Source organism: Chiloscyllium punctatum, chromosome 26, assembly GCF_047496795.1.
Source record: "Chiloscyllium punctatum isolate Juve2018m chromosome 26, sChiPun1.3, whole genome shotgun sequence".
In the NCBI taxonomy this organism is placed as follows: domain Eukaryota; kingdom Metazoa; phylum Chordata; class Chondrichthyes; order Orectolobiformes; family Hemiscylliidae; genus Chiloscyllium; species Chiloscyllium punctatum.
Window position 1 is genome coordinate 22984381 of NC_092764.1, and position 144179 is coordinate 23128559.

The 144179-nt window shown below is 41.5% G+C and overlaps 2 protein-coding genes and 1 long non-coding RNA gene across 3 annotated transcripts; 2 read left to right on the forward strand and 1 right to left on the reverse strand.

Moving 5' to 3' along the window:
- Positions 1-13395: 13395 nt before the first annotated feature.
- Positions 13396-86760, reverse strand: LOC140496331 (solute carrier family 66 member 2). The gene is made up of 4 exons (XM_072595942.1): positions 86543-86760; positions 75415-75548; positions 44234-44450; positions 13396-18711 (listed from the first exon to the last, which is right to left on the reverse strand). Exons 1-4 carry the CDS (start codon positions 86758-86760, stop codon positions 18537-18539), a joined length of 744 nt encoding a protein of 247 aa, XP_072452043.1. The 3' UTR covers positions 13396-18536.
- LOC140496332 (uncharacterized) lies at positions 36841-47334 on the forward strand. Its single transcript, XR_011964240.1, has 3 exons — positions 36841-36920; positions 44264-44355; positions 47261-47334. It is a non-coding gene; the product is annotated as an uncharacterized lncRNA (long non-coding RNA).
- Positions 86761-100231: 13471 nt separating the features above from the next.
- Positions 100232-115910, forward strand: hsbp1b (heat shock factor binding protein 1b). Its single transcript, XM_072595944.1, has 4 exons — positions 100232-100384; positions 105726-105792; positions 111835-111932; positions 114708-115910. Exons 1-4 carry the CDS (start codon positions 100340-100342, stop codon positions 114717-114719), a joined length of 222 nt encoding a protein of 73 aa, XP_072452045.1. The 5' UTR covers positions 100232-100339; the 3' UTR covers positions 114720-115910.
- Positions 115911-144179: the final 28269 nt, after the last annotated feature.

Consider the following 144179-nt stretch of genomic DNA (forward strand, 5'->3'; position numbering starts at 1 on the left):
GGACATTTACTATAAACCGACCAACTCCCACAGCTACCTAGACTACACCTCCTCCCACCCTGCCCCCTGTAATAACACCATCCCATATTCCCAATTCCTTCGTCTCCGCCGCATCTGCTCCCAGGAGGTCCAGTTCCAATACCGTACAACCCAGATGGCCTCCTTCTTTAAAGACCGCAATTTCCCCCCAGACATGATCGACGACACTCTCCACCGCAACTCCTCCACTTCCTGCTCCTCTGCCCTTGAGCCCTGCCCCTCCAATCGCCACCAGGACAGAACCCCACTGGTCCTCACCAACCACCCCACCAACCTCCATATACATCGTATCATCCGTCGTCATTTCCGCCACTTCCAAACGGACCCCACCACCAGAGATATATTTCCCTCCCCTCCCCTATCAGCGTTCCGAAAAGACCACTCCCTCCGTGACTCCTCGTCAGGTCCACACCCCTCACCAACCCAACCTCCACTCCCGGCACCTGCCCCTGCAACCGCAAGAAATGCAAAACTTGCGCCCACACCTCTCCCCTTACTTCCCTCCAAGGCCCCAAGGGATCCTTCCATATCCACCACAAATTCACCTGCATCTCCACACACATCATTTATTGCATCCGCTGCACCCAATGTGGCCTCCTCTATATTGGGGAGACAGGCTGCCTACTTGCGGAACATTTCAGAGAACACCTCTGGGACACCCGGACCAACCAACCCAACCACCCCATGGCTCAACACTTCAATTCCCCCTCCCACTTCACCAAGGACATGCAGGTCCTTGGACTCCTCCATCGCCAGACCATAGCAACACGACGGCTGGAGGAAGAGCACCTCATCTTCCGCATAGGAACCCTCCAACCACAAGGGAGAAATCTGATTTCTCTAGTTTCCGCATTTCCCCTCCCCCCACCTTGTCTCAGTCAAATCCCTCGAACTCAGCACCGCCTTCCTAACCTGCAGTCTTCTTCCTGACCTCTCCACCCCCACCCCCACTCCGGCCTATCACCCTCACCTTGACCTCCTTCCCACCTATCATATTTCCAACGCCCCTCCCCCAAGTCCCTCCTCTCTACCTTTTATTTTAGCCTGCTGGACACACTTTCCTCATTCCTGAAGAAGGGCTCATGCCTGAAACGTCGATTCTCCTGTCCCTTGGATGCTGCCTGACCTGCTGTGCTTTTCCAGCAACACAGTTTCAGCTCAGTGGGAATGAAACCATTGAATGGCATGGGGTGGTGGTTAGATTGTGTTTTACGACAGAAAGTCATTGCCTGACATTTCTGCACCATGAATAGTACTTGCCAGTTGACAACCCAAGCCTTGATATTGTCTAGATTTTGTTGCATTTGAACATAGACTGTTTCAGTATCTGAGGAGTTGCGAATGGTGCCGAACATGTCCCCGATTATGACCTTACGATGGAGGGAAGGTCATTGATGAAGAAGATTGGGCCGAGAACACTATCCTGAGGAACTTTTGCAGAGATGTCCTGGAGCTGAGATGACTGAGCTCCAACAACCACATCTTCCTATGTATCAGCTATGATTCCAACCAGTGAGAATTTGCCTTTGATACATGTTAACTCCAGTTTTGCCAGGGCTCCTTAATGCCACACTTTTGAATGCTGCCTTAATATCAAGGGCTGTCACATTTTCCTCCCCTCTAGAATTCAGTTCTTTTGTCCCTGTTTGAACCAAGGTTATAATGAGGTCAGGAGCTGAATGGCCTTGGCAAAACCCAAATTGGGCATCACTGAGCTGGTGTTGTTGAGCAAGTGCTGCCTAGTGGCATTATTGATGATCCCTTCTACCACTTTACTGATGATTGAGAGTAGACTGAGGGGGAAGTAATTGGCTGGGTTAGATTTGTCCTGCTTTTTGTGTACAGGGCACATCTGGGTAATTTTCCACATTGCCAGGTAGATGCCAGTGTTCTAACTGGACTGGAATAGCTTGGCTAGGGGAGTGACAATTTCTGGAGCTTTAATACAAATACCAGAATTTGTCAGGGCCCATAGTCTTTGAATTATTCAATGCCTCCATTGTTTCTTGATATCGCCTGGAGTGAGTTGAATTGCTTGAAGACTGATTTCTGTGAAGTTGGGGACCACTGGAAGAGAGTGAGATGGATCATTCACTTGACACTTCTGCCTGAAAACTGCGACAAATGTTTCAGCCTTATTTCTTCCTCTGATGTGTTGGGGTCCTCTGTCACTGAGACCCCTCCTTCAGTGAGTTGTTTAGTTGTCCACTATTATTCGTGACCCTATGTGGCCAGACTGCGTCAAACCTAAGTATATGATTTTGCCTGTGCCCATCTTTAGGGGGCACAACTAGTTGCCCACCATCTCTACAGAATTAAAACACAATTAGTGTACACAGAAACATGGAAAACTGGAGCAGGAGTAGATCTTTCAGCCCTTCAATATGATCTTGGTTGATAATTTCACTCAGTACCCAGTTTCTGCTTTCTCTCCATCCCTTTTGATCTGTTTATCCTTAAACACTGTGTCTAACTCCTTGAGAAGAATTTCAAGTGACAGCTATACTTTTTCTTTTGAGCCATTGGGAGCCCGTCTATGGCCCTCTCAACACGTAAATGAAATGATGTTTTCATCCACAATGCCTGATTGTTCAGTGACTCTGGGCTGAATATTACCAGGAATTGGATAAGTGGCAGTTTCATGAAGCATTCCTATCTGTGAGGCCCATCAGGTTTTCTTCCTCTATCACCACAACCTCACCATTAACTATCTATAATGCTCCAATTGTGACTGTGTCAGCCAATGCAGGCCTGATTCCTACATTCGCTGTGGACAAAAATCCTCATCATTGCTAAGATTTCCGACAATGTTTTAAAGGATGCTCTGCTTCCGGTCAAATGCTGGCAGGCTGGAGCTGCTCTGTATGATTGGAGATATTCACCATGGTAGACAAGGAAAGATGGGCTCCTCACTTTGTGGACAAGGGGCCTGGAGATCCTGGTGGACAAGACAGTGCAGAGATCGGCTGTCCTTTTCCCCAAGGACAGATAGAGTCAGCCTTGACACCAAACCTGTCAAACTGGTCTCAGGTTACCACTCGGGTCAGTGGGCTCTCTGTGGTCCAGACAAATTGCCGATAGAAGATCTGTGACCAGGATGAAGATTCATAGTGTCACCCTCTTTCCTCTGCCCCTCAACACTCACTTTATTTCTGCTCCTGCACCCACTATGGCTCATGTTCTGTCACTCTCACAATTGCCTGCACCATCTTCTTCCACTTGCTCTCACTCCCCTCAAAGACACCACATAGCCAAGCCCACCTGCCCTATGCACTGCCTACACACTAATACGAGACACCTCCCCACCTTCCCCCCACCTGCAATATGTGTGGCATTCACTTTCATCCTGCTCAAACCATCTCTTTGTCTCATTCCAGGAGAAAATGGCACCTACCGAAAGAACCAAGATGGATGGTTGGGCACTGAATGTTCATCTACTTACTCCCTATGAGGAGTGGACTTTGGCCTTGGTCAGTGAGAGCTTGACTTGCCCCATGGATGTGCTGAAAGATCCATGTCTTGGCAGCCAACTAAGAAACATTGTCCACTGTACAGCGACTCTGCCATTGCCCTACAGAGTGAATGTATTATTATCAGGCCACAAACTCTACCCCTTGATTCTGATCCATTCTTCCTTTTGTCACCTGCAGCTACGAGCGGCTTGTTGTCAGTGTCTGTTGTCAAGAGGACAGCACCAAAAGACATTCACTTTCTCTACCTCTGAGAAGAGATGATTGGTGACTCAGAGGATGCACTAGCAAGGCTGCCCTCTGCACCCTCCAGCAGTTCAGACATTGACATCTTGGTGGGACTTTGATTGAGATTTGAGTCAGGAGCATCCATTGGTGAGCACTTTGGTGCCACATCTCCAAAGCTGCCCAAGGGAGAAATGCTCCAGGTGGCTGGCACTCAGAGGACTGCCAGAGAGCAGATACCTGGCCAGCCCCAGACAGGAGAGGTAATGACAATTATAACATTGCACAATGGACACAGGAGCATCAGGCAGGTTTGTCGGGGGCACTAGGCAATCCGATATAAATATTGCAGGCCATCAGGAGGGCTGTGGGACCCTATAGCTGCAGGAGTGTGAGTGTCTGGTGGCCTCCATGGAGAGCCAGGCCCCCCAGTCAAGGCTGTTCAATTTGCACATCAACCTGGTTTCCATCACTGTCGATATCAGTGAGATGCCAGGAAGATGAGGGTCATTGAACTCATTCTAGGTGTCCCTTCCTCATAAGGAAACCTGTTGGTGCCAGTATATACCCAGCCAGAGGAGGAGTCACAACACGGACCTTCCCCAGTGACCTTTTTGGGCACTCATGAGGTGTCCAGGCCTTCCACCTCCATCTTGTCTGCTTCTCTTATTCTTATGCACCAAAGATGTAAAACATGCCAGAATGCCACAATCCTCATCTCGATCCAAGGCCTCAAACAGTCCTTTCAGATGAGAGAGAAGTCCACTTGCCCCTCTCCTAACCTAGTTTGCTGTATCTGCTGCTCCAGATGTGGTCTTCTCTATACCGGGGAGAGCAAACATAAACTAAGCAAACGTAAGCATCTCAGCCGGGCACAGGGACTGACTGGACCTCCGAGTCACCGACAATTTTAATTCCCTTCCTATTCCCTTCCTGACATGATATTCCTCGACCTGCTCCATTGCCACAATGTACCAAACCTCAAATTGGAAGAACAACACCTCATCTTTCGCCTGAGCAGTCTAGAGCGCGGAGGACTCAACACTGAGTTCTCCAATCTCAAATAACCTCCCTTTCCATTCCCTGACTCCCTTCCCAGCTCCTCCCCCTCCCTTCCACTGCTCCCTGCCACCAGCTGGATTCAATCCTCCCATTGACCAACCAGGTCATACCCTCTACCTGTTTTCACCTATCCCCACCTCATCACCCTGCCCCCACCTCTCCCTTTAACTGCAGCTCCCCTCCACACCCACCCACAGTCCTGAAGAAGGGTTACACCTGAAACGTTGACTTCCCCACCTCCTGATGCTGCCTGGCTTGCTGGGTTCTTCCAGCCTCCTGCCTGTCTACTTTGGATTCCAGCATCTGCAGTTTTCTTATCTCTCATTCTTATGGCAGTTCAAGCCAACGAGAGTGTGCCCACTTATGGCCAGGACATATCCACCATGTCAATGCCCTCTCGACACAAATGCCCTCAGGGTTGCTTAACCAAACTTCCAAGGTCAACGGGTTTCACTTAAAGTACAGGCTCCTTCCAAACCAATGGTAGAGCCCAGCACTGCACTGAGACATGGTGGAAACAAAAGGCAAAGACTTTCTCAGAGCACATAGGTGGCATGGATGAAAGACCTGTGTAAGTAAGTTTTAAAATTAGTGAATTTATGTTCACTTTGCACCATCATCTCTGTATATGAGTTTCTGCCTAACTGCAGCCACAATGTTAAAGGTGTATAGCTTACCCATCCTTAACATCTACTTATTGTTTGATGTGACAGAACAGCTCCTGCACCACGTTCTAACTGTGGGTGGATTTTTTTTTAAAAATCGCTTAGGAGACATGGGTGTTGCTGGCTGGCCAGCATTTATTTCCCATCCCTAGTTACCCTTGAGAAAGTAGTGGTGAGCTGCTTTCTTCAATCCACTGTTGACCCACAATGCCATTAGTGAGGGAACTCCTGGATTGTGACTTAGCAACAGGGAAGGAATGCCGAAATATTTCCAAATCAGGATGGTGGCTCAAGTGAAACGTACAGATGGTTATGTATCTGCTGCTCTTTTCCCTCTAGGTGGAAGTATTTGTGGGTTTGGAAGTTGCTGTCTAAGGATCTTTGGTGAATTTCGGGTGGTGTATCTTGGAGAATGGCACATACTGCTGCTACTGAGCGTTGGTGGTTAAGGCAATCAGTGTTTGTGGATGTGGTGCTGATCAAGCCAGCTGCTTTGTCCTGGATGTTCTCAAAATTATTGAATGCAATTGGAGCAGCACTGATCCAGGGAAATGGAGGGTATTCATTGCACTCCTGACTTGTGTCTTGTAGGTGGTGAACAGGCTTTAGGAAATGAGGAGGTGAGTTACTGATTGCAGTATTCCTAGCCTCTGAACTGTTCTTGTACCTGGTGAGTTCTGTTTCTGGTCAACAGTAACACTCAGGATATCGATAGACTCATTGAGGGTAATGCAATTCAATGTTAAGGGATAATGGTTAGATTCTCTCCTGTTCGAGCGGGATACTGCCTGGCATTCATGTGGCCAAAAACTTGCCGTTTTTCTGCCCGAGTCTGGATATTATCCAGATCTTATTGCATTCGGACATTGACTGCTTTAGTATTTGAGGAGTTGTGAATTGTGGTGAATAATGTGTAATTATCTGAACATCCCCAGTTCCAACCGTACGATCAGACCACTGTACCCCAGTCCCATTTCCATCACTATCCCAAGGAATATCAAATAAACATGTCAGATATAGGAGTGCACTGGCATCCTGTGGAAACCTGGGTCTTGCCTACAATTGATGACTGCACACCCACCCACACCCACGTTACCTCATTCCCTCCCATGGTCTTTCATCCCTCTCCTGATATATTGAGTTGCCCTTCTTCAGTCTTGTAATCCCTCTGCATCCCAGGATTCTGATTCCAACTCCCGCAGTTGAATTCCCCAGCCTCCCTCCTGCAGCAGTGACCCCAATACCATATATGCCTTAATTTGTAGTGGATGGAGCCCCAGGACTGACTGTGACCCATTCCTGCAGATCCCAGCTGGACTGCCTCAAATGGTGATGCCTGGCCAATATCCATACAGCTGTGTCCCTGCCAATGCCCAGAGGGCTGACCATGACCCACTCCCTGCACTGGGAGAGGTATGAACTCCCAAACCCTGATACTTCAAGCAGCCAAATGACCATGTCTAATTCCCTGGACCAATATCAGAGGTTGCTCTTGATTTACTTTGTTGACACCCTTGATTTGGAGGGTGTCGCTCTGGACTTAATTGAGAATTACTCGCCTTCGACTTGGCGACATGGCTGTTTACTTAAGGCACATGCAGGCCATTTTCTGCATAAGTTGCTGGCACATGGTGTAGGTGTGAGATTGATTTCATGTTGTGCAGTACAGCAGCATGCCCACCTGCTTGACTGATGACTGCTAATAAGTGTGACAAACTGCCTGGCTTTGTGTGTGTGATAAACTGCCAATCAAGACAGAAGTAGTGATCCTTTAAAGTCAAGCTGAGGTGCTAAAACACAAAGAGGCAAGGCAACTCAATGCCAATGGAACATCCAGCTGAGTGCAAAGTGAATAGCTCTAAGACAGCAAGCCAGCAGCTCTGAGGTGCAGACTGTCAGATTTATGAATTGGATGCCTGACATTGTGCTCGAAAGTGTAGCATGGATGCATAAAACCTACTGTTAATTGTTTGGAAATGTGGCATGAGGGCAGTGAGGCTAGTACACGTCAGATTCCAACAATATGCATGTAGAGTATATACAGGCACTGCCTAGTGGTATTATTGCTGGACTGTTAATCCAGAAACCTGGATTCAAATCCTGCTACGGTAGATGGGGCATTGTGAATTCTGTATAAAATTAATAAAAAGGAATCAAGAGTCTACTGATGACCATGAATCTATTGTTGATTGTCAGGAAAAGTCCACCCGGTTCATTAGAATTCTTTAGGGAAGGAAACTGCCACCCTACTTGTGACTCCAGACCCACAGCAATGTGGTTGGCTGTTAACTGCCCTTTGGGCAATTAGGGATGGGCAAGAAATGCGGCCTAGCCAGTGATACCCTTATCCCGTAAATTGGTGAAAAAAAGTTATAGTCTGGTTTTTGAGTTAGTAACCAGTGAGTTTTTCTTTTGGCCTGATATTAATTGCTGACTTATGGTAGCACGGTGGCTCAGTGGTTAGCACTGCTGCCTCACAGCACCAGGGACTCAGGTGTAATTCCAGCCTTCTGCGATTATCTGGGTGGAGTTTGCACATTCTCCCTGCGTCTGTATGGGTTTCCTCTCACAATCCAAATATGTGCAGGTTAGGTGAATTGGTCAGACTATATTGCCCATAGTGTTCAGGGATGTGTAGTTTAGGGGTAAATGTAGAGCAAAAGGGTAGTGGAATGGGTCTGAATGGGTTACTCTTCAGAAAGTCAGTGTGGACTTGTTGAGCCATATGGTCTGTTTCCACACATTCGGGATTCTATGAATGGCAAATTCTTTTAAAATAGTTGTGAAGCCTGGCTGTGGAGTGACTGACTTTGTATATGGTGTATTTTGTTGATTTTAGACAGTTTATGACTCAGTTTTGGATTTTTTTTAAGCTTAAAGAAAAGACTTATAAGTGGGAGAATTTTAGATTCCCTTTTCACTTTGGGTAAGATTTTATTCTTGAGAAGATCTTGGAACAGGATGGCTGCATGGAGCAGTTCTGTGGAGGGTATAGTCAGTTAGGTCCTTCGAGTGAAAGGATAGTATTGATTCCAGACCAGATAAAGACCTGTAAGCTTTTTTTAAAAAATCTGATAAATGCAGAGATTCTCAAGTGTATGATGGCTCCAGGAAGACGCTATTGCAGTTTTTGTTCACTAATTGAGGTCCCAAGTGACTTAAACCTACAGCGATTCCAGTGTGACTGTTGTCCGAATGGTGTATGATTATTATGATAACCATACCATGCAAAAGCTGTTTTGTTTCTTTTCAATTTACAAAGATAGAGGTTTACAAAATTATGAGGGGCATGGATAGGATATATAGACAAAGTCTTTTTCCCTGGGGTCGAGGAGTCCAGAACTGGAGGGCATAGGTTTAGGGTGAGAGGGGAAAGATATAAAAGAGACCTAAGGGGCAACTTTTTCATGCAGAGGGTGGTACGTGTGTGGAATGAGCTGCCAGAGGGTGTGGTGGAGGCTGGTACAATAGCAACATTTAAGAGGCATTTGGATGGGTATATGAATAGGAAGGTTTTGGAGGGATATGGTCCGGGTGCTGGTAGGTGGGACTAGATTGGGTTGGGATATCTGGTCGGCATGGACAGATAGGAGTTTTTTTGGGATTAATGGGATTATACATTTTACTATATGCTTCAAACCTTTGAATTTGTATTAGAAGTAGTTTTGATAATTCTATTCCATGATTGTTTCTTTTGGAATAAACTTCCTTTTTGATGTTGAAGTAAAAGCTGCAGCATTGCATGGCTATACTTGAGCGAGAGACCATTTTGTTAAAAACAAAACAGATAAAATTCTGATCCATCAGGACGGGCTCTTGTCTGGGATATGACTTCTCTGATAATGGCATCAGCTAGGGTCATAACAAAATTTTGTTCCAGAAGAAACTACCCCATACACCCAGAAGAAGGAGCTTACTGGCACAACAATATTCAAACGTAAAAATAATTGAGACATTTTGAGAACAGTGCTAACAATTTCAAGGAGCTATGCAATTTGGAAAAGAGCTGTGGAGGCTAGTGCTGAGATCAGTCAACCAGCGATAGCTGTGAGATTTACTTTTACATATTGTTTATTCCTTTAATTCTGTTCTTTCATCTCAGCACCACACGTATTACATATTTATTCAGTACTTGGTATCTCACTGCAAGCAAATCCTGGCTTGCTCCTACCAGTTCGTAACAGAATGTTCTCTATTAAAATCAGAAACACTGTGGGGTATGTTTGTACAACTGGTTGAGAATAATTCAATTACAGGGTCTCATGCTGGAGCTGTCCTTGGATTTGAACTTAAGTAGCTTCAATTATACACATGTCCTACCTGCATGTGAGTGATATAATAATTCATTTTAAAAATAGGTCCTGTCAGGTTAACAGAATTACCATTTGGAAAAGTTATAATGGAATACATTTAGCACACACCAGTACAATGTTTGATTTGTGGCTCCACTCAAACTTGATTTTTCTCAGTTCTGTGGAAATGGGTTTGTCAGCAAGCTACCTGTAAAATTGGGAGGATTGGCATCCTGACGAAATCCCGCTGATGGGAAATTTCCCATGGTTAGGTGGGTAAGAGAGAGTTGGAGACAGCAGAATTGCTTCCTACAAAGATGTCAATCCTGTAGAAGCATTCTGTAAAATGTATGTATGCAATATAGGGTTAATGGTCACATTTAATGAGAGTTACCATGTATGTCATTTGGTGCAATCATTGCCTACTAAGTAATTTTATGTTATAGTAAAAGTCTTAAAACTTTAAATCTTGTCATGCATTGAGCAGCCTGAGAAGTTGTTGGAATGATAGGTAAGAAATGCTATATAAATATGCATTCACCAAACTTAAAAATCACACAATCCTAGGTTATAGTCCAAAAGGTTTAATTGGAAGCACTAGCTTTCAGAGCGCTGCTCCTTTATCAGGTGATGAAGAAGCGGTGCTCCAAAAGCTAGTGCTTCCAATTAAACCTGTTGGACTATAACCTGGTGTTGTGTGACTTTTAACTTTGTACACCCCAGTCAAACACCAGTATCTCTAAATCTTCACCAAACTTGACCACCTATGCAAGCTCATTAGACTTATTATAATAGAGTTGCCAGGACCTCACTTCTACTTCCAAGGAATTGACCTTACTGGCCACCTGTCTCTAATCTCTTTTGAATTCATTGTGATTTCCTAGCCTACAGTGGAATTACAGTATTTCTCCTTTTGTTGACCTCCACTATTAAAACCTCCTTTTTGTTGTTTTGAATCATTGCAATAATAGTTAGTAAAAGTGAGTTTTATAGTTTAAGTTATAGTTCAGTACCTCTGGGGCAGACTGTGTTTAAGAACAGAGGCTGGATACATAATTTATTAAAAAGTTTAGGCTTTTATTCATTAGTGTTTAGAAGAATGAGTGGTGATCTTATCGAAATATATAAGATTCTGAGAGAGCTTGACAGGAGAGATGTTGAGAACATTTTCCCATTAATCTTGAACTCTGGCACATAGGTTCAGAATGTAGAGATTCTGTTTTAAAACTGAAATGAAAAGTCTGGAATTCTTTATCCTTGAGAGTGGAGACTAGATCACTGAAAGGATTTAGAAAGGAGATGATAGATGTTTGGAATATCAGGGATTTGATGGGCTAAGCAGAGCTGGTGCATGAGAAGTTGGGACTTGCGGCACATCAGCCATGATCTTGTTGAAAGGTGGGCTAGGCTTCAGGGGCTGAATGGCCTAATCCTGCTCCTTATGTCATAGCGTTATTATTAACTCAAGATGGCACAAAGAGGCAGCCAGTCAATGCAGCAGATACTTGACCTTAAATACTTTATCTAAAATCAAATCATGGGATAGGAGCACCAAATGTATGAGCTGCCAATCTCCACAACAACCAGCAGGTTGCAATTTTAAAAAAGTTTTATTTCGTTCCTATGTTTCATGCATCAAGACCAAACTGAATGCATTCTTAGTTCTGTTTCAATTCAAAGCATTATTAACTTAAATTTAACTCATATATTAGGGTTAAATTACTTTTGGAGTAGAGTGGTGCTGGAAAAGCACAGCAGTTCAGGCAGCATCCGAGGAGCAGGGAAATCAACGTTTCAGGCAAAAGCCCTTCATCAGGAATACAGGCAGAGTGCCTGAAGGGTGGAGAGACAAATGAGAGGAGGGTGGGGGTGGGGAGAAAGTAGCATAGAGTACAATAGGTGAGAGGGGGTGGGGATGAAGGTCAGAGAGGAGGGTGGACTGGATAGGTGGAAAAGAAAATAGGCCGGTAGGACAGGTCATGGGGATGGTGCTGAGCTGGAAGTTTGGAACTGGGGTGAGGTGGGGGAAGGGGAAATGAGGAAACTGGTGAAGTCCACATTGATGCCCTGGGGTTGAAGTGTTCCAAGGCAGAAGATGAGGCGTTCTTCCTCCAGGCATTGGTGAAGGATGCTCAGGACCTCCATGTCCTTGGCAGAGTGGGAGGGGGAGTTGAAATGAGCCACAGGGCGGTGTGGTTGATTGGTGCGGGTGTCCCAGAGATGTTCCCTAAAGCGCTCTGCTAGGAGGCGTCCAGTCCCCCCAATGTAGAGGAGACTGCATTGGGAGCAACAGATACAATAAATGATATTGGTGGATGTGCAGGTAAAACTTTGGATGTGGAAGGCTCCTTTAGGGCCTTGAATGGAGGTGAGGGAGGAGGCGTGGGCGCAGGTTTTGCAATTCCTGCGGTGGCAGGGGAAGGTGCCAGGATGGGAGGGTGGAAACGGACCTGACCAGGTATCATGGAGGGAACGGTCTTTGCAGAAGGCGGAAATGGGTGGGGAGGGAAATATATCCCTGGTGGTGGGGTCTGTTTGGAGGTGGCGGAAATGTCGGCGGATGATTTGGTTTATGCGAAGGTTGGTAGGGTGGAAGGTGAGCACCAGGGGGGTTCTGTCCTTGTTGCAGTTGGAGGGATGGGGCCTGAGGGCGGAGTTGCGGGATGTGGACGAGATGTGTTGGAGGGCATCTTTAACCACGTGGGAAGGGAAATTGCAGTCTCTAAAGAAGGAGGCCATCTGGTGTGTTCTGTGGTGGAACTGGTCCACCTGGGAGCAGATACGGCGGAGGTGGAGGAATTGGGAATATGGAATGCCATTTTTGCAGGAGGTAAGGTGGGAAGAGGTGTAATTCAGGTAACTGTGGAAGTCGGTGGGTTTGTAAAAAATGTCGGTGTCAAGTTGGTCATCATTAATGGAGATGGAGAGGTCCAAGAAGGGGAGGGAGGTGTCAGAGATGGTCCAGGTAAATTTAAGGTCAGGGTGGAATGTGTTGGTGAAGTTGATGAATTACTCAACCACCTCGCGGAAGATGGACTGTTCTACGTAGCCAGTAAAGAGACAGGCATAGCTGGGGCCCATACGGGTGCCCATGGCTACCCCTTTGGTCTGGAGGAAGTGGGAGGATTCGAAGGAGAAATTGTTAAGGGTGAGGACCAGTTCGGCCAAACGAATGACAGTGTCGGTGGAAGGGTACTGTTGGGGACGTCGGGAGAGGAAGAAACGGAGGGCTTGGAGGCCCTGGTCATGGCGGATGGAGGTGTAGAGGGATTGGATATCCATGTTGAAGATGAGGCGTTGGGGGCTGGGGAAACAGAAGTCTTGGAGGAGGTAGAAGGCATGGGTGGTGTCTCGAACATATGTGAGGAGTTCCTGGACTAGGGGGGATAGGACAGTGTTGAGGTAGTTAGAAATGAGTTCAGTGGGGCAGGAGCATGCTGAGACAATGGGTCTGCCAGGGTAGTCAGGCTTGTGGATCTTGGGAAGGAGGTAAAACCGGGCAGTGCAGGGTTCCAAATTGCTTTTGGAAAATCCACAATTAATGATTCACTAATATGAACAAAGATAAATATTTTTACAAAGTGCTTTAATACAGCAATCTGATACTGTTATCCATATTAACAATGGAATATTAAGCATGACATCAAATGCAGCATTCTCCTGCTATTTTGCACAATGACATTTACTTGTCTGAACACAATTTCTTTCTTCTTTACAAAACAATACTTGAAGATAAACAGGATAGTATATATAAATATTATCAAAAGTTATGTTGACCCAAAGAATTCAAAAGAAACAAAGATACTTGTTTGCATAGATTGATATAAACTCATCTGCAATGTTTGAGCACACATCTGAAGAAATTCTGAGAATCTTAGCTTGGACTTCAACAGATAGGATTGATAACATTGTAGCTCAATAACATGATCGGCTCATCTGACAAGGTTGGCAAAGTTGGCATCTTCACAAAACCACCTCCTGCATTCTTCTGAGTAACACTTACTGTACTGTGAGACATAACCCTAGGGAAAAGCTCATTGGTTCTGTTGCATACAACAGGTGGTATAATAGAATCCAACCAGAGAAATCTAGAAATGTCATAGATATCTCACAGATTAGACTCCAGTGATACTGGCAGCATACAAAGCAAAACTGGACATCATCAAGGAAGTCTCAGATTTTTCACTGCCAACTGTTTGTTCTGGCAATCCTGTTTCAGCAAGTGATAATTAGCTAAGTAGCTGAAATTCTCTAAACGTTCCAAGTAATAAAATGACAGAGAATTTCATCAATGGAAACTAGATGTGAAGCACCACCACTGGGAGATAATATAGATTCAAGCAGCTGTGATTAAGTTTTAGTTGTGCAAGATATTTCTCTTGGCATAAATCAGATGTTAGCTTAACTTTTTCTTGTGCTGTTTCTGTCAGTATAACCTAAAATCTGAGAGTAGTCACTGCCTTAAATTCACTGCGGTATCCAGTAGAAATATGTACAAACTTGTTCAGTCACCGTAAGTTGTACATTGTATCAGGAATGCCTTCAAAGAATACTTGTTCTGTAATAAAGCACCTTTAATTATTATCAAGCTGAATATAAAAGTCTATCATGCATAAATGAATGAATAGCTGAACTAAAATGTTACATCGTTATATTAAAGCTAGTCATTTTACATGATTTTTTTTAAGCGCCTGGCTACAATGGGTAGTGAAATCAATCCTGCAGTGATGGCAGATATTTATTTATGATAATATTTAAAAGGATAGAACCAACATGTTTCAGATTATACTGACAGGAATTACACAAGAAAACTGTTTCTGCATATTGCAAGAATCTGTACATTAAAACAGCCAAAGAGGATCAACATCATTAAATTATTAAAAGGCTTTGGCAAAAAGAAATGATGGATCAATGTCAATCAATGACAAAGCACATCAATATATAACATTCTTTCAGTTGTTATTGTAATATCATCTTTACTTATAGATGCATGTATTAGGTAACAGTCCAAAGTCAATCTGTAAGACAATAATTGGCATAGGCATCTTAGGTAAATTCACTGTCAGTGTATGACTCATGTTCACAAAACATAATGAATTATGTAATATAAAGTCGCCCAGTCCTGCTGGATTTCAGTGAAGCTGAACCTGAGAATCACTGGCAGGACATTCTGTAACAGCATAAACTAAGAAATCAAACCTTTCTGAATGGTGAGGAAAAAAATTCACCATCTATAATTGCCTATGCACAAACCATCTAACTAACTTTTGCATTGCACTCGTAGATTCTACTTTATTCATGTAACTTAAATATATATTGGAAGCATACTTTTAAAAAAATATTTGTGCAAAATGTTACAGATGAAAATAAATGAAAAGCCGACGTAAGAACCCCCAAATTATAAATGTTTCAATTGCAATAATTACTCTGGTATTTCACCATTGACACAGTGTAGCACTAACACTCTCACAGTTACAGTGGTAGGCTGGTGTTTGGTTAAGTTAGGGAGCATGAGCTTGACTATAGGCACCTGCCTGTCTCATGCTGTAGGAAGTTCAACTGACTTCCATCTGGAAGGTCAGAAGAGGGGATGGTTATGAAGCCCAGGACCAAACTTCATTCAGAAATGATGGTGTTGCTCTTCAGAGATCCCATGCAATTCTATCAGTTTCATTGATCTCTTGGGGCTAGTTCCTCTGGTAATCCTCATCTCTGGCAAACTGAAGGTTCTTATGCCTCATATAACGGGCTACTCACATCCAAATTTACACTGGTGAAATCTGGAATGAGGAACTCACAACCCATTGACTTCCCATTCACAAATGAACCTGCTTAGAAATACTGGTTGGGAAGGGTCTAGCTTTAAAAAGGATAAATGGGATTTCCAAAATATTTAGGCATTTTTCAAATGGATCCATCAGACTCTTCCCAAAGGTATAATGATAATTTGGTGAAGCAGCTGAGAATATCCTGCATTTCATATCCTGATGTAAAGGAACTAATCAGTTATGGAAAGAAGTTAAAAACAAATGTTATATTTTCAAATTGATACCATGACATCAAACAGCACCAGGGAAATGTATAAAATTGATGTGGATTCTCAAACAGTAAAATGTTGCAATTACAATTTTAGGATTTCACAATTAGAATTAACTTCTTATTAATAGTTTGATCAGATAATAGAACTCCACATAATGTACTCTGGTCTGTTAAAAGTTAAGGCAAAGGGAAATATGCTGATACTGATAAATTAAAGTAGTAACAGTATTTTAGTTAATAAAAAAGCAAAATACTGTGGAGTCTGAGTTCTGATGAATGGTCATTGGCCTGAAAAGTTAACTATATTTTTCTCTCTGCAGCTACTGGCTGACAAACTGAATATTTCTATTTAGTTCATTCATTGGATGTGGACATTGCTGGCTAGGTCAGCATTTATTGCCTATCCCTAGTTGCCACTGAGCAGGTAGGAATGAGTTTCCTCTTGAACTGTTGCAGTTCATGTGGAGTAGGTATACCCACAGCAATAGTAGACAGGAAGTTCCAGGATTTTGACCCAGTGACAGTGAAGGAACATGATAAAGTTCCAAACTAGCATGGCGTCCAAGTGTCCAAGTTGGTAGATGGTGGTGCAGATGATGGTTTTCCCATGTATCTGCTTCCCCTATCCTTCTAGGTGGTAGAGATCATGTGTTGGAGCATGCTAGCTAAAGATCTGAGTGAATTGCTACCATGCATCTTGTAGATGCTACGCACCACTACCACTGTGCTTTGGTGGTAGAGGGAGAAAATTGGTCTGCTTTGTCCTAAATGGTGAAGAGCTAGTTGAATGCTGCACTCTTCCAAGTGAGAGGGGGATGTCTCATCACACACTGAATTTGTGCCTTGCATAGGCTTTGGAAGGTAAGGCAGTGAGTTCCTTGCTGTACGTTTGCAGCATCTAACCTGCTCCCATTGCCACAGTATTCATGTGCTACTGTAGTCCCAGTGTTTTATTAGACTTCTTTTTTGTTATTTTTTTCCAATTTTTGCTCACAGCTTAAAGTGAGTGTTAGAAGCAAAATAAAAAAAACAATGCTCATACATAACTCTGAAAGTCGTTGAAGGCTGATGAAGGGCTTATGCCCAAAATATCAATTTTCCTGCTCCTCGGATGTTGTCTGACCTGCTGTGCTTTTCCAGCACCACACTTATGACTCTGAGAGCCCTTGTTCTGAAATATTGATGGCGAATCTCAATTGTTGGCTGTCCTTTCTTTGCTGGAAAAAGAAATGGCCAGCAATTGAAAATCAGTTTGATGGGTGGGAGTGGGAGTTGGCTGGGAATGATCCAATGGAATCTTCAGGCAGCCCGCCTATTGTGTGAATATACTGCCCACCTGAAACAGGCAGGAGAATGTGTGAGTATGAGAAATGGCTGGCTCTGGGACTCAATGGTAACTTTTAGGTATGCACCACTGGTAGGGGGTGCTATGAAGCCTAATCAGTGCAGTTCTGAGGAGACCCCTGGTAGCAGTTTACAAAACAATCCAACAAACCAGAGTGACTTCCACACAGTATTCCTTGTGCATCTACCAAATGCTGCCCTCCTGCCCCATTTGAGACCTACCTCGGAAACAAGAATCCACCTCGTCTCACCAAACTGACCTGATCTGATATGCCAGCTCAGCTCATAAGTCAATCTATAGCCATTTTAATGAGGCTAAGGCTTGCATTGACCTGGTTCTCACATTGGCAAAAGCAGGAAGGCAGCACAGTCACACATACATCTTTTCTGCAAACTGGAGACAGACAGTCACCTCTGAACATTAAAGAAAAAAAAGTCTCTAAATTCCATCTCAGACAGACAAGAAATATTTCAAAAGAAAACAAGCTTTGGATCTAATGACTGAAGTATTGCTAGAGGCACAATGTGTAGAGTATTTTTGAGCCAGAAGTGGTACAATGAGTGTATTTATGTTGAACTGTTAAATTAGTATCTAAATGAGAGTTAGTTTTTTATAACAGAATTTTCTTTTTGTTGTCTTAACAGTTTGGCAAAAGGAGGCTTTAGTTTCCTTTAGGGTACTTAAAAAAAATCTGACTAAGCTGGAAATATCTTTTAAAACATTTTTCCAATAAAAATAGGTTTTAGAATCTGAACTGTTTTCAGCAATGATGCCCATTTTTATGACACTCGTTATTCAAGGTTAATATTCCAATTATTCACTCAAAGGCTTCACTGTGCATTTATATTATACCAAATTAAATTTCATGTTTAGTTGCTGTACCAAATGGCTGATTACTAACCAATATACTGCTTGGGGAATGGCCAAGTATAAGGCTGCATAATTGATTTTTTTTAAAGAAGACAATGAAATACAAAGAGAAAGTAGAAATGGAATAAAACAGTGGAGAGGACATCAAACAAGACTATTTTCAGTATTTCAAATAAACATGCAACATTCATCATGTCAGACCTTAATGCATCATATACAATGGTGAATACTTCTCTGTTCTTGTTGCTGCTGTTCTCATTGGCAGATAGCTAAGTGATGAGACATTGAAAGACACCTCATCTTCATACATGTTGGAAGTATGATTTGGTTTATGTTTGAAAAGTTTGGACAGCAACAGGAAATAAATTATGGCAGAAGTTGTTTTTTGGTTAAGGCACTTTGGATACTTTCAATACTGTGATACCACAGGATATTCTTCCATAGAAATGGCAAGAAAAACATATTAAAGCCACACTGTGCATCATATTTTGCTGCCCAGGCAGCCATTCTCTGTCACTATGCAATCTTGTTACATATATTTTTCATGATCTCCTTGTCCATAGATGAACACCTGAAAGAAAATTGCAATGTCAATGCAAATCTGAACAGTTCCACAAATCCAGAATTGTACTGGAGTTGCATTAATAATGAAGTAGGTTGTCTTAAAGATATCACCCAGGGTCCACAACAACACCATCTTCACGCTGAAAAGATTTGAAAGAAGTGAAAATTAATATGCTGCATTCAAGTAATGTGATTTGTCAAATACTAATTTAATATAATATAAAATGGCAATTACAGCAATTTGTAAATTATGTAGTACTGTTAACATAAGAAAATTATTAAGACACTTCAGGAATTAAAAACAGATTTCAGTTTCTTTTAAAAAAATCCTACCTTAATCAAACCTACTCCATTTTTGGGATTAAAAAACTTATCCCCATAGAACCTCACAACACAAAGGCGGTCATTCAGTCTATTGTGCTTATGTTTGCTCTTTGAAAGAGGTATTCAATTAGACATACTCCTATGCTCTTTTCCTATAACCTAGAAATTGGTTTTATAGGTATATATTCAATTATTTTATTTGAAATATATGACTAAATCTGCTCCCAACTTTCTTTCAGGTTGTGCATTCTCGATTATAACACCTCACTTTGTAAAACAAATCCTGCTTATCTTATCTCCCTCCTCTGGTTCTTTTGTCAATTATCTTGACATCCCATTGATAATACATTACATATGTCATACTAGGATTTCTGCATTGTACCACAGTAATAAAACTGACCTTTACATCTCTGTTTTTCTAACCTTTTCAGATTTCATGTCCTTCTAATAATAATACATCATCCTCAATGGTTCTTGACCTATTGCCCTGCCATTTTTTTTATTTCGAGGTGAAATCTAACTTTGGCATGTGCAGGTATTAGTTGAGGAAATGGAACTTCAAACAGGATGCAGAATCAGTGCTTCTTCACTATCATGCACTTACATCCCCCACTCTCCTAGTAGTAATTAAATTCACTCCCAAAAGCTTTAATGCAAAGTGTTAAAAGCAAAATATATGATGCAGGAGACAAAATAAGTATTTCAAGGATATTTCTTCGATATTCTATTTTTTGATTTTCCAGGGCTACGTTTTCATTCTCACCTAATTAATGAGGTGATGCAATGAGTTAGTAACAATACTACCATATTTGTCTTGACATATGCAGTAATTGGATTCACAGAAAAGCAGAACTATGGATGATGTTTGTTCACTGAGCTGGAAGGTTAATTTTCAGACATTTTGTTACCATACGAGGTAACATCATCAGTAAGCCTCCGATGAAGCACTGGTGTTATGACCTGCTTTCTATTTATGTGTTTAGGTTTCCTTGGGTTGGTGATACTATTTCCTGTGGTAACATCATTTTCTGTGGTGATATTATTTCCTTTTCTTTTTCTCAGAGAGTGGTAAACAGGGTCCAAGTTGATGTGTTTGTTGATAGAGTTCCAGTTGGAATACCATGCTTCTAGGAGCTAGACCTAGAAGCATGGTATTCCAACTAGAACTCTATCAACAAATACATCAACTTGGACCCCATTTACTATCCTCTGAGAAAAAGAACATGAAATGACATCACCACAGGAAATTATATCACCACAGGAAATGGTATCACCAACCCAAGGAAACCTAAACACATAAATAGAAAGTGGGTCGTAACACCAGTGCTTCAGCAGAGGCTCACTGATGATGTTACCTTGTATGGTGATGAAATGTCTGAAAACAAACCTTCCAGCTCAGTGAGCAAGGTTACATACAGACCTGAGTTACAAATCTTCTCAAAGCTCACTAGCAGAATTATAGTGATTCATCAATATTCTCATTAATAACCAGCTCCTCATTAAGTTTAATGCCACAATACAAGGAAAACATTAACTTCCCAAACAGTACAATCTTTAAATCAATGTAAGGCAACAGGTTTAGCACAGAAGTTTTATTTTCAAAAGAACTCCCACACACACTTCTGCATACAAAAAACTATCACCTGAAAGACATTTTCTTAAGATCACAACTAATGCAATTCCATCAAATGTGCACAAAACTACAAATTTTTTTTCCAGGCACTTACAACCTTTATATTGCATCTCAGATCTTAATCCCAGATTTAAATTTAGTAATTAACCACGTTCAATTCAATAGGATACAGTATAATTTTCCCAAGTCCAGTAGCTCCTGAACATAACGTAGTATTAAACTAGAGATTCCACATTTATTTGCAAAGAATTCATGGTCTCATTGATTTAAAGTTAAATTGGATTAGAGTTAGCTGAGTATCTCATTGATGACAAGTTCACTCTCCTCTGCAGGCTACCTGCTACCCCTCTTGTGACCTCCATCTCCCCCATAACATTCTTGCAGATTGCTTCTCCTCTCCAGTCTCCTCTTGTAGCCTCCTTCGCCCTCCCTAAACTTCTTAGCAACTGCCTTCTACCTTCCACCTACACTCGTCCTGACCAGACTTACCATCATTACTTACCTAACTGATCGCTGCCCCTTCATGGACAGGTTGCTTCTGTCCCATGCCCTCTGATGAGCTTATCATCAGCATGCATTGGAGAGAACCACCCTGTAACTATGGAAGCAGTATCTCACCACTTCCGTTCCATTTGAGGCAGCGAATTTTCCCAATTAGTTATCCCATGTGTGAATTCATTTTGTGGACTTTCAAATTCGCCCACTGTCCCCATATTTTTTCATCTCTGATATAAATCAACAAACTGCAGAATCTGGGCTAATGTCAGATTACACAAAGACTTACCATTCAGCTCAAATATTAAACTCTCTGACTTTGCTTTTTTTATGCATTGTCTGTCACCAACATCAGAGATTTAATATTAAAATGAAAAATAAATGTTTTTCTATAGTTCATTACGACAATAATCAAGTGCAACTGCATTATCAAAAGAAAATCCTACATCGCTGCTCACTACTTTTTTCGATAGTTCTGGAGATTTAATTCATCAGAAAGGCACATAGCGGGGTTGAGCACAACCCTGGTTATTTCTCAGTCACAATGGTCAATCACTCTTGCAACACAAGAAACATTATTCTCTTTGGATCAAATCGGTTCACTATTACTTTTCAAATTTAGCTCAGCCTAAAATTGCTGTTGTTTGTGACAGCTACGACTGTAACTATACAGTGCCTTTAACACAGTCAAACATCACAAAGTGCTTCACAGGAGCAGAATCAAACACTGAGCCACCCAAGAAATATGAGGATAGGCACCAAAACCTAGTCAAAGATTGATTTAGACAAAATTGCAGAGCTCAAAGCCTTGGCAGCTATGGGCGTGGCCACCAATGGTGCAGCAATTAAAACTGAGGGTACACAACAGACCAAAATTGGAGGAAGAAGTTAGAGGATTGTTAACTCGAGAAGATTACAGAGATAGGATCAGCTAAAGCCATTTCTTCATTCATTGAAGGAATTGAAACAAGGAAGAGAAATTTAAAATCAAGATTTGTTTAACTGGGAAATGGGAGCAACAATGATAAGGAACAACTGCAATTTTAAATTGAAATATCACAGGTCCTCTTGCTATGTAAACATGTCATTTAAAAGTACAAGATCCAGTATGGATTCAATCACTGTCAAAAGAATGATTAGCTTCTGATCATCTTGGGGCAGATATATTGTTGACTCATTTATCTGGCTCTAGCCCAGCTAAACTTTAAATTTTTACTGAATTAGAATCTGCAACATTAGTGACCTTGAGAATGAATGAGTTTCACAAGACCTCCATTTGCCATAACCATACCTGTGTAGAACGATAAAAATCCCAGGAAAATAAAATTTCTGCAAATGGGTGTGAGAGCACCTCAGAAACAGATGCTTTTGACGGCAGTGACAATCTCCTCCACATTAATTTCTCCTGAGCTTGCCCAGAGATGTGCATTGCTCTTCTCTATACCTTCTGCACAATCTAATTTCTTGTTAAGAGTTTTTGACCTTCATAAACATGTAACCAAATCATACTTTCATAATTTTGATTGGTAACGTACATAAAATCCTTAGAATGGATGCACTTTCAGCTGTGATAAATGTAGGTGGACTTTACAAGGATCTTGATTTATTGCCTAGTTGATATTAAATGTCACCAGAATTACGACACCAGATAAAGCATTTCAAACTATACATAATTACCTTTACAAATGCAGTAGCAAACTAGTAGATGAAATGGATAAATTATAAAGGGTTACACAAAACATACAGATTTTCATGCTATCTAAAGTAATATGGGCCCTGAACAATTTTTCTTCACAAAATTTATATCCTGTTATCCACTCCTAAAAGCACTGAGACCCTGCGAAGGAAAAGTGTCTTTCCAAAACAATACTTAATGTTAGATCAGATTCTCTACAGCATGGAAACGGGCCCTTCAGCCCAACAAGTCCACTTTGACCCTCTGAAGAGTAATCCACCCAGACCCATTCCCCTACCCTATTTACCCTGACTAATGCACCTAACATTACAGGCAATTTAGCATGGCCAATTCACCTGAACTATACATCTTTGGATTGTGGGAGGAAACCCATGCAGACATGGGGAGAATGTGCAAACTCTACATAGACAGTCACCCAAGGCAGGAATTGAATCCAGGTCCCTGGTACTGTGAAGCAGCAATGTTAACCACTCAGCCACTGTGCTGCCCAATGTATTTTAGTATGACAGATAATATTACTGAATCCAATGTTCCTTCTCACACATGCACACTTCCTACAGAGAACACTGAAAGATTGGCATATTTTCCATTTGTCAGTAGTGCATCCAGAGACCAATGAAAGTGGCCTAACATCATCTGGGTTGTGATGAATTAACTCATCAGATACCAGGAATCAATACATACTTTTTGACTTAGCTGCTGACTGCAAGATCCAACAAAGAAGCCAGCAAAACTTTCAATGAATGTTTCAATTGAATTATGGAAGGCAACAATGTTAAGGCTGCAAACCCATGTAGATCTAATATTGGAATCATCTCCCACTTGTTCATCGAAGGATTGTGGTATTTCTAAGGTGCCTGTATGGCATTGAAAACACTGTCATGAAGGCAAAACGCTGTCAACGTTAGAAATCTGAATGAAGGGCCTTATTTTGTTGCTGCATGCAATAAAGTTTAAATTATTGTTGCAATACTTGATTGATAGTGAAATGTCTTAATAAATAGCCGACTCAAAGGTAACTTGTGATGTCTTACCCACAACAAAACAAAAACACAAAACAGCACAGCAACAACAGGCATGACTTCAAGATTTATAGTATTTACAATGTAGTTAAAGACTCATTTACATCAGTGATGGATAATAGATTCAACAGCTTAATTTTACCTCCAGATCAGATGTGATTAGTGACTCAACTGCTGTACAAGAAATGCAGCATGAATTGTTTCAGCCCAAGTTTCATTTAAATCCCACTAGTATCTAGATTAGAGTGGTGCTGGAAAAGCATAGTTCAGGCAGCATCTGAGGAGCAGTAAAATCGACGTTTTGGGCAAAAGCCCTTCATCAGGAATAAGAAAAGCTTAGGCTTTTGCTGCTGTGCATCTGCTCACCCTTTCCACTCCACCTCCTCACACATTTTCCTGGGTCATTATTGGACTGGATCGGTTGCCATTTTTGTCACCTCCCCAGTCTCAGTAAGCAGTCTCCTGATGAAGGGCTTTTGCCCGAAATGTCGATTTTACTGCTCCTCAAATGCTGCCTGAACTGCTGTGCTTTTCCAGCACCACTCTAATCTAGACTCTGGTTTCCAGCATCTGCAGTCATTGTTTTTACCTAAATCCCACTAGTGACTTCCAAGCCTATTCTGGCTGTGAAAACACTGGGAAGTCGCAAGAGAGAAAAAAAAAATCACATGATCGGGAGACTGCTTACTGAGACTGGGGAGGTGACAAAAATGGCAATCGATCCAGTCCAATAATGTTCCAGGAAAATGTGTGAGGAGGTGGAGTGGAAAGGGTGAGCAGATGCACAGCAGCAAAAGCCTATGCTTTTCTTATCAGTAACGGTGGAATATCTGCCTGGGACTCACAAGGGAAATGAAGAAAAAACTGCTTTGATTACATTTTTGACCTCTCTTGGGTTCTAATCTTCCCTGCTATTTTCACTTGGCAGGAAATTTACTTTGACTTCTCACCTCCAAATTAAAATTAAAACTGTGCCCTGACAATGTCAACTGAGTGACTCCTTGAAGCATATAATATTTCTTAATTCACTTACAAGATGCGGGCAACACTGGCAAGACCTATTCCTGTTTATCCTCAACAAGGTATTTTTTAAGCCACCTTACCAACTGTCAACACATTTCGACTTGCTAAAGAAATCTTGGTTTACTTTTGCAATACTTATGAAAGTCAAAGGCCATAAAAGTTTGAAAATAATTATCATTTAAGTGCAACAGGGTTTTCAAAGTTTTGGAAATGATTGCTGCATAGGATGTTTGGAAAAACCTGACTTGTAGATACAAGTCCTTCTGTATAAGGGCACAGAAAAAGAAAGAAAAAATCTGTTTAAAGTATTCTTGATAAAGTGCTACTGATAATGTATGATCCTTGCCAGTAATATTCTAGCAAAGTTGTAATTTGAAGAATTGGGCACATTATATAACGCACTTGTTTTACTTCAGGCTCCAGAAATGAGGAAATACATGGAAAGTATTGATGTTTCATCTGTAGTACTTTAGAAGCAACTTAATATTCCTTTAGGCTCCTTGCACTTCCAAGTAGGTCATTAGTCATGGTTAGATAAGTAGAAATTTAGCACCTTCAGTTTACATCTAATGAAAAAATGTCAGGCTAATTTAGAGTTTGTATTTCTGCTCCCTTTAAAATTCTGAATTAAAGAGCTGAGAGGAATTTTAACTTGGAAGAACTGCGTGGTTTGAGTGTAGATGGGTGAAGGGGATTAAAAGTGGGAAAAATATAAGTCTGTCAGGAAGTAGATAGGTCTAAACCCTTGCCTTCCACATGCATTGGGCCATTTGTGTTCAACTTTCTTCAGGGAGGTAGGTTTTCTTTTAATAGACATGAAGTACAGAATTGGAGAAATATTTCACCAAAATTCAGATTTAAGGCTGCATTCCTGGCTTTCCCAGTTTTCCTGAAATCCAACTGTAAAAGCAAAATGGAAACACAACAGCAACCAATTAAAACATTTGGAGATGCTGCAATAAATACTCAGTACTCCTGAGATTTTACTTGCTACACTTTGGACACTTTTTCAAATACTTTTTCAGAATGGGTGTCCTCCCAATTGCCTTTGATTGGAGGTCAGACAGTGAACAATATGATCAGCACAAGCTGCATCAGGAGCTTGTCATTCAGAGAACTGTAAATGGACAGAGTGGGACTGCAGCTTGCAGGAGGTACTGCATACAACTCAGCATATACTGGTAGAAGCTGAATTTTGTTGACCTGTTAGAACAGGGGCACTTCAGGGGGCTCAGGGTGTTGTCTTGATTGGCAATCTGCAGTTTCCCAGACATAGATGTGCTCACTACTTGACTTAGGGCTATATTGTCTAGTGCCTGTTAATGTCATCACTACATTCAACCAACTTACCTCTGAATCCTTCCAGCTCTCTACAGTTGACATATCCAATATATGTTTTCTCCCTACTTCTTGCCTTATTAATATATAAGGCATACAATCCATCTAGTTCATGTTGCCACCCACACTAAAACCCACACCTCCGTCTTCCTTGTCCTCACCATGCTCAGTTGGCTTCCTATGATCAAAAGAAATCATGTAAAGATTATAGTGTTCACTTTAAAATTCTCCCCTACCACTGCTGATTTCCTCTAGTTCTGTGTGACGCTGGAATCCTGGGGTCCTCCTATACAAACCTGTTTCTCATCTCACTACTCCATCACTGGGTTTTCCTCTTCAGGTCCCCTTTCCTCATTCTCTGAAATATTTTCTTTCACCATCTCTACCATTCTAGCCTTTTCAATGTTCCCAGAATTGTCCTTAATACCGTCATCTTCCACTCTTGCAACCCTTCCTAACACTTTCCTCTTTCTTCCTCCACTATTCCAAATGAGGATGTACTTACTTCTGCCATTCTATAATACATTCTGCAATATCTCTCTGTACATACTGACCATTGTTTAAATAGCCACTGTTTTCAAACTTCTTGGCCTGTAAAGTTCAGAAATGATAGCACGAATAAGTTTGAGCTCCAATTCTGAAACAGAAGCCACCACTATGTTACATGAAAATTAGGCAAAAGTGAGGACTGCAGATGCTGGAGATCAGAGTCTAGATTAGAGTGGTGCTGGAAGGGCTTTTGGCCGAAACATCGATTTTCCTGCTCCTCGGATGCTGCCTGACCTGCTGTGCTTTTCCAGCACCACTCTAACCTAGACTACTTGAAAATTAGGCAGATCTTCACCATTTTCCATTGCATTCAAGAGTCATATATAAAACTGCCCATTTTGGAAAATAGAGTTGCTGGTGTTTCTGGACATTAGCTGCTGGTTTGGAAATATATTGTCACTGTTCTGAGATTAATGGTGTTCAACTGAGATTAAGGGTAAGCACCTTGGCTCTGACAGTGTACGTTTATTTGACATCAAACCTTTTACCAGCATGTTAGACCCTGAGCTGTAAATGATTGATTTGAGCACTGTATATACAAATGCTCCATTTCCCAACACTGAAGAACATCACAATCTCAATTTCCATAATAAAATTACACTGAGTTGGGAGTTTTTGGTCAGTAGTGAATTAAGGGTACTCACAACTGATTTCAAAGAAAGCCATCTACAATGATCAAATGATCTCTGTACCTGATTAACATCTATCCTAATTACCTTTCAGGAAAGGAAAACAGCTGCCCTTACCATGTCTGGATTACATGTGACTCCGGATCCACTCTTAATTGCATTCTCAAATGACCTAGTAAGTCATGCAGCTGTGTCAAACTGCTACAAAGTCTATAAAAAGGGAGTGAAAACAGATGAACCATGCAGCATTGGCTTAAGCATTGGACACAACAATGGCAAATCCAGTCCTGTTGTCTGTGCAGTGTCCCCCTAACTAATATCTGTGGGGTTTTCTCAAAATTTGGAGACCTGTTTCACAGATTATTCAAGTAACAGACTTATATGGTTATGCTCATTGATTCATACCTTACAACGTTCCAGACACTCTCGTTCAAAACCCTGAAAGTACTGCTCACACCCCCAGCAGAGACCAACCAGAGTTAGAGGCACAGTGGTATACAGTTAGAAAGGAATTGCCTTAAGAGTCATCAACATGGATTCCAGATCCCATGATGTCTTATGGCATCAGATTAAGCATGAGAAGGAAATATCCTGCTGATTACCATTTACAACTAATCTCCAATCCCCTCAGCTGATGACTCAATGCTGCTCCTCCACATTTAACATCACTTCGAGGAAGTAATGAGTGTGGCAAAGTCATAGCATGTGCTCAGGGTGGGGAACTTCAACATACATTACTGAGACTACTTCTATACACAGCACCACTAGTGATTGGGCTGGCTGAGTGCAAAAGGACTTGGATTCAAGACAGGGTCTGGAGGAGGTGAGGAAACCAACAACAGAGAAAAACATACCTGATCTCATCCTCATCAAAATGCCTGCTACAGTAGTCTCTGTCCATGACAGTGTATGTAGGAGTGACTATTTCACAGTCGTTACAGTCATTGTGGAGACAAAGTCAATCTTCACAATGAGGATACTCTTCATCGTGTTGTGTGACTTTGATCAAATCCACCAACTCTTAAAAAAAAGCAGAAATTGCTGGAGAAACTCAGCAGGTCTGGCAGCATGTGAAGAGAAATCCAGTTCTGAAGAATGGCCAATGGACTCGAAACATTAACTCTGCTTTCTCTTTACAAATGCGGCTAGACCTGCTGAGGTTCTCTAGCAATTTTTGCTTTTGTTTGTTTCAGATCTCCAATGTCCACAATTCTTTGTTTTATTCTAGCAACTCTCAAATGGGCATCATTGAAACACTATAGGCCATCAGCAGCAGCAGAATTACGTCCAAGTACAATTTGTAACCTCATGGCTTGGCATCACCATCACCATCAATCCAAGAAATTACTCTGTTTCAATGAAAAATGTAGAGTAGCATGCCGGGCGTGTCATCAGACATCAGTAAAATGAAGTGACAACCTGGTGAAGCTACAATACAGGATTACAAGGGGTACAAACGATGGAAACAGCAATAAGTCGACAAGGCAAAGCAATCTCACCACCAATGGATCATATCTAAGTTCTACAGTCCTGCCATGTCCAGATGTGAATAATGGTGGACAATTAAACAACTAACATGAAGACTTCATAAATATCCTCATTCTTAATGATGGGGTATCCAGAACATCAGTGTAAAAGACAAAGCATTTGCATCTATTTTCAGCTTGAAGTGCTCACTGGTTGATCAGTCTTGGTTTCCTTCTCATGCCCCCAGCATGACAGATGCTAGTCTATAAGAGCATAAGAAACAAGAGCAGGAGTAGACTGTTCCATCCCTCAAGCCTACTTTACCACACAATAGATCTGGGCAGAGCTGACATTCCTCAAATCCACTTTCCTTTCCTCTCTCCAAAACCCTTGATTCCCATACTGAACAAGAATCTGTCAAGAATCAACCTTAAGGTTGAGATAAACAGACTCAAGGACTCTACCCTTTGTGTGGCGTTTGTGTGGAGCCACAGAAAATGGGGGAGATACTAAATGAATATTTTGCAACAGTATTTACTGTGGAAAAGGATATGGAAGATACAGATTGTAGGGAAATAGATGGTGACATCTTGCAAAATGTCCAGATTACAGAGGAAGAAGTGCTGGATGACTTGAAATGGTTAAAGGTGGATAAATCCCCAGGACCTGATCAGATGTAACCGAGAATTCTGTGGGAAGCCAGAGAAGTGATTGCTGGGCCTCTTGCTGAGATATTTGTATCATCGATAGTCACAGGTGAGGTGCTGGAAGACTGGAGGTTGGCAAACGTGGTGCCACTGTTTAAGAAGGACGGTAAAGACAAGCCAGGGAACTATAGACCGGTGATCCTGACCTCGGTGGTGGGCAAGTTGTTGTAGGGAATCCTGAGAGACCGAATGTACATGTATTTGGAAAGGCAAGGACTGATTGGGGATAGTCAACATGGCTTTGTGCGTGGGAAATCATGTCTCACAAACTTGATTGAGTTTTTTGAAGAAGTAACAAAGAAGATTGATGAGGGCAGAGTAGTAGATGTGATCTATATGGATGTCAGTAAGGCGTTCAACAAGGTTCCCCATGGGAGACTGATTAGCAAGGTTAGATCTCATGGAATACAGGGAGAACTAGCCATTTGGATACAGAACTGGCTCAAAGGTAGAAGACAGAGGGTGGTGGTGGAGGGTTGTTTTTCAGACTGGAGGCCTGTGACCAGTGGAATGCCACAAGGATCGGTGCTGGGCCCTCTACTTTTTGTCATTTACATAAATGATTTGGATGCGAGCATAAGAGGTACAGTTAGTAAGTTTGCATATGACACCGAAATTGGAGGTGTAGTGGACAGCGAAGAGGGTTACCTCAGATTACAACAGGATCTGGACTAGATGGACCAAATGGGCTAAGAAGTGGCAGATGGGGTTTAATTCAGATAAATGCGAGGTGCTGCATTTTGGGAAAGCAAATCTTAGCAGGACTTATACACTTAATGGTAAGGTGTTGCTGAACAAAGAGACCTTGGAGTGTCGGTTAATAGCTCCTTGAAAGTGGAGTCGCAGGTAGATAGGATAATGAAGAAGGTGTTTGGTATGCTTTCCTTTATTGGTCAGAGTATTGAGTACAGGAGTTGGGAAGTCATGTTGTGGCTGTACAGGACATTGGTTAGGCCGCTGTTCGAATATTGCGTGAAAGTCTGATCTCCTTCCTATCGGAAAGATGTTGTGAAACTTGAAAGAGTTCAGAAAAGATTTACAAGAATGTTGCCAGGGTTGGAGGATCTGAGCTATAGGGAGGATGAACAGGGTGGGACTGTTTTCCCTGGAGCGTCGGAGGCTGAGGGGTGACCTTATAGAGGTTTACAAAATTATGAGGGACATGGATAGGATAAATAGACAAAGTTTTTTCCCTGGGGTCGGGGAGTCCAGAACTAGAGGGCATAGGTTTAGGGTGAGAGGGGAAAGATATAAAAGAGACCTAAGGGGCAACGTTTTCACGCCGAGGGTGGTATGTGTATTGAATGAGCTGCCAAAGGATGTGATGGAGGCTGGTACAATTGTGACATTTAAGAGGCATTTGGATGGGTATATGAATAGAAAGGGTTTGAAGGGATATGGGTCGGGTGCTGGCAGATGGGACTAGATTGGGATGGGATATCTGGTTGGCATAGACGGGTTGGACTGAAGAGTCTGTTTCCATGCTGTACACCTCTATGACTCTACCCCCACAGCTCTCTTTGGCAAGGAGTGCCAAAGATTCACAACCCTCTGAGAGAAGAAATTCCTCCTCATTTTATTCTTAAATTGGTGCTACTTTATTCTGAGACTATGCCCTCTAATCCTGGACTCCCCCATGAAGGGAAACATCCTCTCAGCATTTATCCTGTCAAGCCCCTGAAGAATCTCTGTATGTTTCAATGAGATCCCCTCTCATTCTTCTAAACTCCAGTGAGTCGGGTCTCAACCTGTGTAGCGTTTGCTCCCATGACAATCCCTCCATACCAGCGACCATCCCAGTGAACCTTTTCTGAAATGCCTCCAATAAAATTATAGAATTCCTTAAATAAGGGGATCAAAACTGCCCACAATACTCCTGATGTGGTCTTACCAGCACCTTATACAGTTGGAGTGAGACTTCCCTAATCTTATATTCCAACCCCCTGGAGATAAGGGCCAACATTCCATTAGCCTTTCTGATTATCTGCTGTAGCTGTTTGTAAGTTTTCTATTTTTTGAGCACAAATACCCCCAAGTCCATTTGTGCTGCAGCTTTTTGTGGTTTCTCCCCATTTAAATAATACTGTTCTTCTGTTCTCCCTTCCAAAATGAACAAAAGTGCATTTTCCCACATTATACTCTATTTGCCTTCTGTAAATTGCCTGTATCTGCTTTTCTATATAGTTTAATGTCTGCAAATTTGGCTACAGTACATTCACTTTCTTCTCCCAAGTCATTAATATAGTTTACACGTTTGATCCACTTCATGATATTAAGGCAGTGGATGCTGCAGAGCTTATGAGCCTCAAAAGCTTTTCGGCAATAATTATCAAAGGTCAGCTCCAGAACTAGCTGTTCCAGTACAGCTTAAGGTATTGGCATCTGCCAGACCATATGGAAACTTAAATACTGCAGATGCTGGAATAAACACAGGGAATCCTGGGAAACTCAGCAGTTCTGGCAGCATCTGTGGAGAGAGAAACAAAATTAATATTTTGAGTCTGGTGAGACTCTCTGTCAGAACACTTTGTTCAATATGGGAACTCGCCCAGCTATCTCAATACCACAAAAATGTGTGACAAATGCAAGGCAGTTACCACTCTATCTACCTGCTCTCAATCATCAACAGTGCTGTCAAGCAAAACTTACAAAGGAATAACCTGCTCACTGACACTGAGTCTGAGTTCTGCCAGGGCCATTCAGTCCTGATTTAGTTATAGCCATGGTCCAAACATGGACAAAAGAGCTGTATTCTGGAGGTGCAGTGAGAGTGATTGCCCTTGATGTCAAGGCAGCAAATGATTCAGTGTGGCATCATGAAGCCTTGGAAAAAGCTAAAGTCAACAGGAATCAGGGGGAAAACTCTCCACTGGCTGAAGTCATACCTAGCACAAACAGGATTTATTCACACTTGGAAGTGAATTGACTTGTTAGTGATAGGTAGCATGGGTTTGTGCAGGGAAGGTCATGTCTCACCAGCTTGTTTGACTTTTCTGAGGAGGTGACAAGAATGATTGATGAGGGAAGGGCAGTGGATGTTGTGTACATGGACATAAGTAAGGCATTTGATAAGGTACCTCATGGCAGGCTTATACAGAAGGTACAGTCTCATGCAATCTGGGGTGAGCTGGCTGAAAGGATTCAAAACTGGCTTAGTCATAGAAGACACAGAGTAGCTATGGAAGTGTGCTTTTTGGAAAGGAGGTCAGTAACTAGTGGTGTTCCACAGGGTTCAGTGCTCGGACCTTTTTTGTTTGTAATACATATACATGATCTGGAGGAAAATGTAGGTGGTCTGATTAGTAAGTTTGCAGATGACACCAAAATTGGTAGATTTGCAGATAGTGAGGAGGATTGCCAAAGAATACAGTGGGATATATAGATAGATTGCAGGTTTGGGCACAGAAATGGCAGATGGAGTTGAATCTTGACAAATGCGAGGTGATGCATTTTGGAACATTGTATTCACTATATATCATGCAATAAATACCAGAACCCTTAGAAGCATTGACATACATAGGGATCTGGCTGTACATGTCCCCAGATAACTGTAAGTGGCAATACAAGTGGATAAAGTGGTCAGGAAGGCATACAGCATGCTTGCCTTCACCGGCCAGGGCATGGAATATAAAAGTTGGCAAGTTATATTCCAGCTGTAGAACTTTAGTTTGGCCACATTTGGAACATTGCATGCATTTGTGACTGCCACACCAATAGCAGTATGAGGATGCTTTGGAGAGTGTGCAGAGAAGGTTACCAGGATGTTGCCTGGTCTTAAGGGTTTTAGTTATGAGGAGAGGTTGGATAAATTCAGATAGTTTTCACTGGAAAGGTGGAGGCTAAGGGGTGACCTGATAGAGGTACCAAAACTAAGAGAGGCATAGATGGAATGGATATTCAGAGACTGTTTCCCAGGGTGGAAAGTCAAGTTGAGAGGAGGAAGGTTTAGGGGAGAAGTGAGGGAGAAATTTTTCACAGACATGGTGGTGGGTGTGCTTGGAACATGCTGCCAGTGGAAGTGGTGGACACAGGCATATTAGCAATTTTTAAGCTGGGAGGTGAGCAGAGGGATGGAAACAGCATAAAGACAGTAAGTAACCGGTCTAAATAAGGATTAGGAACTGGTACAGGATTGTTTGTTCAAAGAGCCTGCTACTGTGCTGTATTGTAGTATATTATATAAAGGAAGATGGTTGTGAACTTGGAGGCTAATCATCGTCAAGAATGATTGAGTACAAAGATATCTCTGCAGGAGTTCCTCGGGGTATTGTCCTTGACCCAACTACCGTCAGTTGCTTGATCAATGACTTTCCATCAATCATAATGTCAGAAGTGGAAATATTTGCTGATGATTACACAATATTCAAAATCATTTGTGACTCCTCAGATACCAATGCAGTCTGTGTTCATATACAGCAAGTTGTGGACAAAGTTTGAGTGTGGATTGTTAGTTAGCAAGTAACATTTGTTGTCCTGCCACAACATGCCAGGAGATAACAGCTTGATCAAGAGAGAATTGAACCATTTCCCCTTGTTTTTCAATGGCATAATTATTGCTGAATCTCTCGCTATTAACATCCTGGGGTAACCATTGACTGAAAACTGAACTAGGCGAACATACAAATACAGTAGCTACAATAGCAGGTCGATGATCTGAATCCTGCAATAAGTAATTCACCTCCTGTCTCCCCTGTCCTATCCATCATCTATAAACTATAAGTCAGCTGTCAGATGGAATGTTCTCCATCTGCCTGGATAGCCGCAGACCAAACAATATTCATGAAGTTCAATACTATTCAGGACAAAGCAGAACATTTGCTTGGCATCCAATCCACCATCACATTCACTCCTTTAACTAATAAGACACAGTGGCAGCAATTTGCACCAGGAGTCATTTCTTTTCCCCCTCTGAGGTCTGCTCTTGAGATTTTCTCAAGCATTACATTTTGATTCTCAGAGGACAATTTTCATTCTCACTCACTGCTTTGTTTGATGATGCAGTCATGACCAACATTACCTCCTACACCTATGTTGACAAATAGGGTATTTGAATTTGCATAAAATCAGGCTTATGGAATTCAACATTGTCCACAATAAACATCACTGCTCCCTTAAACATACAGCTACAAAACATAAAGAAAGCGTTAATTTCAAGGCAAGTAGTAATTAAGTTAGTACATGACCAGAGACAAAGGTTAGCAACAAATTCCTTTTTTCAAGAGACGAATAACTAACAAACACAGCAATACAGAGGGAAAACAAAACACTATGAACATACATTATAAAGACTGGGCAGGTCAGAACTAAGCAGTTCCATGTTTGTCTCTAACACAGTCATTGTACTTCAAGTAATTTTATGATAGCCTCTTTGAGATAATCATAACACATAAACATTAATCTTGAGGACATAAACTGTTCAGTATTAAATTATCCAATTGACGGAATTCATTACGATAGTAATGATCATAGAAGACATTATTCCTTCACTGAAAATGTTCAAAACTGTTCTCTTCCATCTTCAGCCAGACTAGCCTCTTTTGCTGCCATCACTTACATTGTCTCTGCATTTCAATTCAGTTTGCCCCTGTCCTGCATTTGCTGTTGGTAGGTATTAGCAGTAAGCAAGAGAGAGAGCCACCCCCTTATTGAAATAACAGGTTCTGAGTATTCCATTTATGGGGGTGTCTTTTCATTAAATGTTTTCCGCTGTGATTTCAAAGTTTTTGGCAGCTGGATCCTCATGCCACCCCATGCATTTTGAGCGTTGGTATATACCATGAACAGATGCACTGCAATAACTCACCAAGACTCCTCAACACCACCTTTTGAATGGTGACCCACACCATCTAGACGGACAAGGGCAGCAGATACAAGGAACACCACCATCTCCCCAAGCTCCCCACCCAGAAGCACACCATCTTGACTTGGAACTATATTACTATTCCTTCCTTGTCGCTGGGTCAAAGTCGTGGAAGTCTCTTCCGAACAGCACTGTGGGTGTCCCTAACACCACATGGACTGCAGTAGTTCAAGAAGACAGCTCTTCACCACTTTCCCAACTGGGCAAAGGGAAAGTTGGGGATTGGCAATAAATTATAGTATTGTTCACAACACCCAAATCCCAGGAATTTGTTCTTTAAAAAGGGAAACTTTTGGCATGCAGTGATATCAGCAAAAAATTATGCAAACCAATTATATCAATGTATTCATACATTGCAAACCAGGAAGATAAATGCATTTAATACTTTTCACTTCCAATTTAAAATTTCAGATAGAAAAATAAATATTTCTGATTGAATTAAGTCAAAAATTGAAACAAGTTTTAAAAAGTTTCAAAATGAAAAAAATACTTTCAAAAGAAGCAAAAATTATGGACTCTTTAAAATTTAAGAGAAATTTGATGTTCGACAAATATAAAATGAACTTTTCAGGGTCAGGGAGGGTGTTTAATAACAATTACGAAGTTAGTATGCTGTTAAAAATTCAGTTGCAACATATTTAACAAGGTGCAACTGTTTCAAGGGGTTCTGCAGTGTGTCTAACAGACAGAAGGGGAAATTTCTTCAAATCATGCTTGCTATGGAGACCACAGATTCCCAATGCAGCTGTCATTCTCAGTAGAGTAATGACAGCAAACAGTGACAGTTTCACTATCATTATCACTTCAATAATCAGGCCCACTATACTTGTCATCAATATGTGTCTAAAACACAGACAAAAGAATCTACATAATTGGAGATAATATATAAACATTTGAATGTCTTAGAAAATCTAGAACAGCACAATTATTTAGGAAAAATAATATTAATACTGTGGAGGAGAAAGTTCTCCAAAAATATTGGCTAGGATACAAGAAACACTTCTTAGTCTCTTTGGTCTGTCTTGTATTTTTATCAGCCAAAGGAACAAACAGAATCTAAATTCAATATTTCACTCAGAGGACTGTGTCTCTATAATGATATGTCATAGCATTACAATAAGGCATTAGGCAGGGGTCCACTGGCAGGAGGAAACTTTCTAAACCAGGGACACAAACATTTGTTACTATTTTGACAAGAAATGAGCTTGTGTTTAGGTTTCACTTTTTTATTTGATCATGAATGATTTTCAATAAAAATAATTAAGCAAAAATATTAATCTTTTAGTATTTTCCCTCATTGATTCAATAGGTCAGATCTGTGCCTCATGAATAAAGCACAATGTGCAAAATAAAATTAGAATATGCCTTATTTAATTAGTTGAGGTACAAAATGTTGTTATTCAACCAGTAAAGGAATAAAGCAGATTATTTGAAATTAAAAGATAAAGAATCTCCCAAATATTCATATTTAAGTTATTAGTCAAAGCAAATCTAAGCATGTCAATTCTGGATTGTCACAGGTGAGGTGCCGGAAGACTGGAGGTTGACAAACGTGGTGCCACTGTTTAAGAAGGGCGGTAAAGACAAGCCAGGGAACTATAGACTGGTGAGCCTGACCTCGGTGTTGGGAAAATTGTTGGAGGGAATTCTGAGGGACAAGGGGTGTACATGTATTTGGAAAGGCAAGGACTGATTAGGGATAGTCAACACTGCTTTGTGCATGGGAAATCATATTTCACTAACTTGATTGAGTTTTTTGAAGAAATAACAAAGGATTGATGAGGGCAGAGCAGTAGATGTGATCTACATGGACTGCAGTATTGCGTTCGACAAGGTTCCCTATGGGAGACTGATTATCAAGGTTAGATCTCATGGAATACAGGGAGAACTAGCCATTTTGGATACAGAACTGGCTCAAAGGTAGAAGACAGAGGGTGGTGGTGGAAGGTTGTTTTTCAGATTGGAGGCCTGTGACCAGTGAAGTGCCACAAGGATCGGTGCTGGGTCCTCTACTTTTTGTCATTTACATAAATGATTTGGATGCGAGCATAAGAGGTACAGTTAGTAAGTTTGCATATGACACCGAAATTGGAGGTATAGTGGATAGCGAAACGGGTTACCTCAAATTACAACAGGATCTTGACCAGATGGGCCAATGGGCTGAGAAGTGGCAGATGGAGTTTAATTCAGATAAATGCAAGGTGCTGCATTTTGGGAAAGCAAATCTTAGCAGGACTTATACACTTAATGGTAAGGTCCTAGGGAGTGTTGCTGAACAAAGAGACCTTGGAGTGTCGGTTCATAGCTCCTTGAAAGTGGAGTCGCAGGTAGATAGGATAATGAAGAAGGTGTTTGGCATGCTTTCCTTTATTGGTTAGAGTATTGAGTACAGGAGTTGGGAGGTCATGTTGTGGCTATACAGGACATTGGTGAGACCACTGTTGGAATATTGCATGCAATTCTGGTCTCCTTCCTATCGGAAAGATGTTGTGAAACTTGAAAGGGTTCAGAAAAGATTTACAAAGATGTTGCCAGGTTTGGAGAATTTGAGCTATAGGGAGAAGCTGAACAGGCTGGGGCTGTTTTCCCTGGAATGTCGGATGCTGAAGGGTGACCTTATAGAGGTTTACAAAATTATGAGGGGCATGGATAGGGTAAATAGACAAAGTCTTTTCCCTGGGATGGGGGAGTCCAGACTAGAGAGCATAGTCTAGATTAGAGTGGTGCTGGAAAAGCACAGCAGTTCAGGCAGCATCCGAGGAGCAGTAAAATCGATGTTTCGGGCAAAAGCCCTTCATCAGGAGGTCGTAGAGAACATAGGTTTAGGGTGAGAGGGAAAAGATATAAAAGAGACCTAAGGGGCAACTTTTTCACGCAGAGGGTGGTACGTGTATGGAATGTGCTGCCAGAGGAAGTGGTGGAGGCTGTTACAATTACAGCATTTAAGAGGCATTTGGATGGGTATATGAATAGGAAGGGTTTGGAGGGATATGGGTCGGGTGCTGGCAGGTGGGACTAAATTGGGTTGGGATATCTGGTCGGCATGGACGGGTTAGACCGAAGGATCTTTTTCCATGCTGTACATCTCTATGACTCTATTTGGCAAAAATGTATTTCTTGAAGTTTTCTGATACATCTTCACACATAGAAGAGAGAAAGATTGTGTTTGAAGATTTTGATAAGTAAGGCAATTTAACAAGTATTAATGTATTGTACCTGATTCCAATTATGATTTGTATCTTTGGAAGGTAATCTACTCTAGAAGTAAATACCTTGAACTTCATAATCTGAGAAAGTTGCAAGAAAGAATAAACTTGATTTGCATACTTTCAATTGAATTTCCTCTTTTTTTTTATAAGGAGGAAACACTGTACCATCATAAGCTATTACATGTTAAAAACAAGATGGGATTGGTCTACTGACAGCTATCACTGAACTACATTTAGAGATTTAGAGATTTTTAAAATTACTGAATGGCACTGGAACTAGGTGCAGACATAAGGAAGTATAAGAGAGCTGTCTCACATTGACCGAACCCATGGCTCAGTACGTACATGTTAAGAAGTCTAGACAATACACCAAGAGATAGTTCATAATGTGTACTTCAGTAACTTGGTCTTATCAGAAGGATGTTAATTGCGCATTTGAAATTCATACATAAAGTTGTATAGCTGCTATCTAATGTAGAATGGTACAGGGCAGTAATAATAGTGTTCCTGTCATTATTACTACACTGTACCATTCCCCCCCACCACCCTCCCCACCCCAGTTCTAACCTTCCACCTCACTCATATCCAGTTACAGCAAATTATACTCCACCATTTATGCCACCTACAATCAAATCCCAACACCACAGATATATTTCCCTCCCCACCCCTATCTGCGTTCCGCAGAGACTATTCCATCCGTGACTCCTGGTTAGGTCCATGCCCCACACCAACCCACCCTCCATTCCTGGCACCTTTCCTTGCCTCTGCAACAGGTGTAAAACCTGCACCCATACCTCTTCCCTCACCCCCATCTAAGGCCCTAAAAGATCCTATCATATCCAGCAGAGATATTCCTGCACATCAAAACACCTCATCTACTGTTTCCATTGCTCTCAATGTGGTCTCTATATCAGGGAGACAGGACGCCAACTCACGAACGTTTCAGGGAACATCTCTGGGACACATGCACCAAACAGCCCCACTGCCCTGTGGCCAATCACTTCAACTCCCCCTCCCACTCCCCCAAGGACATGAAAGTCCTGGGCCTCCTCCACTGCCAAATCCAAGCCACCCAAAGACTGGACGAAGAATGCCTCATCTTCTGCCTTGAGACCCTCCAACCACACACCATCAACATCAACTTCACCAGTTTCCTTATCTTTCCTTCCCCCTCCTCATCTCAGATCCAACCATCCAACTTGGCACCACCCCCTTGAACTGTCCTACCTGTCCATCTTCCTTCCCATCTATCCGCTCCATCCTCCCTTCTGACCAACACTATCACCCTTCATCTGCATCTACCTATTGCCTTTCCAGCTACCTTACCCCCAACCTCCTATTTATTTCTCAGCCCCCTTCCCCTTCAAATTCCTGATGAAGGGCTTATGCTCAAACTATCAAATCTCCTGCTCCTCAGATGCTGCCTGACCTGCTGTGTTTTTCCAGCACCACAATTTTTTGACTCTGATTTCTCTGGCATCTGCAGTCTTTCATTAACATACTTGCCTGGTTAATGCATTGTTTGCAATTCCAATCTGATGGATTGTTCAATCATAAATCTGCAAGTTTTTACAAAGTGAAACTTGGCACAATGTAGATAAAATCCCAAATGTGTGAGTTGTAACTAGCTCAGAATCAAAAGACTTGTCTATTTGTTGAATGCAGTCTAGCCAAAAGAACTACAATATTTCATCAATATGCAGATGCAGTTTTGCTGATACCCTCATATTGGTATCTGTCCCATTACATATCCTCGAATAAAGACAAAATACCGCTGATCCTGGAAATATGAAACAAACACATATGCTTGCAAAACTCAACATGTCTGACAGCATCTGTGAAGAGAGAAATTGAAATAATGTTTCAAGTCTGATATGACTCCTTCAGAACTGTTCTCAAAACATTAACTCTGTTTCTCTCTCCACAGATGTTGTTAAACCTGCTAAGTTTCTCTAGTATTCTCTGATTTTGTTTTGTTACATATCCTGCCTGGTTTACATTTATATTGGTTTCAATGGAAAGCAAAATTGAGTGGAGTATCTGGTTGGTGGCTGAACCAGAATGCTGGGTTTACCACCAGTAGCTAAAGTACAACTTTGCCCAATGTATTGTTATTTATTTTTATGCTACCTCATTCCACTTCACTGGAAATAGCAGTACAGATATGTAGTCCAATGTCCACATTGAAAACCCCAACTTGCCAATTATCTTCCAAAATTTTCATAACTGAAATCAATGTGCAAGTTCGTAAAGACCATTAATCCATTTATTTGTTTGTTCCCCTAATGAAATTCATAGCTCCTTTATCAAGTGCATGGCTACAAATTTGGGAGAGGTAAGAATCCTCAAGACCTTTAAGAAGTATTTAGACGAACACTTGAAATGCCGTAACATGCAAGATTATAAGTTATTGGAAAACTGGATGAGAGTCTCTTTCCATGCTATAGCTCTACATTGTATTTATCACAAATTTATCACTGTTGTCTTGGTATAAGGTCAAGAATCGGGGATGCTCAATTATTTACCAGTTTTGTAAGGCACTGGGAGCTTTCCTTCATCATAATGAATAAGAAGAGTTCCTCTACATATCACAGCTAACTACACACAATACATAGCTTGGAATGAGGTCGTACAACCCGAACAATGTCATAGTTTATGTTCTACTCTTGCCTTCTCCCATTCTTCTTAATCTAACTATGATCATTATTCTTCATTTCCTTCTTCCTACTGTTATGATCACAAATGATGTTATTACTGAAGATGTTAGATTCCAGACTGAAATCTAGTTTTATGAATCACATTTTATTTTGTTGGTTTTAACCAGGCACTGAAACATGAACATGCTGTGTTGCAGACCATAAAATAGGAGCTCATTGAAGCAAAAGAAATGGAAGTGAAATAGAATAAACCAAACTATTTACCTATAACATAAACAGTGACATGTTATCTAATTTGTAACTTTTCACATGCAAACTTCTGTAGAACTTACTCATAATTCAAATTAAGACTGAAAAGATCTCTCCTTTTAAGCTATGAGTGTTTCATCCATGCTTAAAAAATAAGCAAATTGAGAAAAATCTAACTCAAGAATTGAGACACAGTTATTTTCCTTGCTTATTCATTAAACTCCTACAATAAATAAAAACTCACTAGTTCTGAGAACTTGCTCTCACAAACTATTGATTAAAAATCACCATGGCTATAGAAAGACTCAGGTTAATTATTAATTCCCGCAGACACCAGAAAAATCCATATGTCATGTCTTCAAAATCTAAAATTTCAAACTTAACTCAATTGATACTCATAAAAATATATATATTATTCACAGTCAACATCATGCCATGCTGTCAAGTTGCCCTTTAGATGCATCAGCATTATTTGTCTCACTACAAACTATGGTAGCGAGGTTCACATTTATATAAGTTATGGGAGTTTCCTTTGAAGTTCTTAACTGATGTCTTGGTTGCTAAGTCATATTGATGCCTCTAGTTTCTGTCTCCCACAAGTGTAAACATTCTCGGTATCTTTAATCCATGAAAGTCTTTCATAATTTCAGACCTCTATTCAAAGGTCGATAAGACGATCCCTTAGGCTTGTCTTTTCAAGATAAAATTGCCCCACTTCTGTTTATTCTTCCATAATGGGTATATATTTGTTATTATTCTTGGAAATCTTTATTTCACCATCTCTTTCTATATACTTTACATAATAAACAGAGTTACAACAAATTTAATACAACTTCTGCACTTTTATGCTTCATTCCTCTAGAAAACAGTCTGACACCGGAATTATTAGTGAAAATGGTGGTCCCAAACCCTCTCTGAAAAGATGAGGGACAGCCTATTTTCAAATCTATGGGATGTCCCAAATTACTTTACAGCTGACAGTTTATTAATTAGCTCAGACTGAGACTTTTGCCCGTGTCCAGGATGCAATTCTGCCTCTGGGAGTTGCCCGACAATCAGTTAGCCACCAAGGCAGTAAGTCCTTTGAAACGAGTCCAGTTCCACCTAAGTATCATCACTGAAAGTAGGTGGGGTGGTCTCTGGCCCCAGGGAGGGGTGTTTGGGGCATGTTATTGGGAGGGCGGGGTGAATAGAGCAGAAATGGGGACTATTTGGGGTACCTCCATTGGAGACATGATGCCCAAATAGGAGGGATCAGACCCCCACCCCCCTCTACGCACACCCCCCTTCTCCATAGCATATATCAAGACTGTCAGGGTTCATCTAGTAAGTGTTGACTATCACTTTCAATGCAGAGTGATTCCTGATTCAGAAACTGATTCACTGACTCCACAATCTAAATTGGTAAGATAAATTTTGAATAATCGTGGGTCCAGCACTGATCCTTGTGCAGCTCCATCGCCCACCCTCTGCTATTCTTAAAAATGATTGTTTACTCCTGTATTTGTATCCATCTCATTGCTTATCATAGTGTATGTATGAGCTCTCTCTACAACTGTTCTTTATAACGTTGATCAGCTGCCACCATCTTTTTTCAGGGTAGGGATCCTCAAGACCTGTTGGCCGAGTATCAAGTGTGGTAGAGGAAAACCACTTAGTTGTGGAGCATGAAGAAGTTCTTGTCTTAAGCAAGATCTAATTTATTGCATGACGGCATCAAGGCATAATTACATTTTGTTTGATGACAGAGACATTACTTTAGAGAACAAGAGGATTATCAGGAAGAACCTGATAGTACAGCTAACTTCTTTGAGATCCTAAGGTGGGCGGCACGGTGGCACAGTGGTTAGCACTGCTGCCTCACAGTGCCAGAGACCCGGGTTTAATTCCCACCTCAGGCAACTGTCTTTGTGGAGTTTGCACGTTCTTCCTGTGTCTGTGCGGGTTTGCTCCGGTTTCCTCCCACAGTCCAAAGACGTGCAGGTTAGGTGAATTGGCCATGCTAATTGCCTGTAGTGTTGGGTGAAGGGGTAAATGTAAGGGAATGGGTCTGGGTAGGTTGCTCTCCGGAGGGTCGGTGTTGACTTATTGAGCCGAAGGGCCTGTTTCCGCACTGTAAGTAATCTAAACAGTTCTTCAAACCAAGAATGTATGGCAACATCATAATAATGGTGTTTAAGGCACTTCTCAATATTAGCCCTTTTGGTAGGGCAGCACGGTGGCTCAGTGGTTAGCATAGCTGCCTTACAGCACCAGGGTTACAGGTTCGATTCCAGCCTCAGGTGACTGTCTGTGTGGGACTTGCACATTCACTCCATGTCTGTGTGGGTTTCCTCCCACAGTCCAAAGATGTGCAAGTCAGGTGAATTGGCCATGCTAAAATACCCATAATGTTAAGTGCATTAGTCAGAGGGGAAATGGGTCTGGGTGGGTTACTTTTCGGAGGGTCGATGTGGACTGGTTGGGCCAAAGAGCCTGTTTCCACACTGTAGGGAATCTAATCTAATCTTTCAGACCCTTGCATTGTTATACAACATTGATGATTTATTTGCTGTCTTGAAGTCAGATCACTATCCATTTCAGTCTGAGCTTATTCATCAGTCTATTATGCCTGATAAAAAGAACCATTTTGGTACTTGAGATATTTTATATTTGCTACATATCTCTGGCCCATGCTTTATGTTATCTTGTAAGAAGAATAAATAATAAAAATGAACATTGCTACTGCTTTTTTTTAATGTAAGCAAGCATGTTTAAAGTCCTAAAAAATATTGGAACTTTTATGAGTGAGAATGTTTTTTCACCTCATTCCTGCTGTTGACTTGTTCTTGAAGTTCTGCAAAAGCTGAGGCATTCCTAACATGGCTTCAATGAGGACAGCTGAGAAGCCAAGACTTTCCACGTAAAGTTCAGAGTCAATAAGCAGGTACGTAATAAGGAGGCACAACACAGTGAATGTTAAACAAAACTGGATGTAATCAAGGAAGCGGCTCCACGCCCAAAAATATCTTGGATCAAAATCTATGGAGAGAAAAGAAAAATGATTCTGATCATACATGTACCAACTGAACATCATTACAAGTTATGAAAATGCACAATTAGAACAGAAATAGTTTTGAAATTATTCTTAAAAGGATTGAAACCAAAATTTTTAAAGAGGTTCTAATTATGTTTATAAATAATATATCTATCGTTATATGTCTTATGCTGCTATATGGTGTTTGATGTGAGGGAAATATACCTTTTAGAATTATCTTAAAAGTCTCCCATTGTCTAGAGAGGTTCTATATCCCTTGTTTGGAGCAGTCTAGGTATACTGATAGATGGATTGCAGCAGTTCATGAAGGAGGCTCATGACCATCTTTTCAAAACAACGAGGGATGAGAACATATTGCAACCTTGCCAGTAACTCTAACACACAAACAAAAATCACAGGTAGTAATTTTATTTCCTGAATTAAGAATTATGACACAATACTTCTGAATAATAGTTACAGCACAGGAATGAATTATTGAACCTATGTGAATGTGTTACTCTACATCATCTTTATGAGTAAATAGTCTTCAGCACATTTATAATATTCTTTCATGTCCTTTTCCTTCATCTACCTATCCAATTTAATCTGAATGTTGTGATAGCTTCTGCAACAATCACTAATGCTGGAAGTTAACTCCATTTACGTCCAACTCAGTGTAAAGATGTTGCTATTGCACAAAAGAATTTCAAGTATGTAACCGTGCTAATTTCAAGTATGTAACAACACAGAAACAGATCCTTAGGTCTAACCAGTTGATGTTGAACATAATCCCAGGCTAAACGAGTCCCACCTGCCTTTTCTTGGTTCATATCTCATCAAAGCTTTCCTATTCCTGTAGTTATCCAAATGTCTTGTAAACTTTGTAATTGTACCAAAATCCACCACTTCATGAGGATGTTCCTTCCACATGCAAACCACCCTCTTTGTAAAACATTTGCCTCTCATGTCTTCTTAAAACCTTTCTTCTCCCCCTTGTCTTGAAATCCCTCATTCTACTGAAAGGAAGACTACCATGAACTGTATCTAAACCTCTCATTATTTTATAAACTTCCATCGGGTCACCTCTCAACCTCCTATGCTCCAGTGAAAAAAGTCCCAGCCTTTCCAGCCTTCCTTTACAACTCAAACCTTCCATACCTGCCAACTTCTGTTAAATCTCTTCTGAACCCTTTCCAGCTTAATAATATCCTTCCTCCGTTTTGCCGAAAAAGCCACAATTTGTCAAATCTTTTTGGCTTGCACTCATCAGGATAATTCGCAAGACAGATCAAAGTAAAGGAAGAGCAACATTTATGTGGCATGAGAAGGGACAGCTAACTGTAGGCCATATGCCCCAAAATCTGGCATGTCATATCAATATCATATCCCTTCAGTTGCTTACAACAAGTAAGGTAATGATATACCCAATTGGCTTACATCTGCAAAACTCTCAACAATATCTAATATTAGATCTGATTTGCAATTGAATAACTTTTGCTTCATAATCCTGACTCTGAAGAATTATGCTGACAACCAGTTAGTTGGGCTCACTTGTACACAGAAGCTGCATGAACTAATAAGGCCATAAGACATAAGAGCAGAAATTAGCCCATTCAGCCCATCAAGTTTGCTTTACTATTCAATCATGGCTGATAAGTTTCTCAACCCCATTCTCCCAGTAACCCTTAAGCCCTGCATTTGCAGATTGAAGGAACATGTGGAAACATTGCGCCCATTACAATGCAACAGAATAACTGAAGGAAATTCTCTGGTTGACTACTTAGGGCAATAACTTGACAATCAGAGTCAGGCTACCTTGATAAAATGTAAACAGAGCTTGACAATTAACAGTCAGTCATCATTAACTAGTGTAATCTCCATGGCAATGCCTCTACAAATCAGAGTCCACTTGCAATGAATCAGCACTCTCCATTCATGTAGCATAAATCTCTTTTCCCCTTTACTTTTGTATTTCTTACAAATTTTCCTGCTGAGCACAATACAAAATTTGTCTTTTTCTTCAGCAGTACTGATGTTCTGTATTAGCAAGTGAATTAGAATATTTTTTCTGATGAATTAGAGATTAAAGTAATTTAATTGTATAGAATGCATTCTGGGCACCTACTGCTCTTTAAAAAAGTTGGTTCCCATGCTTTTTAGAATAATTTTAGAGTATTTCTGTTTTAATTGTGTGCTATCAATATTTCTCACCAGACTGAGAAACTAATGAGAGGCAATTTTTCACCATTGTAAAACACAGCAAAAAACCAAGATAATTGAGAGATGACACATGACAGGAGGCATTAAAGTTTGGAAAAATATAAAAGAATTATACTCAAGCTAATGAACTCCTGCAAAATGTGACCATGAGCTTTAATCATCAGTCATAAACAGAAACCAATTTTGTGCTGCTTGATGTTCATTGGATTGGCCTATACAAGGTTAGGAAACAGTCTTTTGAAAATTCAATAATGTAGTGACAATGGTTTCAAGCACAGTAGGTCTGATTCAACTCTGGAGAAGATCCATCAATCACTTTTACAGTATTAGGAAAACAAGGAATACATATACTTGCATCCCTAAGGATTCCTTAAAGAAAGGAAACAAAACGATTAGTCAAACCTTGTCAGTACCATGCATTTTTAATACAGCTGGGGAGAGCTGCCAAATTATACAAAGGTACATTTTGTTGAGTTGCTTGCCCATTGCATGACAGGAGTACATTTTGTGGTTGTAATGACAGTAGTGCTGTCAGTGCTCATCATCATTTAAACTGTGTAGCTGACAGCAACTAATGATGTCTGCACTTGCACAGTTAAAGGTGAAACACCATCAGCTACTTGCAGAGCTGGCCAGTTCCTCCACAGGATATGCTGTTGAAATTCCCACAAAACCTTAAGAAATTACTGAACAGGTAAGAACTTTTTACTCTGTAAAATGATGTTCAAACTCATTGAATAAATGCTGTCTTTTTAAAAAAGCCTTAATGAGGCTTTGGTCACTGTGCATAATCTCTCCTTGTGTGGTTTTACATCAAATTTTGTTTCATAACACTCCTATGGAACATCTTGTGGTGTTGAAAATGCTACATAAATGCAACAACACATCAAGTTGACCATGTACGGCATGCCAATCTAGCTCGCAAATCTCAGAATACAATGTCCAACATTAGATATGATTGGGCAATTGAATGGTATTTTTTAAATAATCCAGACTGTGCTAAGAATGCTAGGAGAAAGTGAGGACTGCAGATGCTGGAGATCAGAGCTTAAAAATGTGTTGCTGAAAAAGCGCAGCAGGTCAGGCTAAGAATGCCACAGGAAACCAATTTAAGATTATGAGTCAGGGTCACAGTGTGACATACCTGCCCATTTTGGACCTACTTCATGTCAGAAAAAGTAATTCATACAAACATTGAACATTTTTCATTGAGGCCAAGAAAAAGTCATGGAGATTGGCAATCTCTGTTGCAATGTCATGGTATCACCCTGACCAATCAAAGTCAAACCAACGGGTCGGGGATGGGCAATAAATCACCCACAACCCGTGAACAAATATAAAAGAGGATGTAGAAGCACCATATAAATGCAAAGTTTTGTTTTTGAAGTCAATGCAAGTTTTGCACTTTCACCTGAACAAATTTGAGTGTTGAACTCAGGTTGGAATTCTGTGGGTAAATGTTGATGTGAGCAGAAAGAAATAGCCAGTTCTCAGTTGAGTGAGACCTGGAAAATGGTCTAACACTAGCAGCCGAGCTGCACACCTCCACTCCCTTGCCCGTGTGAAAGGAGCGGGAAGTGGAAGCTGGCTGATGGCCTGGAACACAATGTGAAGCTGCAGCAGGCTGCTGCTCGAGATGGACTGAGAAAATTGTTTTTGGACTTGAATGAGCCACGGAGAGAATCTTACAGGGGTGGAGAAAGGGTGGGGAAGGAGGATCCCCTGGCTGACACTGACTAACTCTTCTTATTGTGGTCTGGAGGTCACTCCTGTAAATTTGAGGTCCCGCAAGCATAATTAAAGAAAAGTTGATCAAATTCTTTGCTGTAGCATCCGTCTCTTGGCCTAGAGCTGCACTGTTCAAATCTTTTGCTAAAACAGTAGTTAACCAGAAAGGCATTAATAAAGTTGTGGTTTAAAATTTGGCAGTCAGACAAAAGGACTTCTCACAATGGCCCTGCTACTGCTGCCTGATTTTGATTAAACAGCTTGAGCTGTGTTGATAGCATCCTTCCAGGCCATTTACTAATATGAAAACATTCAATGGGTGACCTTGACATATATAAACAGGACCAACACAGGGCAAGGGAATGGGACATATGGCACAACTTATGCAACTGTACAAAAACAAGTTGGCTCACATCTGAGGCGAAGGAGACTATAATATGCTGGGGAAAAGGAATTGTGAGTTAAGCTCAAGATCTTGAGCAGAGGTCACTCTTTGCTTTGTTTTCCTGCTCAAGGGTAAGAATAACAATGGGATAGTTTTGAAGAAAATGAAAGGGTCAATCTCAACAATACTTTATTAGGCTGAAACTTCCCATACTTTGGCTATATTTCAATTTTGGGAAGTTTATGGAGGTTTTCTCTTTACATTCTGACAACTTTGTCATGCAATCTTCCATTGCTCACTTCAATGGTTGTGCAAACTAATAGGTCCTCCTTGCATATTTACATGGTCAGGAGAGGTGAAAGTGCTCACAAATGCCAGGACTTTCTGGCATTCATACTGCTGGCAGCATATTTAACCTTAGCTGAGCATCAGTTCTAAAGCTGCGAGCCAGGAACAACCAATTCAAGTGTTTTGCTTGACCACAAATCAGAAGGAGATGGCTGAGAAAGGAAGTTGTCACCCTGGTTCACGGGCAGGGACTCGGAGGTCATGGTGGATATGGAGTGGTAAAGAGTAGGGCTGTTCCCTGCCCTCAGGAAACCATGGGCACCAGACACTGTCAACCTGTATGGAGGTGGCCAACTATGTCAGTGCAGTTTCCACATGTCAGTAATAATATCATAAGTAATACCATAAGTATAATGTCATAAGAATACCAATGACTTTCTCCACTCTGTGGTGGTGAGTGCCATAATCCTCTCTCCACTACCTCATACTTACTCTAACTCTACCAGTCCACTCACCTTCCCACCAAGTTTCATGCTATACCACCCTCACTATTGCATGCTATATTTTCCTTCAATGACTCTCATCCACACCATCATCCAAAGCTTCATGCCTATACTTCTTCACTCAACAGAGACACCTCACCATCACCACCAACAGCTCTTCCAGCCACCTCCATTCCTCTGTCGCACTGGACTGATGTCACTACAGCAACTTGACTGACCTACCTGTAAACAGTTGACTGGTTTGACTTGACTTGCAAGACAGACTATGGCCAACCTTCCATGCCCCCACCACCCCCCAGACTGAAATCAAACAATATCCCCTGACTGGCCATAGTGCCCCTTGACTTGATTAAAGACCTTAAGGCATGTCCGTCTCATTGAATCAAATGCACGGTGCTTGTTGCACACATTGCTGACACCCGCTATAGGTGTGATGTTGATGTAACATGGTGCATACAGCAACATGTTCATCTGTTTAACAGTGACAAGCTGCTTGGTTTTCAGTCTGCACTAAAGGCAAGGGAAGGCAAGACAGAGATGCTGTCAGTGTCTAAGAAAGAACAAAGTGAGTCAGTGGTTATGAAACCTGAGATACATGTTGCGCAGATGCGAAGGATAGGTGTGTGTCCCTGCGTGTAGACTGACCTGGCAAGAGCTTCCTAATGTAAGACATATGAGAGCTCCAAAGCAGAGTGCTGAAATGCTGAAGTATTGAAGTGTGTTAAGTTTGTCCAAGATTGACCAGAATGTTGTGGGGAGAAGGTTTATTTTAGTGAAGGAAGGGTGGAGGTGGTTGCTGCCCATGGACTGTGCCATGAGATACCAGAGAATGATGGTCAACAAAGAGTCCTTGTGAAGTCACTGGTGAGCTGCAGCCATCAGGAAGAATTGGAAACTGCATAAAAATGAGGAGAGCTGAGCTAATAATGAAATGTAAATGCATCCCTGTTTCCTAGCAACATTCTCATACAGTCATTGAAACTTTATGGAGAAAATCATATTTTTCCCCTCAACTTCAAGAATCTCTTTTTTGTCATCTGCTACTTCAACACACCACCATGTTCCCATGCCAACATTTCCATTGCAGGCCTGCAGCACTGTTCCATCAAGCCTCAGCTCAAGCTTAAAGATCAACATCTTATTTTCTGCAAAGGGACCCTGCAGCATCTAGGACTCAACATTAAGTGGACTAACATTAGAGCCTGAATCTATTGTCCACCCTAAACCCAGTCCTCTTATAACATGAGTTGCTTTTAGCACAGTCAACTCAGGCTCACCTACTCGAAGGCCTATTATCACGTTACATGGTTGGCTTTCAGCATAGACGACTGATTCTCTGCTACCTTCAGCTCTCATTATCACTCATTCAGCTTCTTTTCTGTTCTCACCTGCCATCTATAATCCCTTTCTGATGAAGGGTTTTTACCGAAATGTCAATTTTCCTGCTCCTCGGATGCTGCCCGACCTACTGTGTTCTTCCAGCACCACACTCTTGACTCTAATCTCCAGCATCTGCTGTCCTCACTTTCACCTATGTATAATCCTGTTGTTTACCCACCCCTTTCATAGCTCGGTCTCTCTCTCTCTTGCTCTCTGTGTTCTATCGCCACCTATCTGTTCACATCTCCCTTCTCCAACCCCCACCAACCCTCAACTTTAAAATAAACACCACATTTTCTTCGCTGCTATCTGTTCTGATGAAAAGTCACCAGATTTGAGATGTTAACTCTGCTTTCCTGCCTCAGAAGCTGTCAGACCTGCTGCGTTTTGCCAGCAATTTCTGAATCAGCTCTGATGATGCCCTGGTTAACAGAAAAATCCTATTCTGCTATAAGATAAAACTGAGGTTATCCACCTGAAAGAAAATTAACAACATTGGATGTGTTCCTGCTTCTCGGATGCTGCCTGACCTGCTGTGCTTTTCCAGCACCACACTCTCGACTCTGATCTCCAGCATCAGCAGTCCTCACTTCCTCCTAGTATTGGCAAGGCAGAATGAGAGAATTCAGGGTTTAAACCACAGGTTGCAGGTAAACTTACTGATGGTCTGCTGGTCAGGTTACCTGATTATTCCTTGCCCTGTATCCAAGGCCTGGCTATAATTCTACTACTCACCTCCTCTAATGATGATGATGGCAAGAATAGATGATCCTTCTCACCCTCATTACCTCACACCCCAGCACCATCAAGTCAGAAAGTGTCTTTACATCAATGTCAGTGCCTGACCTGAGAAGGGTGCCGAACCAATTGAATTATTCAACCTTGGTACTGGTTGGTCCTCAATGATGCATTTGCCTACAGATGAAATGAATTCATGGAGCCTTTAAGAGAAAATTGCTGACAGCTTTTTACAATAATTTGCATTGATTCTCTCTTTCCCTGTCTTACCATGTGCATATTGTGGCTCACATGCTGACTGCAACAACTGTCTACTCTATATGCCATGGCGAAATGCTTGGCTCATCACCCTATTGGAAAAGTGGCTTCCAACGTTACGAGGAGACTAAAATAGCGGTCAGCATGTCGTGTCCTCAAGACCCTGCACGTAACAGAGAGGGGTGGATCCTGAGCAGACTGTCAAAGTGATTTAACAGAATGCCTCATTGCCAGAACTTTCCAACAAGCACCAAGACATCGCTCGGCTGGTGGTGAGAACAGCACTTAGCTGTGAGATCCTTCTTGTATGCCTGGTCGTCTGTGCCACCATGTGTGGCCACCAAAGCAGCCGTGGGGTTCTACAGACTGTCACACATCTCCTTCTGGAATGAGCCTTTACAAAGGAAGTCTGGAGAAAGATGCAGTGGTTTTTGTCGAGGTTCGTACTGAGCAGTTCCATGATGTGAGACTCTTTGCTCTATGGTTTGTTCCCCTGGACACACACTGAGACAAACAACAAGTGCGCCCGCAGGACCATCAGCTCAGTGAAAGACGCTCTTGGAAAGACTGCCTGAGATGGGTTGGTCATCCAGAGCAAGGAGTTGACCCCAACTGAGTGTTGTGGGCTGGCAGATTCCAAGGATCAGGACTATGCACTGAAGGACACACTAAAGCTTGGAGCAGCCGCCACCAAGGCGCAGTGGGGAAAAACCAGTGTATGAGGTCTTCCTGCTGAAGTTAACTGGGGCTCCATTCAGTTATTGGACCATCCCAGTGCCTCAAATGCAAGTAAATACAGTCTTGTACAAATGAGAGATGACTTTGGTTTTTACATTGGATAGAGTCAAACTCAAATGTTTGCTTGTTTTCTTGATATATTGTTGTACAGAACTGAACTGTGTTTATGACTATGTGTATATACAGATATTTTTTATGAATAAAGTATATTTTTGAAGTAAAAGAACAAGAACCATCCCTCGCCCTGTGCTCATAGTACATGAACATTTTAGCCAGTGGTGCTTTGGCTGAAGTCTAGCCCAACTGTTTGAATACAAGTTCCTCATGGGATTCGTGTAGCTTGCTGTTTGTGGGGTGGCACAGACATGGTGGGCTGAAGGGCCTGTTTCTAAGGTTTATGACTCAATGACACTATAATTTATCTGACTTTCAGTTTTCCCTATGGTCTATTAATTCTCCACCATTCTCTGAACTTCAAAAGAACCTTGTGAGGTTTATAAAATCATAAAGGTCATGGAAAGGATAAATAGACAAAGTATTTTCCCTAAGTGTGGAGGAGTCCAGAACTGAAGGCCAAAGGTTTAGGGTGAGAGGGGAAAAATATAAAATGGACCTAAGGGGCAACGTTTTCACACAGAGTCAACAGGACAGCAAGTTCCACCATTCACACATGTGCAGTTATATATGGAAATGAAGAAGTTTCTGTCTGAGTTTGTTCTGTGCTTTCCTCAAAGGAAATATATAAAGGAAAACAAAATAAATACAATAGCCTTTTAAATTGATAGCGTACGTATCTTTGTGCAAGCAGCATGTTTGGATGGTATCATTGTGGGGATGCTCAGAAAAGATGCCTGTGGTAAATGCAAAATACTGCAGATCCTGGACCTTTGAAAGAAAAATATGAAATGCTGGTAAAATATAGCAAGTCAGACAGGGTTAATTATCTCTTTTGACACTGAGGATACATAGTCCTGTTACTGTTTTTATCTTTAATATAATTTGCTGTGATTAATGATTCATATGTTTGTAATGGATGTTCAAATATTGTCCTAACGCTCATTAGTCAGTGAACTAATTATGCTTCATGAGGTTTTCAGTGTTAGGGTGCTCTTGCTTTATTTCCAAAACAAAGCATCATTTATTTGAATAAAATGAATGTGACATCAGAGTTTCCTTATATTAGGTCAGGACAGTTTGAAGTTATAATTCTGTAGTGATGGCTTCAGTACATTAACATGCAGCCCACTACACTACAATTTTGCTTTTTAAATTTTTAGTAAGTATATATACTAGTGCAGATACAAATATATGTCTGCACATATCAAGAATACTTTAATAAGCAACTTTAATGCTGATTGTTTGCAGTCAACATTACCAAATAAATGATACCGTCATCAGTCCAGTAAAATGTGTTTATCTTGAACACAGAATTGTTTAGTTTTACAATGCAAGCTAATTTTATGCTGATAATTGAATTTTCAAAGTTTTTTTTAAAAGAACAATCATAATTGATGGTGATAGCTGTTTTATTTAACTCAGAAAAGGAATTGAAAAGTCCCACATCCAAAATTAAGTTGAATAGATTGTTCCACATGGAACTTTATTTGAAGAGTATTTCCCTCCCAATATTTATTTAATTTGATAAATAGTCAGGGTGGGCACAAGAAGTAATTATTTTAATATAGTCAACAAAGCCTTTATAATGTTTGTCAGCTAATAGAACAAGAAAAGATAAATAAATCTGAACTCTGCAAATGTAAAATATATGAATTTGGGAGTGTGCAGAGGTAATATTATTTATTTATTTATTTATTTATTTATTGAATCCAGGTAATTCTTTTTAATCTTAGTAATAACAGTATGCTATAAATTCTTAACTTAATGCACTACTGGAGTTTATAGTGAACTGTACAATTAAGTGGTTAAGTGTTAAAGCTTCTTTTGGGGAGCATTAGTTCTGGACTCTATTTCTATGGAGTTTAAGTTTGACCTCAATTACTACAACTATCCCCATCTGAGGTGCAACAGACTAGCAGGGAGCTCTGACGTCTTTCTGGCTCCCTTCCCAGGAGATAGAGAGATAACATCAACTGAATTTCAGAAGCAAACCACAGTGAAAGCAATTTGAATATGCCTTCCCACAGGGGTAAAAGGAGAAACTTCTTTTTTGACTTGCACAGACTTTTAAATATTGTTATAGCCATACACGGCAGGTAATTACCTGTTACACAAACTCACTATGACAGACTGTCACTAAGATAATGATAAACATGCCTGTCAAGCACAAATCACAGTACACGAGGTTAAAAAGCAGGTTATCCTTTAGAAGATGACTCATAGAACCAGAGAAATGATTGAGCACAGAAGGGGGCTATTCGGCCCATCTTGTCCAGGCCACACAAAGACAGACAGTTGCTCTTTCCACTCCCACCTTCTTGCACACGGCCCACAGCCCTGCAGCCTACACAGTGTAAGGTGCAGATCCAGATACTTTTTGTAAGAGCTTAGGGTCTCTGCCTCCATCACCAACTAAGGCAGTGACTTCCAGACACCCACCACCCTCTGTGTAAAAAGGTTTTTTCTCACGTCCCCTCTAATCCTTCTGCTACTTAGTTTGAATCTATAACCCCTGGATTTTGAACTCTCTGTCAAGGGAAACAGATTTATCCTATCTATTCTGTCTCTACCCATCAGCATTTTGTATCCCTCACTCATGTCACCTCTCAGCCTTTCTCTCTTCCAAGGAAAACAACCGCAATCTCTCCAATCTCACCTCATAGCTGGCAACATTCTAGTAAACCTTCTCTGCACTCTCTCCAGAGCAATTATGTCCTTCCTGTAAGGTGCTGACCAGAACTGCACACAATATTCTAGTTGTGATCTCTCCAGTGTCTTATACATTTCATTATTATGTCCCTGTTGTATTCCACACCTCTGCCAATGCTTTTTTTTTTAACAACTTATCTACCTACACTGCTGCCTTTAAGGACCTAGCCACTTGCATGCCAAGATCTCTCACTTCATCTACCCATCTCAGTACATTTCTGTTTATTGCATATTCCCTTTTACTGTTTGACCTCTCTAAATGCATCCTCTCATACTTATCAGAGTTAAACTCCATCTGCCACTTTCCTGCCCACACCACCCACCCATATATATATAGTTTTGGAGCTTACAGCTATACCCCACATAATCCACTACATTGCTAATTTTTGTGTCATCAGCAAATTTCCCAATTGTGCTCCTCATATTGAAGTCCAAATTGTTAATGTATAAAACAAACAGCAGTGTTCCCAACATGGAGCCCCACAGAACACCACTTGAAACAGCTTTCCATTTGCAAGGGCATCCATTGACCATTACCCTTTGTTTCCTGTTACTAGGCCAACTTCCATCCCATATTCCCAATTCCTTCGCCTTCGCCACATCTGCTCCCAGGAGAACCAATTCCAATACCGAACAACTCAGATGGCCTCCTTCTTCAAAGACCGCAATTTCCCCTCAGACATGATTGACGATGCTCTCCACCGCATCTCCTCCATTTCCTGCTCCTCTGCCCATGAACCCCACCCCTCCAATCGCCACCAGGACAGAACCCCACTGGTCCTCACCTACCACCCCACCAACCTCCAGATACATCGGATCATCCTTCGTCATTTCCGCCACCTCCAAACGGGCCCCACTACCAAGGATATATTTCCATCCCCACCCCTATCAGCGTTCCGGAAAGACCACTCCCTCCGCGGCTCCCTTGTCAGATCCACACCCCCCACCAACCCAACCTCCACTCCCGGCACCTTCCCCTGCAACTGCAAGAAATGCAAAACTTGCGCCCACACCTCCCCCCTCACTTCCCTCCAAGGCCCCAAGGGATCCTTCAATATCCATCAGAAATTCACCTGCACCTCCAGACACATCATTTACTGCATCCTATACATTGGGGAGACAGGCGCCTACCTGTAGAACGTTTCAGAGAACACCTCTGGGACACCCACACCAACCAACCCAGCCGCCCCGTGGCTGAACACTTTAACTCCCCCTCCCACTCCGCCAAGGATATGCAGGTCCTTGGCCTCCTCCATCGCCAGACCATGGCAACACGATGCCTGGCGGAAGAGTGACTCATCTTCCGCCTAGGAACCCTCCAACCACAAGGGATGAATGCAGATTTCTCCAGCTTCCTCATTTCCCCTCCCCCCACCTTTTCTCAGTCCCAACCCTCAGACTCAGCACCGCCTTCTTGACCTGCAATCTTCTTCCCGACCTCTCCACCCCACCTCCTCTCCAGCCTATCACCCTCACCTTAACCTCCTTCCACCTATCGCATTCCCAACGCCCCTCCCCCTAGTCCCTCCTCCCTACCTTTTATCTTAGCCTGCTTGGCACACCCTCCTCATTCCTGAAGAAGGGCTCATGCCCAAAACGTCGATTCTCCTTCTCCTTTGATGCTGCCTGACCTGCTGCACTTTTCCAGCAACACATTTTAAGCTCTGATCTCCAGCATCTGCAGTCCTCACTTTCTCCAACTTCCAATCTAATTCATCACACTACTTTATTGGGCTTTTACTTTTTTGATCAGTCTGTCATCAGGGACCTTGTCAAATGCCTTCCTAAAATCTGTGTAGAAACATCGACAGTATTACCTTCATGTCCTCCTTGTCACTTCCTCAAAGAATTCAATCAAATTCCCTTAGCAAAGCCATGCTGACTATACCCTGACTAGTTCATATAGTCAAAGAGATGTACAGCACAGAAACAGACCCTTTAGTCCAACCCATCCATGCTGAACAGATATCCCAACCCAATCTAATTCTACCTACCAGCACCCTGCCCATATCCCTCCAAGCCCTTCCTGTTCATTATGATTATTTTGTTCAATATTGCACACCGCTTCTGACAGCTTGATTATAGAAAATCATCAGCTTAGAGTGGAGCAATGTTTCTTTGCTACCAATCCATGCCTTTTGCAAAGAAGAGATGGTCAAAAATGGTAAACAGCAGTTAACTATGACCACCTCTTGGATATCTGAGATGTGGTTCACCTGTAGATGGTTACTTAAGAATGAAAAATAGGTCATTACGCTCATAATAGAATACTATTTTAAAATTTCAAGGACACAGCAGGCTTTGTGCCATGGAAATTTTGTTCAATTCCACTTGTCAGTGGGCAGTCTGAAGTCACTTTGAAAACATTGCAGAAGTCAAATATTCTGATTCAAAAACAGTACCTTTTGGATTCTCTACTCAGTATTTATGTTTAATGCTAGCTTTATACTGTTCAAAGGAAATCAGTTTGCTTTTCCTGATGGAAAACCATCATAATTGATTTCCATCAAACAGAGTGGAGTTTCAAGCTGATTCTCAGAAAGGTAGTTGTTCATGAATCAAAGTGTTACCACTGTAAAACAACTTGAGAACTCAGTCAGAGATTATTCTGTTCTGAGTCTTAGTTTGTAGGCACAATTGTGTCCCCAAATACACTCTATAAGCAAGGTGAACATGTTCAAGATTTCAGATTTGGGAGATAAAAATCACAACAAAAATACTTCTTGTAAACATTCCAAAATGGAGGAGGCCAAGGACCTGCAATTTCTCTAACCTGTTAGATTAGCTAACAAACTGTGCATATAAGGAACACACTGACTGAGGACATTGGGCCCAGTTTTAAATCTGTGTCAATCGGCAGATTGTGAAAGAGTTAAAAAGTTGGCTGAACTTTTGATTGGTTTTGTCTACTGAAGGCTGATGGCAAGCTGTAAGGTACGGATCTATAATTCTCAGACTTCAAATAAGGCTTGAGATGAAAGGGACTTTTTGCCTCAAAGAATAACTACAAGTAATCAGCGGAAAGCCTTCCAAAAATGAGCACCAAAGAAATGTAAATACCTGGTTCAGGGCCTAATATTTTAAGGTGGTGCACATTAAGATTTCTGTGATTTGGAGCTTCATCAAGTGAACTATAAAGACAACCAGTTGAAGATGAATGATGTACGCACAAGGTTAGATACATAACTTGTTGTTTCACTCAATTCAGCTTTGACTAGCCAAGATAAAATTTAAAAATAACCTAGCAGAAACGTCCCAAGGAATTGGATAGGTTTTGTAAAATACATGACTGAACAGATTTTGCATGACCTATAGAAGAGAAAGAATGGCCAAACTGACTTTTCATATTTCATGTTTTCATGCCTATAGTATTAATGATCATCTTAATGATGAACTTTGTTGAACTGTCTCCTATCTCTCCTATACATCAGCCAGCTTCGTTAATCCACTATAATTAGTCCATTACAATAAAAAACACAACACAATTCAAATTATCATGCATTCTCATGCTTTCCATGACACTGTGACATTTCCAAACTGGTGGATCTCTAATTTATCAAATCACATTTAAATAGAAGTTACTGCTAATCCACAGAAGTCAAAAGATCTGATCTTGCCTTTATTTTTCTATAGACTCCAAAGAGTAGGCTGGTTTTGAATACATTGTGTATTATTGATTATAGGAGAAAGTGAGGACTGCAGATGCTGGAGATCAGAGCTGAAAATGTGTTGCTGGAAAAGCGCAGCAGGTCAGGCAGCATCCAAGGAGCAGGAGCATCGACGTTTCGGGCATGAGCCTAAGAAGGGTTCATGCCCGAAACGTCGAATCTCCTATTATTGATTATAACCTATTGTAGTTATTACAACATATGATGCCAAGTCTTTTTATTTGTAAATTAAATTAGACAGTCACTTGAAATAGTAAAGAAAATCACTGAAGTCTCAGAACTTATTATTCTGCTGGTTCTCAGAAGATAAGATTCCCTACAGCGTGGAAACAGGCCCTTCGGCCCAACAAGTCCACACCGACCCTCCAAAGAGCAACCCACCCAGACCCATTCCCCTACATTTACCCCTTACAAATGAACCTAACACTACAGGCAATTTAGCATGGCTAATTCCCCTAACCTTCACATCTTTGGACTGTGGGCAGAAACCAAAGCACTTGGAGGAAACCCAAGCAGACACAGGGAGAATGTGCAAATTCCACACAGGCAGTTGCCTGAGATGGGAATTGAACCCAGGTCCCTGGCGCTGGGAGGCAGCAGGGCTAACCACTGTGCCACCATGCCACCCCAAGTTCTCCATGGAAGGATTTGGGTATGAAATAACTTGTATTAATTTAATGTTTTACTGCACTCTCAACATAGCATAAAATGCTTCACATTCATTTATTTGATTTCTGAAGTGAAGTTTTGTGACCGAATGTGCTGACCAATTTGCGGACAACAATGTCAGCAGCAAACAAGATAAATAATCGATCTTGGTAGGCTTTGTTGAGAGAGGAATGCCAATTCAGACACCTTTTTCTCCACCTTCTCCTTCTCCACCTTTTTTAATAATATACATAGTCATGTAGCATTCGTAATTTTCTGTGGAAGGACAGTCAGATTCTACATTGAAAAATGTTTTGATTTAGAAAAGAATTCGTATTGATAATTTTTAATGTTGAAGGCTTTGTAAGATGCTTCTACAAACTGGATAGGTGCACTTCATTGTACATAACTGAGCCACAGTTCCAAAAGAATAGCAGAGTAGCTGTTCATCGCCTAATAAGAGAGGCCCCAAGGTATAAATTGTTCCTGAGCTCTCCAGTTCCCTCTCTGCCTTTCTCTCCTCCTCTAGATAATCCTTAAAATCTCTTTGTTCACCTATCCTAATATCTCCTTAATAAAGACAAAACATACTGGAGAAACTCAACAGGTTTGCTAGCATCTGGCGAAAGAGAAACAGAGTTAATGCTTTGAATCTGATATTACAGTTCCTCAGAACTGAAGAAATATGGCAAAGTGATGGTTTTTTTTGCTATAGAAAGAGGGAGAGGAGAATCAAATGGAAAAAGTGGTAAAGGTTCTCCAGAGCAAAAGGCAAAGGGATGCTAGTAATAATAAAGAGGAAATATAGATGAAATAAAGGTGTGAATAGTCTGTTAGTGGTGAAAGAAAGGCAACTCGAATGAATGCGAACAAGACACTGGAAATGGGGTGGGGAAGTTTGCGCAGGAGGGAGAGGTAAGTAATCAAAATAGAGGAAAAGGTTCATGTTGTGGAACTGTTGAACACAATCTGAATGCTCTAAAGTGCCTTTGGAAAATCAGTTATTTCTCAACTTGCAGAAATGGCGGATGATGATCCCTTGAAGGCAGAGGATGGAGGGATGGAAAATGATGACAAGAGGAACATTTATTGTTGTTCTGGGTGTGAGGGAAAGAGGTGAGTGCAGGAAATGGGTCAGAACTAGCTGAGGGCCCTGACAGTGGTGGGAGGGGCTGGGGCCAATCTTTAATTCATGAAAATGAAAGACACGCTGAAAATACACCTCTGGATGGTGGCATCATTGTAAAGATGTGATAGAGGTGGCAAAACTGTGAGAATGGAATAAAGTCCATACAGAAAACAGGATGTGAGGAAATGCAGTCAAGTAACTGTGGGAGTCAATGGATTTGTAACAAATATCATCCCCAGAAATGGAAACAGGGAAGTCATGGAAGAGAAAGGAACAGTGAACTAAGAGATAGACTAAGAGAAGGTGAGAGAAGGATCCAAATTGGAAGCAAAATTGATTAATTATCCCAGTTTCTGAGCAGGAACTGGTGTTAATGTTTATGGTGTTAATGCACCTGTACAAATACTTGCTGAAATTGTTGTTCTTGATCATTAGTCAGTGACCCCTATTCGAAAATATGAAGGTGAGGATTTTCAGTTGGTACAGCCAAGCTCTGATGTTCATAGCCTGTCAACGCTGATATAATTGATAGATGAAGAATGTCCTTCAGGAAACAATAGTAATTAAATATATGTGAAAAAAGGTACCAAATGGCTAAATAGTTCCAAATCCTCAAAGTCAACCTGCCTCATAAATCATCATTTCTGAACTGTTCATTAATCAAAATATTAATGATTGTGCATTTTGCAAATTTTAATTTTAAGTGTTCAATATGACCCTTGCATCCCCCCCAACTTGTTTACTTAATTATCTTCCTTAAAATAAGCCAAGTTTAAACATCTACTTGACAACAACATGTAAAACTAGGAAAAAATGTGCAAGAACCCATGAAAATAAAAGATTTCCCCTTCCAAAAAAATGTTAGTAAACATGAAACTTAACGCAGTCTTTGAGATTTTTGCTGTAATAAGAAAATTAGGGCAGGTTTTGCACTGACACCTCATGTATTCTAATCGCCAGTGAATCCCCAACTCCATTTATTTTCTTCATGAAACTATTATAAATTCCAATGATTCTTGAGCCAGAAAATCGAACAAGCCTTGGAAGCTGGCATGCAGGGAAACAGAGAGCACATTACATGCAGTTTGCATTGACTCTGGTAGTTTGCATGTTTTATTCATGCAGCCTGCTGATGATAATCATTCAGAAAGGGACCCACTGAGTCCATGTCTGGGGGAGGCAGAGAATCTCTTCAAAATGGGCATCCTTTGAAGAGACTTTGCAGTGGAACAGGCTTCTGCAGTCAATGCTACACATTGACTGCACACCTGTTTGACAGGTTGGATGCAGACTTGTCTTAAAGGTCATTTAAAGGCGTCTACCACCCCTTAAAGGGAAATGAAAGTCAGGCACAGACAACAGGAAGAGCACCCCTGGACAAGCCTGATTGCTTGCCTTCTGTTAAGGGCCTTCTTATGGCACAGTGGTAGTATTCCTACCCCTAGACCGGGAGACTTAGACTCAGATCCCACCCACTCCAGAAGTGTGTACTAACATAGCTGCACAGGCTGATTAGAAAAATAGATTTAGTTAGTATGTTTTTAAAAAATGGAGGGACCCTCTTGTGTTGGAGTGGTAATGTCCTATCCCTTGACCTGGAGGCTGTGGTTCTAATCAGCCTGCTTCAGAGGTGTGTAATAGCATCTCTGAAAAGGTTTGATTACAAAAATAGTTTAAATTAAAAAAAAACAAAACAAGAGAGAAATGGCGAGGGGTTGTTTGGTGCAGTAGTAGTGTCTCTATCTCTGATCCAAGAGGCATGAGGTAAAGTGTAATTACACCTCTGAGCAGATTAGAGTCAAGGAGTCATAGAGATGTACAGCATGGAAACAGACTCTTTGGTCCAACTCATCCATACCAACCAGAAATCCTAACCTAATCCAGTCCCATTTGCCAGCACACAGCCCATTTCCCTCCAAACCCTTCCTATTTATGTACCCATCCAGATGCCTTGTAAATGCTGCAGTTGTACCAGCCTCCACTATTTCCTTTCGCAGCTCATTGCACACCCTCTGCATGAAAAAGTTGCCCCTTAGGTCCCTTTTATATCTTCCCCCTCTCACCCTAAACCTATGGCTTCCAGTTCTGGACCCCTCCAACCCCAGAGAAAATACTTTCTCAACTTATCCTATCCATGCCCCTTATGATTTTATAAACCTCTATAAGTTCACCCCTCAGCCTCCGGTGTTCCAGATTGATTGGAAAATATAGAGAAATATGGCATACGGGGAGACAGTAGTGTAGTGATGTTTTCAGTGGATGAGTAATCCAAAGGTTGATCGAGAAATAAATTAAAAAATCAGATGACACCAAGTTATAGTCCAATGGGTTTATTTGAAAACACTAGGTTTCGGAGCACTGCTTTTTCATCAGGTGTTAGTGAGAGAGAGGAAGACTTTAGACGCAGAACTTATAAAGAAAAGATTAAAGGATCATACAACTCATGCGGATGAATTGAACACACGTAAGATGGCTCTTAAATCTTTAATCAGTTAGAATGGAGGTGCAGGTTTTGATTGATTGATATGCAAATCCCCGAATTTCTTTCCAGTCACTGTTCTGAGACAATTTGCAGATTTGTGTTTGCATATACATCCTATTATGTTCAAAAAACACACTGTCAGTCAATGTGGCATTTTATAAACTCCTACTTTGGAAATAAAACCAGGTGAAGACACAGACAGACTCCAAACAAGACCTCAGGCCTAAAATACATTGTCTGACCAGAGGTGTCACCTCCTTTATTTTCATAACATAGAACATAGAACATTACAGCGCAATACAGGCGCTTCAGCCCTCGATGTTACGCTGACCTGTGGAACCAATCTGAATTCAATCTATCCTACACTATTCCATTTTCATTCATATGTTTATCCAATGACATTTAAATTCCCCTAAAGTTGGCGAGTCTACTCCTGTTCTATTAACCTGGGTGGCAACTTTCAGGAATCTATGTACATGGACACTGAGATCTCTCTGTTCATCTACACTACCAAGAATCTTATCATTTGCCAGTACTCTTTATTCCTGTTGCTCCTTCCCAAGTAAATCACCTCACACTCTTTCGCATTAAACTCTATTTGCCACCTCTCAGCCAGCTCTGCAGCTTATCTATATCCCTCTGTAAACTGCACCATCCTTTGGTATTATCCACAACTCCACCAATCTTAATGTCATCCACAAATTTACTAACACATCCTTCTATGCCCTCAACGAGGTCCTTTATAAAAATGACAAACAGCAGTGGCCCCTTAACAGATTCTTGTGATATATCGTTAGCAACTGAACTCCACAATGAACATTTCCCATCAACCACCACCCTCTGTCTTCTTTCAGCTAGTCAATTTCTGATCCAACCTGCTAAATCACCCTCAATCCCATGCCTCCGTATTTTGTGCAATAGCCTACCGTGGGGAAACTTATCAAACGCCTTACTGAAATCCATAAACACCACATCAACCTATTTGGTCACGTTCTTAAAGAACTCAATAAGATTTGTGAGGCACGACTTACCCTTTACAAAACTGTGTTCACTATCCCGAATCAATTTATTCCTTTCTAGACGATGATAAATCCTATCTCTTATAACCTTTTTTCAACTTTTTACCCACAACCAAAGTAAGGCTCACTGGTCTATAATTATTAGAGTTGTCTCTTCTCCCGTTCTTATCCTCCAGACTTCTGGCACTATTCCTGTAGAAAATGATGACATAAAGATCAAAGCCAAAGGCTCTGCAATCTCCTCTCTGGCTTCCCAGAGAATCCTAGGATAAATCTCATCCAGCCCAGGGACTTATCTATTTTCACACTTTACAGAATTGCTAAAACCTCTTCCTTGTGAACGTCAATCCCATCTAGTCTAATTGACAGTATCTCAGTATTCTCCTCGACAACATTGTCTTTTCACAGTGTGAATACTTATGAAAAATATTCATTTAACACTTCCCTTGATCCTGTCTGTCAATGACTTCTCATGTCCCCTCCTGGCTCTTCTTAGCTCTTTCTTTAGGTCCTTCCTGGCTGACTTGCAACTCTCAAGCACCCCAACTGCGCCTTCACATCTCATCCTAACATAAGCCTTCTTTTCTTCCTCTTGACAAGAGATTGACCTTCTTTAGTGAAGAAGTTGTCACCATAATTTGTCTCAGGACAGTGACTGGAAAGAAATTCTGGGATTTGCGTATCAATCAATCAAAACCTTTCCCTCCATTCTAAGTGATTAAAGATTTAAAAGTCATCTTATGTGTGCTCAATTCATCCGCAGGAGTTGTATGACCCTTTGATCTTTTCCTTATAAGTTCTGTGTCAAAGATCTTCCACTCTCAATAATACCTGATGAAGGAGCAGTGCTCCAAAAGCTAGTGTTTTCAAATAAATTCGTTGGACTATAACCTGGGATTGTCTGATTTTTGACCTTGTCCAACACAGTCCAACATTGGCACCTCCACATCATGATCGAGAATTAGGTAGAGAAAGATGGTTGCAGAGTCCTACAGCAGAGCTAACCCGAGGGGCTGAATAGTCTACTCATGCTTCTAGTCCTTATGTTATCAGCTCCAGTGGCTGTGGAAAAAGGAGGCCAAATCAATATCAGCAACACATGCAAATGCCTAGCAGGGGCAGATGTTTATTGGAGGCCTGGCTGTCAAGTGACAGTTCAGCAAGTGCATGAAAAATGCCTAGGCAAGCAGCCATGCTTCACATCAAAACCATAGGTTCAACATCTACCTTTCTTTGTTCAGCAGTTTGGTCAATTCCTAACATATGAGGAATGTTTGAGGACTCTGCGTTTATACTCGATGGGGTTTAGCAGGATGTGATCCAATTGAAATATGCAGAACATTGAATGGCCTGGACAGAGTGGATGTTGGGAAGATATTCCCATTGGTAGGAGAGACTAGGACCTGAGGGCAGAGCCTTAGAGTAAAGGGAAGACCTTTTAGGACGGAGATAAGGAGAAACTTAATACTGGATTAGTGGTGCTGGAAGAGCACAGCAGTTCAGGCAGCATCCAACGAGCAGCGAAATCAACGTTTCGGGCAAAAGCCCTTCATCAGGAATAAAGGCAGTGAGCCTGAAGCATGGAGAGATAAGCTAGAGGAGGGTGGGGGTGGGGAGAGAGTAGCATAGAGTACAATGGGTGAGTGGGGGAGGAGATGAAGGTGATAGGTCAAGGAGGAGAGGGTGGAGTGGATAGGTGGAAAAGAAGATAGGCAGGTCGGACAAGTCAAGGAGACAGTGCTGAGCTGGAAGTTTGAAACTAGGATGAGGTGGGGGAGGGGGAAATGAGGAAGCTGTTGAAGTCCACATTGATGCCCTGGGGTTGAAGTGTTCCGAGGCGGAAGATGAGGCGTTCTTCCTCCAGGCGTCTGGTGGTGAGGGAGCGGCGATGAAGGAGGCCCAGGACCTCCACGTCCTCGGCAGAGTGGGAGGGGGAGTTGAAATGTTGGGCCACGGGGCGGTTTGGTTGATTGGTGTGGGTGTCTCGGAGATGTTCCCTAAAGCGCTCTGCTAGGAGGCGCCCAGTCTCCCCAATGTAGAGGAGACCACATTGGGAGCAACGGATACAATAAATGATATTGGTGGATGTGCAGGTGAAACTTTGATGGATGTGGAAGGCTCCTTTAGGGCCTTGGATAGAGGTGAGGGAGGAGGTGTGGGCACAGGTTTTACAGTTCCTGCGGTGGCAGGGGAAAGTGCCAGAATGGGAGGGTGGGTCGTAGGGGGGTGTGGACCTGACCAGGTAGTCACGGAGGGAACGGTCTTTGCGGAAGGCGGAAAGGGGTGGGGAGGGAAATATATCCCTGGTGGTGGGGTCTTTTTGGAGGTGGCGGAAATGTCGGTGGATGATTTGGTTGATGCGAAGGTTTGTAGGGTGGAAGGTGAGCACCAGGGGCGTTCTGTCCTTGTTACGGTTGGAGAGGTGGGGTCTGAGGGCAGAGGTGCGGGATGTGGACGAGATGCGTTGGAGGGCATCTTTAACCACGTGGGAAGGGAAATTGCGGTCTCTAAAGAAGGAGGGCATCTGGTGTGTCCTATGGTGGAACTGGTCCTCCTGGGAGCAGATACAGCGGAGGCGGAGAAATTGGGAATACGGGATGGCATTTTTGCAAGAGATAGGGTGGGAAGAGGTGTAATCCAGGTAGCTATGGGAGTCAGTGGGTTTGTAAAAAATGTCAGTGTCAAGTCGGTCGTCACTAATGGAGATGGAGAGGTCCAGGAAGGGGAGCGAGGTGTCAGAGATAGTCCAGGTAAATTTAAGGTCAGGGTGGAATGTGTTGGTGAAGTTGATGAATTGCTCAACCTCCTCGCGGAGCACGAGGTGGCACCAATGCAGTCATCAATGTAGCGGAGGAAGAGGTGGGGCATGGTGCCAGTGTAATTACGGAAGATCAACTGTTCTACATAGCCAACAAAGAGACAGGCATAGCTGGGGCCCATACGTGTGCCCATGGCTACGCCTTTGGTCTGGAGGAAGTGGGAGGATTCAAAGGAGAAATTGTTAAGGGTGAGGACCAGTTCGGCCAAACGAATGAGAGTGTCAGTGGAAGGGTACTGTTGGGGACGTCTGGAGAGGAAAAAACGGAGGGCTTGGAGGCCCTGGTCATGGCGAATGGAGGTGTAGAGGGATTGGATATCCATGGTGAAGATAAGGCGTTGGGGACCGGGGAAACCGAAGTCTTGGAGGAGGTGGAGGGCGTGGGTGGTGTCTCGAACGTATGTGGGGAGTTCCTGGACTAGGGGGGATAGGACAGTGTCAAGGTAGGTAGAGATGAGTTCAGTGGGGCAGGAGCATGCTGAGACAATGGGTCGGCCAGGGTGGTCAGGCTTGTGGATCTTGGGAAGGAGGTAGAACCGGGCAGTGCGGGGTTCCCGGACTATGAGGTTGGAAGCTGTGGGTGGGAGATCTCCTGAGGTGATGAGATTCTGTATGGTCTGGGAGATGATGGTTTGGTGATGGGGGGTGGGGTCATGGTTGAGGGAGCAGTAGGAAGAGGTGTCCTCGAGTTGGCATTTGGCTTCAGCGGTGTAGAGGTCAGTGCGCCAGACTACCACTGCGCCCCCTTTATCCGCTGGCTTGATGGTGAGGTTGGGATTGGAGCAGAGGGATTGGAGGGCTGCGCGTTGTGAGGGTGAGAGGTTGGAGTGGGGGGGGGGAACGACAGGTTGAGGTGGTTAATGTCCCGGCGGCAGTTGGAAATGAAGAGGTCGAGGGCAGGTAATAGGCCAGCGCGGGGTGTCCAGGTGGATGCAGTGTGTTGGAGGTGGGCGAAGGGGTCCTCGTAAGGTGGGCGGGAGTCCTGATTGTGAAAGTAAGCTCCAGCCTGAGAGTGGTGAATCTATGGAATTCATTGCCAAAGAAGGCTGTGGAGACCAGATCAATAAGACTGAGATAGACAGGTTCTTGAGTATCAAGGGTTACTGAAGGAAAGTGGGAGAATGGCATTGAGAAACTTATCAGCCATGATTGAATGGCAGAGCAGACTCAATGGGCTGAATGGCATAATTTCTGCTCCTATGTCTAACGGTCTTATGGTTTAATTAGATTTTGCAAGCTGTTACAATCTTTAGTCTTCCTCAATCTTTTACCCCATTACTCCTGCTCCCAAGCTTCTGGGGTTAACACCTCACTGCATTCTGCCATCATGACCAAATCCTTTAAAAGTATAATTCAAGGTGTCAGGGCGAAGATGTTACTGTTCCAATGCTTCATCAGTGCCCTATTGCAGTCTGCTCCAGGCTATAAAGGAATGTTAGGAAGTGCTGTACATGATTAATGAAAACCTCTAGAGGAAGCAGCTTGAAGAAATGAATTTGTGCAACATGTACCTGCTGGCTTGCCACAGTCATGCGATATCTATCTCTACTGTCAATGCTTGTATTATAGTCTGTGGCACTAAACAACATGTTATTTGAAACATGATGCCAGTAAGGTGACAATGTGATTGAATAAATTTTGAGGGCTGTGAGTTATCTACTGGAAAAAGAAAAACAGTGACAAATAATGAAAGCCAAAGCCTGCAACATTGAAATGCTGGCTGAATCAGATTGCTGTGAATTTTCCATTTCCCAAATCTATGGAAATGAAAGGGGATATGAAACAAAATTGGAATTTATTTCAGTGTCAGTGTAAAAAATATGAAACAGCTACAAATTTAAATACAAACCCTGAATAAATACTTGGAGCATCCTGTTATCAATGCTGGGGAAAGTGCTACAAGCTGTATTGAACTCCAAACTTCAATGAGGAGCAGAGAATCCAAACAGGAAAGAGTTTGAAGGCTTGGAAGACATATTTTGAATCCTCTATTATTAAAACCAGGGGATTGCTCCCTCCACAAAGAGAGACAGAGAGAGAGTTGTTTAACCTGAGGGTCACCACACTTCAGGTAAGGGGAGAGGTTGAGAAGGAGGAACCTTCGTGGTGACCTTAGTCTGTATGGAGTTAAAAATCACACAACTCTAGGTTATAGTCCAACAGATTTATTTGGGAGCACTAGCTTTCAGACGCTGCTCCTTCATCAGGTGATTGTGGAGAATCTGATGATGGAGCAGCGCTCTGAAAGCTAGTGCTTCCAAATAAACCTGTTGGACTATAAACTGGTGTTGTGTGACTTTTAACTTTGTATACCCTAGTCCAACACCAGCACCTCCAAATCATCAGTCTGAATGGGAAGTAAACCCACATTGTTGGTATCCTCTGCATTACAAACCAGTTGTCTAGCCAAATGAGCTAACTGATCTGCAAAGCCTCTGAAATGCTATTTGTGAATGGCATATGTCCAATAGGGGCATTCTCAGGAGGTAAGGCAGAATAATGATCAGTAGTGATGGCACTGACACATTCAGCTGAATTCAGACAGTCTTGCCAAGTGAATGATGATCTCATGAAAGATAGAATCATCGCAGGTATAAGAGATTGTTAATGCAAACTGAATTACTCCATACTCAGATTGGAAGAAGCTCCTGTACAGTGTCCTTGTTTGTGAGCATTTTAATCAATGCCTGTTTTGGAGAAGTGAAGAGACAGTTGACCACAAGGCTCTTTAAAGCATCTTCCTTAAACCATTTCAAACTGCTCCAAACATCTGCAAACAATGTTACTTCATTTGCAGAGATATCATATGGACATGATGTGGAGGTGCTGGGGTTGGATTGGAGTGGGGAAAGTCAGAAGTCACATGACACCAGGTTATAGTTGAACAGGCTCATTTGAAATCACAATCTTTTGGAGTACTCCTCTTTGGTCAGGTGAAGTGGAGAGGACTGCCCAGGCACAGAATATGTAGGCGGAGAGACATTGGCACGATAATTCCAGGTAATTAAGGGTATCAACTAGGAGAAAGTGAGGACGGCAGATGCTGGAAATCAGAGCTGAAAAATGTGTGGCTGGAAAAACGTAGCAGGTCACGCAGCATCTAAGGAGCAGGAGAATCGACGTTTTGGGCATAAGCCTGAAGAAGGGCTTATGCCTGAAACGTTGATTCTCCTGCTCCTTGGATGCTGCCTGACCTGCTGCGCTTTTCCAGCAACACATTTTTCAACTCAATTAAGAGTGTCAACAGATAAGTACAAATAGTGGAGTTTTGACAGGGTGAATAACAAATCTTTGCAGGTGATGAAAAGAGTCAAATGGTGTGAGTAAAGTATCAGCAGCGCAGTAACAAGTGAAGGGATGACCTATGAACAAATTAATTAAGGCAGAGAGATAATTATAAAATATCAAAAATGAGATGGTGCTCGAGATGAACCCAAGTGGCTGGAATAACATGATAGGTATCAGAGTCACATGCCTAGGGTTTAACCAAACTAATAAGTAATCAAGAACTGTACAAACAAATTAAAGTGGGGAGATGATTACAAGTTATCAAGGTAATGGTATCAAAACAGAACAGTAGGGAAGATTTTACAAACACAGACAGTATGTGAGGTTACATGTAGTGTGTTGTGAACCCACGATCATGATTGAGGATGTCCACTTGAGTACAGAACTTGGCTCAGTTTCTGCTCCGTGATTCCACATTCTTGCGTATCTCAAAGGTTGCCTTGGAGGATACTTACTTGAAGATTGGAGGCTGAATGTTCTTAACCGCCAATGTATTCCCTGATTAGAAGGGAACACTCCTGCCTGGCAATTACTGCCCAGTGTCCATTCGTCTAATCACCGGACGTGAAATATAAGCAAGGGAAACAGATGTACATGCTTTCAAAAGCAGAACTCCTCATGAAGAAAGTTAATAATGTGAAGACATTGTGAAATCTTCTGGTTTCAATTAAAAGAAACAGCTTGACATGCGTTGGATAGCATCAAGCCAACAGAGACGTTGAATCCAAGACACAAATGTTTTGCTCAAATCAAGAAACCTTTGCCACAAAATGCAACTCTCCAAATGCTGCAGAAAGAAGCACCAAGGACACTGTTGCTATAAGAGAGCATTGGACATATGGAGATGAACTGATAGACTAGGTTGGGATCTTGTACAGAGGAAATAAAGTCATTGTCCTGATATTAGATTAGATTACTTACAGTGTGGAAACAGGCCCTTCGGCCCAACAAGTCCAGACCGATCCGCCGAAGTGTATACCACCCAGACCCATACTCCTACATTTTACCCCTTCACCTAACACTATGGACAATTTAGCATGGTCAATTCACCTAACCTGCACATTTTTTTTTGGATTGTGGGAGGAAACCGGAGCACCCAGAGGAAGCCCACGCAGACACGGGGAGAATGTGCTAACCACTGTGTCACCGTATCTTGAATGATTTCCGTGCAAGCCATCACAGAATTGAATTTACTCTCAGGAAGGCACGTGCTTTACTGGCCAAACATGAGCATTGAGATTTAGGACGACATCAGCCACAGCATTGAGTGTAATGAATACAATATCAAAAATGATGTGGTGAATGAATTTGGGGTGGCACGATGGCTGAGTGGTTTGATTCCAGCCTTGGACTGTCTGTGTGGCATTTGCACATTCTCCCTGTGGCTGCATAGGTTTTCTCCAGGTGCTCTGGTTTCCTCTCACAGTCCAAAGATGTGCAAGTCAGATCAGTTGTCCATGCTAAATTGCCCTAAGTGTTAGCTGCATTAGTCAGAGGGAGGTGGGTCTGTGTGGGTTACTCTTCGGAGGGTTGGTGTGGACTTGTTGGGCCAAATTGCCTGTTTCCACACTGTAGGGAAACTAAGCAAACTAAAAATCCACTCAGGATGTGCCACACCCAGACAGGAGATGGATGAAGCTTGGCGAGGATCTTTTAACACTCACATGAACTGGTTATCTTGTCACTGTCAAGCATTATTCCGACTACAGGGCATTAGACCTCCTCCTAGTGAGACTGTAGAATGCTGGAAAGCATACTTCAGTTATTGTGGCATTCCAGACATGATGGTGGGTCATAACGGGCTTCAATTCACAAATGTAGAATTCAGGTGCTTCTTGAAGAAATGGAAAATTGAATGCCACACATAAACTCAGCACTGTTAAATAGAAAGACTGAGACAGCACTGAAAATTGGAAAAGGATCACGAAGAAATAAAAGATAATAGACTTCTGCAAGGCAATCCTAAAGTGGAGATATATACCTACTTAAGGCATGGAAAGTAGGAATGACATTCCACAGCAAACTACTCTTCCAATAGTGAAAAATATTTCTGAAATCAGAAGTAATAATAGTGACAAAATCAGGGTGAGAATGACAGAAAACCAAAGTTGACTGCTAAAACTGCCAAATTATTGCTGAGCCTGAAAGCTGCAGAGCCAGTCAGAGTATAAACATTCAACACTCTCTACAAAAGTAAGCTTATGCGAAAACCTTTTAGAGCAGCTGTGTGTAAGTGAATGAGACAATATATCGTCATAACTGTAGACATATATGTACAAGAGAAGCTGTTCCTTAACTGCTGGCAGCTGATCAAGGAGATATGATCTCTCCATTTGCATTGAGTCCAGTTTCAGAGCTCCACCAACACCCAACATCAGAAATAGATTACATACAGCAACCTATCATGGTAATAGCAGTTGCCAGAAGAACAAGATTCCTCCAAGTTTCTGATGAACAGCCCAAGACAATACAACCTCCTCAATTGAAAGATTATGCATGCATTGCATATGCAGACACTTATGAAAGTGAGGCTGACTAGAATCAAATCACAGTTTTGTGAACAAATTATTATTTTCCAAGTAGCTGCAAATGGTAATGCATGCATTTTTTTTATGAAGAGGTGAATGCTTGAAGAAATGAATTTGTCCACAGTGAACTTGGTGGCTTGCTGTAGTCACGTGACATCTGCAGTAAGTGCTTACACTTAGGTTTGTGGCAATCATTAAACAAATTGCTTGAAACAGACACAGATGAATTATCATAAGCAACAGGATATCACACTCAGCAACCTGGTCGCATCTCAGCTGCTGATGTCAGGCTCCTGTCAAGCTAAAGTGCTAAGAAAAGAATTAAATGTTTATGAGAACATGAATCTGACATGATATGAAATTCACTTTGCAAATGTAAATATTGTACAATATATTGTTGCCACATTATTTATGAATGCTCCATAATGCTTTATAGGCACTTGAACAGTCAAAGATTCAACTGTATTGGCATACCTCATACTTGGCCCTCATTGATGACTGCAGGTGAATGTTGGACTGTAGAAGATAATGTTGTGCATTTATGATTAGTCTTTATCTAATGTTCATGTAGCAGTTCTGCAGACACTTTATTCTATGTAACATCAAGCAGGTTAAAATGTAAGAGTTTGGCAAGACATACAGAGTCGGAGGCTGAGGGGTGACCTTAGAGAGGTTTATAAAATTATGAGGGGTATGAATAGGGTAAATAGGCAAAGTCTTTTCCCTGGGGTCGGGGAGTCCAGAACTAGAGGGCATAGGTTTAGGGTGAGAGAGGAAAGATATAAAAGAGACCTAAGGGGCAACTTTTTCACGCAGAGGGTGGTACCTTTATGGAATGAGCTGCCAGTGGAAGTGGTGGAGGCGAGTACAATTGCAACATTTAAGAGGCATTTGGATGGGTATATGAGTAGGAAGGGTTTGGAGGGATATGGGCCAGATGCTGGCAGGTGGGACTAGATTGGGTTGGGATATCTGGTCGGCATGAACGGATTGGACCGAAGGGTCTGTTTCCATGCTGTACATCTCTATGACTATGACTCTATGCAGAGAGAATGTGAGGAAGAACTTTCTAATGCAACAGGTAGCAATGGCCTGGAGCTCTTACCTTTGAGGGTGGCAGAGCAGAAACAACCAATGATTTTCATAAGGACCTAAATAATTTAATGCTGTTGATTTGCTAACCAAGATTATGATATTTGCACTTTACCTGTGAAGCACATAATCCATTGATAATTTAAATATAAAATAGAAGGCAATCACACTTTGTTTTTGCAGCTCAGTGATAATGTAAATAGAATAGCTTCTTTGTAAATTAATTAGATAGATGCTATAAACTTTTGAATTGCTTTCAGATTAATTAACTTCGCTGATTTAATTCTGCCTTTGGTAACATGGTTATAGTGCATCCAGTGACAATGCATTTTATGGTGGAACAGTAGAACAGATGCCAAGCTGATTATCATCTACAACTTAAAAGCAAAATACATTTAAATTCTTTTTTTGAGTTGCATAGAAAATTAGATTTTCTTTCATCCAGATATTTATCTACCACTAACATTTTATAAATTATTTCCAGGTAGCTACCTTCATCCAATTCAATGTTAGTACAGTTCAAATGTATGCACATTGACTAGATCATAGTAATGTTATTTCATCTCATTTGTTTTTGTAATAAAAATACTTAAAATACAATCAAAAACTTTAGAAATAAACTCAATAAAATTTCATACACAGACCATATGTTTTCAATAAATAATGATTATGTTTTACTGAATAAACAATCATGCTAGTGTGTGCAAAGGCAAGCAAATCTAACATTCTATGAATACAAACTGTTATCATTTCAAATTGATCATTTTAGATCACACCACTTGTGCCATTGAAAGCTTTCTAATCTTTGTAAGTAGCAGGGACATCCTTTTGGCTTCAATCCATTCTACCAAATATTGCAAGAAATCTGTCTAAATTATCTTTTGCTGCAGACCGCAACAGCTAAAATGAAGTTTAGCAAATGATATGCCTGTTCTATCTGCCATGTCTGTATAAAGTGTGAGAAGAACTAACTTTCTGAGTACAATGCCAAAAGTCCAGAATTTTGATATTTCAGCATAAAGTCTGGTTTTGTGTGAATCTTTTGTGCAATTCTGAAAAAGGGTAAAGGTTTCAGCTCTAGAGTCAAACAAGTTTCACAACGAAAGTGAATTAATATGAATGAGCATTTACTGTCTTTGGCCAACTTAAAAATTATCTCAGCTTCTCTTTGTAATCCCAAATGACAAACATATATTGTAATACATAACAGTATCAATACATGAATATACAAACCTGTAAAAAGGTGTCTACTGGTGCTCATTCTGGATGAACTCTGTACAGTACAACACAAGTGTAGCAAGGCCAGCATAGTGATTATTAAGACAATGCTCTGCCACAGGAGCGTTAATTCGAAATGTTTCCCAAACCTGCATAAATAATAATAATGCTAAAGGAAATCCATATGTATCATACAAAGTGTTTGAAATGTATTAACATAAAATGACAGAATTATATATAAATATAAAACACCTTAGTGGTGAATTGAATTTGTCAGGATAAAATAAAACAGAGTTCCAAAGGAGACTCAAACTGAACTCAAAATGTTAACCTATTTTTCTCTCTACAGATCAGCTGAGTTTCTCCAGCTGCATTAATTTTATTTTAGATTCCGGCATCTGCAGGATTTAGCTTTCATAAAAACAGACAGTCCTGCCTTTGTTCAATTAGCTGACGTCAGGTTGCTCTGTGTTACTGTATGACAGCTAGCCACAAGACACCTTTGTATAAAAGGGGAATACTTAACTGGACTCCAATTTCTATTTGACAATCCCACCTCAAAGAGTGATCTGATATCAAACAAAAGCAATCATATTCAGCCAAGATACTCCATGTTGTTGAATTACCTAATAAATTCCTGTTAGAACCTGACACTATTAATAGCTGCTTGGAGAAATATTGGAGAATATTCAATAAGATGTAAACCATACTCCAGCAACGAGTCAAAACTGGCAGGAAAAAATGTCAAAGCATTAAATAGTTTGTAAAATGTGGGAAACATTGCAGCGTATGTGTTTTTTTTGTTTCTACCAACTACATGCACATTTTTTAAAAAGAGTCACAGCAACAGGAATCATAAAACAAATTTTTCTTTTTATCTTTCTATGACAGGTTAAATAACAGCACTAAATTCAAGGTTGACACTCCAGTGCTGTATTGAAGGAGTGATGTGAGAGATGCTGTCTTATGGGTGCAATGTTAACTCGAGTGCCCCACCTGCCTACTTGGGTAAAAAAATGCCTGACATACTTTAAAAAACAGCAGGGGAGTTATCTGATGTCCCGGTCAATATTTATCCTTTAATCACTGTCACAAAAATAACAGTCTGTTTGGCCGTTATCACAATGCTTTTCAGTGAGTTGGCTGTGTGCATGTTAGCTGACAAGTTTTCTATATTGTTTCTCTGCCTTTGAAGGATTTGTGCTGTCTAGTGGTCATGACAAGCCCTACATAACTACAAGTCTTTCATTTCTCTTTCACAGCACTGCTATCCTATAACTCACAACTGCAATTTATAATGTACTAATGTTTTAATTTCAAAGAAAAAAATTATGATTATGGAAGGGAGCAAACATATTAAACAACATCAATTCTTGACTTTCACAATAGAGTAAATCAGTTGCTTTATTATTACATTATTTACAAAGAAATTGGAACTAATTGTTATCAGAATGTCTAAATGGGATATCACTTTTATTTGTATACTGCAGTCAAGTAGATTAGATTAGATTAGATTAGATTAGATTAGATTACTTACAGTGTGGAAACAGGCCCTTCGGCCCAACAAGTCCACACCGCCCCGCCGAAGCGTAACCCACCCATACCCCTACATCTACATTTACCCCTTACCTAACACTATGGGCAATTTAGCATGGCCAATTCACCTGGCCTGCACATCTTTGGATGTATTAATCTTTGGAAGTATTAAGTAACAATCTATCAGTTTACCAGCTACACTTGGAGCAGAAACCTGTACATTCAATGAAGCTCCAGCACAACATGATTATTTCTAATCTTGGGAATTAGATGACATAACTTGATGGTAGTGACTGTCTTTGAGAAAAATCACAAAAATCTTGAATTTAATACTGACTTAAACTGTAAAATCATCCAGATCTCTTCATAAAATCTAGGCTAGCTTGTATTTAGCATGTAACTACAATTCATTATCAGAGGCTTTTTCAGCCTTATGTATAAACCAACTCTCTACTCAGGAGACAGTAGCATTTAGTTCATTAGATATCTTGGGTGAACTAACTTTACTGGCTAGAAGCTCTGGTTCATCTTTGTAAAAGTTTAGTTAGGATACATGATTTTGTTAAGTGGATGAAGTCAGTAGCTTGTCGCTGAGTTCAGCTGGCTTGAGCCTGGGAATTTGGTGAGTAAGGGAATTTAGTGTAATGAAGAAGGAGGTGCAGTGTAAACAACTGGCAGATTAAGACTAAAATAATTAAGCAGCAATTAGAACTAACATGTTAGTAGCTGGTAAGAGGAGCACAACTTCAGGAACTTCAAAAAGCACAAAAGGAGAGAGAGTGCCACACGAAGGGAGCAAGAGGAGGAGTGAGAGCAAGAGATGAAGAGAGACTGAGATCTATCAGAATTTTGTCTACATCACGACTTGAATAGTGTAACGTCTCAGAGAAACAGATAAGTGATAAGGGGGAGTATTTCACTTGTTTTTTTACACAACTCCTCTAATCTCTGAGTAATTGCAAAAATTGAAAAGCACAAAAATGACCAATTGACTGAATATGAACTGGAGGGCTCTGTGCACAAATGGCTAAATTAACTCTCAACCTTTAGGATTGGTGTCATAATCGTATTGGTGTAGGCAAACAGAATTTTGTTTCAAATCCTTAAGTAGATGGTCCACAATCTCTGGTCATTCTCATTGACCTCAACTGAGGATGTTGAATTAATTTAATATTTTTCATCTTAATTTCTAAGACTTTTCCTTTTCTATATGACTTATTTATTTTCTCTTGGTAGTACTTTTCCTCTGTTTCTCTGGTGAAAAAGGTGCTGCCACTTGGTCACATTCCTTTAAGTAGCCCAGTCTTCCTTATAGATACCATTCAGCTCCCCCTGCACTTGGAGCATTTCTTTGATCTACACCTTGAATGGCCTAAAGTGATCAATGAAGTTGAAACCCACTGTCTTAGTGTTTCGGTGGGCTTTTGGGAAAATGATGATGTCCTCTTGAGGTCACCAAACTGCGTCAGAATGGTTCCTTGAAGCGTAGATCAATTGTGGGCCCTGATCTCCAACCAAGTAGCATATTAGATTGCCTATTCCCATGTGAGGTCCTCCCTCGATTGAAGGAAGTCTGATAATTTTTCATTGCTGACAACTTCTATGATACGATCTCTAATTAATTTGAGCTTTACAGACTCCAGTGCTGTTAAAACCCTGCCAATTGGTATAAATCTGTCCAAAACACCTCAATCAATTCTTCCTGTCACTGAGATTGTTGTTTGAACCTCATTCGTTCCATGTGAAGATTTGTCTTTGGTCTTAAATATGTATTAAAAACCTTCATCTTCTGTAATGCATTCTTCAAAGCTTTGTGATACTAGAATGATGAATGAATGAATGAATGACTTATTGTCACCTATATCTAGGGGGGATATAGTTCTGTCGCTACAATCATTTTGAGATAAAAAAGAATAAGAAGCAAGTATGTAAATGGAGTTCATCTTCATTGGCCAGGCTCCAGGACTTATGCAAGGTCCCTTTTCCAGGTCTACCACAGCCAAAGCCCCTGCTCCAGGCACCAACACCAACATAGTTGATGACCAGCAGCTGCTGAAAAAGTCCCCCCTCCAGGTCTATGCAACCAAGAATCTCCACTCTGCCATTGCTGCAACCAATACTCTGCCACCATTCCAGGGCCTATGAGTCAGGAGTCACCACCAACACCACTCCGGCCAACTTGACTCCAGTGATGCATCCACAGAACATCATCTGCTGTTGGACCTAGAGTACATAAAAATGTGCTGAAATGGTGCCTTTGCTCATTTGCATTATGAGCCTGACACAGTTCTGTCATACTAGATTTGCAACTTCCAGAGTTCCCAATTCTGGTCTCATTGTGACCCTTCGTGTTTTCAAATGGTAATGGCAATGGCAATGTCCCTGCTATAGCTGTCATCCGAATCATCTGTTGTGCCACACTGACCTAGGTGAGTTCTTAGATTTTCTCTATCTTTTATTCAAAGTCTTCTGATCAGTGTACAAAATTAAAAATCACACAATTTGGTCACCTGATGAAGAAGCAGCGCTCTGAAAGCTAGTGCTTCCAATTAAACCTGTTGGACTATAATCTGTGTTGTGTGATTTTTAACTTTGTATATCCCAGTCCAACATCGGCATCTCCAATTCTGATCAGTGTGTTAGCTTACCAGATCCTTCCTCATCTGTGGCTCTGGCTTCAAAGTCTTCTAAGTTTCATATCTGCCTTTGAAGTCTTCCTGCTCAGTTGCCTTTTATTCAAAGTCTCCCAAGGTTCTATCTGGCCTTCAAATATTCTAAAATTTTCTGCTTTACACTTGAAGTTTTCTGAGGTTCTTTCCTGGTCTTTGGAGTATTCCAGTTTACCTGCTGTGCCTTGTGTGTTATAAGTTGACTTCAGATCCTAGCTCTGGAGGTTTCCTTACTATTGCCACACTTGACACCTCGCTTTCGCAATACAGAACAACCTCGGTTATCTGAACATGACTTATCTGAATTTTGGATTATCCGAACAAGATCTAAAGGTCCCGTAAAAATGTTATATCAATGAGGTGTTACTGATACTGGAGTGACGATCGTGATTGGGAAACCTGAGTGCATCAGCAAGGAGGGTGATGAGTTGACTGCAACAGCATGTGGGATTTTAAATGGTCTAATGTTTATGGAGTGGGGCGGGGGTTGTGGTTGGAAGGATGGTCAGAAGAGCATTTCAGTCATCAAATAAGATTGCAAATGAATGGATAGGATTTCACTTGATCTGAAATGGTGAGAGTTTTGTCAGAATTGCAATGAGAATTTTGAGTGATTGGTTTCAGTTTGAAAGCTGGCGAATGAAATGAAATCAGGATGAGTGCTGAGTTTGTATTGGGTGATGAAAAGGCTGGTTTTGGTATTCAGTGTTTTAATCGCAGGAAATTATGACCAAGCAAAATTGCCAAAAATATCCATATTTACTATATTGTAATTTATTTTAAGATGGTAAGTATTTAAAATGACAAGTTACTTCATGTTAGATATCATTATTTTGACACTTATACCTGCTGTGAGGCATAATGTTGCACTTAAAGATGTATTGTCCAAGATTGATAAAACTGACCCCAAAAATATACATTTAATAGATGCCTCATTTGACCGACCTCCACCTCAATGACTTTAATTTACACAAAAAGTGATTTTATTTGAAAAATATCATGAATTTTTAAGCAATGTCCAGTGTATGTACACATTTTATCAATTAAATGAAATAAAAACTCTGTATGTAATTATGTTCAGTACGGCTTTCTTTGTTTACGATCAGATCAGTTATCCAAACCATCAGTTATCCGAACAAAATACGTCCCGCCTGTCTCATTCGGATATTTGAGGTTGTTCTGCACTGAAGTTTACTTTGCTGCCACTGTGCCTTATTTAATGACATTACTGTAAGCAGAGTTCTTCTTAATAATCCTGGGCTGTGGCTTTCAATACATAAATTGTTAGCAAATGCTAGTTTCACTAGGCTATAACTCATCTGGGCCTTTATCGTCTCTAGTTAATCTTTATATTAGATTAAGATTTTTCCATTCTCTTCAGTACTGCAACAGGCTTTATTTATATCTATGTGGTGTAGATAGTTGAATATAGCTAGCGAGCATAATGTCCAGGACCTCTCTCTTTAGTTTCTCTTCTCTCTAGTCTGATCTCTTTTGCTGATCTGCTCTGCTGCTCTCAGAGAAACATCATCGGTTATATTGCCAGCATCTTCATATTCTATTATACTACAAATTTAACTATAGTAAAATATCTGAGGGCACATTCATAGAATTATTATCAAAGCCGTTTTGACACTGAGCCCCATTAGGAAATGTTAAGGTGACCTTTGCCAAAGAGTTAATGCTAAAGGCAGAAAGAAAGTTGATCAGGCTAGAGAGAGAATTCCAGAGCATTGGAAGCTGAAGATACAACAGTGCAACTGTTAAACTTGAGGATTCTCAAAAGGCTTGACTTTGAGGAGTGCAGGTATCTCACAGAACAGTATCATTGGACGAAATTACACATATAGAGAGCAAAGGTCATTTCCCCCACAAAGGCTGTACTTTGTGATTTTTCCTGAGAGCTTTTTATTGGTTTTCAGGGGCTCTTTTTTCATTCTTGCAACACATTAATTCAGTGATGAAGCAACTTATTGGGTGTTACCTTCTGTACTTGTGTCACATATGGAGTATTTTGACTCACATAGAAACAGAATTAGAATAATTCATCAATATCTTCAATAATGAATCCTCCATTGACAACACAAAGGAAAGCACACTTCTATAAATACCTTACCTTTGTCAAACTGCAAAATTACAGCTAATGTATTTCTATTGCATCTGCACCACACTGGAACTTGTAGGCAGTTGCTTCCCCGTACATTGCATCTTTGATCTTAATCTCAAATTTACCAATTGACACCATATTCATAAAAAGCATCCACTATGTTTTTTTCCCACATAAAGGAGTGGATAAAATAGACATGGAGCAGATGTTTCCTTTTGTGGGGCATTCTAAGATGAGAGGTCATTGTCTGAACATAAGAGGTAGCAAATTTAAAACAGAATTGAGGAGAAATTACTTAGAGTCATAGAGTCATAGAAATGTACAGCATGGAAACAGATGCCATTATGTTCATAAATTCATAAGTAAGATATAGGAGCAGAATTAGGCCATTCAACCCATTGAGTCTGCTCCACCATTCGATCTTGACTGATATGCTCCTCGCCCCTATTTTTCTGCCTTCTCTCCATATCCCTTCAACCCATTACCAATTAAAAATCTAACTGCTCCTTAAATTTACTCACTGTCTCAGCATCCACCACACTTTAGGGTAGCGAATTCCACAGATTCACAACCCTTTGGGAGAGTTGATTGAGTTTTTTGAAGAAGTAACAAAGAGGATTCATGGGGACAGAGCGGTAGATGTAATCTATGTGGACTTCAGTAAGGCGTTCGACAAGATTCCCCATGGGAAACTGGTTAGCAAGGTTCGATCTCATGGAATACAGGGAGAACTAGCCATTTGGATACAGAACTGGCTCAAAGGTAGAAGACAGAGGGTGGTGGTGGAGGGTTGGTTTTCAGACTGGAGGCCTGTGACCAGTGGAGTACTACTAGGATCGTTGCTGGGTCCTCTACTCATTGTCATTTACATATTGATTTGGATGCGAGCATAAGAGGTACAGTTAGTAAGTTTGCAGATAACACCAAAATTGGAGGTGTAGTGGACAGCGAAGACAGTTACCAGATGGTCTTGACCAGATGAGCCAAATGGGCTGAGAAGTGGCAGATGGAGTTTAATTCAGATGGAGTTTAAATGCAAGGTGCTGCTTTTTGGCAAAGCAAATCTTAGCAGGACTTATACACTTAATGGTAAGGTCCTAGGGACTGTTGCTGAACAAAGAGACCTTGGAGTGCAAGTTCACAGCTCCTTGAAAGTGGAGTCGCAGGTAGATAGGATAGTGAAGAAGGTGTTTGGTATGCTTTCCTTTATTGGTCAGAGTATTGAGTACAGGGGTTGGGAGGTCATGTTGCGGCTATACAGGACATTGGTTAGGCCACTTTTGGAATATTGCGTGCAATTCTGGTCTCCTTCCTATCGGAAAGATGTTGTGGAACTTGAAAGTGTTTAGAAGACTGAGAGGGGATCTGATTGAGACATATAAGATTATTAAAGGATTGGACACTCTGGAGGCAGGAAACATGTTTCCACTGATGGGTGAGTGCCGAACCAGAGGACACAGCTTAAAAATACGGGGTAGACCATTTAGGACAGAGATGAGGAGAAACTTCTTCACCCAGAGAGTGGTGGCTGTGTGGAATGCTCTGCCCCAGAGGGCAGTGGAGGCCCAGTCTCTGGATTCGTTTAAGAAAGAGTTGGATAGAGCTCTCAAGGATAGTGGAATCAAGGGTTATGGAGATAAGGCAGGAACAGGATACTGATTAAGGATGATCAGCCGTGACCATATTGAATGGTGGTGCAGGCTCGAAGGGCAGAATGGCCTACTCCTGCACCTATTGTCTATTGTCATAAAAGATTTTCAAGGATGTTGCCAGGGTTGGAGGATTTGAGCTATAGGGAGAAGTTGAATAGACTAGGGTTGTTTTCCCTGGAGTGTCGGAGGCTGAGGGGCGACCTTATAGAGGTTTATAAAATCATGAGGGTCATGGATAGGATAAATAGATAAAGTCTTTTCCCTGTAGTGGGGGAAGTCCAGAACTAGAGGGTATAGGTTGAGGGTGAGAGGGAAAAGATATAAAAGAGAGACCTAAGGGGCAACGTTTTCACGCAGAGGGTGGTACGTGTATGGAATGAGCTGCCTGAGGAAGTGGTGGAGGCTGGTACAATTGCAACATTTAAAAGGCATCTGGATGGGTTTATGAATAGGAAAGGTTTGGAGGGGTATGGGCCAGCTGCTGGCAGGTGGGACTAGATTTGGTTGGGATATCTGGTCTCTCCCAAACGGTTGTGAATCTGTGCTGGAGAGTAAATTTAAGGAGGAGTTAGACAGATTTTTAATTGGTAATGGGTCTACCTTTGCAAGCTGCTTCACCTTCTCCATTGCAGACTGCTTTTTCTCACCCTTCCATGGTCTCATTCTTTAACCAATCTCTACCTTCCTCCTCCTGCAGCCTCATTCTCAACACCAGCCCTGCAGACTTTCCGCACTTTCCTTCTTGTGAACCAAATATGGATGAGAAACAGCCTGTGATTGGAGCAGCAGCTACAAAGGTGACCATTCTCTGACTGGTCACCCTCTTCAATGATTGTTCATGCACATTTTAGCAGTTGCCATGGGCAAACTCCAGCCCTCCCCATTTTTCAAGCCCTGATAGAAAAGGGGGAGGCCATAGTTGGAGTTGAAAACAATTAAGGATTTTTTTTTGTGTGACTAGGAGTCAGCATATATCTGCAGCTAGGGTGATGGGCGAACAATGGGAGAATGGACTGAAATAGGACATAGGCAGCAGAGTTTAGATGACCTCAGGTTTAAGAAAAGTAGAATACTACAGGTCAGTCTGAAGTACATTGAAGTAGTCCAGTGATCACAAAGGGTACTCCCAAGACATTTAATTAAAGTAGAACATATGCAACCGATGAGATATAAATGTGCTTGAACATTCATCTTCATTCAGTGTGAATGATGTTTGAAATGTTCTTCTGGATAAGGTAAGTAGGACTGAAGTCCTGAAATTTAATTGCAAGGATTCTGAGTGGAAGCAGGCCATTCAGCCCATCAAGTTACACAGACCCTGTGAACAGCATCCCACACACCTGCATTTCCCATGGCTAATCCATCTAACATATATATCCCTGGACACTATGGCAATTTAGCATGGCCAATCCACTTAACTTGCACATCTATACACTATGGAGGAAATTGGAGTACCTGGAGTATCTGGAGTACATAGACACAGGGTAAATGTACAAACATCACAAATGTGCAAACTTACCTGAGGGTGGAATCAAACCCAGGTCCTGGCGCCGTGAGGCAAAAGTGCTAACCACTGGGCCACTATACCTCCCGAAAGTATAGTGCATGACTGGTATAAATTATAATATTTAAAAGACATTTAGACAGGTACATGGATAGATAAGGTTTAGAGGAATAAGGGCCAAATACAGACAAATTGGACTAGGGAGTTTAGGGAGTGGTCACAGCACCAGGGACCCGGGTTTGATTCCAGCCTCAGGCAACTGTCTGTATGGAGTTTGCACATTCTCCCTGTATCTGCATGGGTTTCCTCCGGGTGTCCCAGTTTCCAGGATAAATGGATTGGCCATACTAAATTGCCCATAGTGCCCAGGGGTGTGCAGGTGAGGTGGAGTAACTGTGGAAAATGGAGGGAGGGTGGGTCTGGGGGTAGATGCTCTCCAGAGGATAAATGTGGACTTGATGGGCCAAATGGCCTGATTTCACAATGTAGGGATTCCACGATACCTGGTCAGCTTGGATGAGTTGGGCTGACTGGCCTGTTTCTGAGCTGTGTGACTCTGGTTTTTGTTGTTTTGTTTCTTTCTCTTAAAAGTTAAAGTGACCCAAATGACTTCCAGATTTGTAATTATTCTGTGATCTCCATGTTGTTATGAAGGCAGTTCTGCAGAAAGGCAAAACTATATAAGATACAGAGCTGCTGATGCGAAATAAAGTCAGTGATTTTTAACCAATCTTAAACACTCCCCAGCAGGTAGATAAGATCATGAAGACTGCATTTGGTATGCTTTCCTTTATTGGTCAGAATATTGAGTACAGGAGTTCGGAGGTCATGTTGTGGCTGTACAGGACATTGGTTAGGTCACTTTTGGAATATTGCATGCAGTTCTGGTCTCCCTGTTATAGGAAGGATATTGTGTAACTTGAAAGAGTTCAGAAAAGATTTACAAGGATGATGCCAGAGTTGGAGGATTTGAGCTATAAGGAGAGGTTGAATAGGTATGGGCTGTTTTCCCTGGAGTGTCGGAGGCTGAGGGGGTGACCTTACAGATGTTTATAAAATCACAAAAGGCATGGATAGGATAAACAGACAAAACCTTTTCACTGGGGTAGGGGAGTCCAGAACTAGAGGGCATAGGTTTGTGGTGAAAGGGGAAAGATATAAAAGGGACCTGAGGTGAATTTTTTTCACGCAGAGGGTGGTGTGTGTATGGAAAGAGCTGCCAGAGGAAGTGGTGGAGGCTGGTACAATTACATCATTTAAAAGGCATCTGGATGGGTATAAAGGGATATGGGCCAACTGCTGGCAAATGGGACTAGATTGGGTTGGGATATCTGGTCAGCATGGACGAGTTGGACCGTGCTTTATATCTCTATGACTCTATAACGTGTTCAGGACAGGTGATGCCACACTTTTTGAACTTGAAGCCAGACCCTCTAGCCTAGAGATAGGCACATTTTCGACACACCACCTTCGGAACCTGTACATGTATTGGTGACCATCCTGCCCAGGTTTATTTTGGTTTACTTCAGGACAGGTAGGACTTGAACTCGGATCTGCTAGCGTGGAGCTGAGGGACACTGTCACTGTGCCACAAAGCGTAACGAGAAAAGCTGCGAGTGTGTGTCTGGTAAATGGGTTCAGAATCGGGTGGGGGGGTTGGGGGGGGGAAACTCACCAGAAGAAGAGGCGCAGGATATTGGCCACGAGCATCACTAAACACACATGGGTGGAGAAGCCTTCAGCGCTACCACTCTTTTGGATGTCGCGATATTGCGGGATGTAGGGGGCCGCACCGCCAAAGACCATCAGTAAGGAAGCGACCCAGGACAGCAAAGACCAGGCGGAATCCGAGCCCATCTCAGAGAGGAAACTGTGGGACTTCACATCAGCCATTTGAGGCAATCAAACCCCACCAGAAGAAGCGAAAAGTGCTGACTTCAAGGGAAGCACGGAGTACTTTTATAGATTGAGCGAGCCACAATGACGGGGTTTTGTGGATGTGCTGGATACTGTCAGGATTTCACGGTAACTGGTCCTTAAACTCCTTTTAAACCCGCTGGGTCAGGAAGTTTTCCGTCGTTCCGACGCAGTGATCGCCCTTCTTCCTGTTCTGCAGGCTGAACAGAAAACAATTAGTGAAACAAAACCGCAGCGTTGTTGGTTAATTTCAGTTCGCAGTGATGGGATTTGGTTCGAAATGACCCCCCCCCCCCCCCCCCCACTGTGTGGTGCATACTGTGTTACTGCAATGGTTAATTGGCGGAGAGAGATTGACAAAGCCCTGTGATCACCCACTGGCAAGGAGACTCCAGCCCGCCTTTCCCTGCACTGGCGAAACAAACTGCAAATTCCGCCGACCTTTCCGCCAGCCGCTGCGACGTCATTGCATGTCCAATAATTTGCCAGGCGATGGTTTATAGGCATCACCTTGGCAAGCGAGGACGTATCCCGGAAACTGAACGACAAACCATCCAAAGACCGCACTTCCTGCATATAGACATGAAACACTGCTAACCGCCCGTGCACGGTTAATGTGCACTGCTAAACCCCAATATATCTGCTCTCTGCAGACCGTGAAAATAAAACAGCGTTATATCCAGAAAGGCTGCTGTCTCCTTGGGAGTTACCACTTTCTAGTCACCTTCGTTCGCAAACACATTTTCTAAACTTGTCAAGTCTTGTAAGGGCGCTTCGCTGGATCAATTTGTACCACATGCAGCCTTAGATACCGTTTACACTGCCTCTGCAGTGAATCACAACCCAAGGCGGACTTAGTGTGGTGAACAGGACCCCACTTTAATTGTTGGGGGTATTAACGAGCTGTGTGTGTGTGTGTGAAAACAGAGTTTCATGGAATCATCCCTTCGGCCCATCGAAACTGTCCCGCCCTCTCTGCACTGATCCCATTTCCCAACAGTTGACCCATAGCCATTTCACTGTATATAGGTATGACATATCTATTGGGAGATGGACCCAGAGCAGTGACCCGAGTTGTTTTCATTGGGCCAGAGCGGAATGCTTTAACTGTCGGAAATCCGATATTTATGAACAAAAGGGGAAATACTCCACAGGCCCGGAAGCATCTGTGTCAACATTTCAGCTCCGTGACCTTGAAATACTGTCGGACCTGGCGAGTCCTGGATTTTGCTGGTCTGTGAACTGGGACTTTCTCCTTAACTTGTCCTTGTTTGCCCCTGCGCGTTGACTCTTCGGTGTCACTCGCTGTGAGAGAGAAAACGTCAAGCAGACAGTGCCCGCGTTGGAAAACCCTGCCCCCCAGCCGTGTCTATTTATAAATATGACCGTGTTGTGCAAATTGACGGGTGATTACAAGATCCAGTGTGACAATTTACTCTGCTGTGCTTGAGTTAATGAAATACAGTTTCTCTCTTTACAGATCGATGCTGCGGTGCACAGAACTGTGGTGGGGCAGTGTGTAACGTCCCTACCGCAAAACCAGAAACCCCACGTTCCAGTACTAGTCCCAGGGATGGAGTATTCATAACGTGATTAGTCAATGGCCGACAGAGGGAGTCTCCTGATCAAATATCTTTTGCCCTTCAGGCTGCAGCCTTTCTGTAGGGGAAACTTTTAGAGGAACAAATACTTCATGTGTCATGAGACGGGTCAGTTTCTAAATCTGAACAGATTACTGTTGAATATTAACCCTCATGCTGTCCTTTCTACAAGGAATATTAACAGACAACTTAGACGTTTTAAAAACCGGGAACGGTTGTCTTTAGATTTTTCATGGTCTCAATCCTCTCTGATATTCATTGAAACACGATTTGGAGATGCCGGTGTTAGACTGGCGTGTACAAAGTTAAAAATCACACAACACCAGGTTACAGTCCAACAGGTGGAGAGCAGCACGACGAAAGCTAGTGCTTCCAAATAAACCTGTTGGACTATAACCTGGCGTTGTGTGTTTTTTTATCATTGAAACACAGAATTCGTAAGAATTGACCGAGTAAAAGACGAGAGATGTTTCCCCTCACAAAGGGGTTTAGGAACACATGGCACAGTCTCAGAAGGAGGGGGCACCAATTTCAGACTAAGACCAATAGGAATTTCTTCTCTCAGAGGATTGTGAGACTTTGGAACCCCTTGCCAGGGAGAGCTCCTTGTGTATATTTAAGGCTGAGATAGATCAATTCTGGTTCAGGCAGGGAATCAAGGGTGACTACAAAGGGCGGGAAAGTGGACGTCAAGAGTGTGGAGCTGGAAAAGCACAGCAGGCCAGGCAGCATAGCAGCAGCAGGAGAACTAACGTTCTGGGCATAGGCCCTTCATCAGGGCTTTTGGCCGAAACGTCGATCCTCCTGCTCCTCGGATGCTGCCTGACCTGCTGTGCTTTTCCAGCACCACACTCTTGACTCTGATCTCCAGCATTTGCTGTCCTCACGTTTGCCGTGGAAAGTGGACGTGAAGAACATTCATCAGCCATGATCCTAGTGAATGGCGGAACTTGCTGAAGGTGCCGAACGGTCTACTCCTGTGTCTATTTCTTATGGTTTTATAATTTCTGCCGATTCCACTAACTTCAATCGTTCTGGCCTCTTGAGTAATCCAGGAGGGGTCCACAGTTGACTTTGACTCCTGTTGCCTGGTCACGCCCTCACCCACAATCCCACCCCCACCCCACAAACGAAGCGATTTTTTTGCCCATTTTTCTTTCACAATGCTCTTTAAAACCTACATTTTAGATTTCTTCATGTGGCTGGTATCAAATATTATCGGACAACATCTACTCGTTAAGCGCCTTGGGGAGTTTTATTGTGTAGCTATTTAAACGCAGACAGGCCATTGTTACTCAGCAGCATCAGCGATCATGGAATCAGAATGTTTCAGATTATTAAAAAAAGCAACAAACCCAACAATTGCGCCTAGAATAACAGAGAGAAAAAAAATCCATAACTATACATTGCATATTTGTAAACTGTGCTCCATTCTAATCGATTATAAATCGATCAGGATCCGGTCAGTTCCGCTAAGATTGGGAGGCCATCACTTACTCTCTGAACAATTCTCCATCTCCCAAAATAGCAAACCATAATCCTGAAGCGTGTGAAAACTGTTTTCGCATTCCTTGTGCTAAACCTTTCCAACAACACTGACAGAATGAAGCATTGTCAAATTGCCACACAAATGTACTCAGGCCCTGTAAAAGATTATGGGGCTATTGCAGCCGATCGGGTAAATTTGGCTAAACCTTAATGTGTGTGGAATTTCGGTCCTCGTACACCCACTGAGAGTAATATTTACTGCCTTTATCAGATGCTATGTGAACTATGTCGAAACTGTCACGTGGCCCATAGAAAGCCATGCAAGCTTGCAAATGTTGATTCTGCTGACTGAATTGTTTACTGACTCAGTGAAAGTTCATAACAGCTCATGCTTGTAAACACGGTAGAACTTGCTGATCATTGAAGCAACGCGTGCTAGCAACGTTTTCCTTGCATTAATTGACTGCAAAGCAGTTAACTTCCCAAATCAATCTATTTAAAAGCAGAAAATAAACTAAATCTTCCAGTGTACTTTCTGTAGCACTTGAACAAAAATATTTTCTAATTAGATTGGAACTGTAAATAAACAGATGTATCCTTTCAGGTTGGATGGTGCAGGTGTTATACATGGGTGAACTGAAAATGTCTATCTCTACACCAGCCATAGTGAAATTAATTTATTATCATTAAGCTATTTGTAATAATTCCTTTTCCACAATTAAACCTATTTTTTTTAGTGCTGTCTTAAGCAGTTGCCCTTGCTATACGTAGATTAGGAAGATGGCCATTGGTTCAGATGTTGTTACAGAAATATGCTTACACTTAGACTCAGTAACCAGGAGCTGCTATTTCAAAGGGAAACATTGACTCGATTCTCTTCAACTACTTTTATTAAACACAAAATCTCCGCATGTCCTTTTAAAAAAGGAAATCTGCCACCTTTCCCTGGTCTGGCCTACACATGACTCCAGGTACAATACAAAGAAATGTGTTTAATTCTTAACTGCTGTTTGAATAGACTGAGCAAGAACCCCTGCCCCATGGGCTGGTAGTACCTCTCCAGGGTTTTGAGATACCTGCTGTGTTTGGCCCATGACTTTGAGCCATAAAGGAAGATGTGTATCATACGGCTATGTTGACCGTGAGCTTGATGTAGGGTTTGTTTCTATTCCTGAGGTGACCAAAGGCTGCGCTCACACAATTAAGGTGGTCTTAAACCTCATAGTCAATGTCTACCCTTGTTGACAGCAGGCTTACCAGATAAGGATATATCAGACCAAACTCCATCAAAACATTTTAAGAATATAACTGAAACTCCAACATTTTCTTATTTTTAAACGCAAATGAAAGGCAATGTGTTCTGTATACAATTTGATTGGTCAAGCTACCAAGGTTGAAGTAAACCACACTTTATTCTGACATTATAGTTAAAATACAAACAAAATGAAGAAGAAATAGAAAAACTCAACTGTGTTGGAAAAATAATAGATTATTTAACTACTCAATAATAGATTATTTAACTACTCAACAGCAACTGCTCCAATAGAGTAACATTCCATAAATACACCCTTGGCAAAGGCAATTTCAATAAAATAGATTGTCTCACATGGAGTTCTTCAGTCCAGGTGGAAATAACACCAAGAGAAAACTCTGAGAGAGAAAGAGAACTCAAGCATTTTGCTGTAGCAGGGAGAGATGTATAGTGGCTTCTAAACCTCAATAGCTATTGAAATCTAAACTAAAATCCTGGTTCTGTGGGAACTTCAACCCACTCCTTCATGCTGCCTCTATTTTTTCAAATTTAAAAAAATCCCAAGGACTCATAAGCTGTTTACTTTATTGGCTTGGAAAAGATTGCTTTTCACCTCTGTCTCAACTTCTCTTCATAAAACAAATCAAGATAAAGTACATCTCTTAAAGCCATAGTGTCATCACATGGAAAGCTGTCCATATTGAACAAGGCCATGTTGTGGATTTTCTTAACAGGTGGGGTGTGGGAGGTTGCAGTGGAGTGTTTTGGAGCAAGCTGCTGGTGACCTTTGACCTATAATTGTTTAGCGCAATACCCATACTTTTGTTTACCTCAATGAAGGTGTTGACAACAGCTTGGAGTTCATCCTCTGAGTGTGGAAAGACCCAAGCATTATTTGCATACTGTAGTTCAACAACAGAGAATGAGATGGCTTTGGAGCTGAACTGTGGACAGCATTGGTTGAACAGATTTCTGTTTGTTGTGTAGAATAACTCCACTCAAGAAGTGAGCTTGCTAAAGGTGAAGTGGAGCATTGCAGTCAAAAAATTGAGAAGGGCATTGATGTCAAGACACAGCTTTGTTCAATCCAAGTATATTAGAAATTGGCTTAGTGCTGGATTCATTGCTTATGATCACAGCTTATGCATTATTATGGAAAGGGCTGAAGATAGTGAGAAACTTCGTGAGCAGTTAAAATGAAGGAGGATGCTCCATAATCCCTCACAGTGGACCTTACGAAGGCCATGTACAAAGGTTGGTGTTGAAGTCTACATTTCTCTTGTAGTTTCTCTGTGGTGAAGATCATGTTCATTCTGCCCCTGGAAGGCAGAACCCACATTCAAACTCATTGGAATGAGCTCTTCAACCTCAGGGAGAAGGTTTTCAAGTAACATACTTGCAATACCTTTCCCTGTGGCCAACATCAGAGATATTTTTTTACAGTTACTGTGATCAGACCTGTCATCTTTGTTGATGATGATAATGATTATAACGTCCTGGCAAGCTCCTCCTTGCAAAAACAGGAAACAAAGGCATGTAGTCATTTTAATGATGCTTTTACACCATATTTCAATGCTTTGGGAGAGTCCATCTGTTCTTGATGCCTTTTTGTTCTTTAGTAGTCAAGTGGCCTTTTTTACCTCGTACCAGATAAGGATAGTGCCGAGATGGTGGTGGCGAGCATACTGTGGGATGGAGTCAAAGATGATTACATTGAAGACAGAGAGAAGAACCTTATGGAGATCTGTGTGAAGTGGGCTATGATGAGATTTGTGGCAGAATCACAAGGCTATCTCAACATAGGAAGCATCTTGCTGTATCTTTTATGTTTTTGCCAAGGAGTATGGCAAGACTTTTGCTAAGCTTGCCAAGGGCTTGTTAAATTCCTTATTAAAACTGCTACTCGCTTCATTGATGTTCGGCTTCCCATCTTACCAAATGCAATGAATGAGCTCGATGTCGAGAATTCCTGATATGGAACGCAGAGTGGTGTTTTTGGTATGAAATGGCAAGAAATTTCACTGCACCTTGTGACTAGAATACATTCAAAAACTTTGATGCAACATTTCATTTGATTTATTACTGTCACGTGTACCGTGATACAGTGAAAAGTGTTGTTTTATGTGCTCTACATCCAGATTGTACTATACAAATGCTTCAGGGTTACAGGAAAGTGCAAGATACAATGTTATAGCTGCCAGGAAGATGCAACGAGAGATCAATGTTAATGTGAAAGACATCCATTTAAAAAGTCTGATAACAGTAGGAAAAAAGCTGTTCTTGAATCTATTTGTATGTGTATACACACTTTTATATCTTCTGCCTGATGGAAGGGAGTGGAAAAGAGTATAACCAGCTTGCGAGGGGTCTTTAATTATTTTGGTTGCTTTTCCAAGGCAGTGAGTGGGAAGTATGGATGGAGTCAATGGATGCTAGGTTGGTTTGCATGATGGTCTGGGCTGTGTTCACAACTCTCTGTACTTCCCTTCGGTCTTGGTAAGAGCAGTTGCCATACCATGCTGTGATGCATCCAGGTAGGATGCTTTCTGCAGTGCATTGATACAAATTTATAAAGGTCTTTATGGACATACTGAATGTCCTTAACCTCCTGAGGAAGTAGAGGCATTGCTGTGCTTTCTCGACCATAGTGTCAATATGGTGGACCAGCACAGATTGTTGGTGATCATCACTCCTAGGAACTGGACGCTCTTGACTATCTCCACCTCAACACCATTTATGCAGGCAGCAGTATGCCCTCCACTGCACTTCCTAATGGCCAGCTCCTTCATTTTGCTGATGTTGATGAAGAGACTGTTGTCTTTATACCATGCCGTTAAGCATTCTATCTCTTTCCTGTACTCTGTCTCGTTCTTGTTTGAGATCCAACCTACAATGACAGTGTTGTCAGAACTTGCATATGGAGTTGGTGCAGAATTTGGCCACACAGTCATGTGTGCAGCAGGCCTTTGTAGTGGGCTGAGTATGCAGCTTTGTGGGGTGTCGGTGTTGAGGATTATTGTGGAGGAGATGTTGTCACCTATCCTTACTGACTGTGATCTTTTGGTCAGGCAGTTGAGAATCCAGTTTCAAAGTGGGGAGCAGAGACCTAAGTACTGGAGTTTGGAGATGAGTTTGTTTGGAATTATGGTGTTGAAGGCAGAGCTGTAGTTGATAAGTAGGAGCCTGATGTGGGTATTGTTGTTGTCCAGATGTTCCAGGGATGAGTGTAGGGCCAAGGAGATGGTGTCTGCCATGGACCTGTTGCACCAGTAGGCGAATTGCAATAGGTCAAGGCAATCTGGTAGGCTGGAGCTGATGATAGCCATGACCAACCTCTTGAAGTACTTCATAATAATGGATGTCAGAACCAGCAGGCGATAGTCATTGAGGTACTGGAATGATGGTGGTCTTTCTGAAGCAGGTGGGAACTTCAGATTATAGTAAGGAGAGGTTGAAGATGTCTGCAAATACTCCTGCCAGCTGGTCAAACAGGATCTGAGTGAATGGCCAGGGACTCCATCTGGCTGATTGCTTTCTATGGATTCACCTTAAGAAGGCCGATCTAACGTTTGCGGCAGTGGCCTAGGGTACTGGTGCTTCTGAGGCTGATGGATTATCATTTCACTGCCCTCCTATTCAACATGAGTGTAAAATGCATTGACCTCAAAAGGGAGGGATGTACTGTTGCCTGTGATTCTGTTTGACTTTGCTCTGTAGCCCGTTATCTCGTGTAAGCCTTGCCACAAATGATAGGTGTCCATCTGGTTAGTCTGGGTCTTAATCTTATTTTTGCTTGGTGTCCCTGATGACCTTGCAAAGGTTGTACCTGGATTTCCTGTATATGTCAGGGTCGCTCAACTTCAACATCTCTGACCTGCAGACGAAAGGCGAAAGTGATGCTGATGAAAGGCTCCTGCCCGAAACATTGATTTTCCTGCTCCTCGGATGCTGCCTGACCTGCTGTGCTTTTCCAGTACCACTCTAATCTTGATGCTGATCTTCAGCATCTGCAGTCCTCACTTTCACCGAGTTGATTTTAACCTTACTACGAATCCTACGAATGCCTACCTTGAAGAAGTTCTCCTCCTCTCTCTACAAAGATCTCAGTGAGTCTCTCTCTGTCTCTCTCTGTCTCTCTCTCTCTCTCTCACTGCAACCCCCCCAGGTCATCTCCCCTGTCCTGAAGCTCTTCAACCATGTCCTGAAACAGACTCACTACCACAGCCACATCTGCTTCCTCAACTGATCCCACATGGACTGCAAACTATATTGAAACCAGCACAGTTTGGATCTGAATAGGAGAACCAGTACAGACTACAACTTCAAAACCACCAGCAACGGTTCTTCTGAATCCTCCACTCCACACTCACAGCCATGCGCTGCCACCTAATCTCTCTACAGTCAGCTATGCCTCAACTGAGGGCCACACTCTCTCAGAACTGCAAAGGACCCCTTCTGTACTCTATCCTAAGAAGAACTCATACTCTCAACAAACAGAATGTCTACATCATTTCAAACATCAAAAACTGTAAGTACAACAAACTTTTATATACCCACCTCCATAACCAGCACTCCTCAAACCTTCCAGAAGCTTCCCCCGGTCCCCGGAACTGGTCGGCCGCCATTAGTCATGAGGCCGCGACAACCACCATCCCCACAGATTCCTGATGAAAGGCTCCTGCCTGAAACATCAATTTTCCTTCTCCTCGGATGCTACCTGACCTGCTGCGCTTTTCCAGCACCACTCTAATCTTGACGCTGATATCTGACTTGCACTTCATTGGGAGTGGATCCTTGGGTTCATGGACGATAGGTAGTCTTGAATACTCTCAAGAAATCATCCATGTTGTCTTTATACAGAGAAATAAAGAGTACTGACATTGTCTATTGGATTATAATTACTTGTGATAGCTCACACTCCACTGGTTCTCGAGATAATACAATGAAATTCAGCATCACAACTATGTAAATAACAATATTTATCTCTAATACTCCTTAATTTCAAGTGCAGGAGTCACACATTAGAACAATCACTCTGTGTGCAGTATTTTATATCAGTAAATCCTTAGCTTTGTTTCAATTTGAAGATTACATGTAATACTGCATTACCCTAATGCTGGATACCTTTTCATTGCACAATATAGCAACACTGTCAAGGAGCAAATTCCCAATCTTTTATTTCTGTTGGAGAAGTTGAATATCATAGAGCTGTTAAAAAGAGCAGAGAGAAGATTAATTGATACAAGTAAAGAAACACTATGATAGAAGACATTAATCTGTACAATGGCCTTATTCAGGACTGTATTTTAACCTTTGAATTATGTTAAGGCATCAGCACCTTTAGGGACAGGCAATAAATGCTGGCTAGTCAGTGAGGCTTAAATCCCATAAGTGAATATATAGATTGACACATTTTCTCTTCAAGTAGAGGAATAGAAACATAAACAATATTTACTGCATCTTATTCCTTTCCTCCTACTATGGAAGCCCATTATTACTGAGATTTATTATTCAAATATTATGTTTCTCAGTGATGTGAAGGAGGCAGAACTGAAAATGACACATCCATTTTCTCCTGCTCTGCTGTGTCAACTTGTCCAGTAATAGTACTGGATGGCCAATTAGTCGATGTTCCACAGGAAGGAAGAAATATGAGGAACAAAGGAGGGGACCTTGCACATTTGAAACTGTCAGCAGGGACATCTTGAGGCAGAGATAATGCAATAAATGGGAAGTCATTCATGGTTACAAGTTTAAAGACCCTTTGCTCTCCAAATCTCTCATAATTGAAGATTCAATAAAGCTCAAAACCTTCACCAACAGAATCTACTGCTACATTCAGCCATTGTGCTGTTTGCACATCTTTTCTTTCTGTCCTTGTGCCACCTTGTCATTACTGCAGTAAAGTAGTCTCAAAGATTTTCATGGCTGACACCAGAAAAGATTACAGTAGGCACCAAAAAAAGTCAAATGGTTGGTTCATTAACAAAGTCATTGGCTTGTTAATTAGTATTATTCTGAACTACATGAATAGGAAAGGTTTAGAGGGATGTGGGCCAAATGCAGGCAAATGAACCCAGTTCGGGAAACTTGGTCAGCATGGATGAGCTGTACCGAAGGGTCTGTTTCTGTCTCTATGACTTACGATTGGCAAGTGGTAATTCCCTGCCAATTTTCTTGGCTACTCACCTTGCATAATTTTGAAAACTGGTATAAAGACATCACCAAGTGGAAAGCCAATAAAAAACAGTCATCTTTGCAAATGAATGGTATCATCCCATTGAACCTTCATTTTGAAGAATAAAAGATGGCTTGGACCAGTATTAATAATTTGGAAATTTTACTGGGTTTTCCTTTTGGGCATGTTCCTGATCCAGTGGCATCAATCTTGTTTTAACTTTAACTTGCAGTGACTAGTGGGGTACCGCAGGGATCCGTGCTGGGACCGCAGCTTTTTACAATATATGTAAATGATATAGAAGATGGTGTCAGCAATAACATTAGCAAATTTGCTGATGATACAAAGCTGGGTGGTAGGGTGAAATGTGATGAGGATGTTAGGAGATTACAGGGTGACCTGGACAAGTTAGGTGAGTGGGCAGATGCATGTCAGATGCAGTTTAATGTGGATAAATGTCTGGTTATCCACTTTGGTGGCAAGAACAGGAAGGCAGATTACTACCTCAATGGTATCAAATTAGGTAAAGGGGCTGTTCAGAGAGATCTGGGTGTTCTTGTCCACCAGTCAATGAAGGCAAGCATGCAGGTACAGCAGGTTGTGAAGAAGGCTAATAGCATGCTGGCCTTCATAACAAGAGGAATTGAGTATAGAAGCAAAGAGGTGCTTCTGCAGCTGTACAGGGCCCTGGTGAGACCACACCTGGAGTACTGTGTACAGTTCTGGTCTCCAAATTTGAGGAAAGACATTCTGGCTATTGAGGGAGTGTAGCGTAGGTTCACGAGGTCAATTCCTGGAATGGCAGGATTGCCTTACACGGAAAGACTGAAGCGACTGGGCTTGTCTACCCTTGAGTTTAGAAGACTGAGAGGGGATCTGATTGAAACGTATAGGATTATGAAAGGATTGGACACTCTGGCAGGAGGAAACATATTTCCGCTGATGGGGGAGTGCCAAACCAGAGGACACAACTTAAAAATACGGGGTAGACCATTTAGGACAGAGATGAGGAGAAACTACTTCACCCAGAGAGTGGTGGCTGTGTGGAATGCTCTGCCCCAGAGGGCAGTGGAGGCCCAGTCTCTGGATTCATTTAAGAAAGAATTGGATAGAGCTCTTAAAAGATAGTGGAGTCAAGGGTTATGGAGATAAGGCTGGAACAGGATACTGATTGGGAATGATCAGCCATGATCATATTGAATGGCGGTGCAGGCTCGAAGGGCTGAATGGCCTACTCCTGCATCTATTGTCTATTGTCTATTGTCTATTAACTTTGTGGAGGGGTGGTGTGTCTGATTTGCAAGTGTACTATCCAAGCCATTAACCCTGTCAATCCCATTTTCCTGCCTTTTGTGTGTTACTCTTTCTAGATGTCAAAATAATTTTGGTTTAAATAGTTTTTTTTAATATTGTGGTAAAATGCTCTATGTTCTGCTGACATTTTATATGAAAAATGTTTTGACTTTCTCTTTGTCTTCTACTTGCTATTTATTCACTAACCATGACAAAAATTCTTCCTTCCCACTTGAAAAATTCCCAGCTTTCCTTGAATGGCTACTTCTGTCTTCAATGTCCTTCCATTTCCTGCTCCCTCTTTTCTCTAACTGACCATCTCATAATACCCACTCATCATCATTCACATTCCCCTGTTCTTCTCCCATCAACTTCCTTCTTTGCCACATCCTGCATGCCTAAGTATTTATTGTGTGGATCTATTATTCAATATGAAAGCAAATTCAACTAGGTGGAGCACTCATTTAAAAGTGGAAAAATGACGTTCTGTGTGTTCAGTTATTCCTTGCTGTGAGAAACGAAGCTCACTGTTCAATAATTTCAGTCCGAGTCAAATTCTGAAGCAGTCTTTATACATACGGTCTTGCAAGGTGGGTGACCACAAAATAGGCACCTCGATCAGGAGGTTACATTACAATTTACACAGTTCAGTTGAGTCTCTCGGAACTCCCCTTTTACTTCATATCTGATAGTTGTATTGCTCTGTGCAGCTGCTAATCTAATTAGCTTACCACATCTGTCTGTGGCCTGTTGTTGGCGTGCAATCCACCACCACCCCCCCACCCCCTCCCCACCTTGATAGCTGGGTCTTATTACTTTTGCTGACACAACACTGGGTCTTACTTGGTTATCTTGTTCATACTAACTCCCTATGTGCGTGACAATTGCAACTGCCATGTCAATACATCTGTCTCGACAAGTTGACCACCTCCTTTTTCGGTTAGTTATTTCTTGGTATACACCCACGCGATTCCGCCTTGTGATTTTTGCAGAAGCAAGATACAGCTACTTGTAACTGTTTGTGCAAGCATATCTGGCTTAACATTCACCCCTCCCCATGACTCAGCCTTGTGATTTTTGAAGAAACAACAACCGTTGCAAGCCCCTCTCACACTTGTTTAACTTAAATATAACATCACAGGGGAAAACCTGGATTAGACAAATATTGGAAATGAATATACTGGTTTGTACTAGACAGCGATTCTGAGGAACAAGGTAAGTCAGATCAGTATGCGTCATTTCTGAGTTTTAATGGTTTTTCCCTCTAAGATATTGGATCAGGGCTCCCTGTGTGCCATGGATTGATATGCATTTACAAAGCAAATACATGATTGTTTCCAAATGTGCTTGGATTGGAAGGTATGGCATGTTACAATACACCAAGTGAATAAGGCCAAAGTGGAGTATTGAGAGTTGGTGGGAAAACCAGACTCAGCGCATTGTCAGGTAAAAACAATGACTGCAGATGCTGGAAACCATACTCTGGATTAGTGGTGCTGGAAGAGCACAGCACTCCTCGGATGCTGCCTGAACTGCTGTGCTCTTCCAGCACCACTAATCCAGAATCAACACATTGTCAATTCACATGAGGGAGTGCAGGGAGAGGACTACAACACCCATGATGCAGCGGGGCGCGCGGGGATTCTCGCGAGATCACGGTATTGTCGGAGTGGGCAGGGTCACTGTGCCGTGGGTTGTTGTGGTAACCGAGCAACTGAGGATTGAGGCTGAATAACTGCCAAGATGTCGGAGACGGACCCAAAGACGGTGCAGGACCTGACCGCAGTGGTGAGTGAGGGATAGCGGGAGCATAAGGTGCACCCTGGTAGTGGGCGAGCTGCGCGACTGGAGGCTCAGGCTGTGCCGACCAGACTAGGCCTCAGCCTCCAGACTCTGTCTCCTTGGCGGCAGCTTCACCCAAACACACTCTCCCCTGTCCCAATGGGGGGCAGCTTCACCCAAACACACTGTCCCCTGTCCCAATGGGGGGCAGCTTCACCCAAACACACACTGTCCCCTGTCCCAATGGGGGGCAGCTTCACCCAAACACACACTGTCCCCTGTCCCAATGGGAGGGGAGGGGGGAGACCTTCACCCAAACACACACTGTCCCCTGTCCCAATGGGAGGGGAGGGGGGAGACCTTCACCCAAACACACACTGTCCCCTGACCCAGTGGTGGGGGTGCAGCTTCACCCAAACACACTGTCCCCTGTCCCAATGGGGGGCAGCTTCACCCAAACACAGACTGTCCCCTGTCCCAATGGGAGGGGAGGGGGGAGAGCTTCACCCAAACACAGACTGTCCCCTGTCCCAATGGGGGGCAGCTTCACCCAAACACACACTGTCCCCTGTCCCAATGGGAGGGGAGGGGGGAGAGCTTCACCCAAACACAGACTGTCCCCTGTCCCAATGGGGGGCAGCTTCACCCAAACACACACTGTCCCCTGTCCCAATGGAGGGGGGGGGGCAGCTTCACCCAAACACAGACTTGTCCCCTGTCCCAGTGGTGGTGGTTGTGGTGAGGGGGGGGGCAGCTTCACCCAAACACAGACTGTCCCCTGTCCTAGTGGGGAGGCTGATTCACCCAAACACAGACTGTCCCATATCCCAATGGGGGCAGATTCACCCAAATACAGACTGTCCTCTGTCCTAGTGGAGGGGGCAGCTTCACCCAAACACAGACTGTCTCAGTCCTAATCAGGAATTGCAGTAATCAATGTTTCAGGTCTAACCCTTCTTTAGGACTGAGGGTGGATGTAGAAGGAGCTGCAGGTAAAGGGGGAGGTGGGGGCAGGTTGGTGAGTTGGGGATAGGTGAAGACAGGTAGCGAGTATGACCTGGTTGGTCAATGGCAGAGTACAGTGGAAGTGAGGTGGAAGGACTGTGAAGGGAGGTTATTTGAAATTGGAGAACTCAATGTTGAGTCCTCCGGGCTGTCAGGTGCCCAGGCAGAAGGTAAGGTGTTGTTCCTCCAATAGGAGCTCTGGTTTGTTTTGGCAATGGAGGAGGCCAAGGATTATCATGTCGGAAGGGGAGTGGTTGGGCGAATTGAAATGGGTGGTGACTGCAGTGCTCGGTGAGCCATTCCCTGATGTTTGGTCTCCCCGATGTAGAGGGGACCACGTTGGGAGTATCTGATGCAGTAAACTAGCTTGGAAGAGAGGCAGGTGAACCTCTGTCTGAAAGGACTGTTTGGGGCCCTGGATGGAGGTGATGGGGGGTGGTGTAGGCAGGTTTTGTACCTTTTCTGGTTGCAGGGGAAGGTACCTGTGGGTTCGGTGGTGGGGTGGTGTGAACCAAGGACTATCGGAGGGAGCGGTCCTTGGGGAAGGCAGAGAGGGGTGTGAAGGGGAGGATGTTCTTGGCAGTGTGGTCTATTTGGAGTTGGCGGAAGTGTTTGAGGATGATGCATTGGATGCGGAGACTGGTGGGGTGGCAGGTGAGGGGACAAGGGGGACTCTGTCTTTATTGCGTGGGATGAGGTTAGAGCGGTAGAATGGAGGTGGCGTGGCAGACAGCTGTCTGGATGACAGAGGGAGGAAAAACACGTTGTTCAAAAAAGGTGGACATCTGGGATGCTCAAGAGTGGAATATTTCCTCGTCCAAATAGATGGGGTAGAATTGGAGGAATTGGGAGAATGAGATGGAATTCTTGCAGGATACTGGGTTGAGTGAAGTGTAGTCCTGGTGGGTCTGGGAGTCTGTAGGTTTGTAGTCCATCTGGAAACTGTCACTGGAGATGGAAATGGTGAGGTTAATAAAAGTGAGAGAGGTGTCCGAGATGGACCAAGTGAATTTGAAGGCAGGGTGGAAGTTTTGTGCAAATTTGATGAACTGCTCCAGTTCAGCCTGGGAGCAGGATGCTGCAATGATGCAGTCATCAATGTAACGGTGGAAGAGTTGGGGTACAGTGCCTGTGTAATACTGAAGAGGGACTGTTCGATATAGAGGCAAGCTGGAGTCGTCCTTTGATTTGGAGGAAATGGGAGGAGTTAAAGGAAAAGTTATTGAAGGTGAGGACCAGTTCGGCGAGGTGGAGGACGGTATTCGTAGAGGGGGATTGGATGGGTTTACTGGAGAGGAAGAAACGGAAGGCCTGGAGGCTGTCATTGTGGGGTATGGACATGTATAAGGACTGCATGTCCATAGTGAAGAGAAAGCGCTGTCTACTGGGGAACTGGAAGTTGCTGAAGATATGGAGGGTGTGGTAGATGTCGCGGATATAGGTGTAAAGTGCCTGGACGAAGGGGGAGAGGATGGAGTCGAGGTAGGACCAGATGAGTTTGGTGGGTCAGGGGCATGCTGAGTCGATGGCGGATGGATTCCCACATACGTTTGGGACACTATCGACGCCCTCCACCTCCTCCAAGACTTCCATTTCCCTGGCCCTGAATACCTCATCTTCACCATGGACATCCAGTCCCTTTACACCTCTATCCGCCATGACTAGGCCCTCCAAGCCCTCTGTTTCTTCCTTTCCCGATGTCCCCACCAGTACCCTTCCACTGATACTCTTATTCATTTGGTTGAACTGGTCCTCACCCTCAACAATTTCTCCCTCAAATTCTCCCACGTCATCCACATGAAAGGGGTAGCCATGGGCACCAACAATGTCTACACTTCAATGTAATCTAAAACTAGTTGCTAACATATAGTTAACAAGATACAGTTCGCCCTAAGAGACTTTTCCAGTTAGACCAGGAAGCGGTTTCCCTCTCACTACACGAGACCAAGATCCTTAGTTTTCTATACTTAAAAATTACAGTGACAGCAAACTTCACAAGCAGAAGCTCATACAGTGTAGTGTGTTGACATTCACACCTCTTATCCATATTTTACAGTTTACATATGAAAATTAAATGTGCTCTGATTTTGCCCATTTTTCGTGTTCCCAGCATACAGCCGAGGTACGCATCAGAAGTTATTTCAATCGGCTGCATTGATTCCAACGCCCACTTCATATAATAGAAACAACAAAAATGCTGAACAGATCACAGCAATTGTGGAGAGAAATTGAGTTAACTTCCAAACCAGTGTCTTTTCATAAGAGCTGATTGATCTGATTCATTAACGTTGATTCTGTCTTAACATATGCTGCCAGACTTGCTGATCATTGCCAGAATGTGGGTGGCACAGTGGTTAGCACTGTTGCCTCAGCGCCAGAGACCCGGGTTCAATTCCTGCCTCAGGCGACTCTCTGTGTGGAGTTTGCACATTTTCCGCGTGTCTGTGTGAGTTTCCTCCAGGTGCTCCGGTTTCCTCCCACAATCCAAAAATGTGCAGGTTAGGTGAATTGGCCATGCTAAATTGCCCATAGTGTTAGGTGAAGGGGTAAATGTAAGGGAATGGGTCGGTGTGGACTTGTTGGGCCGAAGGGCCTGTTTCTACACTGTAAGTAATCTAATCTAATCTAATGTTTTTATTTTAATTTCAGATTTTCAGCATCTGTGTTTATTTTTTCCCATTTTATATGGCTGTAGAATGAGAGCATGTTCCAATGTAGAAACAGATCATTCGTTAAATCTCATTTCTGCCTTTGTTAAGCTGCTTAGTCTCTCAGACTCCCAAAACTTTTAAGGTTCCTCCTTTTGAGCAGGTATCTTTAGCTCTTTAAAATAGCCTACTCAAAAAGATGGGAAAGTAAGTGGCAATAAAGAAATAAGAAATTTACAAATGAGTATGGATAGGGTAGGTGAATGGCCAAAATTTGACAGATGAAGTTTAATTTGGAAATGCGAGTTAATTATTTTGGTTGATGGAATATAAGGGCAGGAGGAGAAAGTGAGGACTGCAGATGCTGGAGATCAGAGCTGAAAATGTGTTGCTGGAAAAGCGCAGCAGGTCAGGCAGCATCCAAGGAGCAGGAGAATCGACGTTTCGGGCATAAGCCCTTCTTCCGGAATATAAAGGCAACTCATTATTTAAATGAAGAGAAATTTTAGAGTGCTTCAGTGCGCAGGGCTCCCTGTGTCTTCATACATGAGTTGCAGAAAACTAGTATGCAGGTACAGCAGGTAATACAGTACAACACAATACAGCACAGGAACAGGCCCTTCGGCCTACCAAGCCTGTGCTAATTTTTAATCCTTATTTTTCCCGCTTCTTATTGCTGATACACGGTTTCTATCCCTCTCTGTTTGCCTCCCATTCATGGTCTATCCAACTATATCTTAAACATTGCTAATGCACCTGCTTCTGCCACCTCCTTTGGCAGTGCATTCCAAGTACCCACTACTCTGAAACATTTTCCCTGTGCTGCCCCCCCTCCCCCCAAACCTTCCCTCTCTCACCTTGTTTCTATGCTATATTTTAGTTGACCCTTCCACCCTGGGAAAAAGGCTTCTGACTATTCAGCCTATCTATGCATCTCATAATTTTGTAAATCTCTTATCGGCCGCCACTCAGACCCCATCTTTCCAGTGAAAGCAATCCGACTTTATTTAATCTCTCCTCATAACTAAAACCCTCCAGACTAGCAACATCCTGGTAAACCTTTTTTGTACCCTTTTCAAAACATCCACGTCCTTCTGGTAGTGTGGCTACCAGAAGTGCATGCAATATTCCAAATATAGCCTAACTAAAGTTTTATACAGCTGTAACATAACTTGCCAACGTTTGAAATATCTGAGACCGAGATGTTGGACAGGGAACAGGGTGGTGTGTTAAAGTGGCAGGCAAAAGAAAGATCAGGGTCTTTTTGGGGGGCAGAAAGTAGATGTTCTGCAAAGCAGTCACCCAGTCTATGCTTTGTTTCCCTAATGTAGAGGGGATTACATTGTGAGCAGCGAATGCAGTAGACTAGATTGGGAGAAATGCAGTTAAAGTGCTGCTTCACCTGGAAGGTATGCCCTTCTGGCAACACTGATGCATTTTAGTGAACAAAACTTGACATCCTTGGACTTCAGACTTCAAATAATGCGTTCGTCTCTTAACTATCTTTTTAAATGGCCAACAAACCAGTCATTTCAAAAGCAATTAAGGATAATCAACAGATGCTCGCCTTGCAAGTGAAACCCACATCCCATGAAAGAATAAAAAAAAAATGTGGGTGACTGATGCAACCAGTTTCTACTAAAGAAGTTACAGCTTTAAAGCCGATAAAAGCATAGTTAATTTATATTTTTCAGGTTACTACACTGCTCCAACAGATGCAAGACAAATTCCAGACAATGTCTGACCAGATCATCGGTAGAAATATCCTTTCTTTCAAATACAAATAAAGTTCCAAGTGTTAAACTTAATTGATATACGGTGGGAAGGGATTTCGAGTTTAATGTGAAAAAAGCTCCAGCATAGACCAGTTGGACTGGATGAGCCGTTTCTGTAAATTCAATGTAATTTTGTAATGCACGTAAATTCCAAGGAAATCTCAGTAGCCTTATACAGGAATTTATTATTTATAAATTTTGTGCAGACATTAACACAATTTTCTGCACAGACTCCAAGACCCAATCTGGGTGATCATCTTGATCTTAGAGATACCTTACAAGCCTATTGTATTAAAGGTTGTCTCTGAAGGCAAGATTGTTGTTATGGTAGTCCTGTAGCCCAGTGCTGTTATGCCACTAACCTGTTCAGATTGTCTTCTGACATGAGAGATTATATATAGCAATGGAGGCAGCTCCACAATATAAAAGAGACATTGGGTTGCACCTAAAATAATACTATAATTTACTGTAGGTGAAAATTTCATTTTAAGTACATTTAAATGTGGTAAATTGACACTACTAGCAACCTGTTGCTGTACTATACTCTCTGCCAAATCCAAAAGTAGAAACTAAATTGCTTTGAAACAATACAGAAGAAGATAGCTTTCGTGTAAAGTGATTATTTAGTTACACATACAGGTTGACCAGCATGGTTGTGTTGTATGTGTGATTGAGCATGTTTATTTGTGATTGGTTGAATTAACTGTGGCAATTTTTCTCAGCTCCAGTACTTGATTGTGAATACAAATTTGGTATTGCTAACTACTTTATAAGTTTTAATTTGAAGTTAAAGTCCGATCTGTCCACCTGACATGGAGGAAATTTGGATTAATTTGCTTTGCTATCCACTAAGCAGTATTCCTCTCCCTACTTGCTAACACTTTGAATGTACTTCTGCATACAATTGGAGCTCTAAGTATCCAAATTATCTGACCAGAATGTATTATTCAATGTTTTTGTACATCCAACAGTGTGCTGTGCTCAATGGCAGATGATTTACCTAGAACTGTACATTTTAAATAGGAGATTACTTGAAGTTTCAACAGCATCTTGATGAATATAGAGAAGCCAGCATGTATCATTAAATTCTGTAGTTGTACCAAGATTGACTTTATGTCAGGAGATTTTTCTTAGTTGAAGAACATCAGACAGTCTTAAGTTGATCTGTGGTTGAAATGAGCAATTTCACGATCACATCAGTCATCGTGTTCAATTAAAAAATTAAACCAGAGTTGTGGAGTATTTTAAATTAGCACACAGCACCAGGTCTTTTCAAACATCTAGGAGTCTTTTTATCATGATATTGGGAAGACAGTCTCAACTGTTAACTCAGGCTTTTTCAACGATGCAGAGTTTCAAAATGTTTATATGCTATATTGTAATCGTTGCTGCTTTCAGCAAGACTGCTACCTTCAACCAAAGGACAAGTTAGGACATTATAATGATAACACAGGATGAGCATCATTAGGTAGCCTAATTAAAGAAATGGAAGAAATCATTGATGCAGTCAATAGCCTAGACAACATGCATTCACTTCTGTCATAGAAACCAGGGGTACCTTGCCTAGATGAAATGCATTATTTCATTCGAGTGCCTGTCCAAGTAAAGTAGGTGCTAAGCACTGATCCTTCAGAGGATCTCCTGAGGAGATGTTAGTGATATTGTGATTTGGAAGTGCCGGTGTTGGACAAGGGTGTACAAAGTTAACAATCACACAATACCAGGTTATAGTCCAACAAGTTTATTTGGAAGCACTCGTTTTCAGAGCACTGTTCCTTCATCAGGTGGCTGTGGACCTTATATGAAGGAGCAGCACTCTGAAAGCTAATGCCTCCAAATAAACCTGATGGACTATAACCTTGTGTTGTGTTTTTTAACTTGGTGACATTGTTTATTGAAAACCATTCAAAAGCCTGCAAAATTGTTTTGCAGATTGCACTGTCTGAAAATCATTTATAGCCAATAATTGTTGTTTGGTTTGGAAAATAAACACTTCACTAGATTAGCAAAGAAAAATGCTCTATGCAAAAATATTATTCCTCTTTTATTGTGCATTGTTTTTTTGCGCTGAGGCATGGTTTCTCTGTGCAATAAGAAGTTGTGTTTATATAGCACCTGTAGCATTTCAAAACATTCCGAAGTGCTCCACAGAGCCTAGATAAAGAAGAGGAGATTGGGAAGAGAAACCAAACTCTTGGTCAAAGAAGTGGGTCTAAAAGCGGAAGAAGCAGATTGGAAAGCAGAGGGATTACAAGAAATAGTTGCAAAAAGTTAGACAGTTGTGTTAGTTCCCATTTTTAAAGTATTGGTTTAAGAATCTTTTGAGCTTCTTGAAATGTTGAATGTGAGATTTGCCAGGTTGTGCCAGATAGTTTGAATGTTATCCAATAGACAGCCGTACAGTGCAGCGACAATCACATGCTGCTGTTTTACCTCTCAGACCTGGGTTTGAATCTAGCCTGGACTCTTCGAAAAATGTAGCATTATCAATTGTAAACTGAAAAAGGTTGGGCAGTTTGATTCCATTTCTAGTAGAGGTTAGTTTGTAGCACAACCTTTTCCTCTATTAGATATTCAGTGAAGATGTACAATTGTACCCACAACCCTGAAGTCCCCTATTATAATCCCTGTGCACCCACGACTCTGAAGCCAAATTCCAAATGATCGCCATCTCCAGATTTGCTGATGACACGACTGTGGTAGGATGGATATCAAACAATGATGAGTCACAATGCAAAAAGGAGATAGAGGGCTTGGTGTCCTGGTGCACTGAAACCTACCTCTTTCTCAATGTAGTCAAAAGAACTGATCATTGACTTCAGAAACGAAGGAGAACACTTCCCCATCTAGATCAACTGAGTTGAGGGTGAGAGGGTTGACCGCATCAAGTTTCTAGGAATGACAATAACCGACAACCTGTGCTGGACTTCCCACGTAGATGCAGTGGTCAAGAAGGCACAACCGTGTCGCCTCTTCCTCAGGCAGCTTAGGAAATTCGGCATGTCCAGGAGGACCCTGACCAACTTTTCCAGTAGCACCTGGTTTCACCTAAAGCATTCTGTCTGGTATGATGATTGCTCTGCTCGGGACTGTAAGAAAATACAGAATGTTGTGTGCACAGCCCAGGATATCAGAGAAGCCAACCTACCATCCATGCACTCCATTTACACTTACCTTTGTCGTGGAAAGGCTGTCAACATCATCAAAGACCCTTCCCACTCCAGTAATGGTCACCTATAACCTCTTCTGTCAGGCAGAAGATACAGAAACTTGACCGCATGCACCAACAGGTTCAAGAACAGCTTTTTTCCTGCTGTTATTAGACTGATGAATGGACTCTAACTTCAAATAATATTAATCTAGTTAATGTTGATCACGCTTAGAGCACATTCTGTAAGGTGTAACCTGTATGGCTCACTCTGTCCAAGCACCCTATGATCTGTCCTTGCTTATTTATGATCTGCCTGTACTGCTCACAAACAAAGCTTTAGACTGTCCTTAGGTACACATGGCAATAAATCAGATTAAATTAACATCTAATTCTGAGGCCATTCTGAGGCCATTCTGATGGCTAAAGTGGAAAATGTAAATGTAAAATTGATTCTGAAGTTTGGAGTTGTTAGGTATCTTTTGAGAAGATTTTGGTTTATCCCATGGAAATTGGCAAATTTTTTGGACTTGACATAAGGTTGAGTACTCTGTTTCTTTCACTAATGATAATTAGAGTCATAGAAATGTACAGAATGGAAACAGACCCTTCGGTCTAACCCGTCCATGCCGACCAAACTATCCCAACCCAATCTAGTCTGACCTGCCAGCACATGGCCCATATCCCTCCAAACCCTTTCTATTCATACCTCCATCCAAATGCCTTTTAAATGTTGCAATTGTACCAGCCTCCACCACTTCCTCTGGCAGCTCATTTCATACACGTGCCACCCTCTGTGTGAAAAAGTTGCCCCTCCGATCTCTTTTATATCTTTGCCCTCTCACACTAAACCTACGCCCTCTAGTTCTGGACTCCCCAACCCCAGGGAAAAGACTTTGCCTATTTATCTTATCCATGCCCCTCATAATTTTGTGAACCTCTATAAGGTCACCCCTCAGCCTCTGATACTCCAGGGGAAAAAAGCCCACCACTGACATCAGGCTCACTGGCTTATGGTTCCCTGGCTTGTCTTTACCACCCTTCTTAAACAGTGGCACCATATTAGCCAACCTCTAGTCTTCCGGCACCTCACCTGTAACTATTGATGATACAAATATCTCAGTAAGAGACCTAGCAATCATTTCTATAGCTTCCCACAGAGTTCTAGGGTACACCTGATCAGGTCCTGGGGATTTATCCACCTTTATGCGTTTCAAGACATCCAGCACTTCCTCCACTGTAATATGGACATTTTGCAAGGTATCACCATCTATTTCCCTACAGTCTATATCTTCCATGTCCTTTTCCGCCATAAATACCGATGCAAAATACTCATTTAGTGTCTTCCCCCATTTTCTGTTGCTCCACACAAAGGCCGCCGTGTTGATCTTTGAGGGGCCCTATTCTCTCTCTAGTTACCCTTTTGTCCTTAATGTATTTGTAAAATCCTTTTGGATTCTCCTTAATTCTATTTGCCAAAGCTATCTCATGTCCCCTTTTTGCCCTCCTGAGTTCCCTCTTAAGTATACTCCTACTGCCAAAATATTCTTCTAAGAATTCACTCGATCTATCCTGTCTATACCTGACATATGCTTCCTTCTTTTTCTTAACCAAGCCCTCAATTTCTTTAATCGTCCAGCATTCCCTATACCTACCAGCCTTTCCTTTCACCCTAACAGGAAAATACTTTCTCTGGATTCTCGTTATCTAATTTCTGAGGGCTTCCCATTTTCCAGCTGTCCCTTTACCTGTGAACCTCTGCCGGCAATCAGCTTTTGAAAGTTCTTGTCTAATGCTGTCAAAATTGGCCTTTCTCCAATAAATGCAGTCTAATTAATTAGTCCTACCTTGTCCCTGCCTGTCCTGACTGTTTGACTCGCTTATGTTCTCAACTGTACCAGCCTCAGATTGATCTCTTTCCTTACTATCTCCCTGGGTTCCACCCCCCACTAGTTTAAATCCTCCCGAGCAGGACTAGCAAATCTCCCTGCCAGTATGTTAGTCCCCTTCAAATTTAGGTGCCATCCATACTCCTTGTACAGGTCACTTCTACCCCAAAAGATATTCCAATGATCCAAAAATGTGAATCCTTTTCCCATTCACCAGCTCCTCAGCTGTGCATCTATCTGCTCTCTCCTCCTATTCCTGCCCTCACCAGTCCGTAGCACTGGGAGTAATCCAGATATTACTACTCTCGAGGGCCTCCTTTTTAAATTCCTGCCTAACTCTCTGTAATCTCCCTTCAGAATCTCACCCTTTTCCCTTCCTATGTCATTGATTCCAATGTGTGCAATGACCTCTTGCTGACTCCCCTCCCCCTTGAGAACATTCTGCACCCTCTCTGAGACATCCTTGATTCTGGTTCCAGGGAAAGCAACATACCATTCTGATTTTTCGCTGCTGGCCACAGAAATGTCTGTCTGTACCTCAGACTAGAGAATCCCCTAACACAATTGATCACTTGGAAGCCGACATATCCCTCGTTGCATTACAGCCAGTCTCAATACCAGAAATTTGACTATTTGTGCTACGTTCCCTGAGAACCCATCACCCCCTACATTTTCCAAATCAGCATACTTGTTTGAAATGGGTATAGCCACAGAAGACTAGCTGCCTACCTCTCATCTTTCCTGGAGTTAACCCATCTATGTGACTGTATCTGAGACTTCCCCCCCTGCCATAACTGCCATCCGTCACTTACTGTTGCTGTTGCAAATTCCTCATTGCTTCTAACTGTCTCTCCAATCGATCCACTCGATCTGATAAGATTCGCAAGCAACAGTATTTATTGCAGGTAATTGAATGAGCAAATTTTCAATCCTTACTAATAAAAGCATACAATTTTTCCAAAGAAAGTGATATTTCTTTGACATCTTTCACTTGATGAGATGAGTGCTCGCATTGATGACCTAGAGAAGAACATTGCTGACCTCATGACGCAAGCAGGAGTTGAAGAAATAGAAGGAGGAGAAAACAAGGTAAAAATATTAAACAGTTAGAAAAGCCTTTCCTTTCTTCCCCCATCCCCTCCACTCACTCCACTTGGTTCAAGTTTGAAATCCTTTGAATGATTTGTTCAGCAAATTGCAGTATTCACTTATTTGGTTTTGGCTAGTTAATATAAGTACAAACTTTAATATCTAGAGGAACCTGAGAGGTTTGAAAGCTGATTGTGGATGCATTAAGTACGCACATGCATTGATTTCACTTGAATCAAAATCTGAACATTTGGCCAATATTTTTGGTATCTTTGATGCTGTGGCCTTAATTAGATTAGATTAGTTACAGTGTGGAAACGGGTCCTTCGGCCCAACAAGTCCACACCGACCAGCCGAAGCGCAACCCACTCACCTACATTAACCCCTTCACCTAACACTACGAGCAGTTTAGCATGGCCAATTCACCTAACCTGAACATTTTTGGACTGTGGGAGGAAACCGGAACACCCGGAGGAAACCCACGCAGACACGGGGAGAATGTGCAACCTCCACACAGTCAGTCAGTCTCCTGAGGCAGGAACTGAACCTGGGTCTCTGGCGCTGTGGGGGAACAGTGCTAACCACTTTGCAACCGTGCCGCCCACTATAATATTTGAGACATGATTGTGATCAAATCAGCTTTTAATTTCAGATTTTTACTGAATTCAAATTTCACTATTTGCTGTGGTGGTCCTTGAACCCACATTTAGTGAAATTTGAATTCAGTAAAAATCTGAAATTAAAAGCTGATTTGATCACAATCATGTCTCAAATATTGTAGTGGGCGGCACGGTGGCAGAGTGGTTAGCACTGCTGCCTCACAGTGCTGTCAAGTGCCTTCTGCTGAACCATCGGAAATTATAAAAGGGTTTCAATGGAAAATTTAAAATAAAAGTTTGTATGGGAAGTTGATAACTGGCATTATAAATTGAATTTAAAAAGTGAAAGATACTAAAATGTTTACTTCTTCCAGTGATTTGAAAAGTCTGTTGAACAGGTAGTTCAGTCACATGGACAGTCAAGTCCCAGATTTGAATCCTTGTCTGAGAGGTTATCTGTGAAAAGATTAAAATTGCTTTTAAGTTATGACAAGGATAAATAACTCCTGACTGTAATTTCATGACTGCTGAAAGTGGGCTAAGGATCTCCTGTGATGCTGATTTGATTGAATAGCTGTTTAATCACTGTCCAAGTTCTCTTGCATGGCCACTTTGACAAGATGACAGGGAATGATAATTGACTAATATGATATTATTATTCAAACAAGGAACTGAACTTCTAAGAAAATAAGTGTGGGAGAACCTTGATTCAGAGTGAATTTTTTTTTACTTGGTGTGCTACTATCCTGCTCTTCATTTTGTTGCTATACTTTCTTGATTGAACACAAGCTGAAAATAAATGTTATATAAATAGTGCAAAAAAGTTGCATCTTAATATTTTTATGAAGTAAAATCTGTTTAATGGGTGACTGGTAAAAATTTGCATTGTTCCTGTTAACTAAAAATGTTGTTGTTAACATAGAAAGGAATTAAGAAGTGTTCCCTTTAGTGTGTAGCCACAAATTGATGTTAAAGACATATTTCTGGCTCTGTTTTAACAAATACTGCAAATAAATTCCAGTTGACATTTATGAAACCTACAGTCTTATGATATGGTCCATAAAATAACTTAGTATAATGTGTAAATGGTCAGCAATCTACTGCAGTTCCATAAATATGTTGGGTTTTAATATTAAAATTAATGAAAACATTGACAAAAATAGTACTGACAAGATTTTGACACCAGTGGACAACTTATTCTCAATTTAAAGGAAATGAGGCTTTACAGGGAGGTAGTGTGGTAGTAATGTCACTGGACTGGTAATCAAAACCCCAGGCTAATGTTATTGGGACATAGGTTTGAATCTCACCATGGCATGTGGGAAATTTGAAGTCAACGAAAGTCTAATTATAAAGAGAGGCTATTGGTAATCAGGCTATCAGTCCAGAGGTAGGTGGGAATCTGGAACTTGTTGCCTGTAGCATGACAGGGGCAGAAACCCTCGACATTTAAGAATTATCTACAAGGCCAAGTTCTGGAAAATGGAATTAAAGTAGTTGTTGTTTTTGACCAGTGCAGACTTTATGGTCTGAACTTTTGATGACTGTATGAAGTTAGTAATTGTTGCAAAATTCCATCCACTACATCTTGGGGGAAGTTTATCTGCCATCCCTACCTCTGCTCATCTGGATGTGACTTCAGACCTACAGCAGTATAGTTGAGTCTATACTGCCATCTCTGCAATTAGGGATGGACAATAAATGATGGCCTAGCCAGTGATACCTTCATCCCATGAATGGATAGTTTTTAAAGAAGTTCTTTTTTGAAGTTATGATGACTTTAGAAATGAAATGATGTTAGTGTCTACCTTTCCAATATGTATGATTCAACTCCTATTCTTTCTTTCTGAATTTGACGTTTCCATGTAGTAAGGTGAGAAATCAACCACTCTTAAAAACTAAAGAAAAGGAGGCTGTACTTTTGAAGCCTGTTGCTAGGATCAGGACACTGAGAGTTAAGTACAATGGTAAAAGCAAATAATGTGCAGTTTGCATAGGAACTAATTACTGAATTATGGAGCACAGCTCTCAAAGTACCAGCAAAAACTCAGGAATTCTACGTAATTAATGGAAATTGACATTCAATCAATTTAAACAAAGGCATGGTAAGCACTTTAGGCTGCACTATTGTTTCCATGTGTTTTACCAGTTGTAATATTTTCTTTTCTTTCCACAGGCTCCCAAATAACCTGAAAAGGATGATGGAAGTCTTTGTCTTTACACTTATCCAATCTACTTACTTAATTCAAGAGTTTGTGCTGTGCTAAAATGCATTTTTATATTGAAAATAATGGATGTACTAACAGCTGTATTTGAATTGTCTTTGTAAGAAAATGTGTTGCTTAAACTTTAGTACACGTTAGGAAGTTGTGCAATTGTTTACAAATTGGGTACCTGTTAAATATTTCTAAGGAGAAGACAATTTTGATGTAGCTAATTAAACTCCATTTTCTGACAAAAATTTTAAAAATATTTTTCATTAAATTATTCACACTACACTGTTTTGAAATTAAGTTGGTTTAAGATCTCATTTCATCTATATTTGTGCTATTGTTGCTATGTTTTCATCCCTTGATGTTTTCAGTAAAAGACCATGAAGGCCCAATTTTCCTTTTTTCTTGAGACTATCAGTGTTGTCTTACAGAAAACTCCGTACTTATTGAGCAACTCCTAAGTCTTCATAATGTAATTGTTGCTAACCTGGTAATGCCTTGATGGATGGCACTTAATGTGATTAATTTGTCAGTTGTCATTGTAAGTTTACTCTAAATTTTGGCTTTCTTGTTCTTCTGAATATATCTTGGGCAAGATTGCTCTAACATATGAGTGCCTGTGCTTAGTCTTAGTGGGTGCCATGTATTTTTCAATGTGATTAACATATTAATAGGTAGCAATTATAATCAACTTGTAAGCAGTGACATTGTTAGAGAAAATTCTAAGTGGTGAAGGAGTAGAATTTTCAATGTTTTAAGTTATAACACACGGATGTTTTTTGAAAAGATTTCATTGCATACAAATTTTTTTTGAATGCATTGAAAATCTATCTGCAATAGAAGGTCTGGCATATTTTAATTAGTACAACCTATTACGCTCATTCTAGATTTTTAAAAGCATTGGTTTAACCTATTTAATTGCAACAGATATGTTGATTCAGTGATTTCATATTTGCTTATTAAACACTTGATCTTCTGTACAACAATGTATCTCATTAAAAAACAGTGTGAGTGTAGAAGTGTTTTTTATTTCACTTTTTGGTTCTGACTTCTTGTGTCTTGTACTTTATAATGTGCTTCACTTTCATCTGACATTCTCTGTCATACGTTCATGCTTTGCTTAAGCAGAATGTTTAGAGATCATAATAAAATATATAAATCATTAATCCAGGGGTCAGCTTAATCTAAAGGTGATGGGCAACCTAGTTGATTTATGTGTTATTTCAGTTTACTCTGCTGCTATTTATAGTCTTAATGCTGTGTGTTATTTGTATTGTTCTTGCAAACTATCCCCAATAGACATAAAATAAATCATCTCAATGTAATTTCAAAATAATTGAACAGCTAGGCTTTTATTTAAGCTTTTTAAAATCCTTTCTGCTTGTTCATATTTATTCAGTTTCTAACAAGCAACTATCGACGTTAATTTTATGTAAGAAACTGCACACTTATATTTTGAACTTAGGAATACCTTGATATTAAGAAAAAGTCTTGAAAGGGTAAACCGTGTGGCTGTTGACCTTGTTGAGAGGCATTGACGATGTTCAGATTAAAAACCTGAACAGTTATAGAATCATAGAGTCATAGAGGTGTACAGCATGGAAACAGACTCTTCGGTCCATGCCGACCAGATATCCCAACCCAATCTATAGGGTAGTTCACATTACCAACCAAATATGTAGAATGATTATAAGATTTGTACTTTAAACGATGTAACACTTATTTGTCAAAATCCTTATGTATAAACCTAAATGCACAGCTAAGCTACACAACCAAGATACTGCAAAATTAACATTTCTGCACCCTTGAGAGTTGGTGGTGGCTGTTCTTTATATGTCAGAAATGTTTCCAACTACTTCATGTAGAATGAATTACTTTGAAGTTAGCGATTTTACATAAACTCGAATGTTTAGCCATTTTGAAAATACCAACATCCTTATAAACGATAATACACTTGAACAACTGGTTAATCATTTTGGTGATGTTAGCTGGCAATTGACACGGAGGTTTCTGCTCTTTGAACATTATTCACCAGGGGTGGCAGGTAGCTTAGTGGTTTGATTCCACCCTCGGGCGATTGTGTGGAGTTTGCACGTTCTCCCTGTGTCTGTGTGGGTGTCCGCTGCGTGCTCTGGTTTTCTCCCACAGTCTAAAGATGTGCAAGTTGGATAGATTGGCCAGGCTAAATCACCCATAGTGTTCAGCGATATGGAGCGTAGGTGCGTGAGTCATGGGAAATGCAGGGTTACAGGGAAAGGGTGGGGTGGGGAGGATGGGACTGGGTGGGCTGCTTTTCGGAGGGTCGGAGTGGACTTGTTGGGCCGAATGGCCTGTTTCCACACTGTAGGAATTTTATTTTTTAAAAAAGTTATGGTTTAAAAAGACCTGTTTTTGTCTCATCCAAATTGTGCAAACTTTGGAAATGCAGTGCTCCCTCACTATTGCACTGGAATCACATTCTAAGTAATGAACTTGAGACCTTAATGTGAGTTTGCATCTTTCTGACTGACTTGAAACCATGGTTGGTTTAAACAAAAGTTGCACTAGTGTGGTTTCCAGGTCACAAGTTCTGATATAATTAGGACAAAATGTCTTCATTAAATGGGATGTTTGCTTTTTTTTTGTTTTTGATAGAAGGGCGTTATGTTCTGATTTTAGAGTATATTTACTTGTAAATATTGACTTGGAATTCCCCACAAATCTCAACTCATAGATTTAGCTTGAATATATACCCAATGTATTGGTATCAAGTTATGCTCATTTCCTGTGGGCTTTATTGGAATAGTCCTAAGCATAAAAGTGGCAAAATTACTGTAAGCAATCTGGTTTTAAGGAAAGGTCCAAATCCTAAGCATCCATAGCCCCTTTAAATGTAGAAATTGAAGTTTACCTTTGAATCATTAGTGTACTGTGCATCGGGCGGCACGGTGGTACAGTGGTTAGCATTGCTGTCTCACAGCGCCAGAGACCCAGGTTCAATTCCCGCCTCAGGTAATTGTCTGCATGGAGTGTGCTCCAGTTACCTCCACAGTCCAAAGATGTGAAGGTTAGGTGAATTGGCCATGCTAAATTGCCCGTAGTGTTAGTTGAAGGTGTATATGTAGGGAAATGGGTCTGGGCGGGTTGCTCTTCAGAGGATCGGTGTGGACTTGTTGGGCCGAAGGGCCTGTTTCCAAACTGTAAATAATCTAATCTAATCTTAAAAAAATTCAGCAAGTTTGATATCGTGCAAATGAGGAGGCTGATCAATGTTTGATGTGACTTTTTCTGATGATATAATGATAGAGAAAAAAAAACTTCAGGTCTCTTCAGAATAAATTTAGGCTCCAAATTGCTTCTTTGCTATATATAAATGGCTTTGACATTGGAAAACGATAACATTTCCAAATTTGCTTATGGGGTCAGACTTACAGGCGATGAAGTTGATTAATTATGACTGAGCAGGACTTCGGCTGGTTGAATAGGCAGATAAGTATCAGATGGAGTATGAAAAGAATAAGGAATGGTAATAGGTATAATGGCACTCTTACCAAAATATGTGCAAAAACAGAATGATGTTGAATTTTGTATGTGGTATGACATTAAGACAGTGGTTAGCAAAGCACATGGCATTTGAGCTTCATAAATAGGATGCTGTGTGTGAAAACTGGGAACTTTTACTGAATATTTATAAAGCTTTGGTTGGGCCACTATTAGAGTATTGCATTCAGATTGATTCACTACACTTGGAAGTGTGTGAGGGTCCTTGAGAAAGTGTGGAAATTCACCATGATGGTTCTAACAATGAATTTTAGGTAAGTTTGAGAAACTAATATTGTTCTCCTTGGAACAAAGGAGTTTGAGGAAAAATTTGGTTAGGTGCACAAGATTGGCTGGGTTTAGTTCAAGTCTATCAAAGAAGTTCTTGTTAGCTAATGGTGCAAGAACTAGGAATCACAGATTTAAGGTTTTGAGCAAAAGATACAGGGGTTAGGAGGCCAAATGATTTTTGTGATGAATAATAATAGCTCAGAATACTGACTCTATTTTCACCATACTTGTGATAATCCACAATATCAAAATGAATTTGAATGTCCACTTCCAGGAAATAATTTTCCCAGGCTATCGGGATCAAACAGAAAATGAAATTGACTGAATTGCTCTTCAGAGATCTGGCATAGACTCAGCAGGCTGAATGACCTCCTTCTTGGACTTTAATGTAGCTGGTACAAAATCTGAAAACTAACCTGAGTTATGATTGCAAAGTGAAGCAGTTTTGTAAAAGATGAGAAATCAGTTCGCACTAGAAAGAATTTCTGCGATGCAAGTCTGCTGAAGACTTTTCTTAGGAATTGCTAAGTGAGGAGAAGATTATCCATCCTGTTAGCCATGAGATGCTGGTGAGAGCGAAGAAAGAATTATGCTAAGTTTGTGCATTTTATAAAGTTTGATTATTGAGCAGTGGAAATTGCTTTAAAAATAATTCATGTATGTGATGAACTAATGAAAACTGCTCAGGTGCATGTGTGCATTTAAATTTGTTCCTTTTCACTGGATGCCAATCTCTTATTTGCGTTCATATAATTTTTAGCTGGTATTTATGAATCATTGATGTAGAGTCATGCATGCACTTGGTTCAGAAAACTAATCAAAAATTTAGGATGGTGACTGATTTAGATTTTGCATTGCATCAAACATGACGGTTGATCCAAAAAAACTCAGCTGTGTTGCTGTCAACTGCAACATGACAGTTTGATGCAGTTGACAGCAACACAGCTGAGCTTTTTTGGATTTAGTTACGAAATAGGAAATTTGAACAAAATGTCAGGTAGCAAGTTATAAACTGCAGTGAGGTGGAGAACAAAGCAAGCATAAATGTTTGTCAGGGCTGAAAACAAATGTTTTACTGCATCAAAGGACCACGAGATAAAGTTCTCATTTACTTACGCAGGTCAAAAGATATATCTCATCTTACGTCAGTCTCAGTGCTCCAAGGCAATTAAGATGTCAGACCTGCCTCAGTTGTGTCATGCAAACTGAAGTGCATCATATCCAGTTGAATTGAATTAATTTTATTGTCACTATTAACAGTGAAAAGTTTGTAAGGTGCCACTTGCAGCACAATATTAGGTACACAAGGTACCTAGGTATAGATTCTCCAGTGCAAGTTCTTAGGAAAAGAAAATTAGAAAAATAAAGAAATGAGAAGTTCAGAACAACGGTCCTTCCAACCCAGTCCATGCTGGCACCTAGCCTCCAAACGACTCTGCGCCAGGTCTCAGCTTGAGGTTCTCCAAGTTGATAGGCTGTTCTGGAATCATCTCGAGGCTAGAAGTGCACACTGAGTAGAACCATTACTGAGAATTCACTGCATTAAATATGAAGATTTTCTCTACTTGGCCACAGTTTACCAAAAATTGCCAAAACGCATAGCCATCTAGAAAAAAAACAGACCGTTTCAGATGCCAACATCTGATAAAACCTCCTGATCTCTCCTCATAATTTTTTGCCATTGCTTTCAAACCTGTGACTTCTGGTTCATGATCCACTCGATGTCAAAGATCATTTTAATTGTTGGCTATGCTTTGTGCAAATCAAAATTCAAGTTTCTGCAGTTTCTTCTTTATCGACATTATAATGCTGAAAGCAGGTCCTGTCCTCACAACTGACTACATTAGCAATGACCTAGTGGTGTTTTCGCTCGACTATTAATCCAGAAGCTCAGGAAATCTCGTGGGGACTTGGGTTCAAATTCTGCCATGGCAGATGATGGAATTTGAATTCAATAAATATCTGAAATTAAGAGCATAATCATAATCATAAAACCATTGCTGATTGTTGCAGAAAGGCCATCTGATTTACAAATGTCCTTCAGAAAAGGAAATCTGCCGTCCTTGATGATTCCAAACACAGCAATAGGGTTGACTGAAATGGCCCAGTAAGCTACTTAGTTCTAACAATCTTTATAACATCTCAAAAAAGAAATGGAACCGACAGACCACCTGGCATCAACCTAGGCTCTGGGAAATAGTATTTGTTTAAAAAAAAACACAGTCCTGTCAACTTTGCAAAGTCCTTCTTACTAGTGTGTTTAATTGGCAAAGAAGCTGATTAGTCTTGACTAATTAAACCTCTAAATGATAGATAGAATTTTTAAAAATCATTTTCAATTATTTAAAATCTGTCTTCTCACAGGTGCTCGTTGAGAATTACTAAAAAGATTTTTAAAATGATAAACCCATCTCAGCTTTTGAAAAGATATTTAGCAACATTTTTAAAGCAAGGTGAAAATAAATTCTGAATTGCTGCCGGAGGACACTGATTTACTGAAGTTTTTAAGCTTATGATTGACAGAGAATCCTATAGCACTCTGAATGCAATCATGTTTAGTCTAACACTCCGTTTGTTTGTGACAATTAAGTTTCTTGTCTATGAGTATTGGCCGATATCTTTTTAAACTTCTTTTTCTGTGAAATCAACTTCTATCACCATTTTAGATACAGCATTTCAGATGCCAACAACTGAGCCAAAAAAAATTATCTCCCATCACAATCATTTGTCATTAATTCCAAATTCATAACTCCTGGTTATTAAGCCACTTGTCAAAGAGAATAGTTTCCTTTGGTAATTACCTTAAAAACTTTTCGTGACCTTGAAAACTTCAAATGGAATTTATTTTAAGGATAGTCGTACCCTTTCCAATCTCTCATATCCAAAATCGCTCATCCCCGGTAACATCTCAGTAAACCACTAGTATTTCTAAGGCCTTTGCATCTTTCTGAAGCATGGTGCTCAGAACTGTCTATAATATTCCAGCTGAGGTTGAACAAGTGATTTTAAAGTTTTAGTGTGGTCTTTTTGCCTTTAGACACAATGTTTCTATTTATAAACCCAAGTATAATAAAGTGATTTTAAGTGAAAGCATATATCAACTGGAAATGCTTCTGTTAAGGATTTATGTATGTGGATATCAAGGCTACTGTTCATCTACTCTTTTCAACATGATGGGATTTATAGTATACTATCCATATTAATAATCTCAAAGTGCATGGCTTCTCATTTGTTGGCATTGAACTCCATCTGCCTGTTACCCTGAATTCTGCAATTATTCTCATCACAATTGACAGTTTTGCCATGTTTCATATTATGTGCAAATGTTGTAATTCTGTTGCCTGCATTGGAGTCTAGATCATTTACAAAAATTGTAAAATGTGTTGGACCCAAAATTAGACTCTGGGAATGTAATTGCAAATGTCCTTCCAGTCTGTTTATTTTATCTGTAATGATGTATCTATTAATTTCCCCAAGTCCAATATTGGCATGTCAGATTTGTAGTTGTCCTATTTATCTCACCTTTATTGACTAGTGGTTTAATATTTGTAATTGTCTAGTCCTCTTCCATTACTGTATCTAATGACAATTGAAAAGTGTAAACATTGCTCCATTTCTACTGTCTTTTCAGTAGCTTAGGTCTAATTTCTCCAGAACCTGAATTAACTTGCGGTGATGCTAACCTTTTTAGCATAACTTTTTTAATACCATTGTATTTATGATTTTTCTTTTGACTTTATTGAAACCATATCAATTTCCTTTGAGAAGACAAATGCAACATATTCATTTACTAAATAAAAACCAAAAGAAGTGCAGATGTTGTAAATTAGAGTTGTAAATTGTAAATTTACAGTGCCAGAGACCCGGGTTCAATTCCCACCTCAGGCAACTGACTGTGTGGCGTTTGCACATTCTTCCCGTGTCTGCGTGGGTTTCCTCCGGGTGCTCCGGTTTCCTCCCACAGTCCAAAGATGTGCAGGTCAGGTGAATTGGCCATGCTAAATTGCCTGTAGTGTTAGGTAAGGGGTAAATGTAGGGGTATGGGTGGGTTGCGCTTCGGCGTGTCGGTGTGGACTTGTTGGGCAGAAGGGCCTGTTTCCACACTGTAAGTAATCTAGAAACAAAGACAGAAGTTGCTGGAAAAGCTCAGCATGTCAGGCAGCATCTGAGGAGAGAAATCAGAGTTAGTATTTCAGGTTCAGTGACCCTTCCCCAGCACCCTACCACTATGTCAAGTCAACTCTGATTTCTCTTCACAGATGAGACCAGACCCGTTGAGCTTTTCCAGCAATTTCTGTTTTTGTTTCTGATATTCATTTACTACTTTAGCCATATCCTCTTGTTCTATGTGACAATTTCCCTCTGGATTCTTCATAAATCCATCTCATTTTCCAGCTAACCTTTTACAATGAAAGGTATTGTCTCCAAATAAACCTGTTGGACTATAACTTGGCATTGTGTGATTTTTAACTTTGTCCACCTCAGTCCAACATCAGCACCTCCAAATCGTTGCTTCATATGACAAATTCACCTCTCAATTCAAATGTACACATTAAACCTACAAATGGGTTGCAACATTCCATATTAAACATTTCAATTGAGAAAAGATTATGCTGTCATTTTCATAGAATCCCTACAGTAATTTAGGCCATTCAGCCCATTGAGTCCGCACCAACTGTCTGAAGAGTTTCCCACCCAGATCCACCCTATCTTTGTAACCCCACATTTCCAAACGATAACCCACTTAGCCTGCACATCCTGAGGCACTATAAACAATTTAGCATGGCCAATCCACCTAACCTGCACATCTTTGGACTGTGGGAAAGAACTGGAGCACCCAGAAGAAACCCACACAGACATAGGGAGAATGTGCAAGCTCCACACAGACAGTCGCTCAAGGATGGGATCAAACCCAGGTCCCTAGCACTGTGAGGCAGCAATGCTAACCGCTAACCACTAAGCCACCATGCTGCCCTGGTGCGAGGTTGTGAGCGGAAAAGGGATAGTTAAAAAAACCTGTAATTTTGCATGCATTAAGGTCACATTCACCTCATTATACACATATTTTTCACTATTCAAAAGGTGATTTATGATTCATCCGAACATTTTTAATCTGCTATTTTATTTATAATTTCATCCTTACAAAGAACTTCCTCATTAGTGATGAAATGGCAGAAACTGTTAATAATTAATGTAGTTCAATATAACTTCAGTCCTTTTGACTGTATTATCAAAAACAGCTTGGCTACTTCATTTTGAATAGAATGGCATTTGCTAATGAATTCACACATTTTAAGGTCGTCTTGAAAACCTTATTTATAAATGCAAATTACCATGGACACCTTTGAAGACCAGCTTGGCATATCAATTGATAGCATGATATTATTAAGAGCGCTTATAATATAATGAACCGCACTCTCATAAAAGGAACTATTGATGTTGTATCTACCCTGATTGCATTTAAAGAATTAGGTTAAGTTAAAGGATTGTTCCTCCACCTTCCAGTGCTTCAATGAATGCCTTCAGTCCTCATTTGAGTAGATTGTAAGAAAGAAAACTTTAAACTTTTGAAGAAACATTTGCCTTGATTGATGTCATTTAAAAATTAAAACTTTCTTGCATTAAAATAAAATATTTATGGTTAACAAGGTGGATGAGAAAGGTCATTTGGCCAATCATAGTTTTTCTATTTCGTTTAGTTCTATTGCAATTCTGCTACATTTAATGGTTGCATAAATTATTTCAAGTTTTTCTCCTCCAGACTGCTGACTGGTAGCCCATTCCAAGTGTTGCTCACTGTGAATAATGCCAGTCTGTAAGCACTTTTGGAGAAGATTTGTACCTCCGGTTGTAAGTTTGCTCGCTGAGCTGGAGGGTTTGTTTTCAGAAGCTTAGTCACCATGCTAGGTAACATCATCAGTGAGCTTCTGGTGAAGCCCTCGTGTTCTGTTCCACTTTCAATTTATGTGTCTTGGTCTGTTAAGGTGGGTGATATCATTTCTGGTTCTTTTTCTCAGAGGTTGGTGAATGGGGTCCAAATTGATGTGTTTATTGATGGAGTTCCGGTTTGAATGCCAGACCTCTAGAAATTCCCGTTTATCAGTAGCTTTTCAGTGTATTGGAGGTTTGTGGGCTACCATGATGCCAAGGGGTTGGAGTAGTCTGATAGTCATCTCCATGATGTCTTTGATGTACGGTGGCTAAAGTTTCTGGGCATGTTGTGTCTACTTGTTTAGATTTGTTGTTTAAGAATCGGTGGACGGTATTTATTGGGTACTCCTTCTTCGTGAATATGCCGTATAAGTATTTTTCTTCTGCCACTCATAGTTCTTGGGTGCTGCAGTGTGTTGTGACCTGATGTCCTGATGCAGCTCCATTTGTGGGTGTTGGGGTGATTGGTTCTGTAGTTAAGTATCTGGTCTGTGTGTGTTGCTTTCCTGTAGATGCTGGCCTGCATCATTGTAATCCACAAACCTACCAATGCACTGAAACAGCTACTGATGAACCTAAAGGACTCCATACCAACAACTAGTAAAATGAATGTCATTTACAAAATACCCTGCAAGAACTGTAACAAACACTACATCAGACAGATAGGCAGAAAACTAGCCACCAGGATACACGAACACCAACCAGCCACCAAAAGACATGACTCACTATCACTAATATCCTGACATATAAATGAAGAAGGACACCACTTTGACTGGGACAACACATCCATCCTAAGACAGGCTAAACAGAGAGATGCATGGGAATTCCTAGAGGCCTAGCATTCAAACCAGAACTCCACCAATAAAAACATTGATTTGGTCCCCATTTACTAACCTCTGAGAAAAAGACGCGGAAATGATATCACCCACCTGAACAGATCAAGACACACAAATAGAAAGCAGGACAGAACACCAGAGGCTCACTAATGATGCTCCCTAGTATGGTGACAAAATGTCTGAAAACACAACCTTTCAGCTCTGTGAGCAAACTTATAACCTGAGCCAGTCTGTAAGTTAGTCCTTACTAGTTTGAACCAGTCTTTCCTTGTTTTACCCCCATCATTTAAATTTCCATATCAACAACAATCTTATGCACCTCTGTAAGAACATCTCTCAAATGCCTTCCTTTAAGGTTGTTCATCCCAAATATCTCTGGTCTTCAATCAATCACTTGCCTGCAGTGTTTAATGTTATGTCACTTATGTCCTGGCAACCAAAACCACACACAGATCTAAAGTATAGTCAGATCAGAGCACTGTATAATTTGATTGGAACTTGCTGTTTCTTCCCTGTAGTGAATTATGACTTTTTAAATGAAGAATGATCACCACAATGCCAAAGGAAGGAAAACTGCTGAACAAGATTTCATGCTTTAAAGCTTTCTCAATAACAGACCAATTAAAATGAAAATAATTCAAACATTAAGTAGCAGCAAAGGATATTTCAAATTTATAAATTTTGCTTTAAGTAGTCAATGTGACTGAAACTCCTCATGTAGCAAAATGCACCCGCACTATTTTGCATACAAGTGTGAGACCACGTGTAACCTCATATTTCCAACTGTGCTTAATGTTTGTGTGATTTCTCACTCTTATCCAATTGTGACAGCTGTTAATTCATATTCACTGGCACTGATCATGTTGAAATCCTCAGATATAGACAAGGCACACATCTAAGAACTCTCTCACTCAGGTCGTAGGAGTTCTAATAGCACTCAATTCCCTCAAGTTTTTTCCAACCTCTTTATATAGAGTCTGGTCGGATCTGGCACCATTTATACACCCCCAACAATACGTATTTGCAATCTGCAATCCCTTTAGTTTCTTGTTCTAGTGTTTATCCTTTGCAATTATGCAATACACAGTGACAGTTTCTGTTTTATTTTGATAGATCTGTTTTACCACCAAAATCTATTTGAAGTCTGCAAAACAGAAAACGGTTCTATTTGAAGAGACCCTTGCCTGTTTACTCTTCAGACAAATTTCCGGTTCTTTTGAACTGTCAATCCGAAAAAATAATTAATCCTCACCCTGCAATTAGCTTTCTGTTGGACTTGAAATATTTACTCTGTTTTTTTATCTCCACAGATACTGCCAGACCTGCTAAGTTTTCCAGACCTCCAGCATTCACCGTATTTTGCTTTGCTTTGAGCTTTCGTTTTACCATTTACTCTCTAGCTTATCATCACAATGGTAACTCCAGATCACTGGTCATTTCTTGCAATTTAATGATGTCATAATCAGGAAGCTAATTCATCGTCTTTTAAAATGCTCCTCAACACATTTTGGTAAAAGGAACATTGAATAAAAGAAAATACAGGCTTTCACAGTGAATAGTGTCATGTAAACCATGGGGTTATATTCAATATCATGTACTGTAAATTTAGGTTTCTGGTCTTTGGTAGCCTCTGATTTTCCACATGTCACAGGTTAATAACTAACTTATTCGTATATCTGTAGCCATGGTGATTTCTTTTAAAACATTTTTTTGAAGCTTTTGAGTGAACGGGTTTACGTGCATTGTTGACTAATGTTTTTTTTTGTTTATCTTAGATTGTGTAGCGCAAGCTTAGAATGTGACACTTTTACTTTGCATTTTGGACAGTCCTGTGAAGTCCCTGGATAAGGTGGCTACTTAGAGCCATGCTTCTGGGAAAGGAAGTATATTTAGTGAACTAGGCTAGATTAGAGTAAAGAATTGACGTTAGCTGCTGACCAGACGTATTGGGTTAAAATATTGAAAAACATTGAAACTCGGTTATGTGATAGTCTCGTAGTGGTGTTATCTGCAGTTCCTGTTTAAAAGTTGCAGTCACAAGTGTCTACTGAAGTGTTAGACACAGGGACTTTGATGTGAGTATTGTATGAATGGCATTTTAGGTACTGTACCAGGATGTATTTTGGTAACTGTACAAAAAACTATTCTTTGCTTTTCATGAAAGATTGTTTTATATTTTGGGATTAATGTCATTATACTTTTATTGTGTGTTTAAAAATCCTTGAATGGTATTATAAATATGTGGTTTGGTTTATTATATTTTAATTTCTTTTGGTTACAAATTTGTTTTATTGTTGTGACTATGTGTTGGAAAGGATGAACAATAAAGACAGAGAAATTGGGTGCTTATGTTTCAGTGAGAACCCACTTATGTCAAAACCGCAACAAATCAAAATATAATCTATCAAGCCAGGTTTCTGTGTAGTATCTAACTTTTCTGGTAATAACAGCTTAGATTATAACAATGGAGGGCCATCACACTTCTCTTTTCTACTGCATGTGAGTGAAAAATGTGAAAAGTCATAATTCTAACATTTAAAAGAAACCAAACGGAGAAAAATGCGTTGGACATTTGTTAGACTAATACTTATCAATACTGTTTATGTTTTCTTATTGCATCGTTTTCTGGAGGCCTTTGAAAGATTAAGTTTATAAAAAAGACGTGTATGAGTTTAAGAACTGACTGCATTCATCAAAGAACGAGGGAATACTTTTAAATATATTTATGTCACACACATGTATGCATTGACACATAACGTATGGTTTGCATTTGTGCTGGCTATGTACCTGATGCCCTGAAGAATGCACATTCGCTGCCGAAGTATCATGCTAACATGCATCATCCGGATCGTATCAGTATCTTCAAGTGGTTTGCAACTTGCCCTTCACCCATTCAAAAGCTGAACACGTTGGCACTGATACACACTTTCTTCCAGCCCTGGAGCAAAAATAAACCTTCAAGCAAGCTCACAAAACTTAATGAAGTATTTACAATTATATAACTTCTGGCCATTGAAAACTAGCTTCGGGTCTGAGAATTCAGATACACATACTCACACTGCTACTGCCACCTTTTGGCGTAATTTGCTCTATTACCATGTACATCCAACTTCAATCAGATTCTCACCCACACTTATCAAACCAGTACCAGTTGTGTGTTTTATAAATTACCGTTGTCTAATCCACGTCACTAAGAAAACATGCTGATGGTTTTCAAACATATGTGTTGGAGCATCTCCTGTGAATATTAACATACAACCATCAAAATGTCACTCACTGGGGATATGAATTGACTGATTTTACTTTCGTACCTAACTTCTCAAAAGTTTTGTCAGCTACGCCATGGGAAAGCATATCAACAACTCAGAAAATGTATTATTTTTGCACAAGAACAATGTTCAATTAGTGGCTGGATGCAAATTATTCAGAAATATGGAGCCATAACAATCTGGATGCAGTGGGCAGAAAGGGAGTGGATGGAAGTGCGTTGGGTGTAAGAGGTCTCCTTAAAATTACCCCTTAGCTCCTTATGGAGGGAGGGCAGTTTGAAAACCCATACAACGCAGAATGGGCATAAAAATGCAACATGGTTCATCAAGAATATTGGCATTTTTTAAAATTTCAAAAAAACTTTATTCTTAGAAATAAATCTTTAGTACTTGTACAATTTGCCATGTCGTTCATAGATATATACATTGCATGTCTTAACATTACAAAGAACAGATTGAATTAATCAAATTTATAGTTATCCTATTTACAGTTCCCTTTATTAACCATCCAGTCTCTTAGTATTTAGCTGTGGCTTCAGCGGAACCCACCTACTGAGGTGGGTGCCCTGTTATATGGAAGCAAAGGAAACTCCTTTAACCCCCAGTTTATGGGGTTACCATTGTCCATTTGACTGTCCTGTCTCTGGGGTAGCTGTCTACATCCCCAAGGTGAGCACAAACTGCTGGACCTTCGCTGGGCTGAGGTAGCTATCCAGCTCCTCACTGGGGTCATTTACCCGCTCTGGTGTCATTGAGCCAGGGCAAGGGTCTGCATCGTCCAGTTCTGTGTCTGACAATGGGACTGTCAGAGGATCACAGCTCTCAGTTGCCTGTAGTTGTGGGGCAGTGGGTACCCCCTGGTCTCACTGGGTGGAGGGTGGACTTTGGGGGGTCCGTTGTTTCCTGGTTGGGAGGAAATGCCCTCCTCTTTACCGACGGCGCTCTGTCTCTTCTTCTGGTGGTGATGGCCTTCTTTGCGCCCATCTTCCCCCTCCGAAGAGCTGGCCGTCCCTCCCTCGTGCAGCTGTCTTTTCCCCCTTTGCTGGGAGGCTCTGGGGGCCTGGCAGGATTTTCTCATCCTGTTTTTAACAGGTATCCACTCCTCCGCCTGCTTGATTACCTCCTCCTCCATTTCTTCCATCTGCCCGGCTAGAGCCAGGATCAGCTGCTGTGTCTCTCCGCTGGCTGCCGCCTCCTCCACTCCAGCCTGCTCTTCTTTCTGGGTGCCACTAGACTCCGTTTCCCTGCTGTCCGGGTGGACCTTACTGGTCTTTGGGGGTCCACGGCTCACATTGCCACCTCCAGCCATCTGTGCGTAAGTGGGCCCCCCCCGTCTTGGGCAGGTCTTATACATATGGCCCGCCTCTCCGCACAGGTTGTAGCTCTTTTCTCCCTGACAGTCCTTAGTCAAGTGACCCTCCTGTTTGCAGTTCCTGCAGATGGTCACTTTGCAATCTGCCGCCACGTGTCCCGACTTCCCGCAGGTTCAGCACACTTTCGGCTGCCCTGCATATGTCAAGTAGCCTCTGCTCCCTCCAATTGCGAAGCTCGAGGGTGGGTGGAGGATGTTCCTATTATCATCGGCCCTCAGAGTTACCCTGACCTGCCGCTTACTGGTCCAGATCCCAAAGGGTAAAAACACTGACTGCAGATGCTGAAAACCAAATACTGGATTAGTGGTGCTGGAAGAGCACAGCAGTTCAGGCAGCATCCAACGAGCAGTGAAATCGACGTTTTGGGCAAAAGCCCTTCATCAGGGGTCAATCACATCAGTGGCTTCTCCCTCAACTTGGACGCACCTTCCCAGGAAGGTCAGGACATCAGCCGCTGGAACATAAGGGTTGTACATATGGATTGTAACAACCCGATTCCTCTGTGCAGGAAGCACACACAATGGGGTCGCTGTCAAGATGGAAAACAGCGGCTCCCCTTCCTTCTCCTTGAAGACCTTCAGGAGCTGTTCGCACTGCTTCACGCTTCTGAAGGTCACATCAAAGTAGCCTGCCCCAGGGAAATCCTGCAGGTTTTTTTTAATTTCAAAAATATACTTTATTCATAAAATGATTTGATGGTCTGTACATTTGATCATGCCATACATATGTCCACACTTACAAACACAGATTCGAATTTATCCTTGTCATTTACAATCCTGTGCATTTTTCAATCTTGTACATATACATATATTTGGCTGAGGCATCAGCAGAGCCCAAAAAAACGTCCGCATGGGCCCCATGTTCTCCTTTAGGCAGGCCGATGTTACACGGTGGTCTTTCCCCACCGTGCCTTGGCGGCAGCTGCCCCAAGCTTCAGCGCGTCCCTCAACATGTAGTCTTGGACCTTGGAATGTGCCAGTCTGCAACACTCGGTCGGGGTCAACTCCTTCAGCTGGAAGATCAACAGGTTTCGGACCGCCCAGAGAGCGTCCTTCACCGAGTTGATGATCCTCCAGGCGCAGTTAATGTTCATCTCGGTGTGAGACCCGGGAAACAGGCCGTAGAGCACGGAGTCCCGCGTCACGGCGCTGCTCGGGATGAACCTCGACAAGCACCACTGCATTCCTCTCCAGACTTCCTCTGCATAGGCACATTCCAGAAGGAGGTGTGTGACAGTCTCGTCCCCCCCGCAGCCACTTCGAGGGCAGCGTGCGGTGCGGCAGAGAGTCCGGGCGTGCATAAAGGATCTCACAGGCAGAGCCCTTCTCACCACCAGCCAAGCCACGTCTTGGTGCTTGTTGGAAAGTTCTGGCGATGAGGCATTCTGCCAAATGGCTTTGACAGTCTGCTCAGGGAACCGCTCGACAGGATCCGCCCTCTCCTTTTCCCGAAGGGTCTCAAGGACACTACGTGCTGACCACTTCCTGATGGACTTGTGGTCAAAGGTGTTTTTCCTCATAAATTTCTCCACGAAGGACAGGTGATACGGAACGGTCCAACTACTCGGAGCGTTCCGCGGCAGCGAGGCCAGGCCCATCCTTCGCGACACCGGGGACAGGTAGAACCTCAGTACGTAGTGACACTTGGTGTTTGCGTACCGGGGATCCACGCATAGCTTGATGCAGCCACACACAAAGGTGGCCATCAGGGTGAGGGTGGCATTGGGCGTGTTTTTTCCCCCATTGCACCGGTCTTTGTACATAGAGTCTCTTCGGACCCGGTTCATCTTTGATCTCCAAATGAATTGGAAGATGGCCCGGGTGACTGCGGCGGCACAGGTCCTGGGGATAGGCCAGACCTGTGCCACATATAGCAATACTGAGAGTACCTCACACCTGATGACCAGGTTTTTTCCCGCGATGGAGAGCGACCGTTGCCCCCATCTGCCTAGTTTCTGTCTCATCTTCCTGATCCGCTCCTCCCAGGTCTTGGCGCACGCCCCAGCCCCCCTGAACCAAATACCCAGCACCTTCAGGTGGTCAGTCCTGACAGTGAAGTGGATAGAGGATTGGTCGGCCCAGTTCCCGAAGAGCATGGCCTCGCTCTTGCCTCGGTTTACCTTGGCCCCTGAGGCCCGTTCGAACTGGTCACAGATGCACACGAGTCTGTGCACGGACAGCGGATCCAAGCAGAAAACAGCGACGTCATCCATGTACAGGGAGGCCTTAACCTGCAGGCCCCCGCTGCCAGGAATAGTCACTCCTCTCAGGCTCGCATCCTTCCTGATGGATTCGGCAAATGGCTCTATGCAACACACAAACAAGGCAGGAGAGAGAGGGCAGCCCTGCCTGACTCCAGATCTTACAGGGAAGCTATCTGATTCCCACCCATTGATTGAGACTGCACTGACAATGTTGGTGTAAAGCAGTCTGATCCAATTTCCGATTCCCTCCCCAAAGCCCATTTTAGAGAGGACATCCCTCATATATGTATGCAATATCCTGTCAAAGGCTTTCTCCTGGTCCAGGCTGATCAGGCAGGTGTCCACCCCTCTGTCCTGCACGTAGGCGATCGTATCCCTGAGGAGTGCGAGACTCTCAGAGATCTTCCTGCCCGGTACAGCACAGGTTTGGTCCTGGTGGATCACCGATCCCAGAGCAGACCTGACCCGGTTGGCGATGACCTTTGACAAGATTTTGTAGTCTGCATTTAACAGTGAGATCGGTCTCCAATTTCTAATTTCCTCCCTCTCCCCCTTCCACTTGTAGATGAGGGTGATGATGCCTTTCCTCATGGATTCACTCATGGTACCTGCCCGAAGCATACTGACATACACCTCCAGCAGGTCCTGGCCGATCAAGTCCCAAAGAGCGGAATAAACGTCGACCGGTAAGCCGTCGCTTCCGGGAGTTTTATTCTTTTCGAAGGACTCCAGGGCCTTGGTCAGTTCATCCAGAGATAGCGGCTGGTCCAGCCTCTCTCGTGTTCCGTCATCTAGGACCTCCGTGATAGAGGACAGGAACGACTGGGAGGCCGCGCTGTCGGTTGGCTTCGAGTCATACAGGCTGGCGTAGAAGGATTTGCTGATCCTCATGACGTCAGCCTGAGATGACGTTACCGAGCCATCTTCTTTCTTCAGGCTGCTGAGCACGGAGCTCTCTTTGTGCACCTTCTGGAAGAAGAAACGTGAGCACGTCTCGTCCTGCTCCACCGAGCGGATCCTGGACCGGAAGATTATCCTGGAGGCCTCCGAGGCAAAGAGCGAGGCTTGCTGGCCCTTCACCTCCTTGAGGTCCTCCGTGACATCGACCCCCATCGTCTGCAGCAGGAGCAGGTTCTGCATACTTTCCTGGAGCTGGGACAGTTTTCCCCACCTCTCTCTCGCCTCCTGGACACCTTTGAGGATAAAGAACCTCTTGATGTTCCCTTTTACCGTTTCCCACCAGTCCGCTGGAGACTCAAAGAGGGGCTTCACGGTACTCCAACCTGCGTAATCCCTCTTGAGCTCTTCGATGTTTCCCGGGGTCAACAGCTTAGTGTTCAGTTTCCACGTTCCCTTGCCCGCCCGCTGTTCGTCCTGTAGGTGACAGTCGGCCAGCAGGAGGCAGTGGTCAGAGAAGAACACCGGCTTGACGTCGGTGGATCTGACCGAGAGCGTTTGGGACACAAACAGGTAATCTATCCTTGAGCGGATAGACCCGTCTGCCCGTGACCAGGTGTATCTATGCTGCGCTCCATCTGCAGGGGTGCTGAAGACGTCATGCAGCTTGGCGTCTTTGACCGTTTCCATCAGGGCCCTGGACGTAGTGTCCGGTTTTGGGACTGGATGTGATGCATCCAATGATATTGAAGGAAGTGCAATTGGATATTAAGGGGGTATTAGCCATGATCTTTCATTCTTCCCTAAACTCAGTGATGGTGCTAGTGTATTGGAGGATTGCAAACATTCCACTCTTGTTCAAAAATAAGCTGTCGATAAGCCCAGCAGTTACAGATCAGATCATAAGCACTGCAGCTGTTCAAGAAGGCAACTCACCACTACCTTTAAGGGCAACTAGGGACAGGCAATAAATGCTGGCCAGGCAATGATGCTGATGTCCCACTTTAAACAGTTTAACGTTTGAGGTGGAGAAACATCTAGAAACAATTACTCAGGATAGAATGACTAGTCACAGTGAAAAAGGTGTGTTGTTTAGGGAGATTTTTAAAGAGAACATTATGTTTGACTAACTTGCAGGAGTGTTCTTGCATATGAATGCATTGGTAATTGTGCAGAAGCAATTTACAAGCATGAGAAAATTCCGTGAGGAAAATAAATGTTGGGACTGTTCTCCTTGGAGAGAAGGCACTGAGAGAAGATCTGAAAAATGTTTTCAAAATAATGAGTTATCTGGAAAGAGTAGCTCACAATAAATTGTTCCCACTTATAAAAGGGATCAGAAAACAAGAAGGTACAGATCTAATGTGATTTGCAAAAGTAGAAACCTTTTTCACATAACAGGTTCTTTGAGTCTGGAATGCATTCCCTGGAAGTGTAATGGAAGGAGAGCCAGTTGAGGCATTCAAGAGGGAATTGAATGATTATTTGTAAAGAAGCAATGTGCCATGGTACAGGGAAGAGGCAGAAGAATGGCACTAAGTCTTAGTGTTGATGTAGAAAACAGGTGCAGTCATAAGGGATGGAATGGTCATCTTCTGTGCCATAGAATGTGTTTCTGTAAATGACTTATCAATATTGAATTTGGTATTCAAATATTTGTTTGATTGTGTAGATAGTTCTCTTCAGTACAATCATTGCAGCCTGACTTCAAGTTTCAATACCTCTGCTTCAGAAAGAGTACCTTTAAGCAAACCAGCCCTGCAGTGATATCAGAGACTTATCTAATTTTCATCTTCATATGTAACCCGTAGCCTTTGTATTGTATTTTAGCTAACAACCATTACAAATTTTACTTGGCTTTCAGCAACAGTTGTGTGCTAACTGCCTTTTATATTGTTTAAAACATGAAGCTGTGCTACTGGATATCTTTAAATTCAAATGATCAAAAATTAAAAGGGAACTACAAACAAACTCAGAGTTCACACACCATTCTGAGGCAGGCCCTGAAGACTGCTTACAACAAGTGATTTTAGAGCAATAGTTTAAATGTGCAGCATAAGATTGGTAGACAGAAAAGACCGATGATGGGTTATCATAGATTCCCTACAGTGTGGAAACAGGCCATTTGGCCCAACAAGTCCACACTAACTCTCTGAAGAGTAACTTACCCCTGTCCTATTAGCCCTGAGTATGCTCCTAACCTATACACCCTGAGCACCATGGACAAATTAGCATGGCCAATCCACCTAGCCTGCACATCTTTGGATTGTGGGAGGAAATAGGACAACCTGGTGGAAACCCACACAGGCACAAGGAGAACGTGCAAACTCTACACACACAGTTGCCCGAGGCTAGAAACAATCCCAGGTCCCTGATGCTGTGAGGCAGCAGTGCTAACCAATGAGCCACCATGCCATCCTCTGAATTGGGCAAACCGATTGGGAAATGGGTTGCTGATTTCTATATAAAACAGTGATCATTTCCTCAGAGCAGCTTATTGGATGGATATGGGCTAGGAGCAGGTAGATGGGAATAGTTTAATTTGGGATTATGTTTGGCATGGGCTGGTTGGACCGTAGGGTCTGTTCCTATGCTGTAACATTCTATGACTTTATGACTCTAAGGCTGCAGAGTCCCCAAAGTGGAAAATGAAATGCTGTTATTCCAGCTTTCGCTGAGTTTCACTGCACGGCAGTAAGCCTGGGATAGCGATGTTGGCCAAGGAAAGTGAATTCAATTCTCCACTTCACTTGTCTAGATTTGAAACAAGCTGTTACAACAAAAAAGGAGGCATACACCTCTTTATAAGTTCAGTGCATCATTCTTTTGTGACTTTGTATTTCCTGAAAAGACAAATATTCATAGACCAATTATGCATCTACATTCTTATGCATTGTTGTTCTGTGGCTGAGGCATTGTATTAAACTGTATGAGGTTCCTGTACCCCAACTGATAGATATAAGCTAAATGTATTAGAGAAATTAAGGTTAATCAATTCTACCCTAAGTATCCTATCAATGACCCAATGAATTCCAGTTGCTCCCAAACAACCTCTCTGACTCCATGCAAGGTGTGGACCCCATTCGTAAGTGTTAATTATTTATAAAGATAAACAAAATAAAATTTAGTACTTCCTTTTTTCTGTCACTATTCTCTCATCTTTCTCCACTGACCCCCACTCCAGCCCCCCACATAATTTTATCCTCATCCCCCTCTTTATTTTCCTTTCTGTTCCTGATTTGAGATGACATTCAATATTCTGATTAACATGCCCTGGTTCAGAATGCATTGTTCTTAAAGGTTCATCAATGTGGTCGAGGAGATGCATCCTTGTAGTTCTGTCCACACAGATCTCAAATCTCATACCAAGGGCGCTGCACCATTTGGATCTTTACCATACAACACAGAAGTTTCTCAGAAGTATATGGGCAAAGACACATTGAGTAACTATCAGATGCAATTCTTTTAAAGCTGACAATAACTTTTGACCTATTATCTGTGCTGAAATGTTATATCTCAGCTGGAGTATTGTGGGGTAATTCTGGACACCACACATTAGGAAGGATATAAAGGTATTGTGAAGGACATAGAGAAGATGTACCCAGGGACTCAACTATGATAATGTTGGAAAATATTGAATGTTTATTACAGCTTGCTAATATAGACAAATGTTATATTCACATGGTATACCTGCATCAGTATCTGGGGCTAATATTAAGTTATTTGGCTTCAAAGAGCTGCATATTTCCATCAGCACATGCTTGAAATGGCCAGAGTTAAGACGGAGTCCGAGATCTTTATATTCTCAGGTCATATGCAATGATATGGTGACAATATCATGAGAGCATGTCTCTTAAAGATGTACTGACATGCTGTGTCTCTCAAGGTATACTGATGTACCACACCGTCCCCTCTCTTTCCAAAGATGTTCAGAAAAAAAAAGTACAGGAATTTGCATAGGCATGTATTGTCAATTTGACAATTATATAAATAGCTAAAACAGAGGTTACAAGACTAACAATTCAAACTTCCACGTAACACTTTGGTGTTTTGACAACTCACCCTGATCTGGTGATCAGACACCTGTCCAGAGTGGTACGCGTTGTTCTTTGTTGTATTTTGTTCAACAACTTAGTTGTCTTGGTGTTGGTTGCTGTCACTGAACATTATCATTGTAAAGCTTTCTTCTTCAGTTTCGTTATGCGTGAATTGGTGTGTCATACATTGTTCTGAACTGATGTATGTTCTATTACAAAGTAGCAGCATCATCAGGAATAATCTGATGATGTCTGATTTAGGCTAGTTGGCTATTCTAGAAACTTTTTCTGGTATCCAAATATTTGTATTTCTAACTCTCACTCTTTGCACAATGCAATATTGTAGTAGTTGTCTATCTTCTCAGTCATCTTGTGTCTCTGTCATTTCCTCTCTTTGAAGAAGAATGTCCTGTTTAGAATGGTTGCTGGACAAGGTTGTTTGCAATGAACCTTCCAATCATAAGTTGTGCTGAGGATAGTAAACCCATTGATAGTGAATGAAAAGGCAGCAATGCAATGTGAAAATCTTGCTATATTCCAAGACACTTGATCTTTGAGTTGATAGAACATACCATTCACTCTGCTAGATCTTTTCAATGAGTAGAGTTGGATGATGATTCGACATGGGTCACTTCCCTCCCTCCTCCAAAAATATTTGGTCTTTAAATATTTTGATAATGAACTCTCGACCATGGTTAGGCATACCTGATCCAAAACATCAAATGTATTGAAAATAGCAATTATCATGTTAGGATTGGTTGCTCTTGTTTTGTTGCTACGTCTTCAATCAATGAGAAATTTAGAGACATAATCCATCACTGGATGTAATTTTCCCTGTGCACTGTGAATAAGCCTGTTTCTACTTTCCTTCAAGGGGTGGATAGAACATTATGTGATGAAGAAGCTCCCTCTGCTGCTGGAATTAATGCTTTTGGCATGTCTCACATGTATTCACGAATCATTGAAGCACGTGATTCATCCCTGACTAGCACACAGATCCAGCTGCAAGCTATCTTCTGCATTCAATACCCATGTTTCCCTGGTGTATCATAGACATTATATCTTGGCAAAATGCTTTGGTGTAAGGACTTGTTTGCCCCTGAAAAATGACTTGTTGTGATGCACCAAATTCATTTCCATATGACCAAAGTAAACAAAAACTCTTAGCTATGTCTTCAATATTGTCAGCCTGTCCCTGGATAATGATCTTTTGCTGCTCATTTAATTACTCACTTTCAACAGTTGCTGATTGCAACTGTGCACACTGGCTTTCACTAAAGTGTAACATATCAACTTTGAGTAATGTTTTCAACTTCATAGACTAGAGCATCAATGTGTAGATCAGCAGGAATATCTTGGTTGTATGCAGGTTGCCAAATAAGCATGTGTAAATTCCACTGATGCCAAGTGCCAGAGATGCTGTTTTGTGCTTTATGTTGGAATAGTTGGCTTGTATAAATGACAGAGTTTTCAAACCAAAAGTAAAAATTTTCTCACCTTGCAAAAGACACATGGCTAAGCATTGTGCAATACATTTGCTTAAAAATCACAGTTTTCCTGTGATTGTAGTATTACCTGTCTGACCAAACCTGCTTGAGAGAATAGAAAGGTACTGGTCACTTTGCCACACATAGGGGGCATCCTTCTATCACTTGACCTGTGAAACAGACCCTTTTAAAAGGTTGAAAAGTTGGTATTCAGTAAAGGTGTTATTGGATGCCCAAATTCATAATTATGTTTTTGCCTTCCATTGCTCTTTGCGGGACCTTGTTTTTCATTTTAAGAAGTAGAATATTGTATAGATGTTGATTTCTTCTCCTGGTTATGCTTCTTTCTCCTTTTCTTTTCCATTTTTCTTTTGTTTTGGGTTTCCTTTATTGATCTTGGTCTATTAAAATGTTAAGAATTGCAGGCTTACAGTAGCAGGTTTCTGCCTGTTGGTGATATTTACATGAACGAAAGATTGATGACTCATTTGGACTTCCCTCTTAGGAACATAGGAACAGGAATAGGTCATTCAGACCCTTGAGCTATTGATATCATTCAATGACATGGTGGTTGATGTATTCTTTTACACTAAATTGTAAAAAGAAAATGGCAGAGTCGACTGAAGTCTGGACTCAGGTAAAGCTTCTTAGAGTAGGAAATCATTTGAAAAAAAAATTTGCACTTTCCTCTTTAGAGCATCTTGTAACCATGCTATCAGTGCCATTTACCTGCAATTTTATTTTAAAATCAAAACAACAGACCCTTGACATTGTTTTTCAGAGATTGAGAAGTAGGATACCCGATGCATCAGTAGAGATTTGTAACCCTCTAATTTTGCCCATATTTGTGATTTTAGCCTTTTTATAATCAATTAAGGTGACATTTGATCCAAAAATAAATAAACTGTTTCTACTGGCTGCTCAGTGCCCTATCTACAGTTCTGTGTGGCTGTCACAGAAACTGATATTACCAATTGTCCAAACTCGCTGATGACCAAAGTCTTTGTTCAGTTGGTTTTCCAAATATTTACCATTGAGATCTTGGAGTATTTTTAGAGATGGCACCATTCCTAACCATGAAGTGTATTTTGCCTTCAGCAGGGCATCTTCACTGATATGGCAATGCGTATTCCTTCCTTGCATCATGAGAAACTAGGACAATGTGGACAATGTGATATTGAAAGATCCAACAGATGTTTATTACAGCTAAGCAAGACTACAAAGGTCATATTAACAACTCATTAAAGTATGAAATAATTAAAAAGAGTGATTCACTTCCTTCAGCAAGTCATGCTATAACTGACCTGGGTTAACTTGCATCATAGAACCCCTATTGTGTGGAAAAAGGCCACTCGGCCCATCAAGAGGTCACTGACTCTCTGAAGAGCATCCCACTCAGCCCCAGCCCCCACTGTATCCTGTAACCCCACATTTACCATGGCTAATCCACCTAGCCTACACATCCCTGAACGCAATAGAGCAATTTGTGTGGCTAATAATCTACACATCTTTGGACTGTGGGAGGAAACAGGAGAACCTGGAGGAAACCCACATGGTCACAGGTAGAATGTGCAAACTCCACACAGACAGTTGTCTGAGGCCAGAATTAAACCCGGCTCCCTGGCAGCTGTGTTAACCACTGAGCCGCCATGCCACCAGGCTAAGATTTTCACACCTTCACGTCAGATGTAATGAAAAGGCACATCTATTAAAGGTATACTAACATACTGTGTCTCCTTAATATGAGACATAATACAAAATTGTTCTCCTTTGAATAGAGAAAATTAAGAGCTAACTTAAGAGAGAGGTTTTTAAAAAGATGTGAAATTTTGATAGCATACAAGGGATAAGAATATTGTCTTTAGGATATGTACCAAAAGCTAAACTCATAATTACAAATGGCAAAAGATAGATTGAAAACCATTCACAAAAAATCTATTGTAGACACAAAGAAAAGTGTTTTCACTTAGAAATTTGTTAGAATCTAAAACTCTCTACGTGCCAGCAGACCACAACAAATAATCTCATTTTGAAAAAAAATAATACATTTTGGATGAAAACAGCAGGAATGACTGAACACTTAAAGACATTGAAAGGTTTGGATGAATAGAAGTGACCTAGCGCTTCAAACATATCAATCCCTTAATGTGCAGGTGTGTGTACACTGGGAGACATCATAACAAAAACCAATACAATGTTAGGTTTTATAATGTGTATGGTGCCCAAGAAGATGAAGAAATGATTAAGCAAATTAATGATTCTGTCACAGCAATAGTACTGGGTGCAGCTTTGGATGGGTTGTTACAGAATTGTCATTACACCTAACTTATTTTCACCTGAATAGTGCTAGGAATGAGAAACTGAGTTATAAGGAAAAGGAGAAAATATTGAGAATGTTTCTACTGGAGCAAAGAAGGCAAAGAGGTAAACAAATATAATTTAAAAAAAACTTGCTAAGGGCTTAAGAGATGAAGAGTAGAGGAGGAACTTCAGAGAAATTTATTTGTATTGAACTTTGTTGGAAGAAGGAAGGAGAAGACCACTGCATGTTTTTAGGGAAGATTTGATAAATATTTTGAAATAGTAAAACCTTATAAAGGTTTATTAAATCATGAGGGGCATGGATAAAATGAATAGACAAGGTCTTTTCCCCAGGGTAGGGGAGTTTAAAACTACAGAGCAAAGGTTTAGGATAAGTGGGGAAAGGTTTAAAAGGGACCTAAGGGACTACTTTTTCATACACAGGGCGGTGAGTGTATGGAATGAGCTGCCAGAGGAAGTGGTGGAGGCTGGTACAATTACAACATTTAAAAGGCATCTGAATGGGTAAATTAATAGGAAGGGTTTAGAGGGATATGGGCCAAACGTTGCAAACAGGGCTAGGTCAGTTTAGGATATTGGATCAGCATGGACAAGTTGAACCGAAGCGTCTGTTTCCATGCTTTGTAGCTCTAAGACTCTATAATTCAGGACTATGGGGAGAGAAATAATTTTCTGTTACTCTAACTAAGTGCAAGCACATGCTCAAAGGATTGATTGAGCATCTCCAGGCAATAATCTTAAATGGTAAGAAATTTATCTGTGTTTCTGGAAACTTGTTTCGTCCAAAATGGCTGCTATATTTTTCTACACATTTTAAAGCAAACAAAAAATTCAAAGAGTGAAACACTTGCTAACATTTTAGTAACATGACTCAATACCATTCACATGTAAGTATTTATTTTCCTTAACAGCAAATGCATTTCAAAAACATTTAATTGTCCGTAGAGCACTTTGAGACATCTAGTGGTCCTGAGGCAAGATGTGCAGATCCATGTCATTCTTTTCATCATAAGATGTGAAATTCTGGTTAAAGTTTATTCAGTAAATCGTATCATGAATACTGAACTTGTTTAAAATAGGGAGAGGGATTTGACAACTTAATATAGATGACAGCCTTAATTATTAAGCGTAAGTCATTATACCAACAGGAAATGGATGGTTATTATGCTCATGAACTGTAACATGGAGTTTACAAGTTCTGTGCCCCAGGGAATTAATTTGTCAGAATGTGACAGTTATCTGATTTCACAATGAACCAAGTAATGCAGGACATACATCTCTCAGAGGATAGTGCAGTGTGGAAAATCTTCTATTTTAATCACTGTAATTGTTACATTACAGGCTTCCTGAAAATAACCTCCTTCTGCAGAAGTGAGAGTTGTCTTTTATTTTCACAGAACACAGCTTTACTCTTGAGAAAGCATTCCATTTAAATATATTTTAGATATCATAAATAGACAATCCCTCAGAAATATTATGCTTTATACAACCCTATGTGGACCTCTATCTTACGAAGTAATTGATACTTAGTGAACTGGGTGATGAGAAAGCTGTTTAGGTCTAAAGAGTAGAGAAAGTGCTGAAAATAGCCATATTTATGCCACTGTGCAGATTTACCTTGGAAAGAGCTCTTAAATTTCAAACAAGGAAATGACAGAGGAGTTAATCAGATATTTTGCATCAGTCTTTATGGTGGGAGATACTCAAATTAAAGAATATGGGGAATAGGTTGAAACTTTGTTTTGCAAAGGATTTTTTTCTACAGTGTTCTACGTCCAGATAACTTGTTAGTTTTGTCTTCATTCTTCGTCTAACAAACTTGTGTTTTAGGTAATAATCTTTGGATTACTACTTGAGCCACAGGGTTAAGAAGATTTAAGAAGTAAACACATGGCTCAAAGATTGGTGTGGAAAAAATAGGTTTGAATTCATGGAACATTGGCAGCAGCACTAGGGAAAGAAAGAGTTATTCCAAAGGAATGGGCTCCACTTGAATCATGCTGGGATCAGAGTCCTGGCAGAACGTATAACTAAGGCTGTAGATAGGGATTTAAACTAAACATTTGGGGGCTGGGGGGGAAGGAGGTTTTGGTTCAGTTACATGGAAAATGAGAAAATCAAAGGTAAAGGAGAAGGCAAGATGCAGTATAGTGATGAGGCTGATTGTTACCAGAAAATGAAAGGAAGGGACAGAATGTGTGAATGTCATATTGCACCAAGGCGGCATAAAAATGTCAGGAAATTCAAAATAGAACTAGCTTAAAGGGTTTGTGTCTTAATGCTTGAAGCATTCAGAATAAGATAGATGAACTGATGGCGTAAATTGAGGTAAATGATATAATTTCACTGCCATTACAGAACCATGGTTACAAAGAGATCAAAATGATAGGGGGTGGGGGGGATGTGGTGGGGTGGGGGGGATGTGGCGGGGGGGAGGGGGAGAGGGCGGGTGGAGTCTTATAGAAACATATAAAATTATGAAGGAAATTGATAAGATAGAAATAGAGAGGATGTTTCCACTGGTAGGTGAGACTAGGACAAGAGGGCATTGCCTCAAGATAAGAGGAAGCAGGTTTAGAACTGAACTGAGAAGGAACATTATCACCCAGAGGGTTGTTAATCTATGGAATTTCTTGCCCAGGAACATAGTTGACACTACTTCAGTAATGGCTTTTAAAGCTAAGCTATTGAAAAATAGAGGAATTAAGGGATATGGTGAAAACGCAGGTAAGTGAAACTGAGTCCACCAAAAGATCAGCCATGATCTTATTGAGTGGCAGAACAGGCTCGAAGGGCCGGACAGCCCACTCCTGCTTCTAGTTCTTATGTTCTAAAATTGGGATCTTAACATTCTGAGATATTTGACCTTTCAGAAAGACAGGAAGGATGGAAAAACTGGAGCAGCAGCACTATTGTAAGAGTTGAAATGAGGACAGTTGTTGGAGACAATATGGGCTTGGATGACTGGGAATGTATTTGAATGAGGTAAAAATCAGCATGGGAGAAAAGACATTGGTGCATGTAGCATACAGACCTCCAAAGAGTAGGCATTCTGCAGGAAACGATAAAAATCAATAAATAGTAGGAGCATGTAAAAGGAGTGGAGCAATAATTATAGATGACTTTAATCTTCATGTTGATTGGGTTAATCAAATTGGAAAGGGTAGTTATGACAATGAACTCTTCGACTATATTAGGGATTAATTCCAAATCCAGCAATGGACGATTATGAAAAAAATAATAAAAACATCAAAATAAACTATGAGAACA

Excerpts from the sequence above, each read along its gene's own strand:
- LOC140496331 (XM_072595942.1), bottom strand. The coding sequence starts at position 86,760 with ATGGCTGATGTGAAGTCCCACAGTTTCCTCTCTGAGATGGGCTCGGAT. Across the intron at positions 75,549-86,542 it reads ATCCTGCGCCTCTTCTTCTG|GTTTGGGAAACATTTCGAAT; the intron begins GTGAGTTTCCCC and ends TTATTTATGCAG. Across the intron at positions 18,712-44,233 it reads AAGTCAACAGCAGGAATGAG|CGTGAAGATGGTGTTGTTGT; the intron begins GTGAAAAAACAT and ends AAATCTTTTCAG.
- hsbp1b (XM_072595944.1), top strand. The coding sequence starts at position 100,340 with ATGTCGGAGACGGACCCAAAGACGGTGCAGGACCTGACCGCAGTG. Across the intron at positions 100,385-105,725 it reads TGCAGGACCTGACCGCAGTG|GTTACTACACTGCTCCAACA; the intron begins GTGAGTGAGGGA and ends TATATTTTTCAG. Across the intron at positions 105,793-111,834 it reads TGACCAGATCATCGGTAGAA|TTGATGAGATGAGTGCTCGC; the intron begins ATATCCTTTCTT and ends GACATCTTTCAC.